At 34.2% G+C, this 144,179-nt stretch overlaps 1 long non-coding RNA gene across 1 annotated transcript; it reads right to left on the bottom strand.

Moving 5' to 3' along the window:
* Window positions 1-131,347: 131,347 nt before the first annotated feature.
* Window positions 131,348-132,809, bottom strand: LOC145052055 (uncharacterized). The gene is made up of 4 exons (XR_013683953.1): window positions 132,590-132,809; window positions 132,314-132,507; window positions 131,717-131,826; window positions 131,348-131,616 (listed from the first exon to the last, which is right to left on the bottom strand). It is a non-coding gene; the product is annotated as an uncharacterized LOC145052055 (long non-coding RNA).
* Between the last annotated feature and the right edge of the window lie 11,370 nt (window positions 132,810-144,179).

Genomic DNA, 144,179 nt, shown 5'->3' with positions numbered 1-144,179 from the left:
TTTTACTACAAATTATAACACGTAATAATTCATGTCGTAATTTATACAGTTTACTAGGAGTGTTTAACAAAAATAGCCTATTTTTACTTTTTTTGTAAAAAATAGCCCATTTTACTTTTGTTGTTAAAAATAGCCCAATTTTACCATAATTGCCAAAAATAGTCCATTTTTACTATTGTTGTAAAAAATAGCCCATTTTTACCATAATTGTCAAAACTAGCCCATTTTTACTATTGTTGTCAAAAATAGCCCATTTTTACCATAATTGTCAAAAATAGCTCATTTTTACTATTGTTGTAAAAAAATAGCCCATTTTTACCATAATTGTCAAAAATAGACCATTTTTACTATTGTAGTCAAAACTAGCCCATTTTTACCATTAAGGTCGAAAATAACCCATTTTGAATGAAATTTCCATATATTTCCATTTTTCAAGTTTTCATGACAAAAATTTCTTGCATGCTTGTTAGCATGATTTCTAGGCGTGGTATTTTTACGTTTTACCATTGTTGCTACATGTGAGGACAATGCTTAATTTTAAGCTTAGGGTGAGGTATTCTTATTCTTTATTTTATGCATTTAGGTTGTATATAGTTACATTTAGAGTAATTCATTTAGGTCTTTCGAAAAATTGCATTAAAATTTCAAAATTTTTGCATATTTTTTTTACTTCTTTTCAAATTTTCATACTTTTTAGTGTCATTCTAGCATAGGACTTCATGCATTTTTGCTCTCTCTTTTCTTCTCATCCTTACAGGTACCATCGTGTTGAGTCATAAGTATTAAATCATAGATTGGTCTCGGATCTAGATATGGAATTCCTTGTGTTTGAAAGATGGGACGTGGTTTGATCCTCACAGACCACTTTGCGACTACTTGTATAGGGTTAGATGCACGGTTCTAACTAGGTGTAGATGCAGATGGAAGTGGTTATTCAGGACGATGTGTGCAAAAAAATATTAACTCGGTAAGGTATTTTGAATATGCGGATGAATCGCATCTCGGTTAGGAGGGGAATACCCCTTTATACTCCCAAGTCTCGCCCGGGCATTGAATAGTTAGATTTTCACCAGCTTTTTGAGATAGGTCATTATTTTCTAGGAGTCTAGAGTAGATAGTGTTCTAATGAGAAAATGTCATAGATCCTTAGGTTGCATGTGCCCATAAATTGTTTGTGTGAAATTTCGATGTGAAAATATGTTTTCTCACTATATTGAGTTTTACATTTTATGTATTATGGTTGATGGATGTGTGCAAAGATGTTGATGTATAATGATTAATAGTTGTATGAATAGAGGCCCAGTTGATGGCTTGAAGCCCAGATACCGATTTACTATGGTTGATAGTTGTGTGAGTAGAGGTCGGGTTGATGGCTTGGAGGCTAGATATCTATTTATTACCAAGGGGAAAGGAGGGACGGGTGGGAGTGTAACGTGGATGGGTGATATTTTGGATAACTCACTATGCTTTGTGCTTACCAGTTGTCAAATGTTTTCAGGCAATTTCGGAGATAAGGAGAAAAGCTTGGCGCGACCAACTGCATCGTTGTTGTTTTTGTTTTGAGATTTCCGCTAATATAATGCTTTGATACGACTCTTATTTGATAGGACGTTTTTTGGTTTAAAACAATGGATGTTTTACTTCTTTTGAAAAAATGGTGTTTTTTTTTTATTTTTGTTTTATCCTGATTTTAAAAATAAAAATTTGGGATGTTACAAACCCCTAAGTCAAAACCTATTTTAATGATTTAAGTCTAAATGAATTTTGAATATCAACTTTATTATTGGATATAGTAATGATATATGAAATTATAAAATAACAAGAGAAGATAAAATCAAATAGCAATTGAAAGTATTAGCATCATCTCCGCGCAAGGATGACACACACAAATCAAAATAGTCCAAAAAAGTTTTGTTCATATAAATACTTGTCGGTTTATAATCGAACCACTCATAGATGATTTTATTCAATATAGTTAAAAAGATCTAGAAGTTCATAACTATTAGTAATTGTTTCTCCAAATCTTACCGAGGAGAGTCATAAACCTTTAAGGTGAAGTACATGTGAAGTAACAAACACAATATCCATGTTTTTCTACATCATTATACAAACACTTTGAAGTTACTTTATGAAATTGTTTATAACATCTTTGATCACAAGAGTCGCAACTTTTTGGATCCATGATGTAATTACGTTCTTCTCCACTGACCATCGGAACTACAACTAAAATAAAATAAAAATTATAAGTTAGTGTTGAAATATAAGATATTACATTAGTGGATTATAAAATTTAAAGTAAAAATTTCTCAAATCATTTTGAAGGAATTGAAGTAACAAACCTGCAACAGCAACAATAAAGAATAATACATAAGAGTATGTAAACATGGCCATCTTTTTTGCACAACCACTTGTTATGTTTTTGATAGGCAAAAGATTTTGATTGATAGATTGATTGTATTCGTGTGTGTGTGTATATATATATATATATATATATATATATATATATTACGTTATATTATGGTATATTACATTATAATTACAAGAGCAATTAATGTTATATATATATATATATATATATATAAGTGTGTTTTCAGCCCAAAAGGACCAAGTTGAGAGGTTATCGGCCCATTGGCCCAATAGGAGTGTCTTGGCCCAAATAGGGGATTGGTGTCACACCCCCAAACCTGAACGACGGAAACGTTCGGGGGCGGATGACTTCATGTGATAACGTAACAAATGAATACATAGTAAAGAAAGCAATACAACCATCATATATATATAATTGAAAGTTTACATTTGTCAAAAGTTACATGTTCAAAACTCAATTACAATATGATGTCAAAAATACGAGATTAAACTGGCGCCGCAGCATCCCTTTATCAAAAGCGTAATGAATACCTGAAATTACTGAATTCCTGGGACATACAAGTAATTTTGAAAGAGTAGATCAGCATTTAAGCTGGTGAATTTCATAAGTATTTAAGTGACAATGTTTGAATGAAATGAAATGTTTTATCTTTGTTTGTTTGTGTTTAGAAAATCCTATATTTTCTACTAGTATAAAAGTAGCCTTCACTCAAGACCAATGTTTGTCTCCAAAATGTATGTAAGTGTAAAATAACCAATGAGTTTGAAAACCTTGTAAATCAATGCATTTTTAATACCCCTTGTGAGTTTTATAACCATACTATTGACTCGGAATGCCTATACACAACGTTCTTCAGGCGTTGGAATGTTATGACGTTTGTCACCCCAAACGGTGGACTACAGCTAACAGTCAGGGCGCGGGTTGTCAAGCCCGTATAGATCTATACACAAACACCATGCTCCCCCTCCAAGGGATTCTGGTATATAATACAGGACTTGAAATGTGTACTCGAACGTACATGAAGTTAGTGTCTCACAAAACCGTGGTATAAAAACAGATCTACTTGTTAAAATGTTACGTTTGTTCTTGTATACGAAAGTAAACTTCTTGAAATTCATGTTTCTAGTACATAGGAGTTAGAAATTTGTTCGTAAAACTATACCTATTATAGTTTTCTAACAGTGTGTCTTGTTTGTTTAGAAATACCTAGAAAAGGAATCCCTTGTTTATGAAAGCATAGATTTTTGGTGTAGAGTCTGAGATAGACAAGAATAATCTAAGAAAAGTTTAGTTTATACATGCATTACAACGAATTTATATTTCAAAAGATAGAATGCTATTTAAACATATATTATGTATATATAAAAGTTCCTTAAAGGTTTATAAATTGCATGTGATTTGGATATATAACAGCATATAAAAGAGTTTCTTTATGTAACACACGATAATACTCGTGTGTTTTACTTGTAATCCCCCCCCCCCTTGAAAGCATATAAAAGCATTTAGAATAATTAAAAGGTTGATTAAGGGGTACGAAACTCACTTGAAAGTTTGAAGATAGCGAGATGGAAAACCGGGCAGAGTTTCGTCTCGGGAAACGGATTATCCTCAGGATTCTCGGGAATCTCGGGGGTAAAATCGACCCTCGGGACTTGAGCCAAAAGACCAGAGCTTCGGGTTTGAACGGACACGGAAAACGAGGCAAGATTGTGAGAGAGAGGAGAGAAATGAGCCCTTTTCTCGGAAGCCCTCGCATCCCATTTATAGTAAGGCTGGACTGCCTCGGTACGCGGGGCGTACGCTCGTACGCAGCGCGTACGCGTACGTCATGCATGACCGAAGCCTCGACTGCCTCGGCTTCGGATGGGACGGGTTGCTGGGTACGCGGGTCGGATGGGACGGGTTGCTGGGGAGGCGGGTCGGACGCGACAGCGGGTCGGACGGGACAGCGGTTCGGACGGGTCCGCGCTTCGGACGGGTCGGACGGGTCGGATTCCTCGGATATGGCGACGTGGACGATCAGAGGCCAAGTCCTTCGAGTACGTTGGGCGTACAAGGGTACGCAGCGCGTACCTGGATGAGGACGCTGACTCCTCTTCGGATAAGGTCCGAATTTTGAATTAAATAAATATATAATTTATTTAATAAACTTCAAAAATTCATATCTTCATCATACGAACTCCGTTTTCGATTATCTTTATATCCACGCGTAGGTGAGACTATGCTCTACAACTTTCGTTTAGACTCCGTCGGCAAATTCCGAAATTATTTTTTTATTATTTGTTATAAACTCATCGTGTTTAAGGAATTTCTTTGAAAATTCATAACTTCTTTATCTGATGTCGGTTTTTGCCAGACTTTTTACCGCTGGAATACCATTGTCGAGACCTTCGATTCTCGTTTAGGTCATTCCGGCCAAAAGTCGCTCGATCTCCGATTCGAGTTTTTAGCTGTCTGTTGCTAAGCCGAACTTGGAAAAATCATAACTTCGCTATATGAAGTCGGATTTGGGCGTTCTTTTTACGTACGATCATGGTTCAAAGACATTTAAACATAGAAGGAAATTAAATAGAACTATTTGTACATTTTATTATGAAAGTAAATTTTATTACTCAAAAGTGGTTACAATACTTGACCCATTTTGGTCATTACAAAGAGTTGAAATATCGGGTTGTCACATCATCCTCCCGTTAGAGAGAATTTCGTCCCGAAATTTAAAGTAGTAAAGATACTAGAGAACATGAAAGAGATGAGGGTACTTTTGTTTCATCTGATCTTCGCGTTCCCATGTGAATTCAGGTCCCCGCTTGGCGTTCCAGCGAACCTTCACGATGGGTATGCGACTTTGTTTTGTTTGTTTGACCTCTCGGTCCATGATTTCTACTGGTTCTTCCACAAAGTTGAGGCTCTCGTTGATCTCGATCTCGTCGAGTGGAATAACAAGAGTCTCGTCGGACAGACACTTTTTCAAGTTTGAGATGTGGAAGGTTGGATGGATGTTACTAAGTTCGCGCGGTAGGTTAAGCTTGTAAGCCACAGGGCCGATTCTGGCAAGAATTTCGAAAGGCCCTATGTATCTTGGATTTAGTTTCCCACGCTTTCCAAATCGTATTAAACCCTTCCATGGTGAGACCTTTAATAAGACGTGGTCTCCTACCTGGAATTCCAAAGGTTTCCTCCTTTGGTCAGCGTAGCTTTTCTGTCGGTCTCTAGAGGCTTTCAATCGCTCACGAATCTGAACGATCTTCTATGTCGTTTCCCGTATGATTTCCGGACCGGTGAGAGTGCTTTCAGGAACTCTTCCTCTAGCTAACTGGGTATCGCCAACTTCAGTCCAACACAGAGGGGATCTGCACTTTCGACCATAGAGGGCTTCAAACGGAGCAGCCTTTATGCTTGTATGATAACTATTGTTGTATGAAAATTTGACAAGGGGTAAATGAATATCCCATGCCTTTCCAAAGTCAATCACGCAGGCTCTCAGCATATCTTCTAAAGTTTGTATTGTTCTCTCACTTTGTCCGTCTGTTTGTGGGTGGTAGGCTGTACTCATGTCTAGCCTAGTTCCCAGGGAACTTTGTAGTGACTGCCAGAATCTTGAAGTGAATCTACTATCTCGATCGGAGATAATGGATATCGGAACACCATGCTGTCGCACTACTTCCCTTAAGTAAGTTCTTGTAAGCTTCTCCATTCTGTCAGTCTCCTTGATGGGTAGGAAATGCGCGGATTTGGTCAATCTGTCGACAATGACCCATATGGTATCGAGTCCACTTGTCGTCTTGGGTAACTTGGTTATGAAGTCCATAGTAATCTGCTCCCATTTCCATTCTGGTATCTCTGGTTGTTGTAGTAATCCTGACGGTTTCTGATACTCGACCTTAACCTTAGCGCAAGTAAGACATTTACTCATGAAGGTAGCAATTTCTGCTTTCATGTTAGGCCACCAGTACAGTTTCTTAAGATCCAGATACATTTTATCTGAACCCGGGTGAACGGAATATCTTGAGTTGTGAGCCTCGGTCATGACTACGTTTCTGAAACCACCATGTTTCGGGGTCCAGATTCGGTCCATGAGATAGTAGGCTCCACCACCCTTGACTTCTAGATTCTTCTCCATTCCTCGCAGGGATTCACCCGCCACATTTTCAGGTTGCAAAGCTTCCATTTGTGCTTCCTTAATTTGTGTGGATAAGTGGGAATGGATAGTCATGGTCAGAGATTTGACCCTCCGACCAGTGTATTCCTTTCGACTGAGGGCGTCGACTACTACGTTGGCCTTGCCAGGATGATAACGAATTTCGCATTCGTAGTCATTCAGTAACTCGACCCATCGTCGTTGTCGCATGTTGAGTTCCTTTTGATCAAAAATGTGTTGAAGGCTCTTGTGATCGGTGAAAATAGTACTCTTTGTTCCGTATAAGTAGTGCCTCCAGATCTTCAGAGCAAATACCACTGCTCCTAACTCAAGATTGTGTGTCGTATAGTTCACTTCGTGTGTCTTAAGCTGTCGGGAGGCATAAGCTATAACCTTCCCTCTCTGCATAAGAACACAACCAAGTCCTTGATTTGAAGCATCGCAATACACTACGAAGTCTTCTATCCCTTCGGGGAGGGATAGTATCGGTGCGGTGCACAAGGCCTACTTTAATGTCTGGAATGCCTTCTCTTGTTTTGCTTCCCAGTCAAAAGCCACACCTTTCTGGGTTAGTGTAGTAAGAGGTTTCGCAATGCTCGAAAAGTTCTTTATGAATCTGCGATAGTAACCAGCTAGACCTAGAAATTGACGAATTTCTGTAGGTGTCTTTGGTGCCGACCAGTTCTCGATGGCCTTAATTTTGGAGGGGTCCACGTGTATACCTTTCTCGCTAACAACGTGACCTAAAAATTCGACTCTTCGAATCCAAAATTCGCATTTAGAGAACTTCGCATAGAGTTTCTCCGTTCGCAGTGTTTCTAGGACTTTTCGTAGGTGCTGACTATGCTCTTCCTCATTTCGAGAGTAGATAAGTATATCATCGATAAAGACGATGACGAACTGATCCAAGTAAGGGCGGCATACCCTATTCATTAGGTCCATAAATACTGCTGGTGCATTGGTTAATCCGAACGGCATCACCACGAATTTGTAGTGTCCATAACGAGTTCGGAAAGCTGTCTTTGGAATGTCCCCCTCTAGAACTCGTAATTGGTGATATCCGGATCGTAGATCTATTTTGGAGAAGTAGTTCGCCCCTTGAAGTTGATCGAAAAGGTCGTCGATACGGGGTAGAGGATAGCGGTTCTTGACAGTAAGTTTGTTCAGTTCTCTGTAGTCGATGCACATACGGAACGATCCGTCTTTCTTCTTTACAAACAAGACCGGTGCTCCCCAAGGTGAGAAACTTGGTCTTATGAATCCTTTGTGAAGGAGTTCATTAAGTTGACTGGAAAGTTCCTGCATCTCTGCTGGTGCGAGACGGTAAGGCGACTTCGCTACTGGGGTAGCTCCTGGAACTAAGTCGATTCTGAACTCGACTTGGCGTTGCGGTGGTAATCCTGGTAGTTCTTCTGGAAAGATATCGGGAAAGTCGCGTACTACCAAGATGCTCTTGATGTCCTTCAGTTCTTGACTTGTATCAACGATGTGCGCTAGGAATGCTCGACAATCCTTCCGCAAGCACTTTCGAGCTTGGATGCACGAAATGATGCGAAGGTTTGTACTAGATTTGTCGCCGTAGATAACTAATGTTTCGTTGTTAGGAAGATTAAGACGGACTGCTTTCTCAAAGCACATGATGTCGGCGCGAAGAAGACTCAACCAATCCATGCCGACTATGACGTCGAAACTTTTAATTTGAACCGGCATGAGAATGATTGGGAAAGAATGGCCGTCTAATGTTAACGTACAGCCCATGTATATGCAATTTGTGTTTTCGGTTTTTCCATTGGCCATCTCTACAGTGAATGATTTTTCTAACTTGCTAGGTTTAGGTTTAAGTAAATGGATAAAGTTTTGACTCACGAAGCTTCTCTCCGCTCCACTATCGAATAATATGCATGCGTATGAATTATCGAGAAGGAACGTACCAGCAACTATAGTTGGGTTGGCTACAGCTTCGTCGTGGCCTATTGCCAAAACTCGTCCCACACCTCCGGTGCCTGCTGCCTTAGGACAGTTCCTCTTGTAGTGGCCCACCTCGCCACAACCGTAGCAAGCCTGCCCTACACCCGCACCGGGAACTTGAGTGATCGGCTTTGCGGGTTCCTTGCAGAAACGGGCTGTGTGACCTTTCCCGTTGCAGTTGGCGCACTGCATTTCTCGGCAAGGTCCATGGTGGTGGTAATTGCATTTGGTGCACTTTGGGAGGTTACCTATATAAGGCTTTGTTGGGTAGGTATTTGTAGGGGCTGTAGCAGGTACAGTGGCAGCATTCACTGAAACCAGTTGTTTTTTTGCGGATTCTTGGGAAGACCCACCCTTCCCTTTAATCCACGCTCTCTTCCTGCCATTGTTGTTGTTGTTGTTGTTGTTGTTGTTGTTGTTGTTGTAGTTGTTGTTGTTGTTGTTTCCTTTCTGTGGTGCTGGTGCAGAAGTGGTTGAGTTCTGATGACCTCCATAGTCGATCAGAGATTGTGCCAGTTCCTTAGCACTTTCAAAGGTGTCAGGTTTAGAAGCTAACACGCTTGACCGCATTTGGGGCGTCAGTCCCTAGATGTACCTTTCTATTTTCTTGCTCTCGGGAGCAATCATATCTGGACAAAGGATTGCCAGTTCACAGAATCTGTTGGTATAAGTAGCGATGTCGGTACCAACCATTCCGAGAGTCCATAGCTTGTGTTCAAGCTTTTGAATCTCTCCCCATGGGAAGTATTCTCTCATCATCATGGCCTTCAAGCTCTCCCAGCTTATGGAATTTGCCACGATTAGGGTAAGTACTTTAACGTGGCCATTCCACCAAGTTAAAGCTTTATCGAGAAAGGTGAAAGTTGCAAATTTGACCTTGCTGTGCTCGGGACAGGAGCAGATTTCAAAGACTGCCTCCGTCCTTTCAATCCACTGCCTCAGGGCCATCACACCACCAGTACCATAAAACATTCGGGGCTTGGCATTAGTGAAGTCCTTATAGGTGCATTCTCGAGGTGGTCCATGACTCTCACCATGGTTGGATAGGTGTGTGCCAGATCCCGAGCCATTAGTACTCGAGTTATTGATCTGTGACATGGCAGCTGCCACCGCTGCGGTGACTGCTGCTTGAAACATAACAGCATCAAATTGAGGTGGTGGAGGTGGTGGTGGTACAGGTGCTTCTTCACCGTTGTTTCGCCTTGGATTCCTACGCGGAGGCATCCTTCAACTATAGTTTGAAAAGACAAGGATAAGAATTTCATAGAATAGAAAATGTATGTGTCTCATGAACTAAATCGCTATAGTTCAACAACAGATGATAGTATGAGTCTTAAAATAGAAGAATGAAAGTTATTTGTAAGACTGAAGGTATGAAACAAGTATTTGGTTTCACAAAGACCATTCAAGGTTTAAACGAAATACTTAACATAGTAGTAATAGTGCCACTTATATTAATATAAAAGTTGTTACAACGATCACGAAAATTTGACCCCTATAAGGGTCTCCGATTACAAAGTTCGAGAAATTTAAAGACTTTTAGCCGAGGTCCTAAGCTATAACAAAATTTGAGTCCTTGCCAAGCACTACTTGCGTCGAAGGTTGCGCTTGGAGCTTGACTCCGCATCTGATTGCTTTGACTCCATTAGACGCCTATCGAAAGCGGCTTGTTGTTCCCTCAGTTCAGCGAGGGCTGCAATCATTTGCGCTTGAAATGCTTCGGTTTGGAATTGAGCGTTGTCTTGCATCTTGTCCAGCCTACGGATGTCAAAAGTGTGAACCTGCACTTCCACATTGATATCCCGGAGTCGGCTAGCTTGAACTCCAGACTGATAGGACTGATTGGCTAACTTTCCCACCATTACCGGGAGTGCTCGATCAGCCGAACCTCTGCCGCGGACATCATAGAAGTCCCGACACATGCCGTAGGGAGGGCGTAGGTTTTGCTGTTGGCTCCAATGGTGGAGGTGACTTCCCCAGACGGGAGTCGGTCCTTGAAAGTTCCTTACGAAGACGGGAGGTTGAATGGGTGGTGGATCGATAACTTCCGGCTCTGAGTCGGTACCGGAGTCATCACCCACTTCTATGGGTTCCTCGTCCTCTTCGGGATCATCTTCGATCCATCCTCCGTTGCCTTGGTTGGGAAAGTAGGGGTCGCCAGGGTGGTGAAATACAGCCATTTGACTGTACGAGAAATAGGGTTATAAGATTTGAATAAAGTCGGAACATGCAAAACATGTAAGTTAAACTAGTTTAGATAGCAAATACTCCTATAGTATTTAAATTCTTGTGTTTGATTCTTGTAATGGTTTGGTAAGTTTTGACTTGTTGCTTACTACGATCATTCCTCGATATACGTTGGTCCAACCTCGGGCAAATATAGTTGATCACGCTATATTTGTCCAAAATCTGATTACATATATCGAGTCTCAATCGTAGTGTCAACTTGTCTAAATACTTGTATAGTTGTATAACATGAAAATAATTTGTGGTATGCATGTAATTGTACTTAAATGAACTATCAATTTAAGTTGAACGCAAAACTGTTTAAGCGTAAAAAGAAAATTTGTTTTGTCAGAGAGTATTAGTCCCTTAAGCATTTATAGTCTGTATATCTTATGTGGTTCGATATACTTAGTTCACTATAAACATTGCTCTGATACCAATCTGTCACACCCCCAAACCTGAACGGCGGAAACGTTCGGGGGCGGATGACTTCATGTGGTAACGTAACAAATGAATACATAGTAAAGAAAGCAATACAACCATCATATATATATATATATATATATATATATATATATATATATATATATAATTGAAAGTTTACATTTGTCAAAAGTTACATGTTCAAAACTCAATTACAATATGATGTCAAAAATACGAGATTAAACTGGCGCCGCAGCATCCCTTCATCAAAAGCGTAATGAATACCTGAAATTACTGAATTCCTGGGACATACAAGTAATTTTGAAAGAGTAGATCAACATTTAAGCTGGTGAATTTCATAAGTATTTAAGTGACAATGTTTGAATGAAATGAAATGTTTTATCTTTGTTTGTTTGTGTTTAGAAAATCCTATATTTTCTACTAGTATAAAAGTAGCCTTCACTCAAGACCAATGTTTGTCTCCAAAATGTATGTAAGTGTAAAATAACCAATGAGTTTGAAAACCTTGTAAATCAATGCATTTTTAATACCCCTTGTGAGTTTTATAACCATACTATTGACTCGGAATGCCTATACACAACGTTCTTCAGGCGTTGGAATGTTATGACGTTTGTCACCCCAAACGGTGGACTGCAGCTAACAGTCAGGGCGCGGGTTGTCAAGCCCGTATAGATCTATACACAAACACCATGCTCCCCCTCCAAGGGATTCTGGTATATAATACAGGACTTGAAATGTGTACTCGAACGTACATGAAGTTAGTGTCTCACAAAACCGTGGTATAAAAACAGATCTACTTGTTAAAATGTTACGTTTGTTCTTGTATACGAAAGTAAACTTCTTGAAATTCATGTTTCTAGTACATAGGAGTTAGAAATTTGTTCGTAAAACTATACCTATTATAGTTTTCTAATAGTGTGTCTTGTTTGTTTAGAAATACCTAGAAAAGGAATCACTTGTTTATGAAAGCATAGATTTTTGGTGTAGAGTCTGAGATAGACAAGAATAATCTAAGAAAAGTTTAGTTTATACATGCATTACAACGAATTTATATTTCAAAAGATAGAATGCTATTTTAACATATATTATGTATATATAAAAGTTCCTTAAAGGTTTATAAATTGCATGTGATTTGGATATATAACAGCATATAAAAGAGTTTCTTTATGTAACACACGATAATACTCGTGTGTTTTACTTGTAATCCCCTCCCCCCCCTTGAAAGCATATAAAAGCATTTAGAATAATTAAAAGGTTGATTAAGGGGTACGAAACTCACTTGAAAGTTTGAAGATAGCGAGATGGAAAACCGGGCAGAGTTTCGTCTCGGGAAACGGATTTTCCTCAGGATTCTCGGGAATCTCGGGAGTAAAATCGACCCTCGGGACTTGAGCCAAAAGACCAGAGCTTCGGGTTTGAACGGACACGGAAAACGAGGCAAGATTGTGAGAGAGAGGAGAGAAATGAGCCCTTTTCTCGGAAGCCCTCGCATCCCATTTATAGTAAGGCTGGACTGCCTCGGTACGCGGGGTGTACGCTCGTACGCAGCGCGTACGCGTACGTCATGCATGACGAAGCCTCGACTGCCTCGGCTTCGGATGGGACGGGTTGCTGGGTACGCGGGTCGGATGGGACGGGTTGCTGGGGAGGCGGGTCGGACGCGACAGCGGGTCGGACGGGTCGGATTCCTCGGATATGGCGACGTGGACGATCAGAGGCCAAGTCCTTCGAGTACGCTGGGCGTACAGGGGTACGCAGCGCGTACCCGGATGAGGACGCTGACTCCTCTTCGGATAAGGTCCGAATTTTGAATTAAATAAATATATAATTTATTTAATAAATTTCAAAAATTCATATCTTCTTCATACGAACTCCGTTTTCGATTATCTTTATATCCACGCGTAGGTGAGACTATGCTCTACAACTTTCGTTTAGACTCCGTCGGCAAATTCCGAAATTATTTTTTTATTATTTATTATAAACTCATCGTGTTTAAGGAATTTCTTTGAAAATTCATAACTTCTTTATCTGATGTCGGTTTTGCCAGACTTTTTACCGCTGGAATACCATTGTCGAGACCTTCGATTCTCGTTTAGGTCATTCTGGCCAAAAGTCGCTCGATCTCCGATTCGAGTTTTTAGCTGTCTGTTGCTAAGCCGAACTTGGAAAAATCATAACTTCGCTATATGAAGTCGGATTTGGGCGTTCTTTTTACGTACGAACATGGTTCAAAGACATTTAAACATAGAAGGAAATTAAATAGAACTATTTGTACATTTTATTATGAAAGTAAATTTTATTACTCAAAAGTGGTTACAATACTTGACCTATTTTGGTCATTACAAAGAGTTGAAATATCATGTTGTCACAATTGGGCCGAAAAAGCTTGGTCTAAGGCCCAAAATGATGAATTTTGGCTTATTGAGTCGAGTTTTGGGTTTACACAAAGCACGAATCCTTTTCCTTTTAGAAGGAACCCAGGACTTCGTCGTATATTTACGCGAATATTGAATTCCATTATTTAACGTTATAAATAATGTTACTAGTGTATATTTTTTTTACTACAAATTATAACACGTAATAATTCATGTCGTAATTTATACAATTTACTAGGAGTGTTTAACAAAAATAGCTTATTTTTACTTTTTTTGTAAAAAATAGCCCATTTTACTTTTGTTGTTAAAAATAGCCCAATTTTACCATAATTGCCAAAAATAGTCCATTTTTACTATTGTTGTAAAAAATAGCCCATTTTTACCATAATTGTCAAAACTAGCCCATTTTTACTATTGTTGTAAAAAATAGTCCATTTTTACCATAATTGTCAAAAATAGCTCATTTTTACTATTGTTGTAAAAAAATAGCCCATTTTTACCATAATTGTCAAAAATAGACCATTTTTACTATTGTAGTCAAAACTAGCCCATTTTTACCATTAAGGTCGAAAATAACCCATTTTGAATGAAATTTCCATATTTTTCCATTTTTCAAGTTTTCATGACAAAAATTTCTTACATGCTTGTTAGCATGATTTCTAGGCGTGGTATTTTTACCTTTTACCATTGTTGCTACATGTGAGGACAATGCTTAATTTTAAGCTTAGGGTGAGGTATTCTTATTCTTTATTTTATGCATTTAGGTTGTATATAGTTACATTTAGAGTAATTCATTTAGGTCTTTCGAAAAATTGCATTAAAATTTCAAAATTTTTGCATATTTTTTTTTACTTCTTTTCAAATTTTCATACTTTTTAGTGTCATTCTAGCTTAGGACTTCATGCATTTTTGCTCTCTCTTCTCTTCTCATCCTTACAGGTACCATCGTGTTGAGTCATAAGTATTAAATCATAGATTGGTCTCGGATCTAGATATGGAATTCCTTGTGTTTGAAAGATGGGACGTGGTTTGATCCTCACAGACCACTTTGCGACTACTTGTATAGGGTTTGATGCAGGGTTCTAACTAGGTGTAGATGCAGATGGAAGTGGTTATTCAGGACGATGTGTGCAAAAAAATATTAACTCGGTAAGGTATTTTGAATATGCGGATGAATCGCATCTCGGTTAGGAGGGGAATACCCCTTTATACTCCCAAGTCTCGTCCGGGCATTGCATAGTTAGATTCTCACCAGCTTTTTGAGATAGGTCATTATTTTCTAGGAGTCTAGAGTAGATAGTGTTCTAATGAGAAAATGTCATAGATCCTTAGGTTGCATGTGCCCATAAATTGTTTGTGTGAAATTTCGATGTGAAAATATGTTTTCTCACTATATTGAGTTTTACATTTTATGTATTATGGTTGATGGATGTGTGCAAAGATGTTGATGTATAATGATTAATAGTTGTATGAATAGAGGCCCAGTTGATGGCTTGAAGCCCAGATACCGATTTACTATGGTTGATAGTTGTGTGAGTAGAGGTCGGGTTGATGGCTTGGAGGCTAGATATCTATTTATTACCAGGGGGAAAGGAGGGACGGGTGGGAGTGTAAAGTGGATGGGTGATATTTTGGATAACTCACTATGCTTTGTGCTTACTAGTTGTCAAATGTTTTCAGGCAATTTCGGAGATAAGGAGAAAAGCTTGGCGCGACCAACTGCATCGTTGTTGTTTTTGTTTTGAGATTTCCGCTAATATAATGCTTTGATACGACTCTTATTTGATAGGACGTTTTTTGGTTTAAAACAATGGATGTTTTACTTCTTTTGAAAAAATGGTGTTTTTTTTTATTTTTGTTTTATCCTGATTTTAAAAATAAAAATTTGGGATGTTACAAACCCCTAAGTAAAAACCTATTTTAATGATTTAAGTCCAAATGAATTTTGAATATCAACTTTATTATTGGATATAGTAATGATATATGAAATTATAAAATAACAAGAGAAGATAAAATCAAATAGCCATTGAAAGTATTAGCATCATCTCCGTGCAAAGATGACACACACAAATCCAAATAGTCCAAAAAAGTTTTGTTCATATAAATACTTGTCGGTTTATAATCGAACCACTCATAGATGATTTTATTCAATATACTTAAAAAGATATAGAAGTTCATAACTATTAGTAATTGTTTCTCCAAATCTTACCGAGGAGAGTCATAAACCTTTAAGGTGAAGTACATGTGAAGTAACAAACACAATATCCATGTTTTTCTACTTCATTATACAAACACTTTGAAGTTACTTTATGAAATTGTTTATAACATCTTTGATCACAAGAGTCGCAACTCTTTGGATCCATGATGTAATTACATTCTTCTCCACTGACCATCGGAACTACAACTAAAATAAAAAAAATTAAATATAAGTTATTGTTGAAATATAAGATATTACATTAGTGGATTATAAAATTTAAAGTAAAAATTTCTCAAATCATTTTGAAGGAATTGAAGTAACAAACCTGCAACAGCAACAATAAAGAATAATACATAAGAGTATGTAAACATGGCCATCTTTTTTGCACAACCACTTGTTATGTTTTTGATAGGCAAAAGATTTTGATTGATAGATTGATTGTATTCGTGTGTGTGTGTGTGTATATATATATATATATATATATATATATATATTACGTTATATTATGGTATATTACATTATAATTACAAGAGCAATTAATGTTATATATATATATATATATAAGTGTGTTTTCAGCCCAAAAGGACCAAGTTGAGAGGTTATCGGCCCATTGGCCCAATAGGAGAGTCTTGGCCCAAATAGGGGATTGGGCCGAAAAAGCTTGGTCTAAGGCCCAAAATGATGAATTTTGGCTTATTGAGTCGAGTTTTGGGTTTACACAAAGCACGAATCCTTTTCCTTTTAGAAGGAACCTAGGACTTCGTCGTATATTTACGCGAATATTGAATTCCATTATTTAACGTTATAAATAATGTTACTAGTGTATATTTTTTTACTACAAATTATAACACGTAATAATTCATGTCGTAATTTATACAGTTTACTAGGAGTGTTTAACAAAAATAGCCTATTTTTACTTTTTTTGTAAAAAATAGCCCATTTTACTTTTGTTGTTAAAAATAGCCCAATTTTACCATAATTGCCAAAAATAGTCCATTTTTACTATTGTTGTAAAAAATAGCCCATTTTTACCATAATTGTCAAAACTAGCCCATTTTTACTATTGTTGTCAAAAATAGCCTATTTTTACCATAATTATCAAAAATAGCTCATTTTTACTACTGTTGTAAAAAAATAGCCCATTTTTACCATAATTGTCAAAAATAGACCATTTTTACTATTGTAGTCAAAACTAGCCCATTTTTACCATTAAGGTCGAAAATAACCCATTTTGAATGAAATTTCCATATTTTTCCATTTTTCAAGTTTTCATGACAAAAATTTCTTACATGCTTGTTAGCATGATTTCTAGGCGTGGTATTTTTACCTTTTACCATTGTTGCTACATGTGAGGACAATGCTTAATTTTAAGCTTAGGGTGAGGTATTCTTATTCTTTATTTTATGCATTTAGGTTGTATATAGTTACATTTAGAGTAATTCATTTAGGTCTTTCGAAAAATTGCATTAAAATTTCAAAATTTTTGCATATTTTTTTTTCTTCTTTTCAAATTTTCATACTTTTTAGTGTCGTTCTAGCTTAGGACTTCATGCATTTTTGCTCTCTCTTTTCTTCTCATCCTTACAGGTACTATCGTGTTGAGTCATAAGTATTAAATCATAGATTGGTCTCGGATCTAGATATGGAATTCCTTGTGTTTGAAAGATGGGACGTGGTTTGATCCTCACAGACCACTTTGCGACTACTTGTATAGGGTTAGATGCAGGGTTCTAACTAGGTGTAGATGCAGATGGAAGTGGTTATTCAGGACGATGTGTGCAAAAAAATATTAACTCGTTAAGGTATTTTGAATATGCGGATGAATCGCATCTCGGTTAGGAGGGGAATACCCCTTTATACTCCCAAGTCTCGCCCGGGCATTGCATAGTTAGATTCTCACCAGCTTTTTGAGATAGGTCATTATTTTCTAGGAGTCTAGAGTAGATAGTGTTCTAATGAGAAAATGTCATAGATCCTTAGGTTGCATGTGCCCATAAATTGTTTGTGTGAAATTTCGATGTGAAAATATGTTTTCTCACTATATTGAGTTTTACATTTTATGTATTATGGTTGATGGATGTGTGCAAAGATGTTGATGTATAATGATTAATAGTTGTATGAATAGAGGCCCAGTTGATGGCTTGAAGCCCAGATACCGATTTACTATGGTTGATAGTTGTGTGAGTAGAGGTCGGGTTGATGGCTTGGAGGCTAGATATCTATTTATTACCAGGGGGAAAGGAGGGACGGGTGGGAATGTAAAGTGGATGGGTGATATTTTATATAACTCACTATGCTTTGTGCTTACTAGTTGTCAAATGTTTTCAGGCAATTTCGGAGATAAGGAGAAAAGCTTGGCGCGACCAACTGCATCGTTGTTGTTTTTGTTTTGAGATTTCCGCTAATATAATGCTTTGATACGACTCTTATTTGATAGGACGTTTTTTGGTTTAAAACAATGGATGTTTTACTTCTTTTGAAAAAATGGTGTTTTTTTTTATTTTTGTTTTATCCTGATTTAAAAAATAAAAATTTGGGATGTTACAAACCCCTAAGTAAAAACCTATTTTAATGATTTAAGTCCAAATGAATTTTGAATATCAACTTTATTATTGGATATAGTAATGATATATGAAATTATAAAATAACAAGAGAAGATAAAATCAAATAGCCATTGAAAGTATTAGCATCATCTCCGTGCAAAGATGACACACACAAATCCAAATAGTCCAAAAAAGTTTTGTTCATATAAATACTTGTCGGTTTATAATCGAACCACTCATAGATGATTTTATTCAATATACTTAAAAAGATATAGAAGTTCATAACTATTAGTAATTGTTTCTCCAAATCTTACCGAGGAGAGTCATAAACCTTTAAGGTGAAGTACATGTGAAGTAACAAACACAATATCCATGTTTTTCTACTTCATTATACAAACACTTTGAAGTTACTTTATGAAATTGTTTATAACATCTTTGATCACAAGAGTCGCAACTCTTTGGATCCATGATGTAATTACATTCTTCTCCACTGACCATCGGAACTACAACTAAAATAAAAAAAAATTAAATATAAGTTATTGTTGAAATATAAGATATTACATTAGTGGATTATAAAATTTAAAGTAAAAATTTCTCAAATCATTTTGAAGGAATTGAAGTAACAAACCTGCAACAGCAACAATAAAGAATAATACATAAGAGTATGTAAACATGGCCATCTTTTTTGCACAACCACTTGTTATGTTTTTGATAGGCAAAAGATTTTGATTGATAGATTGATTGTATTTGTGTGTGTGTGTGTGTGTGTATATATATATATATATATATATATTACGTTATATTATGGTATATTACATTATAATTACAAGAGCAATTAATGTTATATATATATATATATATATATATATATATATATATATATATATATATATAAGTGTGTTTTCAGCCCAAAAGGACCAAGTTGAGAGGTTATCGGCCCATTGGCCCAATAGGAGAGTCTTGGCCCAAATAGGGGATTGGGCCGAAAAAGCTTGGTCTAAGGCCCAAAATGATGAATTTTGGCTTATTGAGTCGAGTTTTGGGTTTACACAAAGCACGAATCCTTTTCCTTTTAGAAGGAACCCAGGACTTCGTCGTATATTTACGCGAATATTGAATTCCATTATTTAACGTTATAAATAATGTTACTAGTGTATATTTTTTTACTACAAATTATAACACGTAATAATTCATGTCGTAATTTATACAGTTTACTAGGAGTGTTTATCAAAAATAGCCTATTTTTACTTTTTTTGTAAAAAATAGCCCATTTTACTTTTGTTGTTAAAAATAGCCCAATTTTACCATAATTGCCAAAAATAGTCCATTTTTACTATTGTTGTAAAAAATAGCCCATTTTTACCATAATTGTCAAAACTAGCCCATTTTTACTATTGTTGTCAAAAATAGCCTATTTTTACCATAATTATCAAAAATAGCTCATTTTTACTACTGTTGTAAAAAAATAGCCCATTTTTACCATAATTGTCAAAAATAGACCATTTTTACTATTGTAGTCAAAACTAGCCCATTTTTACCATTAAGGTCGAAAATAACCCATTTTGAATGAAATTTCCATATTTTTCCATTTTTCAAGTTTTCATGACAAAAATTTCTTAGATGCTTGTTAGCATGATTTCTAGGCGTGGTATTTTTACCTTTTACCATTGTTGCTACATGTGAGGACAATGCTTAATTTTAAGCTTAGGGTGAGGTATTCTTATTCTTTATTTTATGCATTTAGGTTGTATATAGTTACATTTAGAGTAATTCATTTAGGTCTTTCGAAAAATTGCATTAAAATTTCAAAATTTTTGCATATTTTTTTTTCTTCTTTTCTTCTTTTCATACTTTTTAGTGTCGTTCTAGCTTAGGACTTCATGCATTTTTGCTCTCTCTTTTCTTCTCATCCTTACAGGTACCATCGTGTTGAGTCATAAGTATTAAATCATAGATTGGTCTCGGATCTAGATATGGAATTCCTTGTGTTTGAAAGATGGGACGTGGTTTGATCCTCACAGACCACTTTGCGACTACTTGTATATGGTTAGATGCAGGGTTCTAACTAGGTGTAGATGCAGATGGAAGTGGTTATTCAGGACGATGTGTGCAAAAAAATATTAACTCGGTAAGGTATTTTGAATATGCGGATGAATCGCATCTCGGTTAGGAGGGGAATACCCCTTTATACTCCCAAGTCTCGCCCGGGCATTGCATAGTTAGATTCTCACCAGCTTTTTGAGATAGGTCATTATTTTCTAGGAGTCTAGAGTAGATAGTGTTCTAATGAGAAAATGTCATAGATCCTTAGGTTGCATGTGCCCATAAATTGTTTGTGTGAAATTTCGATGTGAAAATATGTTTTCTCACTATATTGAGTTTTACATTTTATGTATTATGGTTGATGGATGTGTGCAAAGATGTTGATGTATAATGATTAATAGTTGTATGAATAGAGGCCCAGTTGATGGCTTGAAGCCCAGATACCGATTTACTATGGTTGATAGTTGTGTGAGTAGAGGTCGGGTTGATGGCTTGGAGGCTAGATATCTATTTATTACCAGGGGGAAAGGAGGGACGGGTGGGAGTGTAAAGTGGATGGGTGATATTTTGGATAACTCACTATGCTTTGTGCTTACTAGTTGTCAAATGTTTTCAGGCAATTTCGGAGATAAGGAGAAAAGCTTGGCGCGACCAACTGCATCGTTGTTGTTTTTGTTTTGAGATTTCCGCTAATATAATGCTTTGATACGATTCTTATTTGATAGGACGTTTTTTGGTTTAAAACAATGGATGTTTTACTTCTTTTGAAAAAATGGTGTTTTTTTTATTTTTGTTTTATCCTGATTTTAAAAATAAAAATTTGGGATGTTACAAACCCCTAAGTCAAAACCTATTTTAATGATTTAAGTCCAAATGAATTTTGAATATCAACTTTATTATTGGATATAGTAATGATATATGAAATTATAAAATAACAAGAGAAGATAAAATCAAATAGCCATTGAAAGTATTAGCATCATCTCCGTGCAAAGATGACACACACAAATCCAAATAGTCCAAAAAAGTTTTGTTCATATAAATACTTGTCGGTTTATAATCGAACCACTCATAGATGATTTTATTCAATATAGTTAAAAAGATCTAGAAGTTCATAACTATTAGTAATTGTTTCTCCAAATCTTACCGAGGAGAGTCATAAACCTTTAAGGTGAAGTACATGTGAAGTAACAAACACAATATCCATGTTTTTCTACATCATTATACAAACACTTTGAAGTTACTTTATGAAATTGTTTATAACATCTTTGATCACAAGAGTCGCAACTTTTTGGATCCATGATGTAATTACATTCTTCTCCACTGACCATCGGAACTACAACTAAAATAAAAAAAATTAAATATAAGTTATTGTTGAAATATAAGATATTACATTAGTGGATTATAAAATTTAAAGTAAAAATTTCTCAAATCATTTTGAAGGAATTGAAGTAACAAACCTGCAACAGCAACAATAAAGAATAATACATAAGAGTATGTAAACATGGCCATCTTTTTTGCACAACCACTTGTTATGTTTTTGATAGGCAAAAGATTTTGATCGATAAATTGATTGTATTCGTGTGTGTGTGTGTGTATATATATATATATATATATATATATTACGTTATATTATGGTATATTACATTATAATTACAAGAGCAATTAATGTTATATATATATATATATATATATATATATATATATATATATATATATATATATATAAGTGTGTTTTCAGCACAAAAGGACCAAGTTGAGAGGTTATCGGCTCATTGGCCCAATAGGAGAGTCTTGGCCCAAATAGGGGATTGGGCCGAAAAAGCTTGGTCTAAGGCCCAAAATGATGAATTTTGGCTTATTGAGTCGAGTTTTGGGTTTACACAAAGCACGAATCCTTTTCCTTTTAGAAGGAACCCAAGACTTCGTCGTATATTTACGCGAATATTGAATTCCATTATTTAACGTTATAAATAATGTTACTAGTGTATATTTTTTTTACTACAAATTATAACACGTAATAATTTATGTCGTAATTTATACACTTTACTAGAAGTGTTTAACAAAAATAGCATAATTTTACTTTTTTTTGTAAAAAATAGCCCATTTTACTTTTGTTGCTAAAAATAGCCCAATTTTACCATAATTGCCAAAAATAGTCCATTTTTACTATTGTTGTAAAAAATAGCCCATTTTTACCATAATTGTCAAAACTAGCCCATTTTTACTATTGTTGTCAAAAATAGCCCATTTTTACCATAATTGTCAAAAATAGCTCATTTTTACTATTGTTGTAAAAAAATAGCCAATTTTTACCATAATTGTCAAAAATAGCTAATTTTTACTATTGTTGTAAAAAAATAGCCCATTTTTACCATAATTGTCAAAAATAGACCATTTTTACTATTGTAGTCAAAACTAGCCCATTTTTACCATTAAGGTCGAAAACAACCCATTTTGAATGAAATTTCCATATTTTTCCATTTTTCAAGTTTTCATGACAAAAATTTCTTGCATGTTTGTTAGCATGATTTCTAGGCGTGGTATTTTTACCTTTTACCATTGTTGCTACATGTGAGGACAATGCTTAATTTTAAGCTTAGGGTGAGGTATTCTTCTTCTTTATTTTATGCATTTAGGTTGTATATAGTTACATTTAGAGTAATTCATTTAGGTCTTTTGAAAAATTGCATTAAAATTTCAAAATTTTTGCATATTTTTTTTTACTTCTTTTCAAATTTTCATACTTTTTAGTGTCATTCTAGCTTAGGACTTCATGCATCTTTGCTCTCTCTTTTCTTCTCATCCTTATAGGTACCATCGTGTTGAGTCATAAGTATTAAATCATAGATTGGTCTCGGATCATGATAAGGAATTCCTTGTGTTTGAAAGATGGGACATGGTTTGATCCTCACAGACCACTTTGGGACTACTTGTATAGGGTTAGATGTCGGGTTCTAACTGGGTGTAGATGCGGATGGAAGTGGTTATTCAGGACGATGTGTGCAAAAAAATATTAACTCGATAAGGAATTTTGAATATGCGGATGAATCGCATCTCGGTTAGGAGGGGAATACCCCTTTATACTCCCACGGTTCGCCCGGGCATTGCATATTTAGATTCTCACCAGCTTTTTGAGATAGGTCATTATTTTCTAAGAGTCTAGAGTAGATAGTGTTCTAATGAGAAAATGTCATAGATCCTTAGGTTGCATGTCCCCATAAATTGTTTGTGTGAAATTTCGATGTGAAAATATGTTTTCTCACTATATTGAGTTTTACATTTTATGTATTATGGTTGATGGATGTGTGCAAAGATGTTGATGTATAGTGATTAATAGTTGTATGAATAGAGGCCCAGTTGATGACTTGAAGCCCAGATACCGATTTACTATGGTTGATAGTTGTGTGAGTAGAGGTCGGGTTGATGGCTTGGAGGCTAGATATCTATTTATTACCAGGGGGAAAGGAGGGACGGGTGGGAGAGTAAAGTGGATGGGTGATATTTTGGATAACTCACTATGCTTTGTGCTTACCAGTTGTCAAATGTTTTCAGGCAATTTCGGAGATAAGGAGAAAAGCTTGGCGCGACCAACTGCATCGTTGTTGTTTTTGTTTTGAGATTTCCGTTAGTATAATGCTTTGATACGACTCTTATTTGATAGGACGTTTTTTGGTTTAAAACAATGGATGTTTTACTTCTTTTGAAAAAATGGTGTTTTTTTTTTATTTTTGTTTTATCCTGATTTTAAAAATAAAAATTTGGGATGTTACAAACCCCTAAGTCAAAACCTATTTTAATGATTTAAGTCCAAATGAATTTTGAATATCAACTTTATTATTGGATATAGTAATGATATATGAAATTATAAAATAACAAGAGAAGATAAAATCAAATAGCCATTGAAAGTATTAGCATCATCTCCGTGCAAAGATGACACACACAAATCCAAATAGTCCAAAAAAGTTTTGTTCATATAAATACTTGTCGGTTTATAATCGAACCACTCATAGATGATTTTATTCAATATAGTTAAAAAGATCTAGAAGTTCATAACTATTAGTAATTGTTTCTCCAAATCTTACCGAGGAGAGTCATAAACCTTTAAGGTGAAGTACATTTGAAGTAACAAACACAATATCCATGTTTTTCTACATCATTATACAAACACTTTGAAGTTACTTTATGAAATTGTTTATAACATCTTTGATCACAAGAGTCGCAACTTTTTGGATCCATGATGTATTTACATTCTTCTCCACTGACCATCGGAACTACAACTAAAATAAAAAAAATTAAATATAAGTTATTGTTGAAATATAAGATATTACATTAGTGGATTATAAAATTTAAAGTAAAAATTTCTCAAATCATTTTGAAGGAATTGAAGTAACAAACCTGCAACAGCAACAATAAAGAATAATACATAAGAGTATGTAAACATGGCCATCTTTTTTGCACAACCACTTGTTATGTTTTTGATAGGCAAAAGATTTTGATCGATAGAATGATTGTATTCGTGTGTGTGTGTGTATATATATATATATATATATATATATATTACGTTATATTATGGTATATTACATTATAATTACAAGAGCAATTAATGTTATATATATATATATATATATATATATATATATATATATATATATAAGTGTGTTTTCAGCCCAAAAGGACCAAGTTGAGAGGTTATCGGCCCATTGGCCCAATAGGAGAGTCTTGGCCCAAATAGGGGATTGGGCCGAAAAAGCTTGGTCTAAGGCCCAAAATGATGAATTTTGGCTTATTGAGTCGAGTTTTGGGTTTACACAAAGCACGAATCCTTTTCCTTTTAGAAGGAACCCAGGACTTCGTCGTATATTTACGCGAATATTGAATTCCATTATTTAACGTTATAAATAATGTTACTAGTGTATATTTTTTTTACTACAAATTATAACACGTAATAATTCATGTCGTAATTTATACAGTTTACTAGGAGTGTTTAACAAAAATAGCCTATTTTTACTTTTTTTGTAAAAAATAGCCCATTTTACTTTTGTTGTTAAAAATAGCCCAATTTTACCATAATTGCCAAAAATAGTCCATTTTTACTATTGTTGTAAAAAATAGCCCATTTTTACCATAATTGTCAAAACTAGCCCATTTTTACTATTGTTGTCAAAAATAGCCCATTTTTACCATAATTGTCAAAAATAGCTCATTTTTACTATTGTTGTAAAAAAATAGCCCATTTTTACCATAATTGTCAAAAATAGACCATTTTTACTATTGTAGTCAAAACTAGCCCATTTTTACCATTAAGGTCGAAAATAACCCATTTTGAATGAAATTTCCATATTTTTCCATTTTTCAAGTTTTCATGACAAAAATTTCTTGCATGCTTGTTAGCATGATTTCTAGGCGTGGTATTTTTACGTTTTACCATTGTTGCTACATGTGAGGACAATGCTTAATTTTAAGCTTAGGGTGAGGTATTCTTATTCTTTATTTTATGCATTTAGGTTGTATATAGTTACATTTAGAGTAATTCATTTAGGTCTTTCGAAAAATTGCATTAAAATTTCAAAATTTTTGCATATTTTTTTTACTTCTTTTCAAATTTTCATACTTTTTAGTGTCATTCTAGCTTAGGACTTCATGCATTTTTGCTCTCTCTTTTCTTCTCATCCTTACAGGTACCATCGTGTTGAGTCATAAGTATTAAATCATAGATTGGTCTCGGATCTAGATATGGAATTCCTTGTGTTTGAAAGATGGGATGTGGTTTGATCCTCACAGACCACTTTGCGACTACTTGTATAGGGTTAGATGCAGGATTCTAACTAGGTGTAGATGCAGATGGAAGTGGTTATTCAGGACGATGTGTGCAAAAAAATATTAACTCGGTAAGGTATTTTGAATATGCGGATGAATCGCATCTCGGTTAGGAGGGGAATACCCCTTTATACTCCCAAGTCTCGCCCGGGCATTGCATAGTTAGATTCTCACCAGCTTTTTGAGATAGGTCATTATTTTCTAGGAGTCTAGAGTAGATAGTGTTCTAATGAGAAAATGTCATAGATCCTTAGGTTGCATGTGCCCATAAATTGTTTGTGTGAAATTTCGATGTGAAAATATGTTTTCTCACTATATTGAGTTTTACATTTTATGTATTATGGTTGATGGATGTGTGCAAAGATGTTGATGTATAATGATTAATAGTTGTATGAATAAAGGCCCAGTTGATGGCTTGAAGCCCAGATACCGATTTACTATGGTTGATAGTTGTGTGAGTAGAGGTCGGGTTGATGGCTTGGAGGCTAGATATCTATTTATTACCAGGGGGAAAGGAGGGACGTGTGTGAGTGTAAAGTGGATGGGTGATATTTTGGATAACTAACTATGCTTTGTGCTTACTAGTTGTCAAATGTTTTCAGGCAATTTCGGAGATAAGGAGAAAAGCTTGGCGCGACCAACTGCATCGTTGTTGTTTTTGTTTTGAGATTTCCGCTAATATAATGCTTTGATACGACTCTTATTTGATAGGACGTTTTTTGGTTTAAAACAATGGATGTTTTACTTCTTTTGAAAAAATGGTGTTTTTTTTATTTTTGTTTTATCCTGATTTTAAAAATAAAAATTTGGGATGTTACAAACCCCTAAGTCAAAACCTATTTTAATGATTTAAGTCCAAATGAATTTTGAATATCAACTTTATTATTGGATATAGTAATGATATATGAAATTATAAATTAACAAGAGAAGATAAAATCAAATAGCCATTGAAAGTATTAGCATCATCTCCGTGCAAAGATGACACACACAAATCAAAATAGTCCAAAAAAGTTTTGTTCATATAAATACTTGTCGGTTTATAATCGAACCACTCATAGATGATTTTATTCAATATAGTTAAAAAGATCTAGAAGTTCATAACTATTAGTAATTGTTTCTCCAAATCTTACCGAGGAGAGTCATAAACCTTTAAGGTGAAGTACATGTGAAGTAACAGACACAATATCCATGTTTTTCTACATCATTATACAAACACTTTGATGTTACTTTATGAAATTGTTTATAACATCTTTGATCACAAGAGTCGCAACTTTTTGGATCCATGATGTAATTACATTCTTCTCCACTGACCATCGGAACTACAACTAAAATAAAAAAAAATTAAATATAAGTTATTGTTGAAATATAAGATATTACATTAGTGGATTATAAAATTTAAAGTAAAAATTTCTCAAATCATTTTCAAGGAATTGAAGTAACAAACCTGCAACAGCAACAATAAAGAATAATACATAAGAGTATGTAAACATGGCCATCTTTTATGCACAACCACTTGTTATGTTTTTGATAGGCAAAAGATTTTGATTGATAGATTGATTGTATTCGTGTGTGTGTGTGTGTGTGTGTGTGTGTATATATATATATATATTACGTTATATTATAGTATATTACATTATAATTACAAGAGCAATTAATGTTATATATATATATATATATATATATATATATATATATATATATAAGTGTGTTTTCAGCCCAAAAGGACCAAGTTGAGAGGTTATCGGCCCATTGGCCCAATAGGAGAGTCTTGGCCCAAATAGGGGATTGGGCCGAAAAAGCTTGGTCTAAGGCCCAAAATGATGAATTTTGGCTTATTGAGTCGAGTTTTGGGTTTACACAAAGCACGAATCCTTTTCCTTTTAAAAGGAACCCAGGACTTCGTCGTATATTTACGCGAATATTGAATTCCATTATTTAACGTTATAAATAATGTTACTAGTGTATATTTTTTTTACTACAAATTATAACACGTAATAATTCATGTCGTAATTTATACAGTTTACTAGGAGTGTTTAACAAAAATAGCCTATTTTTACTTTTTTTCTAAAAAATAGCCCATTTTACTTTTGTTGTTAAAAATAGTTCAATTTTACCATAATTGCCAAAAAGAGTCCATTTATACTATTGTTGTAAAAAATAGCCCATTTTTACCATAATTGTCAAAACTAGCCCATTTTTACTATTGTTGTCAAAAATAGCCCATTTTTACCATAATTGTCAAAAATAGCTCATTTTTACTATTGTTGTAAAAAAATAGCCCATTTTTACCATAATTGTCAAAAATAGACCATTTTTACTATTGTAGTCAAAACTAGCCCATTTTTACCATTAAGGTCGAAAATAACCCATTTTGAATGAAATTTCCATATTTTTCCATTTTTCAAGTTTTCATGACAAAAATTTCTTGCATGCTTGTTAGCATGATTTCTAGGCGTGGTATTTTTACGTTTTACCATTGTTGCTACATGTGAGGACAATGCTTAATTTTAAGCTTAGGGTGAGGTATTCTTATTCTTTATTTTATGCATTTAGGTTGTATATATTTACATTTGGAGTAATTCATTTAGGTCTTTCGAAAAATTGCATTAAAATTTCAAAATTTTTGCATATTTTTTTTACTTCTTTTCAAATTTTCATACTTTTTAGTGTCATTCTAGCTTAGGACTTCATGCATTTTTGCTCTCTCTTTTCTTCTCATCCTTACAGGTATCATCGTGTTGAGTCATAAGTATTAAATCATAGATTGGTCTCGGATCTAGATATGGAATTCCTTGTGTTTGAAAGATGGGATGTGGTTTGATCCTCACAGACCACTTTGCGACTACTTGTATAGGGTTAGATGCAGGATTCTAACTAGGTGTAGATGCAGATGGAAGTGGTTATTCAGGACGATGTGTGCAAAAAAATATTAACTCGGTAAGGTATTTTGAATATGCGGATGAATCGCATCTCGGTTAGGAGGGGAATACCCCTTTATACTCCCAAGTCTCGTCCGGGCATTGCATAGTTAGATTCTCACCAGCTTTTTGAGATAGGTCATTATTTTCTAGGAGTCTAGAGTAGATAGTGTTCTAATGAGAAAATGTCATAGATCCTTAGGTTGCATGTGCCCATAAATTGTTTGTGTGAAATTTCGATGTGAAAATATGTTTTCTCACTATATTGAGTTTTACATTTTATGTATTATGGTTGATGGATGTGTGCAAAGATGTTGATGTATAATGATTAATAGTTGTATGAATAGAGGCCCAGTTGATGGCTTGAAGCCCAGATACCGATTTACTATGGTTGATAGTTGTGTGAGTAGAGGTCGGGTTGATGGCTTGGAGGCTAGATATCTATTTATTACCAGGGGGAAAGGAGGGACGGGTGGGAGTGTAAAGTGGATGGGTGATATTTTGGATAACTCACTATGCTTTGTGCTTACCAGTTGTCAAATGTTTTCAGGCAATTTCGGAGATAAGGAGAAAAGCTTGGCGCGACCAACTGCATCGTTGTTGTTTTTGTTTTGAGATTTCCGCTAATATAATGCTTTGATACGACTCTTATTTGATAGGACGTTTTTTGGTTTAAAACAATGGATGTTTTACTTCTTTTGAAAAAATGGTGTTTTTTTATTTTTGTTTTATCCTGATTTTAAAAATAAAAATTTGGGATGTTACAAACCCCTAAGTCAAAACCTATTTTAATGATTTAAGTCCAAATGAATTTTGAATATCAACTTTATTATTGGATATAGTAATGATATATGAAATTATAAATTAACAAGAGAAGATAAAATCAAATAGCCATTGAAAGTATTAGCATCATCTCCGTGCAAAGATGACACACACAAATCAAAATAGTCCAAATAAGTTTTGTTCATATAAATACTTGTCGGTTTATAATCGAACCACTCATAGATGATTTTATTCAATATAGTTAAAAAGATCTAGAAGTTCATAACTATTAGTAATTGTTTCTCCAAATCTTACCGAGGAGAGTCATAAACCTTTAAGGTGAAGTACATGTGAAGTAACAGACACAATATCCATGTTTTTCTACATGATTATACAAACACTTTGAAGTTACTTTATGAAATTGTTTATAACATCTTTGATCACAAGAGTCGCAACTTTTTGGATCCATGATGTAATTACATTCTTCTCCACTGACCATCGGAACTACAACTAAAATAAAAAAAAAATTAAATATAAGTTATTGTTGAAATATAAGATATTACATTAGTGGATTATAAAATTTAAAGTAAAAATTTCTCAAATCATTTTGAAGGAATTGAAGTAACAAACCTGCAACAGCAACAATAAAGAATAATACATAAGAGTATGTAAACATGGCCATCTTTTTTGCACAACCACTTGTTATGTTTTTGATAGGCAAAAGATTTTGATTGATAGATTGATTGTATTCGTGTGTGTGTGTGTATATATATATATATATGTATATATATTACGTTATATTATGGTATATTACATTATAATTACAAGAGCAATTAATGTTATATATATATATATATATATATATATATATATATATATATATATATATATATAAGTGTGTTTTCAGCCCAAAAGGACCAAGTTGAGAGGTTATCGGCCCATTGGCCCAATAGGAGAGTCTTGGCCCAAATAGGGGATTGTGCCGAAAAAGCTTGGTCTAAGGCCCAAAATGATGAATTTTGGCTTATTGGGTCGAGTTTTGGGTTTACACAAAGCACGAATCCTTTTCCTTTTAGAAGGAACCCAGGACTTCGTCGTATATTTACGCGAATATTGAATTCCATTATTTAACGTTATAAATAATGTTACTAGTGTATATTTTTTTTACTACAAATTATAACACGTAATAATTCATGTCGTAATTTATACAGTTTACTAGGAGTGTTTAACAAAAATAGCCTATTTTTACTTTTTTTGTAAAAAATAGCCCATTTTACTTTTGTTGTTAAAAATAGCCCAATTTTACCATAATTGCCAAAAATAGTCCATTTTTACTATTGTTGTAAAAAATAGCCCATTTTTACCATAATTGTCAAAACTAGCCCATTTTTACTATTGTTGTCAAAAATAGCCCATTTTTACCATAATTGTCAAAAATAGCTCATTTTTACTATTGTTGTAAAAAAATAGCCCATTTTTACCATAATTGTCAAAAATAGACCATTTTTACTATTGTAGTCAAAACTAGCCCATTTTTACCATTAAGGTCGAAAATAACCCATTTTGAATGAAATTTCCATATATTTCCATTTTTCAAGTTTTCATGACAAAAATTTCTTGCATGCTTGTTAGCATGATTTCTAGGCATGGTATTTTTACGTTTTACCATTGTTGCTACATGTGAGGACAATGCTTAATTTTAAGCTTAGGGTGAGGTATTCTTATTCTTTATTTTATGCATTTAGGTTGTATATAGTTACATTTAGAGTAATTCATTTAGGTCTTTCGAAAAATTGCATTAAAATTTCAAAATTTTTGCATATTTTTTTTACTTCTTTTCAAATTTTCATACTTTTTAGTGTCATTCTAGCTTAGGACTTCATGCATTTTTGCTCTCTCTTTTCTTCTCATCCTTACAGGTACCATCGTGTTGAGTCATAAGTATTAAATCATAGATTGGTCTCGGATCTAGATATGGAATTCCTTGTGTTTGAAAGATGGGACGTGGTTTGATCCTCACAGACCACTTTGCGACTACTTGTATAGGGTTAGATGCACGGTTCTAACTAGGTGTAGATGCAGATGGAAGTGGTTATTCAGGACGATGTGTGCAAAAAAATATTAACTCGGTAAGGTATTTTGAATATGCGGATGAATCGCATCTCGGTTAGGAGGGGAATACCCCTTTATACTCCCAAGTCTCGCCCGGGCATTGAATAGTTAGATTTTCACCAGCTTTTTGAGATAGGTCATTATTTTCTAGGAGTCTAGAGTAGATAGTGTTCTAATGAGAAAATGTCATAGATCCTTAGCTTGCATGTGCCCATAAATTGTTTGTGTGAAATTTCGATGTGAAAATATGTTTTCTCACTATATTGAGTTTTACATTTTATGTATTATGGTTGATGGATGTGTGCAAAGATGTTGATGTATAATGATTAATAGTTGTATGAATAGAGGCCCAGTTGATGGCTTGAAGCCCAGATACCGATTTACTATGGTTGATAGTTGTGTGAGTAGAGGTCGGGTTGATGGCTTGGAGGCTAGATATCTATTTATTACCAAGGGGAAAGGAGGGACGGGTGGGAGTGTAAAGTGGATGGGTGATATTTTGGATAACTCACTATGCTTTGTGCTTACCAGTTGTCAAATGTTTTCAGGCAATTTCGGAGATAAGGAGAAAAGCTTGGCGCGACCAACTGCATCGTTGTTGTTTTTGTTTTGAGATTTCCGCTAATATAATGCTTTGATACGACTCTTATTTGATAGGACGTTTTTTGGTTTAAAACAATGGATGTTTTACTTCTTTTGAAAAAATGGTGTTTTTTTTTTTATTTTTGTTTTATCCTGATTTTAAAAATAAAAATTTGGGATGTTACAAACCCCTAAGTCAAAACCTATTTTAATGATTTAAGTCTAAATGAATTTTGAATATCAACTTTATTATTGGATATAGTAATGATATATGAAATTATAAAATAACAAGAGAAGATAAAATCAAATAGCAATTGAAAGTATTAGCATCATCTCCGCGCAAGGATGACACACACAAATCAAAATAGTCCAAAAAATTTTTGTTCATATAAATACTTGTCGGTTTATAATCGAACCACTCATAGATGATTTTATTCAATATAGTTAAAAAGATCTAGAAGTTCATAACTATTAGTAATTGTTTCTCCAAATCTTACCGAGGAGAGTCATAAACCTTTAAGGTGAAGTACATGTGAAGTAACAAACACAATATCCATGTTTTTCTACATCATTATACAAACACTTTGAAGTTACTTTATGAAATTGTTTATAACATCTTTGATCACAAGAGTCGCAACTTTTTGGATCCATGATGTAATTACGTTCTTCTCCACTGACCATCGGAACTACAACTAAAATAAAAAAAAAAAATATAAGTTAGTGTTGAAATATAAGATATTACATTAGTGGATTATAAAATTTAAAGTAAAAATTTCTCAAATCATTTTGAAGGAATTGAAGTAACAAACCTGCAACAGCAACAATAAAGAATAATACATAAGAGTATGTAAACATGGCCATCTTTTTTGCACAACCACTTGTTATGTTTTTGATAGGCAAAAGATTTTGATTGATAGATTGATTGTATTCGTGTGTGTGTGTGTATATATATATATATATATATATATATATATATATATTACGTTATATTATGGTATATTACATTATAATTACAAGAGCAATTAATGTTATATATATATATATATATGTATATATATATATATATATATATATATATATATATATATAAGTGTGTTTTCAGCCCAAAAGGACCAAGTTGAGAGGTTATCGGCCCATTGGCCCAATAGGAGTGTCTTGGCCCAAATAGGGGATTGGTGTCACACCCCCAAACCTGAACGACGGAAACGTTCGGGGGCGGATGACTTCATGTGATAACGTAACAAATGAATACATAGTAAAGAAAGCAATACAACCATCATATATATATAATTGAAAGTTTACATTTGTCAAAAGTTACATGTTCAAAACTCAATTACAATATGATGTCAAAAATACGAGATTAAACTGGCGCCGCAGCATCCCTTCATCAAAAGCGTAATGAATACCTGAAATTACTGAATTCCTGGGACATACAAGTAATTTTGAAAGAGTAGATCAGCATTTAAGCTGGTGAATTTCATAAGTATTTAAGTGACAATGTTTGAATGAAATGAAATGTTTTATCTTTGTTTGTTTGTGTTTAGAAAATCCTATATTTTCTACTAGTATAAAAGTAGCCTTCACTCAAGACCAATGTTTGTCTCCAAAATGTATGTAAGTGTAAAATAACCAATGAGTTTGAAAACCTTGTAAATCAATGCATTTTTAATACCCCTTGTGAGTTTTATAACCATACTATTGACTCGGAATGCCTATACACAACGTTCTTCAGGCGTTGGAATGTTATGACGTTTGTCACCCCAAACGGTGGACTACAGCTAACAGTCAGGGCGCGGGTTGTCAAGCCCGTATAGATCTATACACAAACACCATGCTCCCCCTCCAAGGGATTCTGGTATATAATACAGGACTTGAAATGTGTACTCGAACGTACATGAAGTTAGTGTCTCACAAAACCGTGGTATAAAAACAGATCTACTTGTTAAAATGTTACGTTTGTTCTTGTATACGAAAGTAAACTTCTTGAAATTCATGTTTCTAGTACATAGGAGTTAGAAATTTGTTCGTAAAACTATACCTATTATAGTTTTCTAACAGTGTGTCTTGTTTGTTTAGAAATACCTAGAAAAGGAATCACTTGTTTATGAAAGCATAGATTTTTGGTGTAGAGTCTGAGATAGACAAGAATAATCTAAGAAAAGTTTAGTTTATACATGCATTACAACGAATTTATATTTCAAAAGATAGAATGTTATTTAAACATATATTATGTATATATAAAAGTTCCTTAAAGGTTTATAAATTGCATGTGATTTGGATATATAACAGCATATAAAAGAGTTTCTTTATGTAACACACGATAATACTCGTGTGTTTTACTTGTAATGTGACAACCCTATTTTTCCCAAAAAGCATTGTAAACACTCGAAAGCTAAAAACAACGAAATTAACCTCGAAAATAAAGTGTTCAAGTATCTAAGTTGGGATGCATCGAATATTAGATATCATGCCAAGGTTTCCAAAAACATAAAGAACGCTCAAAACCGGGTTATATTGAAGAAATTATAACCACTTGTATATTTACGACGCGACGTTAAAACAATATCTGACATAAAAAGTAGAATCGCAATAAAATGCATTTTAAGCCTTAAGTATCTAAACAAAAGTCGTAGATCTCGTTAAAAGGTGAACGTACATAAAAAGATCGCCCAAATTGGACCTCGTATGAAGAAGTTACGAATTTTCAAAGTTTCGTAACAGTAGTAGAGGGCTAAAAACTCGGATTGAAGATCGAGTGTTATTTAGCTAACGCAACCTAAACGAAAGTTGAAGATCTCCTCAGTAGTAATAAAACAATAAAAAGACAAACGAAAACCGACGCCGAATAAAGAACCTATGAATTTTTATCGAACTTTAGGAGGCCCGGCCTATTAAAAATATATCATTAAAAATAAAGTCAAAACTAGCCGACGGAGTCTAAATGAAAATTGTAGAGCATAATCTCACCTACGCGTGGATATAAAGAACGCGAAAAACGGGGATCGTACGCGAAAGTTACGGAATTTAGAAGTCGGAAGCAGGGATTACGCCCCGCGTAATCTGGGAGTACGCCCCGCGTACTAGACCCAGAGTCGAGTCTCATCGACCCGCCCAAGCTACGCTCGGCTACACCCAGTAGTCACATCGACCCGCCCAAGCTACGCTAGCTAGACCCGAGTCGTAAGCCATGACGCCAACTTACGCCCCGCGTACTCCGGGAGTACGCGCCGCGTACGGGGTTTTCCAGCACTATAAATAGATGGCATGAGCTTCGAACTTTGGCACACCCTCACAATTCATCAGTCATTCTCCCATACTTCTAAGCCCCAGAGACCACTCCCGACGACCTTCGTTCCGCACTCGAGCCCCGACGGAAGATTTACGCTGCAGAGATCCCCGAAGAGCCCGACGACGCAACCATCCGCGGACGAAGTTCTGCTCAACCCTAGCCTCTCTCTTCGAACCGAGTGAGTTCATACCCCTACTTTTCAATTCTTTTCACGTTTTAGGGGGGGAATACAAGTACATTACAAATCAAAGTATTATTTTTATAATATCATTCTTATAGAGTGTTGATACAAAAATAACTTTATGTTTTAAAGGGATATTATATCACCAAGTTGTTATTACTAAATGGGAACATACTTTTGACAAACTATAATGAGCATAGTATTCAAGTGATTCATACATTTTACATATACATCTCGACAAATGAAATGCTTTCAAAAGAAGTACAGTCATTTATCATCGTAAATCTGTTTATACCTAGTAATGTGAGACAGCTTCACGTACGTTCGAGTATGCATTATTAAGTCCTGTATTATATACCATAATCCCTTGTAGGGGGAGCGTGATACTTGTGTATAGATCTATACGGGATTGACAATCCCACACCTAAGCTGTTAGCTACAGCTAGGCCGGCAGGCCTGGGGTGACAAATGTCATAACAGTTCCAACGCCTGAAGAACGTTGTTACAGGCCAACAATGTCATTAGCATGGTTATAAAACTCACATAAAAGTATAAAAACAAGTTAGATTTACGAGATTCATACATGCATTTCAGTTTTCCATTTCATTGTTAATACAAATGTTATCACTATTATTCAAGCATGGAAAACACTAATGCACTCCAACACGGGAAACTTTTCAAATCATTTATAGAAAATATTGGATTTTCTGAAAACCTCGTTCATCGATTTACTATCAAAAAGGGCATACTTTTCATTGCAAAACACTTATGAACTCACCAACTTAATTGTTGACACTTTTTCGAAACCACTTGTATTTCTCAGGGAATCAGTAATACAGGTAACCACCAGCTTTTGGAGAAGGAAACACTAAAGATGTTTTATTATTGAACATTTATCATCTCATTGTAATATTCTTTTGCTATTATAACGCAACAACATATGTTTTCATTATATATGTGATGGTTATGTTACTTTCTTTACAATATTCAATGGTTGTGATACTACGTGAAGTCATCCACCCTCGAATGTTTCCGCCATTCTGGTTTGGGGGTGTGACAGATTGGTATCAGAGCATTGTTTATAGTGAACTAAGTATATCGAACCACATACGATATACAAACTATAAATGCAAGGGGGACCAAAAACCCTTTGATGAAACATTTTCATGAACAAAATACTTTCTTTTAAAGTTATACATTTTTACAAGCATGCATAAATCTCGTATCATAACAAGTTTTACTAAAAAGTATTACGGCAAGTTACGACACTACGATTGAGCCTCGGGGTATGTAATCATGTCGAGAATAAATATAGCCTGATCAACTATATTTATCCTGGATTTGACCAACGTACGTCGAGGAATGGTCGTAGTGGACGACAAGCCAAGAACTTACCAAATGCAAATTAATTTAGTTTCGCCAAATTGAAATATTATAGGAGTATTATTAAATAGTTGTACAATTTATAGTTAAGAATAATAAGTCGTTAAATAAAATTTTCTTTCTTATAAAGTTCTCATACATCCATCCTAGTACAGACAAATGGCCGGATTCCATTTACCAGGAGATCCCTACTACCCAAACCAAGGCAACGGCGGTTGGATAGAAGAAGACCCGGAGGAAGACCCAGAGGAAGTCGAAGAAGAGGTCGAGGAAGAATTCGAAGTCGGAGAGGAGTTCGAAGTCGACGAAGAGATCGTGGAGATTTCTAGCGGGACAGACTCCGAGCCAGAAGTGTACGACCCTCCCATCCCTCATCCTCCCGTGATCAGACCAGATCAACCGGGACCCATCCCCATCTGGGGAAGCCACCTCTACTACTGGAGCCGCCAACAAGGTGTACGCCCTCCATTCGGCATGTGTCGGGATTTTTACAACGTCAGTGGGGGAGGCTCAGCAGATCGAGCACTTCCTGTCATCGTGAATGCTATAGCTAACCAGAACTACCAGGCGGATCAACAAGCAGCCAGAGTTCGTGAAATCAATGCTGCTACCCAAGGTAACGCCGCTGACATCCGCCGTTTGGAAGGGCTACATGAAAATACCCAAATCTACACGGGAACACTTCAGAACCAAATGATAGTGGCTCTGGCAGAAATAAGAGGAATGAAGGAACAACAAGCAGATCTCGAGAGGCGACTGATGGGAGTCAAACGGTCGGATGCCGAGTCTAGCTCCAAACGCCGCAAGTAGAGATTGTTCGATGCCCAACAATTTTGTTATAGATTAGGATCTCGGATAAAAGTTTTTCCCTTATTTCCCTTTAGTATCTGCAATCGGAGACCTCTAGGAAGGTCAAATTTTTCCCGAACAAGATATGTAATGTAACACACCTCAAGTGTGACCTATATGAATGAATATGAAGTATTTCTTATTATATACCTCTCAAAAATTTCGAGTTCTAAATTTCTATGCCTACCTTGAAACCATAAACTAAAGTCAAAACAAATTACAACTAGCACACGATTGTCAAAACATTAGAAACTTATAGTATTCATTCTTATTTTTCTCTACCAGAACATGCCTCCTCGTAGATCAACACGCAGAAACTCAACTTCAACACCACCTCCACCACCTCCTCCAATTATGGACACCGTTATGTTCCAGACTGCTGTAACCGCTGCTGTAACTGCAGCAATGGCTCAAATGAGCAACAACGGATCGGGGGGAGGAACAAACAGTTTTACAAATGGCCAAGGTCAAAGCCGTTCAGGGGTATGCACTTACAAAGACTTCACCAACGGAAAACCTATTCCCTTTTGCGGGACTGGGGGAGTATTGGCTCTATCTCAATGGATAGAGAAAACAGAAGCTGTATTCGAAATCTGTGCATGTCCTGAAGAAAGCAAAGTAAAGTTCGCCGCTTTTACTTTCTCTGAACGCGCCCTGACATGGTGGAACGGCCACGTCCAGACACTAACCCTGGTGGTGGCAAACTCCATGGGTTGGGAAAACCTGAAAAGAATGCTCCTTCGAGAATACTGCCCAAGAGGCGAGATTCAGAAGCTTGAACAGGAACTGTGGAACCTCTCGATGGTAGGATCGGACATAGCTGGCTACACCAACAGGTTCAGTGACTTAATAACACTTTGCCCAGGAATGTTAACCCTGGAGAGCCAGAAGGTTGAGAGATACATTTGGGGACTATCACCCCAACTTCGAGGAAGTGTGCTAGCTTCCAGACCCTTGACTTTCGCCAGCGCCAAGGAACTAGCGCAATCTCTTGTTGATCATGGTGTCTGTCAAGGAGTCGCGGCGATTATGGCTGAACCAACCAAAGGGAACAGCAACAATGAAATCAATGCCAACAACAACAACAAGAAGAAATTTTGGAACAAAAGGAAGGGGCAAACATCACAAGAACCTTCAAAGAAACAAATGATTGCAGTTCATGCTGCTACTACCCCCACCACAACTCCTGCTACCTCTGCACCAACAAAACCATATGCAGGGATTCTGCCCAAGTGCAGCAAGTGCAACTACCATCACCATGGTATTTGTCGCGAGATGCACTGCAAGAACTGTGACAGGAAAGGGCACACAGCCCGTTTCTGTAAAGCACCGGCACGGCCAATTACTCAGGTTCCTGGAACTGGGGTAAGCCGGGCGTGTTATGGGTGCGGAGAGACTGGACACTTCAGGAGGGATTGTCCCAAGGAAAGGAATATTGGCGGTGTGGGGAGAGTGCTGGCAGTAGGACAAAGAGAAGCAATAGCGGACCCCACGGTGGTTACGGGTACGTTTCTACTCAACAACACTTATGCATGCATACTTTTTGACTGCGGTGCGGAGAGAAGTTTTGTGAGTCATAAATTCAAACACCTACTTAATCAAAAACCCCAACCACTCAGTAAAATATTCACTGTAGAAATGGCAAACGGTAAAACAGAACACGCAAACGATTTATACGTAGGGTGCACACTAAATTTAAACGAGCACTTGTTTCAAGTCGATCTTATGCCCATTTCCATAAGAAGTTTCGATGTCATCATCGGTATGGACTGGTTGAGCCTTCACCATGCCGATATCCTTTGCCACGAAAGGGCTGTTCGCTTAAATCTGCCAAACGGTGAAACTCTTGTCATTTATGGCGACAAACCTAGTTCAAGTTTACAAATCATTTCCTGTATTAAAGCACAAAAGTATCTTCGTAAGGAATATCATGCCTTTCTAGCCCACGTAGTAGACAAGAAACGAGAATCGAAAAACATTAAAGATATTCCGGAAGTCTGCAACTTCCCGGATATTTTCCCAGAAGATCTTCCAGGAATCCCACCTGAACGTCAAGTCGAGTTCAGAATCGACTTAATCCCCGGGGCTACCCCTGTAGCAAAGTCGCCGTACCGTTTAGCCCCAGCCGAGATGCAGGAACTATCCAGTCAATTAAACGAGCTGCTGAGCAAGGGATTCATCAGACCAAGTTTCTCACCATGGGGAGCGCCAGTCCTATTTGTGAAGAAGAAGGACGGATCCTTTCGCATGTGCATCGATTATCGGGAGCTAAACAAACTCACGATCAAGAACCGATATCCCTTACCGCGCATAGACGATCTATTCGACCAACTTCAGGGAGCAAGCTACTTCTCAAAGATCGATCTAAGGTCTGGTTATCACCAACTGCGAGTACTGGAAGGAGACATCCCCAAAACGGCTTTCCGAACACGTTATGGTCACTACGAATTTGTGGTAATGCCCTTCGGATTGACGAATGCTCCAGCAGTGTTCATGGACTTGATGAACCGAGTATGTCGTCCTTTCCTGGACAAGTTCGTGATCGTGTTCATAGATGATATACTCATCTATTCAAGAAGCCAGGAAGAACACAGCAAACACCTCCGCCAAGTACTGGAAACATTAAGAGCAGAGAAACTTTACGCAAAATTTTCCAAATGTGAATTTTGGATTCGGGAAGTGGATTTCCTAGGACATGTTGTAAGCAAAGAAGGAATACACGTGGACCCCTCCAAAATAAAGGCAATAGATAATTGGACTACTCCAAGAACCCCTACAGAAATCCGGCAATTTTTGGGACTCGCCGGGTATTACCGAAGATTCATACCGAACTTTTCAAAGATTGCCAAGCCACTTACCACCCTAACCCAGAAGAATGTGACCTTCGACTGGGGAGAAAAACAAGACAGCGCATTTCAGACACTAAAGCGAGCCTTATGTAGTGCGCCCATCCTAACCTTGCCAGAGGGAACGGAGGACTTCGTGGTCTATTGTGATGCATCAAACCAAGGACTTGGGTGTGTCTTAATGCAAAGAGGGAAGGTCATCGCCTACGCCTCAAGGCAACTAAAGACGCACGAAGTGAACTACACAACGCATGATCTTGAGCTAGGAGCAGTCGTCTTCGCTCTGAAGATATGGAGACACTATCTCTACGGCACAAAATGTACCATCTTCACTGATCATAAAAGCCTCCAACATATCCTCAACCAGAAGGAACTCAACATGAGACAGAGGCGATGGGTAGAACTACTAAGTGATTACGAGTGCGAAATCCGGTATCACCCCGGAAAGGCTAATGTAGTGGCTGATGCACTCAGTCGGAAGGAGTACTCAGGTCGCCGAGTGAAATCCCTAACTATGACAATCCATTCACACCTGTTCACGCAAATCAAGGAAGCCCAAATAGAAGCCTTGAAATCCGAAAATGTGACAGGAGAAGCCCTAAGAGGAATGGATAAGAACCTTGAGACCAAGAACAACGGAATTCGTTATTTCATGGATCGAATTTGGATACCGAAGTTTGGTGGATTCAGAGAAATCGTTATGGACGAAGCCCATAAAACACGATACTCCATACATCCCGGCTCCGATAAGATGTATCTCGATCTCAAGAAATTGTACTGGTGGCAAAACATGAAAGCCGAAATTGCTACCTACGTAAGCAAATGCCTAACATGTGCCAAAGTCAAGGTGGAATATCAGAAGCCCTCGGGTTTATTACAACAACCAGAAATACCCGAATGGAAGTGGGAGCGGATAACCATGGATTTCATAACAAAATTACCCAAGACAACAAGCGGACTCGACACCATTTGGGTAATTGTCGACAGGTTAACTAAGTCAGCACATTTCCTACCGATCAAAGAGACGGATAAATTGGAGAAGTTAACAAGAACATACCTCAGAGAAATTGTACGACTGCATGGTGTGCCCATGTCCATTATCTCGGACCGAGATAGTAGATTCACCTCAAGGTTCTGGCAGTCGCTACAAAAAGCTTTGGGGACAAGACTAGACATGAGTACCGCTTATCACCCACAAACCGACGGCCAGAGTGAGAGAACTATACAAACCCTAGAAGACATGCTGAGAGCTTGCGTAATCGACTTTGGCAAAGCATGGGACACACATCTACCATTGGTCGAGTTCTCGTACAACAATAGCTACCACACCAGCATCAAGGCTGCCCCGTTCGAAGCCCTTTATGGCCGCAAATGCAGGTCACCTTTGTGTTGGGCCGAAGTGGGGGACACGCAACTAGCAAAAGGACAAGCAACTGACAACACGCTCACTGGACCAGAAATCATAAGGGAGACTACGGAGAAAATTGTTCAAATCCGAGAACGTCTAAAAGCATCAAGAGATAGACAAAAGAGTTACGCAGATAAGAGACGCAAACCCTTGGAATTCCAAGTTGGAGACCATGTCCTACTCAAAGTCTCACCTTGGAAAGGTTTAATACGCTTCGGAAAACGTGGGAAACTGAACCCTAGATACATCGGACCATTCGAGATCCTTGCCAGGATCGGTCCAGTGGCTTACAAACTTAGACTACCTCAGGAACTCCACAACGTACACCCTACCTTTCACGTATCAAATCTAAAGAAGTGCTTATCCGACGAGACCCTTGTCGTCCCTCTAGACGAAATTGCAATAAATGAAAACCTTCAATTTGTGGAGGAACCAGTAGAGATCATGGATCGGGAAATCAAAAGGACTAAACAAAGCCGCATACCCATTGTAAAGGTCCGCTGGAACGCCAAGCGAGGACCTGAATACACCTGGGAACGCGAAGATCAGATGAAACAAAAGTACCCGCATCTTTTTCCCTAAAACTGTAAACTCTATCTTAGATTAAATTTCGGGACGAAATTCCCTTAACAGGGGGATGATGTGACAACCCTATTTTTCCCAAAAAGCATTGTAAACACTCGAAAGCTAAAAACAACGAAATTAACCTCGAAAATAAAGTGTTCAAGTATCTAAGTTGGGATGCATCGAATATTAGATATCATGCCAAGGTTTCCAAAAACATAAAGAACGCTCAAAACCGGGTTATATTGAAGAAATTATAACCACTTGTATATTTACGACGCGACGTTAAAACAATATCTGACATAAAAAGTAGAATCGCAATAAAATGCATTTTAAGCCTTAAGTATCTAAACAAAAGTCGTAGATCTCGTTAAAAGGTGAACGTACATAAAAAGATCGCCCAAATTGGACCTCGTATGAAGAAGTTACGAATTTTCAAAGTTTCGTAACAGTAGTAGAGGGCTAAAAACTCGGATTGAAGATCGAGTGTTATTTAGCTAACGCAACCTAAACGAAAGTTGAAGATCTCCTCAGTAGTAATAAAACAATAAAAAGACAAACGAAAACCGACGCCGAATAAAGAACCTATGAATTTTTATCGAACTTTAGGAGGCCCGGCCTATTAAAAATATATCATTAAAAATAAAGTCAAAACTAGCCGACGGAGTCTAAATGAAAATTGTAGAGCATAATCTCACCTACGCGTGGATATAAAGAACGCGAAAAACGGGGATCGTACGCGAAAGTTACGGAATTTAGAAGTCGGAAGCAGGGATTACGCCCCGCGTAATCTGGGAGTACGCCCCGCGTACTAGACCCAGAGTCGAGTCTCATCGACCCGCCCAAGCTACGCTCGGCTACACCCAGTAGTCACATCGACCCGCCCAAGCTACGCTAGCTAGACCCGAGTCGTAAGCCATGACGCCAACTTACGCCCCGCGTACTCCGGGAGTACGCGCCGCGTACGGGGTTTTCCAGCACTATAAATAGATGGCATGAGCTTCGAACTTTGGCACACCCTCACAATTCATCAGTCATTCTCCCATACTTCTAAGCCCCAGAGACCACTCCCGACGACCTTCGTTCCGCACTCGAGCCCCGACGGAAGATTTACGCTGCAGAGATCCCCGAAGAGCCCGACGACGCAACCATCCGCGGACGAAGTTCTGCTCAACCCTAGCCTCTCTCTTCGAACCGAGTGAGTTCATACCCCTACTTTTCAATTCTTTTCACGTTTTAGGGGGGGAATACAAGTACATTACAAATCAAAGTATTATTTTTATAATATCATTCTTATAGAGTGTTGATACAAAAATAACTTTATGTTTTAAAGGGATATTATATCACCAAGTTGTTATTACTAAATGGGAACATACTTTTGACAAACTATAATGAGCATAGTATTCAAGTGATTCATACATTTTACATATACATCTCGACAAATGAAATGCTTTCAAAAGAAGTACAGTCATTTATCATCGTAAATCTGTTTATACCTAGTAATGTGAGACAGCTTCACGTACGTTCGAGTATGCATTATTAAGTCCTGTATTATATACCATAATCCCTTGTAGGGGGAGCGTGATACTTGTGTATAGATCTATACGGGATTGACAATCCCACACCTAAGCTGTTAGCTACAGCTAGGCCGGCAGGCCTGGGGTGACAAATGTCATAACAGTTCCAACGCCTGAAGAACGTTGTTACAGGCCAACAATGTCATTAGCATGGTTATAAAACTCACATAAAAGTATAAAAACAAGTTAGATTTACGAGATTCATACATGCATTTCAGTTTTCCATTTCATTGTTAATACAAATGTTATCACTATTATTCAAGCATGGAAAACACTAATGCACTCCAACACGGGAAACTTTTCAAATCATTTATAGAAAATATTGGATTTTCTGAAAACCTCGTTCATCGATTTACTATCAAAAAGGGCATACTTTTCATTGCAAAACACTTATGAACTCACCAACTTAATTGTTGACACTTTTTCGAAACCACTTGTATTTCTCAGGGAATCAGTAATACAGGTAACCACCAGCTTTTGGAGAAGGAAACACTAAAGATGTTTTATTATTGAACATTTATCATCTCATTGTAATATTCTTTTGCTATTATAACGCAACAACATATGTTTTCATTATATATGTGATGGTTATGTTACTTTCTTTACAATATTCAATGGTTGTGATACTACGTGAAGTCATCCACCCTCGAATGTTTCCGCCATTCTGGTTTGGGGGTGTGACATGTAATCCCCCCCCCCTTGAAAGCATATAAAAGCATTTAGAATAATTAAAAGGTTGATTAAGGGGTACGAAACTCACTTGAAAGTTTGAAGATAGCGAGATGGAAAACCGGGCAGAGTTTCGTCTCGGGAAATGGATTATCCTCAGGATTCTCGGGAATCTCGGGGGTAAAATCGACCCTCGGGACTTGAGCCAAAAGACCAGAGCTTCGGGTTTGAACGGACACGGAAAACGAGGCAAGATTGTGAGAGAGAGGAGAGAAATGAGCCCTTTTCTCGGAAGCCCTCGCATCCCATTTATAGTAAGGCTGGATTGCCTCGGTACGCGGGGCGTACGCTCGTACGCAGCGCGTACGCGTACGTCATGCATGACCGAAGCCTCGACTGCCTCGGCTTCGGATGGGACGGGTTGCTGGGTACGCGGGTCGGATGGGACGGGTTGCTGGGGAGGCGGGTCGGACGCGACAGCGGGTCGGACGGGACAGCGGTTCGGACGGGTCCGCGCTTCGGACGGGTCGGACGGGTCGGATTCCTCGGATATGGCGACGTGGACGATCAGAGGCCAAGTCCTTCGAGTACGTTGGGCGTACAAGGGTACGCAGCGCGTACCTGGATGAGGACGCTGACTCCTCTTCGGATAAGGTCCGAATTTTGAATTAAATAAATATATAATTTATTTAATAAACTTCAAAAATTCATATCTTCTTCATACGAACTCCGTTTTCGATTATCTTTATATCCACGCGTAGGTGAGACTATGCTCTACAACTTTCGTTTAGACTCCGTCGGCAAATTCCGAAATTATTTTTTTATTATTTGTTATAAACTCATCGTGTTTAAGGAATTTCTTTGAAAATTCATAACTTCTTTATCTGATGTCGGTTTTTGCCAGACTTTTTACCGCTGGAATACCATTGTCGAGACCTTCGATTCTCGTTTAGGTCATTCCGGCCAAAAGTCGCTCGATCTCCGATTCGAGTTTTTAGCTGTCTGTTGCTAAGCCGAACTTGGAAAAATCATAACTTCGCTATATGAAGTCGGATTTGGGCGTTCTTTTTACGTACGATCATGGTTCAAAGACATTTAAACATAGAAGGAAATTAAATAGAACTATTTGTACATTTTATTATGAAAGTAAATTTTATTACTCAAAAGTGGTTACAATACTTGACCCATTTTGGTCATTACAAAGAGTTGAAATATCGGGTTGTCACATCATCCTCCCGTTAGAGAGAATTTCGTCCCGAAATTTAAAGTAGTAAAGATACTAGAGAACATGAAAGAGATGAGGGTACTTTTGTTTCATCTGATCTTCGCGTTCCCATGTGAATTCAGGTCCCCGCTTGGCGTTCCAGCGAACCTTCACGATGGGTATGCGACTTTGTTTTGTTTGTTTGACCTCTCGGTCCATGATTTCTACTGGTTCTTCCACAAAGTTGAGGCTCTCGTTGATCTCGATCTCGTCGAGTGGAATAACAAGAGTCTCGTCGGACAGACACTTTTTCAAGTTTGAGATGTGGAAGGTTGGATGGATGTTACTAAGTTCGCGCGGTAGGTTAAGCTTGTAAGCCACAGGGCCGATTCTGGCAAGAATTTCGAAAGGCCCTATGTATCTTGGATTTAGTTTCCCACGCTTTCCAAATCGTATTAAACCCTTCCATGGTGAGACCTTTAATAAGACGTGGTCTCCTACCTGGAATTCCAAAGGTTTCCTCCTTTGGTCAGCGTAGCTTTTCTGTCGGTCTCTAGAGGCTTTCAATCGCTCACGAATCTGAACGATCTTCTATGTCGTTTCCCGTATGATTTCCGGACCGGTGAGAGTGCTTTCAGGAACTCTTCCTCTAGCTAACTGGGTATCGCCAACTTCAGTCCAACACAGAGGGGATCTGCACTTTCGACCATAGAGGGCTTCAAACGGAGCAGCCTTTATGCTTGTATGATAACTATTGTTGTATGAAAATTTGACAAGGGGTAAATGAATATCCCATGCCTTTCCAAAGTCAATCACGCAGGCTCTCAGCATATCTTCTAAAGTTTGTATTGTTCTCTCACTTTGTCCGTCTGTTTGTGGGTGGTAGGCTGTACTCATGTCTAGCCTAGTTCCCAGGGAACTTTGTAGTGACTGCCAGAATCTTGAAGTGAATCTACTATCTCGATCGGAGATAATGGATATCGGAACACCATGCAGTCGCACTACTTCCCTTAAGTAAGTTCTTGTAAGCTTCTCCATTCTGTCAGTCTCCTTGATGGGTAGGAAATGCGCGGATTTGGTCAATCTGTCGACAATGACCCATATGGTATCGAGTCCACTTGTCGTCTTGGGTAACTTGGTTATGAAGTCCATAGTAATCTGCTCCCATTTCCATTCTGGTATCTCTGGTTGTTGTAGTAATCCTGACGGTTTCTGATACTCGACCTTAACCTTAGCGCAAGTAAGACATTTACTCATGAAGGTAGCAATTTCTGCTTTCATGTTAGGCCACCAGTACAGTTTCTTAAGATCCAGATACATTTTATCTGAACCCGGGTGAACGGAATATCTTGAGTTGTGAGCCTCGGTCATGACTACGTTTCTGAAACCACCATGTTTCGGGGTCCAGATTCGGTCCATGAGATAGTAGGCTCCGCCACCCTTGACTTCTAGATTCTTCTCCATTCCTCGCAGGGATTCACCCGCCACATTTTCAGGTTGCAAAGCTTCCATTTGTGCTTCCTTAATTTGTGTGGATAAGTGGGAATGGATAGTCATGGTCAGAGATTTGACCCTCCGACCAGTGTATTCCTTTCGACTGAGGGCGTCGACTACTACGTTGGCCTTGCCAGGATGATAACGAATTTCGCATTCGTAGTCATTCAGTAACTCGACCCATCGTCGTTGTCGCATGTTGAGTTCCTTTTGATCAAAAATGTGTTGAAGGCTCTTGTGATCGGTGAAAATAGTACTCTTTGTTCCGTATAAGTAGTGCCTCCAGATCTTCAGAGCAAATACCACTGCTCCTAACTCAAGATTGTGTGTCGTATAGTTCACTTCGTGTGTCTTAAGCTGTCGGGAGGCATAAGCTATAACCTTCCCTCTCTGCATAAGAACACAACCAAGTCCTTGATTTGAAGCATCGCAATACACTACGAAGTCTTCTATCCCTTCGGGGAGGGATAGTATCGGTGCGGTGCACAAGGCCTACTTTAATGTCTGGAATGCCTTCTCTTGTTTTGCTTCCCAGTCAAAAGCCACACCTTTCTGGGTTAGTGTAGTAAGAGGTTTCGCAATGCTCGAAAAGTTCTTTATGAATCTGCGATAGTAACCAGCTAGACCTAGAAATTGACGAATTTCTGTAGGTGTCTTTGGTGCCGACCAGTTCTCGATGGCCTTAATTTTGGAGGGGTCCACGTGTATACCTTTCTCGCTAACAACGTGACCTAAAAATTCGACTCTTCGAATCCAAAATTCGCATTTAGAGAACTTCGCATAGAGTTTCTCCGTTCGCAGTGTTTCTAGGACTTTTCGTAGGTGCTGACTATGCTCTTCCTCATTTCAAGAGTAGATAAGTATATCATCGATAAAGACGATGACGAACTGATCCAAGTAAGGGCGGCATACCCTATTCATTAGGTCCATAAATACTGCTGGTGCATTGGTTAATCCGAACGGCATCACCACGAATTTGTAGTGTCCATAACGAGTTCGGAAAGCTGTCTTTGGAATGTCCCCCTCTAGAACTCGTAATTGGTGATATCCGGATCGTAGATCTATTTTGGAGAAGTAGTTCGCCCCTTGAAGTTGATCGAAAAGGTCGTCGATACGGGGTAGAGGATAGCGGTTCTTGACAGTAAGTTTGTTCAGTTCTCTGTAGTCGATGCACATACGGAACGATCCGTCTTTCTTCTTTACAAACAAGACCGGTGCTCCCCAAGGTGAGAAACTTGGTCTTATGAATCCTTTGTGAAGGAGTTCATTAAGTTGACTGGAAAGTTCCTGCATCTCTGCTGGTGCGAGACGGTAAGGCGACTTCGCTACTGGGGTAGCTCCTGGAACTAAGTCGATTCTGAACTCGACTTGGCGTTGCGGTGGTAATCCTGGTAGTTCTTCTGGAAAGATATCGGGAAAGTCGCGTACTACCAAGATGCTCTTGATGTCCTTCAGTTCTTGACTTGTATCAACGATGTGCGCTAGGAATGCTCGACAATCCTTCCGCAAGCACTTTCGAGCTTGGATGCACGAAATGATGCGAAGGTTTGTACTAGATTTGTCGCCGTAGATAACTAATGTTTCGTTGTTAGGAAGATTAAGACGGACTGCTTTCTCAAAGCACATGATGTCGGCGCGAAGAAGACTCAACCAATCCATGCCGACTATGACGTCGAAACTTTTAATTTGAACCGGCATGAGAATGATTGGGAAAGAATGGCCGTCTAATGTTAACGTACAGCCCATGTATATGCAATTTGTGTTTTCGGTTTTTCCATTGGCCATCTCTACAGTGAATGATTTTTCTAACTTGCTAGGTTTAGGTTTAAGTAAATGGATAAAGTTTTGACTCACGAAGCTTCTCTCCGCTCCACTATCGAATAATATGCATGCGTATGAATTATCGAGAAGGAACGTACCAGCAACTATAGTTGGGTTGGCTACAGCTTCGTCGTGGCCTATTGCCAAAACTCGTCCCACACCTCCGGTGCCTGCTGCCTTAGGACAGTTCCTCTTGTAGTGGCCCACCTCGCCACAACCGTAGCAAGCCTGCCCTACACCCGCACCGGGAACTTGAGTGATCGGCTTTGCGGGTTCCTTGCAGAAACGGGCTGTGTGACCTTTCCCGTTGCAGTTGGCGCACTGCATTTCTCGGCAAGGTCCATGGTGGTGGTAATTGCATTTGGTGCACTTTGGGAGGTTACCTATATAAGGCTTTGTTGGGTAGGTATTTGTAGGGGCTGTAGCAGGTACAGTGGCAGCATTCACTGAAACCAGTTGTTTTTTTGCGGATTCTTGGGAAGACCCACCCTTCCCTTTAATCCACGCTCTCTTCCTGCCATTGTTGTTGTTGTTGTTGTTGTTGTTGTTGTTGTTGTTGTTGTTGTTGTTGTAGTTGTTGTTGTTGTTGTTTCCTTTCTGTGGTGCTGGTGCAGAAGTGGTTGAGTTCTGATGACCTCCATAGTCGATCAGAGATTGTGCCAGTTCCTTAGCACTTTCAAAGGTGTCAGGTTTAGAAGCTAACACGCTTGACCGCATTTGGGGCGTCAGTCCCTAGATGTACCTTTCTATTTTCTTGCTCTCGGGAGCAATCATATCTGGACAAAGGATTGCCAGTTCACAGAATCTGTTGGTATAAGTAGCGATGTCGGTACCAACCATTCCGAGAGTCCATAGCTTGTGTTCAAGCTTTTGAATCTCTCCCCGTGGGAAGTATTCTCTCATCATCATGGCCTTCAAGCTCTCCCAGCTTATGGAATTTGCCACGATTAGGGTAAGTACTTTAACGTGGCCATTCCACCAAGTTAAAGCTTTATCGAGAAAGGTGAAAGTTGCAAATTTGACCTTGCTGTGCTCGGGACAGGAGCAGATTTCAAAGACTGCCTCCGTCCTTTCAATCCACTGCCTCAGGGCCATCACACCACCAGTACCATAAAACATTCGGGGCTTGGCATTAGTGAAGTCCTTATAGGTGCATTCTCGAGGTGGTCCATGACTCTCACCATGGTTGGATAGGTGTGTGCCAGATCCCGAGCCATTAGTACTCGAGTTATTGATCTGTGACATGGCAGCTGCCACCGCTGCGGTGACTGCTGCTTGAAACATAACAGCATCAAATTGAGGTGGTGGAGGTGGTGGTGGTACAGGTGCTTCTTCACCGTTGTTTCGCCTTGGATTCCTACGCGGAGGCATCCTTCAACTATAGTTTGAAAAGACAAGGATAAGAATTTCATAGAATAGAAAATGTATGTGTCTCATGAACTAAATCGCTATAGTTCAACAACAGATGATAGTATGAGTCTTAAAATAGAAGAATGAAAGTTATTTGTAAGACTGAAGGTATGAAACAAGTATTTGGTTTCACAAAGACCATTCAAGGTTTGAACGAAATACTTAACATAGTAGTAATAGTGCCACTTATATTAATATAAAAGTTGTTACAACGATCACGAAAATTTGACCCCTATAAGGGTCTCCGATTACAAAGTTCGAGAAATTTAAAGACTTTTAGCCGAGGTCCTAAGCTATAACAAAATTTGAGTCCTTGCCAAGCACTACTTGCGTCGAAGGTTGCGCTTGGAGCTTGACTCCGCATCTGATTGCTTTGACTCCATTAGACGCCTATCGAAAGCGGCTTGTTGTTCCCTCAGTTCAGCGAGGGCTGCAATCATTTGCGCTTGAAATGCTTCGGTTTGGAATTGAGCGTTGTCTTGCATCTTGTCCAGCCTACGGATGTCAAAAGTGTGAACCTGCACTTCCACATTGATATCCCGGAGTCGGCTAGCTTGAACTCCAGACTGATAGGACTGATTGGCTAACTTTCCCACCATTACCGGGAGTGCTCGATCAGCCGAACCTCCGCCGCGGACATCATAGAAGTCCCGACACATGCCGTAGGGAGGGCGTAGGTTTTGCTGTTGGCTCCAATGGTGGAGGTGACTTCCCCAGACGGGAGTCGGTCCTTGAAAGTTCCTTACGAAGACGGGAGGTTGAATGGGTGGTGGATCGATAACTTCCGGCTCTGAGTCGGTACCGGAGTCATCACCCACTTCTATGGGTTCCTCGTCCTCTTCGGGATCATCTTCGATCCATCCTCCGTTGCCTTGGTTGGGAAAGTAGGGGTCGCCAGGGTGGTGAAATACAGCCATTTGACTGTACGAGAAATAGGGTTATAAGATTTGAATAAAGTCGGAACATGCAAAACATGTAAGTTAAACTAGTTTAGATAGCAAATACTCCTATAGTATTTAAATTCTTGTGTTTGATTCTTGTAATGGTTTGGTAAGTTTTGACTTGTTGCTTACTACGATCATTCCTCGATATACGTTGGTCCAACCTCGGGCAAATATAGTTGATCACGCTATATTTGTCCAAAATCTGATTACATATATCGAGTCTCAATCGTAGTGTCAACTTGTCTAAATACTTGTATAGTTGTATAACATGAAAATAATTTGTGGTATGCATGTAATTGTACTTAAATGAACTATCAATTTAAGTTGAACGCAAAACTGTTTAAGCGTAAAAAGAAAATTTGTTTTGTCAGAGAGTATTAGTCCCTTAAGCATTTATAGTCTGTATATCTTATGTGGTTCGATATACTTAGTTCACTATAAACATTGCTCTGATACCAATCTGTCACACCCCCAAACCTGAACGGCGGAAACGTTCGGGGGCGGATGACTTCATGTGGTAACGTAACAAATGAATACATAGTAAAGAAAGCAATACAACCATCATATATATATATATATATATATATATATATATATATATATATATAATTGAAAGTTTACATTTGTCAAAAGTTACATGTTCAAAACTCAATTACAATATGATGTCAAAAATACGAGATTAAACTGGCGCCGCAGCATCCCTTCATCAAAAGCGTAATGAATACCTGAAATTACTGAATTCCTGGGACATACAAGTAATTTTGAAAGAGTAGATCAGCATTTAAGCTGGTGAATTTCATAAGTATTTAAGTGACAATGTTTGAATGAAATGAAATGTTTTATCTTTGTTTGTTTGTGTTTAGAAAATCCTATATTTTCTACTAGTATAAAAGTAGCCTTCACTCAAGACCAATGTTTGTCTCCAAAATGTATGTAAGTGTAAAATAACCAATGAGTTTGAAAACCTTGTAAATCAATGCATTTTTAATACCCCTTGTGAGTTTTATAACCATACTATTGACTCGGAATGCCTATACACAACGTTCTTCAGGCGTTGGAATGTTATGACGTTTGTCACCCCAAACGGTGGACTGCAGCTAACAGTCAGGGCGCGGGTTGTCAAGCCCGTATAGATCTATACACAAACACCATGCTCCCCCTCCAAGGGATTCTGGTATATAATACAGGACTTGAAATGTGTACTCGAACGTACATGAAGTTAGTGTCTCACAAAACCGTGGTATAAAAACAGATCTACTTGTTAAAATGTTACGTTTGTTCTTGTATACGAAAGTAAACTTCTTGAAATTCATGTTTCTAGTACATAGGAGTTAGAAATTTGTTCGTAAAACTATACCTATTATAGTTTTCTAATAGTGTGTCTTGTTTGTTTAGAAATACCTAGAAAAGGAATCACTTGTTTATGAAAGCATAGATTTTTGGTGTAGAGTCTGAGATAGACAAGAATAATCTAAGAAAAGTTTAGTTTATACATGCATTACAACGAATTTATATTTCAAAAGATAGAATGCTATTTTAACATATATTATGTATATATAAAAGTTCCTTAAAGGTTTATAAATTGCATGTGATTTGGATATATAACAGCATATAAAAGAGTTTCTTTATGTAACACACGATAATACTCGTGTGTTTTACTTGTAATCCCCTCCCCCCCCTTGAAAGCATATAAAAGCATTTAGAATAATTAAAAGGTTGATTAAGGGGTACGAAACTCACTTGAAAGTTTGAAGATAGCGAGATGGAAAACCGGGCAGAGTTTCGTCTCGGGAAACGGATTTTCCTCAGGATTCTCGGGAATCTCGGGAGTAAAATCGACCCTCGGGACTTGAGCCAAAAGACCAGAGCTTCGGGTTTGAACGGACACGGAAAACGAGGCAAGATTGTGAGAGAGAGGAGAGAAATGAGCCCTTTTCTCGGAAGCCCTCGCATCCCATTTATAGTAAGGCTGGACTGCCTCGGTACGCGGGGTGTACGCTCGTACGCAGCGCGTACGCGTACGTCATGCATGACCGAAGCCTCGACTGCCTCGGCTTCGGATGGGACGGGTTGCTGGGTACGCGGGTCGGATGGGACGGGTTGCTGGGGAGGCGGGTCGGACGCGACAGCGGGTCGGACGGGTCGGATTCCTCGGATATGGCGACGTGGACGATCAGAGGCCAAGTCCTTCGAGTACGCTGGGCGTACAGGGGTACGCAGCGCGTACCCGGATGAGGACGCTGACTCCTCTTCGGATAAGGTCCGAATTTTGAATTAAATAAATATATAATTTATTTAATAAATTTCAAAAATTCATATCTTCTTCATACGAACTCCGTTTTCGATTATCTTTATATCCACGCGTAGGTGAGACTATGCTCTACAACTTTCGTTTAGACTCCGTCGGCAAATTCCGAAATTATTTTTTTATTATTTATTATAAACTCATCGTGTTTAAGGAATTTCTTTGAAAATTCATAACTTCTTTATCTGATGTCGGTTTTGCCAGACTTTTTACCGCTGGAATACCATTGTCGAGACCTTCGATTCTCGTTTAGGTCATTCTGGCCAAAAGTCGCTCGATCTCCGATTCGAGTTTTTAGCTGTCTGTTGCTAAGCCGAACTTGGAAAAATCATAACTTCGCTATATGAAGTCGGATTTGGGCGTTCTTTTTACGTACGATCATGGTTCAAAGACATTTAAACATAGAAGGAAATTAAATAGAACTATTTGTACATTTTATTATGAAAGTAAATTTTATTACTCAAAAGTGGTTACAATACTTGACCTATTTTGGTCATTACAAAGAGTTGAAATATCATGTTGTCACAATTGGGCCGAAAAAGCTTGGTCTAAGGCCCAAAATGATGAATTTTGGCTTATTGAGTCGAGTTTTGGGTTTACACAAAGCACGAATCCTTTTCCTTTTAGAAGGAACCCAGGACTTCGTCGTATATTTACGCGAATATTGAATTCCATTATTTAACGTTATAAATAATGTTACTAGTGTATATTTTTTTTACTACAAATTATAACACGTAATAATTCATGTCGTAATTTATACAATTTACTAGGAGTGTTTAACAAAAATAGCCTATTTTTACTTTTTTTGTAAAAAATAGCCCATTTTACTTTTGTTGTTAAAAATAGCCCAATTTTACCATAATTGCCAAAAATAGTCCATTTTTACTATTGTTGTAAAAAATAGCCCATTTTTACCATAATTGTCAAAACTAGCCCATTTTTACTATTGTTGTAAAAAATAGTCCATTTTTACCATAATTGTCAAAAATAGCTCATTTTTACTATTGTTGTAAAAAAAATAGCCCATTTTTACCATAATTGTCAAAAATAGACCATTTTTACTATTGTAGTCAAAACTAGCCCATTTTTACCATTAAGGTCGAAAATAACCCATTTTGAATGAAATTTCCATATTTTTCCATTTTTCAAGTTTTCATGACAAAAATTTCTTACATGCTTGTTAGCATGATTTCTAGGCGTGGTATTTTTACCTTTTACCATTGTTGCTACATGTGAGGACAATGCTTAATTTTAAGCTTAGGGTGAGGTATTCTTATTCTTTATTTTATGCATTTAGGTTGTATATAGTTACATTTAGAGTAATTCATTTAGGTCTTTCGAAAAATTGCAATAAAATTTCAAAATTTTTGCATATTTTTTTTTACTTCTTTTCAAATTTTCATACTTTTTAGTGTCATTCTAGCTTAGGACTTCATGCATTTTTGCTCTCTCTTCTCTTCTCATCCTTACAGGTACCATCGTGTTGAGTCATAAGTATTAAATCATAGATTGGTCTCGGATCTAGATATGGAATTCCTTGTGTTTGAAAGATGGGACGTGGTTTGATCCTCACAGACCACTTTGCGACTACTTGTATAGGGTTTGATGCAGGGTTCTAACTAGGTGTAGATGCAGATGGAAGTGGTTATTCAGGACGATGTGTGCAAAAAAATATTAACTCGGTAAGGTATTTTGAATATGCGGATGAATCGCATCTCGGTTAGGAGGGCAATACCCCTTTATACTCCCAAGTCTCGCCCGGGCATTGCATAGTTAGATTCTCACCAGATTTTTGAGATAGGTCATTATTTTCTAGGAGTCTAGAGTAGATAGTGTTCTAATGAGAAAATGTCATAGATCCTTAGGTTGCATGTGCCCATAAATTGTTTGTGTGAAATTTCGATGTGAAAATATGTTTTCTCACTATATTGAGTTTTACATTTTATGTATTATGGTTGATGGATGTGTGCAAAGATGTTGATGTATAATGATTAATAGTTGTATGAATAGAGGCCCAGTTGATGGCTTGAAGCCCAGATACCGATTTACTATGGTTGATAGTTGTGTGAGTAGAGGTCGGGTTGATGGCTTGGAGGCTAGATATCTATTTATTACCAGGGGGAAAGGAGGGACGGGTGGGAGTGTAAGGTTGATGGGTGATATTTTGGATAACTCACTGTGCTTTGTGCTTACCAGTTGTCAAATGTTTTCAGGCAATTTCGGAGATAAGAAGAAAAGCTTGGAGCGACCAACTGGATCGTTGTTGTTTTTGTTTTGAGATTTCCGCTAATATAATGTTTTGATACGACTCTTATTTGATAGAACGTTTTTTGGTTTAAAACAATGGATGTTTTACTTCTTTTGAAAAAATGGTGTTTTTTTTTTACTTTTGTTTTATCCTGATTTTAAAATTAAAAATTTGGGATGTTACAAACCCCTAAGTCAAAACCTATTTTAATGATTTAAGTCCAAATGAATTTTGAATATCAACTTTATTATTGGATATAGTAATGATATATGAAATTATAAAATAACAAGAGAAGATAAAATCAAATAGCCATTGAAAGTATTAGCATCATCTTCGTGCAAAGATGACACACACAAATCCAAATAGTCCAAAAAAGTTTTGTTCATATAAATACTTGTCGGTTTATAATCGAACCACTCATAGATGATTTTATTCAATATAGTTAAAAAGATCTAGAAGTTCATAACTATTAGTAATTGTTTCTCCAAATCTTATCGAGGAGAGTCATAAACCTTTAAGGTGAAGTACATGTGAAGTAACAAACCCAATATCCATGTTTTTCTACATCATTATACAAACACTTTGAAGTTACTTTATGAAATTGTTTATAACATCTTTGATCACAAGAGTCGCAACTTTTTGGATCCATGATGTAATTACATTCTTCTCCACTGACCATCGGAACTACAACTAAAATAGAAAAAATTAAATATAAGTTAGTGTTGAAATATAAGATATTACATTAGTGGATTATAAAATTTAAAGTAAAAATTTCTCAAATCATTTTGAAGGAATTGAAGTAACAAACCTGCAACAGCAACAATAAAGAATAATACATAAGAGTATGTAAACATGGCCATCTTTTTTGCACAACCACTTGTTATGTTTTTGATAGGCAAAAGATTTTGATTGATAGATTGATTGTATTCGTGTGTGTGTGTGTATATATATATATATATATATATATATTACGTTATATTATGGTATATTACATTATAATTACAAGAGCAATTAATGTTATATATATATATATATATATATATATATATATATATATAAGTGTGTTTTCAGCCCAAAAGGACCAAGTTGAGAGGTTATCGGCCCATTGGCCCAATAGGAGAGTCTTGGCCCAAATAGGGGATTGGTGTCACACCCCCAAACCTGAACGGCGGAAACGTTCGGGGGTGGATGACTTCATGTGGTAACGTAACAAATGAATACATAGTAAAGAAAGCAATACAACCATCATATATATATATATATATATATATATATATATATATATATATATATATATATATATATATATATATTGAAAGTTTACATTTGTCAAAAGTTACATGTTCAAAACTCAATTACAATATGATGTCAAAAATACGAGATTAAACTGGCGCCGCAGCATCCGTTCATCAAAAGCGTAATGAATACCTGAAATTATTGAATTCCTGGGACATACAAGTAATTTTGAAAGAGTAGATCAGCATTTAAGCTGGTGAATTTCATAAGTATTTAAGTGACAATGTTTGAATGAAATGAAATGTTTTATCTTTGTTTGTTTGTGTTTAGAAAATCCTATATTTTCTACTAGTATAAAAGTAGCCTTCACTCAAGACCAATGTTTGTCTCCAAAATGTATGTAAGTGTAAAATAACCAATGAGTTTGAAAACCTTGTAAATCAATGCATTTTTAATACCCCCTGTGAGTTTTATAACCATACTATTGACTCGGAATGCCTATACACAACGTTCTTCAGGCGTTGGAATGTTATGACGTTTGTCACCCCAAACGGTGGACTGCAGCTAACAGTCAGGGCGCGGGTTGTCAAGCCCGTATAGATCTATACACAAACACCATGCTCCCCCTCCAAGGGATTCTGGTATATAATACAGGACTTGAAATGTGTACTCGAACGTACATGAAGTTAGTGTCTCACAAAACCGTGGTATAAAAACAGATCTACTTGTTAAAATGTTACGTTTGTTCTTGTATACGAAAGTAAACTTCTTGAAATTCATGTTTCTAGTACATAGGAGTTAGAAATTTGTTCGTAAAACTATACCTATTATAGTTTTCTAACAGTGTGTCTTGTTTGTTTAGAAATATCTAGAAAAGGAATCACTTGTTTATGAAAGCATAGATTTTTGGTGTAGAGTCTGAGATAGACAAGAATAATCTAAGAAAAGTTTAGTTTATACATGCATTACAACGAATTTATATTTCAAAAGATAGAATGCTATTTTAACATATATTATGTATATATAAAAGTTCCTTAAAGGTTTATAAAGCGCATGTGATTTGGATATATAACAGCATATAAAAGAGTTTCTTAATGTAACACACGATAATACTCGTGTGTTTTACTTGTAATCCCCCCCCCCCCCTTGAAAGCATATAAAAGCATTTAGAATAATTAAAAGGTTGATTAAGGGGTACGAAACTCACTTGAAAGTTTGAAGATAGCGAGATGGAAAATCGGGCAGAGTTTCGTCTCGGGAAACGGATTTTCCTCAGGATTCTCGGGAATCTCGGGAGTAAAATCGACCCTCGGGACTTGAGCCAAAAGACCAGAGCTTCGGGTTTGAACGGACACGGAAAACGAGGCAAGATTGTGAGAGATAGGAGAGAAATGAGCCCTTTTCTCGGAAGCCCTCGCATCCCATTTATAGTAAGGCTGGACTGCCTCGGTACGCGGGGCGTACGCTCGTACGCAGCGCGTACGCGTACATCATGCATGACCGAAGCCTCGACTGCCTCGGCTTCGGATGGGACGGGTTGCTGGGTACGCGGGTCGGATGGGACGGGTTGCTGGGGAGGCGGGTCGGACGCGACAGCGGGTCGGACGGGACAGCGGTTCGGACGGGTCGGCGCTTCGGACGGGTCGGACGAGTCGGATTCCTCGGATATGGCGACGTGGACGATCAGAGGCCAAGTCCTTCGAGTACGCTGGGCGTACAAGGGTACGCAGCGCGTACCCGGATGAGGACGCTGACTCCTCTTCGGATAAGGTCCGAATTTTGAATTAAATAAATATATAATTTATTTAATAAACTTCAAAAATTCATATCTTCTTCATACGAACTCCGTTTTCGATGGTCTTTATATCCACGCGTAGGTGAGACTACGCTCTACAACTTTCGTTTAGACTCCGTCGGCAAATTCCGAAATTATTTTTTTATTATTTATTATAAACTCATCGTGTTTAAGGAATTTCTTTGAAAATTCATAACTTCTTTATCTGATGTCGGTTTTTGCCAGACTTTTTACCAATGGAATACCATTGTCGAGACCTTCGATTCTCGTTTAGGTCATTCCGGCCAAAAGTTGCTCGATCTCCGATTCGAGTTTTTAGCTGTCTGTTGCTAAGCCGAACTTGGAAAAATCATAACTTCGCTATATGAAGTCGGATTTGGGCGTTCTTTTTACGTACGATCATGGTTCAAAGACATTTAAACATAGAAGGAAATTAAATAGAACTATTTGTACATTTTATTATGAAAGTAAATTTTATTACTCAAAAGTGGTTACAATACTTGACCTATTTTGGTCATTACAAAGAGTTGAAATATCGGGTTGTCACAATTGGGCCGAAAAAGCTTGGTCTAAGGCCCAAAATGATGAATTTTGGCTTATTGAGTCGAGTTTTGGGTTTACACAAAGCACGAATCCTTTTCCTTTTAGAAGGAACCCAGGACTTCGTCGTATATTTACGCGAATATTGAATTTCATTATTTAACATTATAAATAATGTTACTAGTGTATATTTTTTTTACTACAAATTATAACACGTAATAATTCATGTCGTAATTTATACAGTTTACTAGGAGTGTTTAACAAAAATAGCCTATTTTTACTTTTTTTGTAAAAAATAGCCCATTTTACTTTTGTTGTTAAAAATAGCCCAATTTTACCATAATTGCCAAAAATAGTCCATTTTTACTATTGTTGTAAAAAATAGCCCATTTTTACCATAATTGTCAAAACTAGCCCATTTTTACTATTGTTGTCAAAAATAGCCCATTTTTACCATAATTGTCAAAAATAACTCATTTTTACTATTGTTGTAAAAAAATAGCCCATTTTTACCATAATTGTCAAAAATAGACCATTTTTACTATTGTAGTCAAAACTAGCCCATTTTTACCATTAAGGTCGAAAATAACCCATTTTGAATGAAATTTCCATATTTTTCCATTTTTCAAGTTTTCATGACAAAAATTTCTTGCATGCTTGTTAGCATGATTTCTAGGCGTGGTATTTTTACCTTTTACCATTGTTGCTACATGTGAGGACAATGCTTAATTTTAAGCTTAGGGTGAGGTATTCTTATTCTTTATTTTATGCATTTAGGTTGTATATAGTTACATTTAGAGTAATTCATTTAGGTCTTTCGAAAAATTGCATTAAAATTTCAAAATTTTTGCATATTTTTTTTACTTCTTTTCAAATTTTCATACTTTTTAGTGTCATTCTAGCTTAGGACTTCATGCATTTTTGCTCTCTCTTTTCTTCTCATCCTTATAGGTACCATCGTGTTGAGTCATAAGTATTAAATCATAGATTGGTCTCGGATCTAGATATGGAATTCCTTGTGTTTGAAAGATGGGACGTGGTTTGATCCTCACAGACCACTTTGCGACTACTTGTATAGGGTTAGATGCAGGGTTCTAACTAGGTGTAGATGTAGATGGAAGTGGTTATTCAGGACGATGTGTGCAAAAAAATATTAACTCGGTAAGGTATTTTGAATATGCGGATGAATCGCATCTCGGTTAGGAGGGGAATACCCCTTTATACTCCCAAGTCTCGCCCGGGCATTGCATAGTTAGATTCTCACCAGCTTTTTGAGATAGGTCATTATTTTCTAGGAGTCTAGAGTAGATAGTGTTCTAATGAGAAAATGTCATAGATCCTTAGGTTGCATGTGCCCATAAATTGTTTGTGTGAAATTTCGATGTGAAAATATGTTTTCTCACTATATTGAGTTTTACATTTTATGTATTATGGTTGATGGATGTGTGCAAAGATGTTGATGTATAATGATTAATAGTTGAATGAATAGAGGCCCAGTTGATGGCTTGAAGCCCAGATACCGATTTACTATGGTTGATAGTTGTGTGAGTAGAGGTCGGGTTGATGGCTTGGAGGCTAGATATCTATTTATTACCAGGGGGAAAGGAGGGACGGGTGGGAGTGTAAAGTGGATGGGTGATATTTTGGATAACTCACTATGCTTTGTGCTTACCAGTTGTCAAATGTTTTCAGGCAATTTCGGAGATAAGGAGAAAAGCTTGGCGCGACCAACTACATCGTTGTTGTTTTTGTTTTGAGATTTCCGCTAATATAATGCTTTGATACGACTCTTATTTGATAGGACGTTTTTTGGTTTAAAACAATGGATGTTTTACTTCTTTTGAAAAAATGGTGTTTTTTTTTTATTTTTGTTTTATCCTGATTTTAAAAATAAAAATTTGGGATGTTACAAACCCCTAAGTCAAAACCTATTTTAATGATTTAAGTCTAAATGAATTTTGAATATCAACTTTATTATTGGATATAGTAATGATATATGAAATTATAAAATAACAAGAGAAGATAAAATCAAATAGCCATTGAAAGTATTAGCATCATCTCCGTGCAAAGATGACACACACAAATCAAAATAGTCCAAAAAAGTTTTGTTCATATAAATACTTGTCGGTTTATAATCGAACCACTCATAGATGATTTTATTCAATATAGTTAAAAAGATCTAGAAGTTCATAACTATTAGTAATTGTTTCTCCAAATCTTACCGAGGAGAGTCATAAACCTTTAAGGTGAAGTACATGTGAAGTAACAAACACAATATCCATGTTTTTCTACATCATTATACAAACACTTTGAAGTTACTTTATGAAATTGTTTATAACATCTTTGATCACAAGAGTCGCAACTTTTTGGATCCATGATGTAATTACGTTCTTCTCCACTGACCATCGGAACTACAACTAAAATAAAAAAAAAAAATTAAATATAAGTTAGTGTTGAAATATAAGATATTACATTAGTGGATTATAAAATTTAAAGTAAAAATTTCTCAAATCATTTTGAAGGAATTGAAGTAACAAACCTGCAAGAGCAACAATAAAGAATAATACATAAAAGTATGTAAACATGGCCATCTTTTTTGCACAACCACTTGTTATGTTTTTGATAGGCAAAAGATTTTGATTGATAGATTGATTGTATTCGTGTGTGTGTGTATATGTATATATATATATATATATATATATATATATATATATATATATATATATATATATATAAGTGTGTTTTCAGCCCAAAAGGACCAAGTTGAGAGGTTATCGGCCCATTGGCCCAATAGGAGAGTCTTGGCCCAAATAGGGGATTGGGCCGAAAAAGCTTGGTCTAAGGCCCAAAATGATGAATTTTGGCTTATTGAGTCGAGTTTTGGGTTTACACAAAGCACGAATCCTTTTCCTTTTAGAAGGAACCCATGACTTCGTCGTATACTTACGCGAATATTGAATTCCATTATTTAACGTTATAAATAATGTTACTAGTGTATATTTTTTTTACTACAAATTATAACACGTAATAATTCATGTCGTAATTTATACAGTTTACTAGGAGTGTTTAACAAAAATAGCCTATTTTTACTTTTTTTGTAAAAAAATAGCCCATTTTACTTTTGTTGTTAAAAATAGCCCAATTTTACCATAATTGCCAAAAATAGTCCATTTTTACTATTGTTGTAAAAAATAGCCCATTTTTACCATAATTGTCAAAACTAGCCCATTTTTACTATTGTTGTCAAAAATAGCCCATTTTTACCATAATTGTCAAAAATAGCTCATTTTTACTATTGTTGTAAAAAAATAGCCCATTTTTACCATAATTGTCAAAAATAGACCATTTTTACTATTGTAGTCAAAACTAGCCCATTTTTACCATTAAGGTCGAAAATAACCCATTTTGAATGAAATTTCCATATTTTTCCATTTTTCAAGTTTTCATGACAAAAATTTCTTGCATGCTTGTTAGCATGATTTCTAGGCGTGGTATTTTTACGTTTTACCATTGTTGCTACATGTAAGGACAATGCTTAATTTTAAGCTTAGGGTGAGGTATTCTTATTCTTTATTTTATGCATTTAGGTTGTATATAGTTACATTTAGAGTAATTCATTTAGGTCTTTCGAAAAATTGCATTAAAATTTCAAAATTTTTGCATATTTTTTTTACTTCTTTTCAAATTTTCATACTTTTTAGTGTCATTCTAGCTTAGGACTTCATGCATTTTTGCTCTCTCTTTTCTTCTCATCCTTACAGGTACCATCGTCTTGAGTCATAAGTATTAAATCATAGATTGGTCTCGGATCTAGATATGGAATTCCTTGTGTTTGAAAGATGGGACGTGGTTTGATCCTCATAGACCACTTTGCGACTACTTGTATAGGGTTAGATGCAGGGTTCTAACTAGGTGTAGATGCAGATGGATGTGGTTATTCAGGAGGATGTGTGCAAAAAAATATTAACTCGGTAAGGTATTTTGAATATGCGGATGAATCGCATCTCGGTTAGGAGGGGAATACCCCTTTATACTCCCAAGTCTCGCCCGGGCATTGCATAGTTAGATTCTCACCAGCTTTTTGAGATAGGTCATTATTTTCTAGGAGTCTAGAGTAGATAGTGTTCTAATGAGAAAATGTCATAGATCCTTAGGTTGCATGTGCCCATAAATTGTTTGTGTGAAATTTCGATGTGAAAATATGTTTTCTCACTATATTGAGTTTTACATTTTATGTATTATGGTTGATGGATGTGTGCAAAGATGTTGATGTATAATGATTAATAGTTGTATGAATAGAGGCCCAGTTGATGGCTTGAAGCCCAGATACCGATTTACTATGGTTGATAGTTGTGTGAGTAGAGGTCGGGTTGATGGCTTGGAGGCTAGATATCTATTTATTACCAGGGGAAAGGAGGGACGGGTGGGAGTGTAAAGTGGATGGGTGATATTTTGGATAACTCACTATGCTTTGTGCTTACCAGTTGTCAAATGTTTTCAGGCAATTTCGGAGATAAGGAGAAAAGCTTGGCGAGACCAACTGCATCGTTGTTGTTTTTGTTTTGAGATTTCCGCTAATATAATGCTTTGATACGACTGTCATTTGATAGGACGTTTTTTGGTTTAAAACAATGGATGTTTTACTTCTTTTGAAAAAATGGTGTTTTTTTTTTTATTTTTGTTTTATCCTGATTTTAAAAATAAAAATTTGGGATGTTACAAACCCCTAAGTCAAAACCTATTTTAATGATTTAAGTCTAAATGAATTTTGAATATCAACTTTATTATTGGATATAGTAATGATATATGAAATTATAAAATAACAAGAGAAGATAAAATCAAATAGCCATTGAAAGTATTAGCATCATCTCCGTGCAAAGATGACACACACAAATCAAAATAGTCCAAAAAAGTTTTGTTCATATAAATACTTGTCGGTTTATAATCGAACCACTCATAGATGATTTTATTCAATATAGTTAAAAAGATCTAGAAGTTCATAACTATTAGTAATTGTTTCTCCAAATCTTACCGAGGAGAGTCATAAACCTTGAAGGTGAAGTACATGTGAAGTAACAAACACAATATCCATGTTTTTCTACATCATTATACAAACACTTTGAAGTTACTTTATGAAATTGTTTATAACATCTTTGATCACAAGAGTCGCAACTTTTTGGATCCATGATGTAATTACATTCTTCTCCACTGACCATCGGAACTACAACTAAAATAAAAAAAATTAAATATAAGTTATTGTTGAAATATAAGATATTACATTAGTGGATTATAAAATTTAAAGTAAAAATTTCTCAAATCATTTTGAAGGAATTGAAGTAACAAACCTACAACAACAACAATAAAGAATAATACATAAGAGTATGTAAACATGGCCATCTTTTTTGCACAACCACTTGTTATGTTTTTTATAAGCAAAAGATTTTGATTGATAGATTGATCGTATTCGTGTGTGTGTATATGTATATATATATATATATATATATATATATATATATATATATATATATATATATATATAAGTGTGCTTTCAGCCTAAAAGGACCAAGTTGAGAGGTTATCGGCCCATTGGCCCAATAGGAGAGTCTTGGCCCAAATAGGGGATTGGGCCGAAAAAGCTTGGTCTAAGGCCCAAAATGATGAATTTTGGCTTATTGAGTCGAGTTTTGGGTTTACACAAAGCACGAATCCTTTTCCTTTTAGAAGGAACCCATGACTTCGTCGTATACTTACGCGAATATTGAATTCCATTATTTAACGTTATAAATAATGTTACTAGTGTATATTTTTTTTACTACAAATTATAACACGTAATAATTCATGTCGTAATTTATACAGTTTACTAGGAGTGTTTAACAAAAATAGCCTATTTTTACTTTTTTTGTAAAAAAATAGCCCATTTTACTTTTGTTGTTAAAAATAGCCCAATTTTACCATAATTGCCAAAAATAGTCCATTTTTACTATTGTTGTAAAAAATAGCCCATTTTTACCATAATTGTCAAAACTAGCCCATTTTTACTATTGTTGTCAAAAATAGCCCATTTTTACCATAATTGTCAAAAATAGCTCATTTTTACTATTGTTGTAAAAAAATAGCCCATTTTTACCATAATTGTCAAAAATAGACCATTTTTACTATTGTAGTCAAAACTAGCCCATTTTTACCATTAAGGTCGAAAATAACCCATTTTGAATGAAATTTCCATATTTTTCCATTTTTCAAGTTTTCATGACAAAAATTTCTTGCATGCTTGTTAGCATGATTTCTAGGCGTGGTATTTTTACGTTTTACCATTGTTGCTACATGTAAGGACAATGCTTAATTTTAAGCTTAGGGTGAGGTATTCTTATTCTTTATTTTATGCATTTAGGTTGTATATAGTTACATTTAGAGTAATTCATTTAGGTCTTTCGAAAAATTGCATTAAAATTTCAAAATTTTTGCATATTTTTTTTACTTCTTTTCAAATTTTCATACTTTTTAGTGTCATTCTAGCTTAGGACTTCATGCATTTTTGCTCTCTCTTTTCTTCTCATCCTTACAGGTACCATCGTCTTGAGTCATAAGTATTAAATCATAGATTGGTCTCGGATCTAGATATGGAATTCCTTGTGTTTGAAAGATGGGACGTGGTTTGATCCTCATAGACCACTTTGCGACTACTTGTATAGGGTTAGATGCAGGGTTCTAACTAGGTGTAGATGCAGATGGATGTGGTTATTCAGGAGGATGTGTGCAAAAAAATATTAACTCGGTAAGGTATTTTGAATATGCGGATGAATCGCATCTCGGTTAGGAGGGGAATACCCCTTTATACTCCCAAGTCTCGCCCGGGCATTGCATAGTTAGATTCTCACCAGCTTTTTGAGATAGGTCATTATTTTCTAGGAGTCTAGAGTAGATAGTGTTCTAATGAGAAAATGTCATAGATCCTTAGGTTGCATGTGCCCATAAATTGTTTGTGTGAAATTTCGATGTGAAAATATGTTTTCTCACTATATTGAGTTTTACATTTTATGTATTATGGTTGATGGATGTGTGCAAAGATGTTGATGTATAATGATTAATAGTTGTATGAATAGAGGCCCAGTTGATGGCTTGAAGCCCAGATACCGATTTACTATGGTTGATAGTTGTGTGAGTAGAGGTCGGGTTGATGGCTTGGAGGCTAGATATCTATTTATTACCAGGGGAAAGGAGGGACGGGTGGGAGTGTAAAGTGGATGGGTGATATTTTGGATAACTCACTATGCTTTGTGCTTACCAGTTGTCAAATGTTTTCAGGCAATTTCGGAGATAAGGAGAAAAGCTTGGCGAGACCAACTGCATCGTTGTTGTTTTTGTTTTGAGATTTCCGCTAATATAATGCTTTGATACGACTGTCATTTGATAGGACGTTTTTTGGTTTAAAACAATGGATGTTTTACTTCTTTTGAAAAAATGGTGTTTTTTTTTTTATTTTTGTTTTATCCTGATTTTAAAAATAAAAATTTGGGATGTTACAAACCCCTAAGTCAAAACCTATTTTAATGATTTAAGTCTAAATGAATTTTGAATATCAACTTTATTATTGGATATAGTAATGATATATGAAATTATAAAATAACAAGAGAAGATAAAATCAAATAGCCATTGAAAGTATTAGCATCATCTCCGTGCAAAGATGACACACACAAATCAAAATAGTCCAAAAAAGTTTTGTTCATATAAATACTTGTCGGTTTATAATCGAACCACTCATAGATGATTTTATTCAATATAGTTAAAAAGATCTAGAAGTTCATAACTATTAGTAATTGTTTCTCCAAATCTTACCGAGGAGAGTCATAAACCTTGAAGGTGAAGTACATGTGAAGTAACAAACACAATATCCATGTTTTTCTACATCATTATACAAACACTTTGAAGTTACTTTATGAAATTGTTTATAACATCTTTGATCACAAGAGTCGCAACTTTTTGGATCCATGATGTAATTACATTCTTCTCCACTGACCATCGGAACTACAACTAAAATAAAAAAAAATTAAATATAAGTTATTGTTGAAATATAAGATATTACATTAGTGGATTATAAAATTTAAAGTAAAAATTTCTCAAATCATTTTGAAGGAATTGAAGTAACAAACCTACAACAACAACAATAAAGAATAATACATAAGAGTATGTAAACATGGCCATCTTTTTTGCACAACCACTTGTTATGTTTTTTATAAGCAAAAGATTTTGATTGATAGATTGATCGTATTCGTGTGTGTGTATATGTATATATATATATATATATATATATATATATATATATATATATATATATATATAAGTGTGCTTTCAGCCTAAAAGGACCAAGTTGAGAGGTTATCGGCCCATTGGCCCAATAGGAGAGTCTTGGCCCAAATAGGGGATTGGGCCGAAAAAGCTTGGTCTAAGGCCCAAAATGATGAATTTTGGCTTATTGAGTCGAGTTTTGGGTTTACACAAAGCACGAATCCTTTTCCTTTTAGAAGGAACCCATGACTTCGTCGTATACTTACGCGAATATTGAATTCCATTATTTAACGTTATAAATAATGTTACTAGTGTATATTTTTTTTACTACAAATTATAACACGTAATAATTCATGTCGTAATTTATACAGTTTACTAGGAGTGTTTAACAAAAATAGCCTATTTTTACTTTTTTTGTAAAAAAATAGCCCATTTTACTTTTGTTGTTAAAAATAGCCCAATTTTACCATAATTGCCAAAAATAGTCCATTTTTACTATTGTTGTAAAAAATAGCCCATTTTTACCATAATTGTCAAAACTAGCCCATCTTTACTATTGTTGTCAAAAATAGCCCATTTTTTCCATAATTGTCAAAAATAGCTCATTTTTACTATTGTTGTAAAAAAATAGCCCATTTTTACCATAATTGTCAAAAATAGACCATTTTTACTATTGTAGTCAAAACTAGCCCATTTTTACCATTAAGGTCGAAAATAACCCATTTTGAATGAAATTTCCATATTTTTCCATTTTTCAAGTTTTCATGACAAAAATTTCTTGCATGCTTGTTAGCATGATTTCTAGGCGTGGTATTTTTACGTTTTACCATTGTTGCTACATGTAAGGACAATGCTTAATTTTAAGCTTAGGGTGAGGTATTCTTATTCTTTATTTTATGCATTTAGGTTGTATATAGTTACATTTAGAGTAATTCATTTAGGTCTTTCGAAAAATTGCATTAAAATTTCAAAATTTTTGCATATTTTTTTTACTTCTTTTCAAATTTTCATACTTTTTAGTGTCATTCTAGCTTAGGACTTCATGCATTTTTGCTCTCTCTTTTCTTCTCATCCTTACAGGTACCATCGTCTTGAGTCATAAGTATTAAATCATAGATTGGTCTCGGATCTAGATATGGAATTCCTTGTGTTTGAAAGATGGGACGTGGTTTGATCCTCATAGACCACTTTGCGACTACTTGTATAGGGTTAGATGCAGGGTTCTAACTAGGTGTAGATGCAGATGGATGTGGTTATTCAGGAGGATGTGTGCAAAAAAATATTAACTCGGTAAGGTATTTTGAATATGCGGATGAATCGCATCTCGGTTAGGAGGGGAATACCCCTTTATACTCCCAAGTCTCGCCCGGGCATTGCATAGTTAGATTCTCACCAGCTTTTTGAGATAGGTCATTATTTTCTAGGAGTCTAGAGTAGATAGTGTTCTAATGAGAAAATGTCATAGATCCTTAGGTTGCATGTGCCCATAAATTGTTTGTGTGAAATTTCGATGTGAAAATATGTTTTCTCACTATATTGAGTTTTACATTTTATGTATTATGGTTGATGGATGTGTGCAAAGATGTTGATGTATAATGATTAATAGTTGTATGAATAGAGGCCCAGTTGATGGCTTGAAGCCCAGATACCGATTTACTATGGTTGATAGTTGTGTGAGTAGAGGTCGGGTTGATGGCTTGGAGGCTAGATATCTATTTATTACCAGGGGAAAGGAGGGACGGGTGGGAGTGTAAAGTGGATGGGTGATATTTTGGATAACTCACTATGCTTTGTGCTTACCAGTTGTCAAATGTTTTCAGGCAATTTCGGAGATAAGGAGAAAAGCTTGGCGAGACCAACTGCATCGTTGTTGTTTTTGTTTTGAGATTTCCGCTAATATAATGCTTTGATACGACTGTCATTTGATAGGACGTTTTTTGGTTTAAAACAATGGATGTTTTACTTCTTTTGAAAAAATGGTGTTTTTTTTTTATTTTTGTTTTATCCTGATTTTAAAAATAAAAATTTGGGATGTTACAAACCCCTAAGTCAAAACCTATTTTAATGATTTAAGTCTAAATGAATTTTGAATATCAACTTTATTATTGGATATAGTAATGATATATGAAATTATAAAATAACAAGAGAAGATAAAATCAAATAGCCATTGAAAGTATTAGCATCATCTCCGTGCAAAGATGACACACACAAATCAAAATAGTCCAAAAAAGTTTTGTTCATATAAATACTTGTCGGTTTATAATCGAACCACTCATAGATGATTTTATTCAATATAGTTAAAAAGATCTAGAAGTTCATAACTATTAGTAATTGTTTCTCCAAATCTTACCGAGGAGAGTCATAAACCTTGAAGGTGAAGTACATGTGAAGTAACAAACACAATATCCATGTTTTTCTACATCATTATACAAACACTTTGAAGTTACTTTATGAAATTGTTTATAACATCTTTGATCACAAGAGTCGCAACTTTTTGGATCCATGATGTAATTACATTCTTCTCCACTGACCATCGGAACTACAACTAAAATAAAAAAAAAATTAAATATAAGTTATTGTTGAAATATAAGATATTACATTAGTGGATTATAAAATTTAAAGTAAAAATTTCTCAAATCATTTTGAAGGAATTGAAGTAACAAACCTACAACAACAACAATAAAGAATAATACATAAGAGTATGTAAACATGGCCATCTTTTTTGCACAACCACTTGTTATGTTTTTTATAAGCAAAAGATTTTGATTGATAGATTGATCGTATTCGTGTGTGTGTATATGTATATATATATATATATATATATATATATATATATATATATATATATAAGTGTGCTTTCAGCCTAAAAGGACCAAGTTGAGAGGTTATCGGCCCATTGGCCCAATAGGAGAGTCTTGGCCCAAATAGGGGATTGGGCCGAAAAAGCTTGGTCTAAGGCCCAAAATGATGAATTTTGGCTTATTGAGTCGAGTTTTGGGTTTACACAAAGCACGAATCCTTTTCCTTTTAGAAGGAACCCATGACTTCGTCGTATACTTACGCGAATATTGAATTCCATTATTTAACGTTATAAATAATGTTACTAGTGTATATTTTTTTTACTACAAATTATAACACGTAATAATTCATGTCGTAATTTATACAGTTTACTAGGAGTGTTTAACAAAAATAGCCTATTTTTACTTTTTTTGTAAAAAAATAGCCCATTTTACTTTTGTTGTTAAAAATAGCCCAATTTTACCATAATTGCCAAAAATAGTCCATTTTTACTATTGTTGTAAAAAATAGCCCATTTTTACCATAATTGTCAAAACTAGCCCATCTTTACTATTGTTGTCAAAAATAGCCCATTTTTTCCATAATTGTCAAAAATAGCTCATTTTTACTATTGTTGTAAAAAAATAGCCCATTTTTACCATAATTGTCAAAAATAGACCATTTTTACTATTGTAGTCAAAACTAGCCCATTTTTACCATTAAGGTCGAAAATAACCCATTTTGAATGAAATTTCCATATTTTTCCATTTTTCAAGTTTTCATGACAAAAATTTCTTGCATGCTTGTTAGCATGATTTCTAGGCGTGGTATTTTTACGTTTTACCATTGTTGCTACATGTAAGGACAATGCTTAATTTTAAGCTTAGGGTGAGGTATTCTTATTCTTTATTTTATGCATTTAGGTTGTATATAGTTACATTTAGAGTAATTCATTTAGGTCTTTCGAAAAATTGCATTAAAATTTCAAAATTTTTGCATATTTTTTTTACTTCTTTTCAAATTTTCATACTTTTTAGTGTCATTCTAGCTTAGGACTTCATGCATTTTTGCTCTCTCTTTTCTTCTCATCCTTACAGGTACCATCGTCTTGAGTCATAAGTATTAAATCATAGATTGGTCTCGGATCTAGATATGGAATTCCTTGTGTTTGAAAGATGGGACGTGGTTTGATCCTCATAGACCACTTTGCGACTACTTGTATAGGGTTAGATGCAGGGTTCTAACTAGGTGTAGATGCAGATGGATGTGGTTATTCAGGAGGATGTGTGCAAAAAAATATTAACTCGGTAAGGTATTTTGAATATGCGGATGAATCGCATCTCGGTTAGGAGGGGAATACCCCTTTATACTCCCAAGTCTCGCCCGGGCATTGCATAGTTAGATTCTCACCAGCTTTTTGAGATAGGTCATTATTTTCTAGGAGTCTAGAGTAGATAGTGTTCTAATGAGAAAATGTCATAGATCCTTAGGTTGCATGTGCCCATAAATTGTTTGTGTGAAATTTCGATGTGAAAATATGTTTTCTCACTATATTGAGTTTTACATTTTATGTATTATGGTTGATGGATGTGTGCAAAGATGTTGATGTATAATGATTAATAGTTGTATGAATAGAGGCCCAGTTGATGGCTTGAAGCCCAGATACCGATTTACTATGGTTGATAGTTGTGTGAGTAGAGGTCGGGTTGATGGCTTGGAGGCTAGATATCTATTTATTACCAGGGGAAAGGAGGGACGGGTGGGAGTGTAAAGTGGATGGGTGATATTTTGGATAACTCACTATGCTTTGTGCTTACCAGTTGTCAAATGTTTTCAGGCAATTTCGGAGATAAGGAGAAAAGCTTGGCGAGACCAACTGCATCGTTGTTGTTTTTGTTTTGAGATTTCCGCTAATATAATGCTTTGATACGACTGTCATTTGATAGGACGTTTTTTGGTTTAAAACAATGGATGTTTTACTTCTTTTGAAAAAATGGTGTTTTTTTTTTATTTTTGTTTTATCCTGATTTTAAAAATAAAAATTTGGGATGTTACAAACCCCTAAGTCAAAACCTATTTTAATGATTTAAGTCTAAATGAATTTTGAATATCAACTTTATTATTGGATATAGTAATGATATATGAAATTATAAAATAACAAGAGAAGATAAAATCAAATAGCCATTGAAAGTATTAGCATCATCTCCGTGCAAAGATGACACACACAAATCAAAATAGTCCAAAAAAGTTTTGTTCATATAAATACTTGTCGGTTTATAATCGAACCACTCATAGATGATTTTATTCAATATAGTTAAAAAGATCTAGAAGTTCATAACTATTAGTAATTGTTTCTCCAAATCTTACCGAGGAGAGTCATAAACCTTGAAGGTGAAGTACATGTGAAGTAACAAACACAATATCCATGTTTTTCTACATCATTATACAAACACTTTGAAGTTACTTTATGAAATTGTTTATAACATCTTTGATCACAAGAGTCGCAACTTTTTGGATCCATGATGTAATTACATTCTTCTCCACTGACCATCGGAACTACAACTAAAATAAAAAAAAATTAAATATAAGTTATTGTTGAAATATAAGATATTACATTAGTGGATTATAAAATTTAAAGTAAAAATTTCTCAAATCATTTTGAAGGAATTGAAGTAACAAACCTACAACAACAACAATAAAGAATAATACATAAGAGTATGTAAACATGGCCATCTTTTTTGCACAACCACTTGTTATCTTTTTTATAAGCAAAAGATTTTGATTGATAGATTGATCGTATTCGTGTGTGTGTATATGTATATATATATATATATATATATATATATATATATATATATATATATAAGTGTGCTTTCAGCCTAAAAGGACCAAGTTGAGAGGTTATCGGCCCATTGGCCCAATAGGAGAGTCTTGGCCCAAATAGGGGATTGGGCCGAAAAAGCTTGGTCTAAGGCCCAAAATGATGAATTTTGGCTTATTGAGTCGAGTTTTGGGTTTACACAAAGCACGAATCCTTTTCCTTTTAGAAGGAACCCATGACTTCGTCGTATACTTACGCGAATATTGAATTCCATTATTTAACGTTATAAATAATGTTACTAGTGTATATTTTTTTTACTACAAATTATAACACGTAATAATTCATGTCGTAATTTATACAGTTTACTAGGAGTGTTTAACAAAAATAGCCTATTTTTACTTTTTTTGTAAAAAAATAGCCCATTTTACTTTTGTTGTTAAAAATAGCCCAATTTTACCATAATTGCCAAAAATAGTCCATTTTTACTATTGTTGTAAAAAATAGCCCATTTTTACCATAATTGTCAAAACTAGCCCATCTTTACTATTGTTGTCAAAAATAGCCCATTTTTTCCATAATTGTCAAAAATAGCTCATTTTTACTATTGTTGTAAAAAAATAGCCCATTTTTACCATAATTGTCAAAAATAGACCATTTTTACTATTGTAGTCAAAACTAGCCCATTTTTACCATTAAGGTCGAAAATAACCCATTTTGAATGAAATTTCCATATTTTTCCATTTTTCAAGTTTTCATGACAAAAATTTCTTGCATGCTTGTTAGCATGATTTCTAGGCGTGGTATTTTTACGTTTTACCATTGTTGCTACATGTAAGGACAATGCTTAATTTTAAGCTTAGGGTGAGGTATTCTTATTCTTTATTTTATGCATTTAGGTTGTATATAGTTACATTTAGAGTAATTCATTTAGGTCTTTCGAAAAATTGCATTAAAATTTCAAAATTTTTGCATATTTTTTTTACTTCTTTTCAAATTTTCATACTTTTTAGTGTCATTCTAGCTTAGGACTTCATGCATTTTTGCTCTCTCTTTTCTTCTCATCCTTACAGGTACCATCGTCTTGAGTCATAAGTATTAAATCATAGATTGGTCTCGGATCTAGATATGGAATTCCTTGTGTTTGAAAGATGGGACGTGGTTTGATCCTCATAGACCACTTTGCGACTACTTGTATAGGGTTAGATGCAGGGTTCTAACTAGGTGTAGATGCAGATGGATGTGGTTATTCAGGAGGATGTGTGCAAAAAAATATTAACTCGGTAAGGTATTTTGAATATGCGGATGAATCGCATCTCGGTTAGGAGGGGAATACCCCTTTATACTCCCAAGTCTCGCCCGGGCATTGCATAGTTAGATTCTCACCAGCTTTTTGAGATAGGTCATTATTTTCTAGGAGTCTAGAGTAGATAGTGTTCTAATGAGAAAATGTCATAGATCCTTAGGTTGCATGTGCCCATAAATTGTTTGTGTGAAATTTCGATGTGAAAATATGTTTTCTCACTATATTGAGTTTTACATTTTATGTATTATGGTTGATGGATGTGTGCAAAGATGTTGATGTATAATGATTAATAGTTGTATGAATAGAGGCCCAGTTGATGGCTTGAAGCCCAGATACCGATTTACTATGGTTGATAGTTGTGTGAGTAGAGGTCGGGTTGATGGCTTGGAGGCTAGATATCTATTTATTACCAGGGGAAAGGAGGGACGGGTGGGAGTGTAAAGTGGATGGGTGATATTTTGGATAACTCACTATGCTTTGTGCTTACCAGTTGTCAAATGTTTTCAGGCAATTTCGGAGATAAGGAGAAAAGCTTGGCGAGACCAACTGCATCGTTGTTGTTTTTGTTTTGAGATTTCCGCTAATATAATGCTTTGATACGACTGTCATTTGATAGGACGTTTTTTGGTTTAAAACAATGGATGTTTTACTTCTTTTGAAAAAATGGTGTTTTTTTTTTTATTTTTGTTTTATCCTGATTTTAAAAATAAAAATTTGGGATGTTACAAACCCCTAAGTCAAAACCTATTTTAATGATTTAAGTCTAAATGAATTTTGAATATCAACTTTATTATTGGATATAGTAATGATATATGAAATTATAAAATAACAAGAGAAGATAAAATCAAATAGCCATTGAAAGTATTAGCATCATCTCCGTGCAAAGATGACACACACAAATCAAAATAGTCCAAAAAAGTTTTGTTCATATAAATACTTGTCGGTTTATAATCGAACCACTCATAGATGATTTTATTCAATATAGTTAAAAAGATCTAGAAGTTCATAACTATTAGTAATTGTTTCTCCAAATATCTTACCGAGGAGAGTCATAAACCTTGAAGGTGAAGTACATGTGAAGTAACAAACACAATATCCATGTTTTTCTACATCATTATACAAACACTTTGAAGTTACTTTATGAAATTGTTTATAACATCTTTGATCACAAGAGTCGCAACTTTTTGGATCCATGATGTAATTACATTCTTCTCCACTGACCATCGGAACTACAACTAAAATAAAAAAAAATTAAATATAAGTTATTGTTGAAATATAAGATATTACATTAGTGGATTATAAAATTTAAAGTAAAAATTTCTCAAATCATTTTGAAGGAATTGAAGTAACAAACCTACAACAGCAACAATAAAGAATAATACATAAGAGTATGTAAACATGGCCATCTTTTTTGCACAACCACTTGTTATGTTTTTGATAGGCAAAAGATTTTGATTGATAGATTGATTGTATTCGTGTGTGTGTGTATATATATATATATATATATATATATTACGTTATATTATGGTATATTACATTATAATTACAAGAGCAATTAATGTTATATATATATATATATATATATATATATATATATATATATATATATATATATATATATATATATATATATATATATATATATATATATATATATATATATATATATATATATATATATATATATATATCAGTGTGTTTTCAGCCCAAAAGGACCAAGTTGAGAGGTTATCGGCACATTGGCCCAATAGGAGAGTCTTGGCCCAAATAGGGGATTGGGCCGAAAAAGCTTGGTCTAAGGCCCAAAATGATGAATTTTGGCTTATTGAGTCGAGTTTTGGGTTTACACAAAGCACGAATCCTTTTCCTTTTAGAAGGAACCCAGGACTTCGTCGTATATTTACGCGAATATTGAATTCCATTATTTAACGTTATAAATAATGTTACTAGTGTATATTTTTTTTTACTACAAATTATAACACGTAATAATTCATGTCGTAATTTATACAGTTTATTAGGAGTGTTTAACAAAAATAGCCTATTTTTACTTTTTTTGTAAAAAAATAGCCCAATTTTACCATAATTGCCAAAAATAATCCATTTTTACTATTGTTGTAAAAAATAGCCCATTTTTACCATAATTGTCAAAACTAGCCCATTTTTACTATTGTTGTCAAAAATAGCCCATTGTTACCATAATTGTCAAAAATAGCTCATTTTTACTATTGTTGTAAAAAAAATAGCCCATTTTTACCATAATTGTCAAAAATAGACCATTTATACTATTGTAGTCAAAACTAGCCCATTTTTACCATTAAGGTCGAAAATAACCCATTTTGAATGAAATTTCCATATTTTTCCATTTTTCAAGTTTTCATGACAAAATTTCTTGCATGCTTGTTAGCATGATTTCTAGGCGTGGTATTTTTACCTTTTACCATTGTTGCTACATGTGAGGACAATGCTTAATTTTAAGCTTAGGGTGAGGTATTCTTATTCTTTATTTTATGCATTTAGGTTGTATATAGTTACATTTAGAGTAATTCATTTAGGTCTTTCGAAAAATTGCATTAAAATTTCAAAATTTTTGCATATTTTTTTTACTTCTTTTCAAATTTTCATACTTTTTAGTGTCATTCTAGCTGAGGACTTCATGCATTTTTGCTCTCTCTTTTCTTCTCATCCTTACAGGTACCATCGTGTTGAGTCATAAGTATTAAATCATTGATTGGTCTCGGATCTAGATATGGAATTCCTTGTGTTTGAAAGATGGGACGTGGTGTGATCCTCACAGACCACTTTGCGACTACTTGTATAGGGTTAGATGCAGGGTTCTAACTAGGTGTAGATGCAGATGGAAGTGGTTATTCAGGACGATGTGTGCAAAAAAATATTAACTCGGTAAGGTGTTTTGAATATGCGGATGAATCGCATCTCGGTTAGGAGGGGAATACCCCTTTATACTCCCAAGTCTCGCCCGGGCATTGCATAGTTAGATTCTCACCAGCTTTTTGAGATAGGTCATTATTTTCTAGGAGTCTAGAGAAGATAGTGTTCTAATGAGAAAATGTCATAGATCCTTAGGTTGCATGTGCCCATAAATTGTTTGTATGAAATTTCGATGTGAAAATATGTTTTCTCACTATATTGAGTTTTACATTTTATGTATTATGGTTGATGGATGTGTGCAAAGATGTTGATGTATAATGATTAATAGTTGTATGAATAGAGGCCCAGTTGATGGCTTGAAGCCCAAATACCGATTTACTATGGTTGATAGTTGTGTGAGTAGAGGTCGGGTTGATGGCTTGGAGGCTAGATATCTATTTATTACCAGGGGGAAAGGAGGGAGGGGTGGGAGTGTAAAGTGGATGGGTGATATTTTGGATAACTCACTATGCTTTGTGCTTACCAGTTGTCAAATGTGTTCAGGCAATTTCGGAGATAAGGAGAAAAGCTTGGCGCGACCAACTGCATCGTTGTTGTTTTTGTTTTGAGATTTCCGCTAATATAATGCTTTGATACGACTCTTATTTGATAGGACGTTTTACTTATTTTGGAAAAATGGTGTTTTTTTTTTTATTTTTTTTTTATCCTGATTTTAAAAATAAAAATTTGGGATGTTATAAACCCTTAAGTCAAAACCTATTTTAATGATTTAAGTCTAAATGAATTTTGAATATCAACTTTATTATTGGATATAGTAATGATATATGAAATTATAAAATAACAAGAGAAGATAAAATCAAATAGCCATTGAAAGTATTAGCATCATCTCCGTGCAAAGATGACACACACAAATCAAAATAGTCCAAAAAAGTATTGTTCATATAAATACTTGTCGGTTTATAATCGAACCACTCATAGATGATTTTATTCAATATAGTTAAAAAGATCTAGAAGTTCATAACTATTAGTAATTGTTTCTCCAAATCTTACCGAGGAGTCTCATAAACCTTTAAGGTGAAGTACATGTGAAGTAACAAACACAATATCCATGTTTTTCTACATCATTAAACAAACACTTTGAAGTTACTTTATGAAATTGTTTATAACATCTTTGATCACAAGAGTCGCAACTTTTTTGATCCATGATGTAATTACATTCTTCTCCACTGACCATCGGAACTACAACTAAAATAAAAAAAATTAAATATAAGTTATTGTTGAAATATAAGATATTACATTAGTGGATTATAAAATTTAAAGTAAAAATTTCTCAAATCATTATGAAGGAATTGAAGTAACAAACCTACAACAACAACAATAAAGAATAATACATAAGAGTATGTAAACATGGCCATCTTTTTTGCACAACCACTTGTTATGTTTTTGATAGGCAAAAGATTTTGATTGATAGATTGATCGTATTCGTGTGTGTGTGTGTGTGTATATATATATATATATATATTGTTATATTATGGTATATTACATTATAATTACAAGAGCAATTAATGTTATATATATATATATATATATATATATATATATATATATATATATATATATAAGTGTGTTTTCAGCCCAAAAGGACCAAGTTGAGAGGTTATCGGCCCATTGGCCCAATAGGAGAGTCTTGGCCCAAATAGGGGATTGGGCCGAAAAAGCTTGGTCTAAGGCCCAAAATGATGAATTTTGGTTTATTGAGTCGAGTTTTGGGTTTACACAAAGCACGAATCCTTTTCCTTTTAGAAGGAACCCAGGACTTCATCGTATATTTACGTGAATATTGAATTCCATTATTTAACGTTATAAATAATGTTACTAGTGTATATTTTTTTTACTACAAATTATAACACGTAATAATTCATGTCGTAATTTATACAGTTTACTAAGAGTGTTTAACAAAAATAGCCTATTTTTACTTTTTTTGTAAAAAAATAGCCCAATTTTACCATAATTGCCAAAAATAGTCCATTTTTACTATTGTTGTAAAAAATAGCCCATTTTTACCATAATTGTCAAAACTAGCCCATTTTTACTATTGTTGTCAAAAATAGCCCATTGTTACCATAATTGTCAAAAATAGCTCATTTTTACTATTGTTGTAAAAAAATAGCCCATTTTTACCATAATTGTCAAAAATAGACCATTTTTACTATTGTAGTCAAAACTAGCCCATTTTGAATGAAATTTCCATATTTTTCCATTTTTCAAGTTTTCATGACAAAAATTTCTTGCATGCTTGTTAGCATGATTTCTAGGCGTGGTACTTTTACCTTTTACCATTGTTGCTACATGTGAGGACAATGCTTAATTTTAAGCTTAGGGTGAGGTATTCTTATTCTTTATTTTATGCATTTAGGTTGTATATAGTTACATTTAGAGTAATTCATTTAGGTCTTTCGAAAAATTGCATTAAAATTTCAAAATTTTTGCATATTTTTTTTACTTCTTTTCAAATGTTCATACTTTTTAGTGTCATTCTAGCTTAGGACTTCATGCATTTTTGCTCTCTCTTTTCTTCTCATCCTTACAGGTACCATCGTGTTGAGTCATAAGTATTAAATCATTGATTGGTCTCGGATCTAGATATGGAATTCCTTGTGTTTGAAAGATGGGACGTGGTTTGATCCTCACAGACCACTTTGCGACTACTTGTATAGGGTTAGATGCAGGGTTCTAACTAGGTGTAGATGCAGATGGAAGTGGTTATTTAGGACGATGTGTGCAAAAAAATATTAACTCGGTAAGGTGTTTTGAATATGCGGATGAATCGCATCTCGGTTAGGAGGGGAATACCCCTTTATACTCCCAAGTCTCGCCCGGGCATTGCATAGTTAGATTCTCACCAGCTTTTTGAGATAGGTCATTATTTTCTAGGAGTCTAGAGTAGATAGTGTTCTAATGAGAAAATGTCATAGATCCTTAGGTTGCATGTGCCCATAAATTGTTTGTGTGAAATTTCGATGTGAAAATATGTTTTCTCACTATATTGAGTTTTATATTTTATGTATTATGGTTGATGGATGTGTGCAAAGATGTTGATGTATAATGATTAATAGTTGTATGAATAGAGGCCCAGTTGATGGCTTGAAGCCCAGATCCCGATTTACTATGGTTGATAGTTGTGTGAGTAGAGGTCGGGTTGATGGCTTGGAGGCTAGATATCTATTTATTACCAGGGGGAAAGGAGGGAGGGGTGGGAGTGTAAAGTGGATGGGTGATATTTTGGATAACTCACTATGCTTTGTGTTTACCAGTTGTCAAATGTTTTCAGGCAATTTTGGAGATAAGGAGAAAAGCTTGGCGCGACCAACTGCATCGTTGTTGTTTTTGTTTTGAGATTTCCGCTAATATAATGCTTTGATACGACTCTTATTTGATAGGACGTTTTACTTATTTTGAAAAAATGGTGTTTTTTTTTATTTTTGTTTTATCCTGATTTTAAAAATAAAAATTTGGGATGTTATAAACCCCTAAGTCAAAACCTATTTTAATGATTTAAGTATAAATGAATTTTGAATATCAACTTTATTATTGGATATAGTAATGATATATGAAATTATAAAATAACAAGAGAAGATAAAATCAAATAGCCATTGAAAGTATTAGCATCGTCTCCGTGCAAAGATGACACACACAAATCAAAATAGTCCAAAAAAGTTTTGTTCATATAAATACTTGTCGGTTTATAATCGAACCACTCATAGATGATTTTATCAAAATAGTAATTGTTTCTCCAAATCTTACCGAGGAGAGTCATAAACCTTTAAGGTGAAGTACATGTGAAGTAACAAACACAATATCCATGTTTTTCTACATCATTATACAAACACTTTGAAGTTACTTTATGAAATTGTTTATAACATCTTTGATCACAAGAGTCGCAACTTTTTGGATCCATGATGTAATTACATTCTTCTCCACCGACCATCGGAACTACAACTAAAATAAAAATAAAAATTAAATATAAGTTATTGTTGAAATATAAGATATTACATTAGTGGATTATAAAATTTAAAGTAAAAATTTTTCAAATCATTTTGAAGGAATTGAAGTAACAAACCTACAACAGCAACAATAAAGAATAATACATAAGAGTATGTAAACATGGCCATCTTTTTTGCACAACCACTTGTTATGTTTTTGATAGGCAAAAGATTTTGATTGATAGATTGATTGTATTCGTGTGTGTGTGTGTGTGTGTGTATATATATATATATATATATCACGTTATATTATGGTATATTACATTATAATTACAAGAGCAATTAATGTTATATATATATATATATATATATATATATATATATATATATATATATAAGTGTGTTTTCAGCCCAAAAGGACCAAGTTGAGAGGTTATCGGCCCATTGGCACAATAGGAGAGTCTTGGCCCAAATAGGGGATTGGGCCAAAAAAGCTTGGTCTAAGGCCTAAAATGATGAATTTTGGCTTATTGAGTCGAGTTTTGGGTTTACACAAAGCACGAATCCTTTTCCTTTTAGAAGGAACCCAGGACTTCGTCGTATATTTACGCGAATATTGAATTCCGTTATTTAACGTTATAAATAATATTACTAGTGTATATTTTTTTTACTACAAATTATAACACGTAATAATTCATGTCGTAATTTATACAGTTTACTAGGAGTGTTTAACAAAAATAGCCTATTTTTACTTTTTTTGTAAAAAAATAGCCCATTTTACTTTTGTTGTTAAAAATAGCCCAATTTTACCATAATTGCCAAAAATAGTCCATTTTTACTATTGTTGTAAAAAATAGCCCATTTTTACCATAATTGTCAAAACTAGCCCATTTTTACTATTGTTGTCAAAAATAGCCCATTGTTACCATAATTGTCAAAAATAGCTCATTTTTACTATTGTTGTAAAAAAATAGCCCATTTTTACCATAATTGTCAAAAATAGACCATTTTTACTATTGTAGTCAAAACTAGCCCATTTTTACCATTAAGGTCGAAAATAACCCATTTTGAATGAAATTTCCATATTTTTCCATTTTTCAAGTTTTCATGACAAAAATTTCTTGCATGCTTGTTAGCATGATTTCTAGGCGTGGTACTTTTACCTTTTACCATTGTTGCTACATGTGAGGACAATGCTTAATTTTAAGCTTAGGGTGAGGTATTCTTATTCTTTATTTTATGCATTTAGGTTGTATATAGTTACATTTAGAGTAATTCATTTAGGTCTTTCGAAAAATTGCATTAAAATTTCAAAATTTTTGCATATTTTTTTTACTTCTTTTCAAATGTTCATACTTTTTAGTGTCATTCTAGCTTAGGACTTCATGCATTTTTGCTCTCTCTTTTCTTCTCATCCTTACAGGTACCATCGTGTTGAGTCATAAGTATTAAATCATTGATTGGTCTCGGATCTAGATATGGAATTCCTTGTGTTTGAAAGATGGGACGTGGTTTGATCCTCACAGACCACTTTGCGACTACTTGTATAGGGTTAGATGCAGGGTTCTAACTAGGTGTAGATGCAGATGGAAGTGGTTATTCAGGACGATGTGTGCAAAAAAATATTAACTCGGTAAGGTGTTTTGAATATGCGGATGAATCGCATCTCGGTTAGGAGGGGAATACCCCTTTATACTCCCAAGTCTCGCCCGGGCATTGCATAGTTAGATTCTCACCAGCTTTTTGAGATAGGTCATTATTTTCTAGGAGTCTAGAGTAGATAGTGTTCTAATGAGAAAATGTCATAGATCCTTAGGTTGCATGTGCCCATAAATTGTTTGTGTGAAATTTCGATGTGAAAATATGTTTTCTTACTATATTGAGTTTTATATTTTATGTATTATGGTTGATGGATGTGTGCAAAGATGTTGATGTATAATGATTAATAGTTGTATGAATAGAGGCCCAGTTGATGGCTTGAAGCCCAGATACCGATTTACTATGGTTGATAGTTGTGTGAGTAGAGGTCGGGTTGATGGCTTGGAGGCTAGATATCTATTTATTACCAGGGGGAAAGGAGGGAGGGGTGGGAGTGTAAAGTGGATGGGTGATATTTTGGATAACTCACTATGCTTTGTGTTTACCAGTTGTCAAATGTTTTCAGGCAATTTTGGAGATAAGGAGAAAAGCTTGGCGCGACCAACTGCATCGTTGTTGTTTTTGTTTTGAGATTTCCGCTAATATAATGCTTTGATACGACTCTTATTTGATAGGACGTTTTACTTATTTTGAAAAAATGGTGTTTTTTTTTATTTTTGTTTTATCCTGATTTTAAAAATAAAAATTTGGGATGTTATAAACCCCTAAGTCAAAACCTATTTTAATGATTTAAGTATAAATGAATTTTGAATATCAACTTTATTATTGGATATAGTAATGATATATGAAATTATAAAATAACAAGAGAAGATAAAATCAAATAGCCATTGAAAGTATTAGCATCGTCTCCGTGCAAAGATGACACACACAAATCAAAATAGTCCAAAAAAGTTTTGTTCATATAAATACTTGTCGGTTTATAATCGAACCACTCATAGATGATTTTATCAAAATAGTAATTGTTTCTCCAAATCTTACCGAGGAGAGTCATAAACCTTTAAGGTGAAGTACATGTGAAGTAACAAACACAATATCCATGTTTTTCTACATCATTATACAAACACTTTGAAGTTACTTTATGAAATTGTTTATAACATCTTTGATCACAAGAGTCGCAACTTTTTGGATCCATGATGTAATTACATTCTTCTCCACCGACCATCGGAACTACAACTAAAATAAAAAAAATTAAATATAAGTTATTGTTGAAATATAAGATATTACATTAGTGGATTATAAAATTTAAAGTAAAAATTTCTCAAATCATTTTGAAGGAATTGAAGTAACAAACCTACAACAGCAACAATAAAGAATAATACATAAGAGTATGTAAACATGGCCATCTTTTTTGCACAACCACTTGTTATGTTTTTGATAGGCAAAAGATTTTGATTGATAGATTGATTGTATTCGTGTGTGTGTGTGTGTGTATATATATATATATATATATATATATATATTACGTTATATTATGGTATATTACATTATAATTACAAGAGCAATTAATGTTATATATATATATATATATATATATATATATATATATATATATATATATATATAAGTGTGTTTTCAGCCCAAAAGGTCGGCCCATTGGCACAATAGGAGAGTCTTGGCCCAAATAGGGGATTGGGCCGAAAAAGCTTGGTCTAAGGCCCAAAATGATGAATTTTGGCTTATTGAGTCGAGTTTTGGGTTTACACAAAGCTCGAATCCTTTTCCTTTTAGAAGGAACCCAGGACTTCGTCGTATATTTACGCGAATATTGAATTCCGTTATTTAACGTTATAAATAATGTTACTAGTGTATATTTTTTTTACTACAAATTATAACACGTAATAATTCATGTCGTAATTTATACAGTTTACTAGGAGTGTTTAACAAAAATAGCCTATTTTTACTTTTTTTGTAAAAAAATAGCCCATTTTACTTTTGTTGTTAAAAATAGCCCAATTTTACCATAATTGCCAAAAATAGTCCATTTTTACTATTGTTGTAAAAAATAGCCCATTTTTACCATAATTGTCAAAACTAGCCCATTTTTACTATTGTTGTCAAAAATAGCCCATTGTTACCATAATTGTCAAAAATAGCTCATTTTTACTATTGTTGTAAAAAAATAGCCCATTTTTACCATAATTGTCAAAAATAGACCATTTTTACTATTGTAGTCAAAACTAGCCCATTTTTACCATTAAGGTCGAAAATAACCCATTTTGAATGAAATTTCCATATTTTTCCATTTTTCAAGTTTTCATGACAAAAATTTCTTGCATGCTTGTTAGCATGATTTCTAGGCGTGGGATTTTTACCTTTTACCATTGTTGCTACATGTGAGGACAATGCTTAATTTTAAACTTAGGGTGAGGTATTCTTATTCTTTATTTTATGCATTTAGGTTGTATATAGTTACATTTAGAGTAATTCATTTAGGTCTTTCGAAAAATTGCATTAAAATTTCAAAATTTTTGCATATTTTTTTTACTTCTTTTCAAATGTTCATACTTTTAAGTGTCATTCTAGCTTAGGACTTCATGCATTTTTGCTCTCTCTTTTCTTCTCATCCTTACAGGTACCATCATGTTGAGTCATAAGTATCAAATCATTGATTGGTCTCAGATCTAGATATGGAATTCCTTGTGTTTGAAAGATGGGACGTGGTTTGATCCTCACAGACCACTTTGCGACTACATGTATAGGGTTAGATGCAGGGTTCTAACTAGGTGTAGATGCAGATGGAAGTGGTTATTCAGGACGATGTGTGCAAAAAAATATTAACTCCGTAAGGTGTTTTGAATATGCGGATGAATCGCATCTCGGTTAGGAGGGGAATACCCCTTTATACTCCCAAGTCTCGCCCGGGCATTGCATAGTTAGATTCTCACCAGCTTTTTGAGATAGCTCATTATTTTCTAGGAGTCTAGAGAAGATAGTGTTCTAATGAGAAAATGTCATAGATCCTTAGGTTGCATGTGCCCATAAATTGTTTGTGTGAAATTTCGATGTGAAAATATGTTTTCTCACTATATTGAGTTTTACATTTTATGTATTATGGTTGATGGATGTGTGCAAAGATGTTGATGTATAATGATTAATAGTTGTATGAATAGAGGCCCAGTTGATGGCTTGAAGCCCAGATACCGATTTACTATGGTTGATAGTTGTGTGTGTAGAGGTCGGGTTGATGGCTTGGAGGCTAGATATCTATTTATTACCAGGGGAAAGGAGGGAGGGGTGGGAGTGTAAAGTGGATGGGTGATATTTTGGATAACTCACTATGCTTTGTGCTTACCGGTTGTCAAATGTTTTCAGGCAATTTCGGAGATAAGGAGAAAAGCTTGGCACGACCAACTGCATCGTTGTTGTTTTTGTTTTGAGATTTCCGCTAATATAATGCTTTGATACGACTGTCATTTGATAGGACGTTTTTTGGTTTAAAACAATGGATGTTTTACTTCTTTTGAAAAAATGGTGTTTTTTTTTTATTTTTGTTTTATCCTGATTTTAAAAATAAAAATTTGGGATGTTACAAACCCCTAAGTCAAAACCTATTTTAATGATTTAAGTCTAAATGAATTTTGAATATCAACTTTATTATTGGATATAGTAATGATATATGAAATTATAAAATAACAAGAGAAGATAAAATCAAATAGCCATTGAAAGTATTAGCATCATCTCCGTGCAAAGATGACACACACAAATCAAAATAGTCCAAAAAAGTTTTGTTCATATAAATACTTGTCGGTTTATAATCGAACCACTCATAGATGATTTTATCAAAATAGTAATTGTTTCTCCAAATCTTACCGAGGAGAGTCATAAACCTTTAAGGTGAAGTACATGTGAAGTAACAAACACAATATCCATGTTTTTCTACATCATTATACAAACACTTTGAAGTTACTTTATGAAATTGTTTATAACATCTTTGATCACAAGAGTCGCAACTTTTTGGATCCATGATGTAATTACATTCTTCTCCACCGACCATCGGAACTACAACTAAAATAAAAAAAATTAAATATAAGTTATTGTTGAAATATAAGATATTACATTAGTGGATTATAAAATTTAAAGTAAAAATTTCTCAAATCATTTTGAAGGAATTGAAGTAACAAACCTACAACAGCAACAATAAAGAATAATACATAAGAGTATGTAAACATGGCCATCTTTTTTGCACAACCACTTGTTATGTTTTTGATAGGCAAAAGATTTTGATTGATAGATTGATTGTATTCGTGTGTGTGTGTGTGTGTATATATATATATATATATTACATTATATTATGGTATATTACATTATAATTACAAGAGCAATTAATGTTATATATATATATATATATATATATATATATATATATATATATAAGTGTGTTTTCAGCCCAAAAGGTCGGCCCATTGGCACAATAGGAGAGTCTTGGCCCAAATAGGGGATTGGGCCGAAAAAGCTTGGTCTAAGGCCCAAAATGATGAATTTTGGCTTATTGAGTCGAGTTTTGGGTTTACACAAAGCTCGAATCCTTTTCCTTTTAGAAGGAACCCAGGACTTCGTCGTATATTTACGCGAATATTGAATTCCGTTATTTAACGTTATAAATAATGTTACTAGTGTATATTTTTTTTACTACAAATTATAACACGTAATAATTCATGTCGTAATTTATACAGTTTACTAGGAGTGTTTAACAAAAATAGCCTATTTTTACTTTTTTTGTAAAAAAATAGCCCATTTTACTTTTGTTGTTAAAAATAGCCCAATTTTACCATAATTGCCAAAAATAGTCCATTTTTACTATTGTTGTAAAAAATAGCCCATTTTTACCATAATTGTCAAAACTTGCCCATTTTTACTATTGTTGTCAAAAATAGCCCATTGTTACCATAATTGTCAAAAATAGCTCATTTTTACTATTGTTGTAAAAAAATAGCCCATTTTTACCATAATTGTCAAAAATAGACCATTTTTACTATTGTAGTCAAAACTAGCCCATTTTTACCATTAAGGTCGAAAATAACCCATTTTGAATGAAATTTCCATATTTTTCCATTTTTCAAGTTTTCATGACAAAAATTTCTTGCATGCTTGTTAGCATGATTTCTAGGCGTGGGATTTTTACCTTTTACCATTGTTGCTACATGTGAGGACAATGCTTAATTTTAAACTTAGGGTGAGGTATTCTTATTCTTTATTTTATGCATTTAGGTTGTATATAGTTACATTTAGAGTAATTCATTTAGGTCTTTCGAAAAATTGCATTAAAATTTCAAAATTTTTGCATATTTTTTTTACTTCTTTTCAAATGTTCATACTTTTAAGTGTCATTCTAGCTTAGGACTTCATGCATTTTTGCTCTCTCTTTTCTTCTCATCCTTACAGGTACCATCATGTTGAGTCATAAGTATCAAATCATTGATTGGTCTCAGATCTAGATATGGAATTCCTTGTGTTTGAAAGATGGGACGTGGTTTGATCCTCACAGACCACTTTGCGACTACATGTATAGGGTTAGATGCAGGGTTCTAACTAGGTGTAGATGCAGATGGAAGTGGTTATTCAGGACGATGTGTGCAAAAAAATATTAACTCCGTAAGGTGTTTTGAATATGCGGATGAATCGCATCTCGGTTAGGAGGGGAATACCCCTTTATACTCCCAAGTCTCGCCCGGGCATTGCATAGTTAGATTCTCACCAGCTTTTTGAGATAGCTCATTATTTTCTAGGAGTCTAGAGAAGATAGTGTTCTAATGAGAAAATGTCATAGATCCTTAGGTTGCATGTGCCCATAAATTGTTTGTGTGAAATTTCGATGTGAAAATATGTTTTCTCACTATATTGAGTTTTACATTTTTTGTATTATGGTTGATGGATGTGTGCAAAGATGTTGATGTATAATGATTAATAGTTGTATGAATAGAGGCCCAGTTGATGGCTTGAAGCCCAGATACCGATTTACTATGGTTGATAGTTGTGTGTGTAGAGGTCGGGTTGATGGCTTGGAGGCTAGATATCTATTTATTACCAGGGGAAAGGAGGGAGGGGTGGGAGTGTAAAGTGGATGGGTGATATTTTGGATAACTCACTATGCTTTGTGCTTACCGGTTGTCAAATGTTTTCAGGCAATTTCGGAGATAAGGAGAAAAGCTTGGCACGACCAACTGCATCGTTGTTGTTTTTGTTTTGAGATTTCCGCTAATATAATGCTTTGATACGACTCTTATTTGATAGGACGTTTTTTGGTTTAAAACAATGGATGTTTTACTTCTTTTGAAAAAGATGGTCTTTTTTTTTTTGTTTTATCCTGACTTTAAAAATAAAAATTTGGGATGTTACAAACCCCTAAGTCAAAACCTATTTTAATGATTTAAGTCTAAATGAATTTTGAATATCAACTTTATTATTGGATATAGTAATGATATATGAAATTATAAAATAACAAGAGAAGATAAAATCAAATAGCCATTGAAAGTATTAGCATCATCTCCGTGCAAAGATGACACACACAAATCAAAATAGTCCAAAAAAGTTTTGTTCATATAAATACTTGTCGGTTTATAATCGAACCACTCAAAGATGATTTTATTCAATATAGTTAAAAAGATCTAGAAGTTCATAACTATTACTAAATGTTTCTCCAAATCTTACCGAGGAGAGTCATAAACCTTTAAGGTGAAGTACATGTGAAGTAACAAACACAATATCCATGTTTTTCTACATCATTATACAAACACTTTGAAGTTACTTTATGAAATTGTTTATAACATCTTTGATCACAAGAGTCGCAACTTTTTGGATCCATGATGTAATTACATTCTTCTCCACTGACCATCGGAACTACAACTAAAATAAAAAAAAAATTAAATATAAGTTATTGTTGAAATATAAGATATTACATTAGTGGATTATAAAATTTAAAGTAAAAATTTCTCAAATCATTTTGAAGGAATTGAAGTAACAAACCTGCAACAGCAACAATAAAGAATAATACATAAGAGTATGTAAACATGGCCATCTTTTTTGCACAACCACTTGGTATCTTTTTGATAGGCAAAAGATTTTGATTCATATATTGATTGTATTCGTGTGTGTGTGTGTGTATATATATATATATATATATATATATAAATATATATATAAGTGTGTTTTCAGCCCAAAAGGACCAAGTTGAGAGGTTATCGGCCCATTGGCCCAATAGGAGAGTCTTGGCCCAAATAGGGGATTGGGCCAAAAAAGCATGGTCTAAGGCCCAAAATGATGAATTTTGGCTTATTGAGTCGAGTTTTGGGTTTACACAAAGCACGAATCCTTTTCCTTTTAGAAGGAACCCATGACTTCGTCGTATATTTACGCGAATATTGAATTCCATTATTTAACGTTATAAATAATGTTACTAGTGTATATTTTTTTTACTACAAATTATAACACGTAATAATTCATGTCGTAATTTATACAGTTTACTAGGAGTGTTTAACAAAAATAGGCTATTTTTACTTTTTTTGTAAAAAAATAGCCCATTTTACTTTTGTTGTTAAAAATAGCCCAATTTTACCATAATTGCCAAAAATAGTCCATTTTTACTATTGTTGTAAAAAATAGCCCATTTTTACCATAATTGTCAAAACTAGCCCATATTTACTATTGTTATCAAAAATAGCCCATTTTTACCATAATTATCAAAAATAGCTCATTTTTACCATTGTTGTAAAAAAAATAGCCCATTTTTACCATAATTGTCAAAAATAGACCATTTTTACTATTGTAGTCAAAACTAGCCCATTTTTACCATTAAGGTCGAAAATAACCCATTTTGAATGAAATTTCCATATTTTTCCATTTTTCAAGTTTTCATGACAAAAATTTCTTGCATTCTTGTTAGCATGATTTCTAGGCGTGGTACTTTTACCTTTTACCATTGTTGCTACATGTGAGGACAATGCTTAATTTTAAGCTTAGGGTGAGGTATTCTTATTCTTTATTTTATGCATTTAGGTTGTATATAGTTACATTTAGAGTAATTCATTTAGGTCTTTCGAAAAAATGCATTAAAATTTCAAAATTTTTGCATATTTTTTTTACTTCTTTTCAAATGTTCATACTTTTTAGTGTCATTCTAGCTTAGGACTTCATGCATTTTTGCTCTCTCTTTTCTTCTCATCCTTACAGGTACCATCGTGTTGAGTCATAAGTATTAAATCATTGATTGGTCTCGGATCTATATATGGAATTCCTTGTGTTTGAAAGATGGGACGTGGTTTGATCCTCACAGACCACTTTGCGACTACTTGTATAGGGTTAGATGCAGGGTTCTAACTAGGTGTAGATGCAGATGGAAGTGGTTATTCAGGACGATGTGTGCAAAAAAATATTAACTCGGTAAGGTGTTTTGAATATGCGGATGAATCGCATCTCGGTTAGGAGGGGAATACCCCTTTATACTCCCAAGTCTCGCCCGGGCATTGCATAGTTAGATTCTCACCAGCTTTTTGAGATAGGTCATTATTTTCTAGGAGTCTAGAGTAGATAGTGTTCTAATGAGAAAATGTCATAGATCCTTAGGTTGCATGTGCCCATAAATTGTTTGTGTGAAATTTCGATGTGAAAATATGTTTTCTCACTATATTGAGTTTTACATTTTATGTATTATGGTTGATGGATGTGTGCAAAGATGTTGATGTATAATGATTAATAGTTGTATGAATAGAGGCCCAGTTGATGGCTTGAAGCCCAGATACCGATTTACTATGGTTGATAGTTGTGTGAGTAGAGGTCGGGTTGATGCCTTGGAGGCTAGATATCTATTTATTACCAGGGGGAAAGGAGGGAGGGGTGGGAGTGTAAAGTGGATGGGTGATATTTTGGATAACTCACTATGCTTTGTGTTTACTAGTTGTCAAATGTTTTCAGGCAATTTTGGAGATAAGGAGAAAAGCTTGGCGCGACCAACTGCATCGTTGTTGTTTTTGTTTTGAGATTTTCGCTAATATAATGCTTTGATACGACTCTTATTTGATAGGACGTTTTACTTATTTTGAAAAAATGGAGTTTTTTTTATTTTTGTTTTATCCTGATTTTAAAAATAAAAATTTGGGATGTTATAAACCCCTAAGTCAAAACCTATTTTAATGATTTAAGTATAAATGAATTTTGAATATCAACTTTATTATTGGATATAGTAATGATATATGAAATTATAAAATAACAAGAGAAGATAAAATCAAATAGCCATTGAAAGTATTAGCATCATCTCCGTGCAAAGACGACACACACAAATAAAAATAGTCCAAAAAAGTTTTGTTCATATAAATACTTGACGGTTTATAATCGAACCACTCATAGATGATTTTATCAAAATAGTAATTGTTTCTCCAAATCTTACCGAGGAGAGTCATAAACCTTTAAGGTGAAGTACATGTGAAGTAACAAACACAATATCCATGTTTTTCTACATCATTATACAAACACTTTGAAGTTACTTTATGAAATTGTTTATAACATCTTTGATCACAAGAGTCGCAACTTTTTGGATCCATGATGTAATTACATTCTTCTCCACTGACCATCGGAACTACAACTAAAATAAAAAAAAATTAAATATAAGTTATTGTTGAAATATAAGATATTACATTAGTGGATTATAAAATTTAAAGTAAAAATTTCTCAAATCATTTTGAAGGAATTGAAGTAACAAACCTGCAACAGCAACAATAAAGAATAATACATAAGAGTATGTAAACATGGCCATCTTTTTTGCACAACCACTTGTTATCTTTTTGATAGGCAAAAGATTTTGATTCATATATTGATTCTATTCGTGTGTGTGTGTGTGTGTGTATATATATATATATATATATATATATAAGTGTGTTTTCAGCCCAAAAGGACCAAGTTGAGAGGTTATCGGCCCGTTGGCCCAATAGGAGAGTCTTGGCCCAAATAGGGGATTGGGCCGAAAAAGCTTGGTCTAAGGCCCAAAATGATGAATTTTGGCTTATTGAGTCGAGTTTTGGGTTTACACAAAGCACGAATCCTTTTCCTTTTAGAAGGAACCCAGGACTTCGTCGTATATTTACGCGAATATTGAATTCCATTATTTAACGTTATAAATAATGTTACTAGTGTATATTTTTTTTACTACAAATTATAACACGTAATAATTCTTGTCGTAATTTATACAGTTTACTAGGAGTGTTTAACAAAAATAGCCTATTTTTACTTTTTTTGTAAAAAAATAGCCCATTTTACTTTTGTTGTTAAAAATAGCCCAATTTTACCATAATTGCCAAAAATAGTCCATTTTTACTATTGTTGTAAAAAATAGCCCATTTTTACCATAATTGTCAAAACTAGCCCATTTTTACTATTGTTATCAAAAATAGCCCATTTTTACCATAATTGTCAAAAATAGCTCATTTTTACCATTGTTGTAAAAAAATAGCTCATTTTTACCATAATTGTCAAAAATAGACCATTTTTACTATTGTAGTCAAAACTAGCCCATTTTTACCATTAAGGTCGAAAATAACCCATTTTGAATGAAATTTCCATATTTTTCCATTTTTCAAGTTTTCATGACAAAAATTTCTTGCATGCTTGTTAGCATGATTTCTAGGCGTGGTATTTTTACCTTTTACCATTGTTGCTACATGTGAGGACAATGCTTAATTTTAAGCTTAGGGTGAGTTATTCTTATTCTTTATTTTATGCATTTAGGTTGTATATAGTTACATTTAGAGTAATTCATTTAGGTCTTTCGAAAAATTGCATTAAAATTTCAAAATTTTTGCATATTTTTTTTACTTCTTTTCAAATTTTCATACTTTTTAGTGTCATTCTAGCTTAGGACTTCATGCATTTATGCTCTCTCTTTTCTTCTCATCCTTACAGGTACCATCGTGTTGAGTCATAAGTATTAAATCATAGATTGGTCTCGGATCTAGATATGGAATTCCTTGTGTTTGAAAGATGGGACGTGGTTTGATCCTCACAGACCACTTTGCGACTACTTGTATAGGGTTAGATGCAGGGTTCTAACTAGGTGTAGATGTAGATGGAAGTGGTTATTAAGGGCGATGTGTGCAAAAAAATATTAACTAGGTAAGGTATTTTGAATATGCGGATGAATCGCATCTCGGTTAGGAGGGGAATACCCCTTTATACTCCCAAGTCTCGCCCGGGCATTGCATAGTTAGATTCTCACCAGCTTTTTGAGATAGGTCATTATTTTCTAGGAGTCTAGAGTAGATAGTGCTCTAATGAGAAAATGTCATAGATCCTTACGTTGCATGTGCCCATAAATTGTTTGTGTGAAATTTCGATGTGAAAATATGTTTTCTCACTATATTGAGTTTTACATTTTATGTATTATGGTTGATGGATGTGTGCAAAGATGTTGATGTATAATGATTAATAGTTGTATGAATAGAGGCCCAGTTGATGGCTTGAAGCCCAGATACCGATTTACTATGGTTGATAGTTGTGTGAGTAGAGGTCGGGTTGATGGCTTGGAGGCTAGATATCTATTTATTACCAGGGGGAAAGGAGGGAGGGGTGGGAGTGTAAAGTGGATGGATGATATTTTGGATAACTCACTATGCTTTGTGCTTACCAGTTGTCAAATGTTTTCAGGCAATTTCGGAGATAAGGAGAAAAGCTTGGCGCGACCAACTGCATCGTTGTTGTTTTTGTTTTGAGATTTCCGCTAATATAATGCTTTGATACGACTCTTATTTGATAGGACGTTTTTTGGTTTAAAACAATGGATGTTTTACTTCTTTTGAAAAAATGGTGTTTTTTTTATTTTTGTTTTATCCTGATTTTAAAAATAAAAATTTGGGATGTTACAAAGCCCTAAGTCAAAACCTATTTTAATGATTTAAGTCTAAATGAATTTTGAATATCAACTTTATTATTGGATATAGTAATGATATATGAAATTATAAAATAACAAGAGAAGATAAAATCAAATAGCCATTGAAAGTATTAGCATCATCTCCGTGCAAAGACGACACACACAAATAAAAATAGTCCAAAAACGTTTTGTTCATATAAATACTTGACGGTTTATAATCGAACCACTCATAGATGATTTTCTTCAATATAGTTAAAAAGATCTAGAAGTTCATAACTATTAGTAAATGTTTCTCCAAATCTTACCGAGGAGAGTCATAAACCTTTAAGGTGAAGTACATGTGAAGTAACAAACACAATATCCATGTTTTTCTACATCATTATACAAACACTTTGAAGTTACTTTATGAAATTGTTTATAACATCTTTGATCACAAGAGTCGCAACTTTTTGGATCCATGATGTAATTACATTCTTCTCCACTGACCATCGGAACTACAACTAAAATAAAAAAAAAATTAAATATAAGTTATTGTTGAAATATAAGATATTACATTAGTGGATTATAAAATTTAAAGTAAAAATTTCTCAAATCATTTTGAAGGAATTGAAGTAACAAACCTGCAACAGCAACAATAAAGAATAATACATAAGAGTATGTAAACATGGCCATCTTTTTTGCACAACCACTTGTTATGTTTTTGATAGGCAAAAGATTTTGATTGATATATTGATTGTATTCGTGTGTGTGTGTGTGTGTGTATATATATATATATATATATATATATATATATATATATATATAAGTGTGTTTTCAACCCAAAAGGACCAAGTTGAGAGGTTATCGGCCCATTGGCCCAATAGGAGAGTCTTGGCCCAAATAGGGGATTGGGCCGAAAAAGCTTGGTCTAAGGCCCAAAATGATGAATTTTGGCTTATTGAGTCGAGTTTTGGGTTTACACAAAGCACGAATCCTTTTCCTTTTAGAAGGAACCCAGGACTTCGTCGTATATTTACGCGAATATTGAATTCCATTATTTAACGTTATAAATAATGTTACTAGTGTATATTTTTTTTACTACAAATTATAACACGTAATAATTCATGTCGTAATTTATACAGTTTACTAGGAGTGTTTAAAAAAAATAGCCTATTTTTACTTTTTTTGTAAAAAAATAGCCCATTTTACTTTTGTTGTTAAAAATAGCCCAATTTTACCATAATTGCCAAAAATAGTCCATTTTTACTATTGTTGTAAAAAATAGCCCATTTTTACCATAATTGTCAAAACTAGCCCATTTTTACTATTGTTATCAAAAATAGCCCATTTTTACCATAATTGTCAAAAATAGCTCATTTTTACCATTGTTGTAAAAAAATAGCCCATTTTTACCATAATTGTCAAAAATAGACCATTTTTACTATTGTAGTCAAAACTAGCCCATTTTTACCATTAAGGTCGAAAATAACCCATTTTGAATGAAATTTCCATATTTTTCCATTTTTCAAGTTTTCATGACAAAAATTTCTTGCTTGCTTGTTAGCATGATTTCTAGGCGTGGTATTTTTACCTTTTACCATTGTTGCTACATGTGAGGACAATGCTTAATTTTAAGCTTAGGGTGAGGTATTCTTATTCTTTATTTTATGCATTTAGGTTGTATATAGTTACATTTAGAGTAATTCATTTAGGTCTTTCGAAAAATTGCATTAAAATTTCAAAATTTTTGCATATTTTTTTTACTTCTTTTCAAATTTTCATACTTTTTAGTGTCATTCTAGCTTAGGACTTCATGCATTTTTGCTCTCTCTTTTCTTCTCATCCTTACAGGTACCATCGTGTTGAGTCATAAGTATTAAATCATAGATTGATCTCGGATCTAGATATGGAATTCCTTGTGTTTGAAAGATGGGACGTGGTTTGATCCTCACAGACCACTTTGCGACTACTTGTATAGGGTTAGATGCAGGGTTCTAACTAGGTGTAGATGTAGATGGAAGTGGTTATTCAGAACGATGTGTGCAAAAAAATATTAACTCGGTAAGGTATTTTGAATATGCGGATGAATCGCATCTCGGTTAGGAGGGGAATACCCCTTTATACTCCCAAGTCTCGCCCGGGCATTGCATAGTTAGATTCTCACCAGCTTTTTGAGATAGGTCATTATTTTCTAGGAGTCTAGAGTAGATAGTGCTCTAATGAGAAAATGTCATAGATCCTTAGGTTGCATGTGCCCATAAATTGTTTGTGTGAAATTTCGATGTGAAAATATGTTTTCTCACTATATTGAGTTTTACATTTTATGTATTATGGTTGATGGATGTGTGCAAAGATGTTGATGTATAATGATTAATAGTTGTATGAATAGAGGCCCAGTTGATGGCTTGAAGCCCAGATACCTATTTACTATGGTTGATAGTTGTGTGAGTAGAGGTCGGGTTGATGGCTTGGAGGCTAGATATCTATTTATTACCAGGGGTAAAGGAGGGAGGGGTGGGAGTGTAAAGTGGATGGATGATATTTTGGATAACTCACTATGCTTTGTGCTTACCAGTTGTCAAATGTTTTCAGGCAATTTCGGAGATAAGGAGAAAAGCTTGGCGCGACCAACTGCATCGTTGTTGTTTTTGTTTTGAGATTTCCGCTAATATAATGCTTTGATACGACTCTTATTTGATAGGACGTTTTTTGGTTTAAAACAATGGATGTTTTACTTCTTTTGAAAAAATGGTGTTTTTTTTTTATTTTTGTTTTATCCTGATTTTAAAAATAAAAATTTGGGATGTTACAAAGCCCTAAGTCAAAACCTATTTTAATGATTTAAGTCTAAATGAATTTTGAATATCAACTTTATTATTGGATATAGTAATGATATATGAAATTATAAAATAACAAGAGAAGATAAAATCAAATAGCCATTGAAAGTATTAGCATCATCTCTGTGCAAAGACGACACACAGAAATAAAAATAGTCCAAAAAAGTTTTGTTCATATAAATACTTGACGGTTTATAATCGAACCACTCATAGATGATTTTATTCAATATAGTTAAAAAGATCTAGAAGTTCATAACTATTAGTAAATGTTTCTCCAAATCTTACCGAGGAGAGTCATAAACCTTTAAGGTGAAGTACATGTGAAGTAACAAACACAATATCCATGTTTTTCTACATCATTATACAAACACTTTGAAGTTACTTTATGAAATTGTTTATAACATCTTTGATCACAAGAGTCGCAACTTTTTGGATCCATGATGTAATTACATTCTTCTCCACTGACCATCGGAACTACAACTAAAATAAAAAAAAAATTAAATATAAGTTATTGTTGAAATATAAGATATTACATTAGTGGATTATAAAATTTAAAGTAAAAATTTCTCAAATCATTTTGAAGGAATTGAAGTAACAAACCTGCAACAGCAACAATAAAGAATAATACATAAGAGTATGTAAACATGGCCATCTTTTTTGCACAACCACTTGTTATGTTTTTGATAGGCAAAAGATTTTGATTGATATATTGATTGTATTCGTGTGTGTGTGTGTGTGTGTATATATATATATATATATATATATATATATATATATATATAAGTGTGTTTTCAGCCCAAAAGGACCAAGTTGAGAGGTTATCGGCCCATTGGCCCAATAGGAGAGTCTTGGCCCAAATAGGGGATTGGGCCGAAAAAGCTTGGTCTAAGGCCCAAAATGATGAATTTTGGCTTATTGAGTCGAGTTTTGGGTTTACACAAAGCACGAATCCTTTTCCTTTTAGAAGGAACCCAGGACTTCGTCGTATATTTACGCGAATATTGAATTCCATTATTTAACGTTATAAATAATGTTACTAGTGTATATTTTTTTTACTACAAATTATAACACGTAATAATTCATGTCGTAATTTATACAGTTTACTAGGAGTGTTTAAAAAAAATAGCCTATTTTTACTTTTTTTGTAAAAAAATAGCCCATTTTACTTTTGTTGTTAAAAATAGCCCAATTTTACCATAATTGCCAAAAATAGTCCATTTTTACTATTGTTGTAAAAAATAGCCCATTTTTACCATAATTGTCAAAACTAGCCCATTTTTACTATTGTTATCAAAAATAGCCCATTTTTACCATAATTGTCAAAAATAGCTCATTTTTACCATTGTTGTAAAAAAATAGCCCATTTTTACCATAATTGTCAAAAATAGACCATTTTTACTATTGTAGTCAAAACTAGCCCATTTTTACCATTAAGGTCGAAAATAACCCATTTTGAATGAAATTTCCATATTTTTCCATTTTTCAAGTTTTCATGACAAAAATTTCTTGCTTGCTTGTTAGCATGATTTCTAGGCGTGGTATTTTTACCTTTTACCATTGTTGCTACATGTGAGGACAATGCTTAATTTTAAGCTTAGGGTGAGGTATTCTTATTCTTTATTTTATGCATTTAGGTTGTATATAGTTACATTTAGAGTAATTCATTTAGGTCTTTCGAAAAATTGCATTAAAATTTCAAAATTTTTGCATATTTTTTTTACTTCTTTTCAAATTTTCATACTTTTTAGTGTCATTCTAGCTTAGGACTTCATGCATTTTTGCTCTCTCTTTTCTTCTCATCCTTACAGGTACCATCGTGTTGAGTCATAAGTATTAAATCATAGATTGATCTCGGATCTAGATATGGAATTCCTTGTGTTTGAAAGATGGGACGTGGTTTGATCCTCACAGACCACTTTGCGACTACTTGTATAGGGTTAGATGCAGGGTTCTAACTAGGTGTAGATGCAGATGGAAGTGGTTATTCAGGACGATGTGTGCAAAAAAATATTAACTCGGTAAGGTATTTTGAATATGCGGATGAATCGCATCTCGGTTAGGAGGGGAATACCCCTTTATACTCCCAAGTCTCGCCCGGGCATTGCATAGTTAGATTCTCACCAGCTTTTTGAGATAGGTCATTATTTTCTAGGAGTCTAGAGTAGATAGTGCTCTAATGAGAAAATGTCATAGATCCTTAGGTTGCATGTGCCCATAAATTGTTTGTGTGAAATTTCGATGTGAAAATATGTTTTCTCACTATATTGAGTTTTACATTTTATGTATTATGGTTGATGGATGTGTGCAAAGATGTTGATGTATAATGATTAATAGTTGTATGAATAGAGGCCCAGTTGATGGCTTGAAGCCCAGATACCTATTTACTATGGTTGATAGTTGTGTGAGTAGAGGTCGGGTTGATGGCTTGGAGGCTAGATATCTATTTATTACCAGGGGTAAAGGAGGGAGGGGTGGGAGTGTAAAGTGGATGGATGATATTTTGGATAACTCACTATGCTTTGTGCTTACCAGTTGTCAAATGTTTTCAGGCAATTTCGGAGATAAGGAGAAAAGCTTGGCGCGACCAACTGCATCGTTGTTGTTTTTGTTTTGAGATTTCCGCTAATATAATGCTTTGATACGACTCTTATTTGATAGGACGTTTTTTGGTTTAAAACAATGGATGTTTTACTTCTTTTGAAAAAATGGTGTTTTTTTTTTATTTTTGTTTTATCCTGATTTTAAAAATAAAAATTTGGGATGTTACAAAGCCCTAAGTCAAAACCTATTTTAATGATTTAAGTCTAAATGAATTTTGAATATCAACTTTATTATTGGATATAGTAATGATATATGAAATTATAAAATAACAAGAGAAGATAAAATCAAATAGCCATTGAAAGTATTAGCATCATCTCCGTGCAAAGACGACACACACAAATAAAAATAGTCCAAAAAAGTTTTGTTCATATAAATACTTGACGGTTTATAATCGAACCACTCATAGATGATTTTATTCAATATAGTTAAAAAGATTTAGAAGTTCATAACTATTAGTAAATGTTTCTCCAAATCTTACCGAGGAGAGTCATAAACCTTTAAGGTGAAGTACATGTGAAGTAACAAACACAATATCCATGTTTTTCTACATCATTATACAAACACTTTGAAGTTACTTTATGAAATTGTTTATAACATCTTTGATCACAAGAGTCGCAACTTTTTGGATCCATGATGTAATTACATTCTTCTCCACTAACCATCGGAACTACAACTAAAATAAAAAAAAATTAAATATAAGTTATTGTTGAAATATAAGATATTACATTAGTGGATTATAAAATTTAAAGTAAAAATTTCTCAAATCATTTTGAAGGAATTGAAGTAACAAACCTGCAACAGCAACAATAAAGAATAATACATAAGAGTATGTAAACATGGCCATCTTTTTTGCACAACCACTTGTTATGTTTTTGATAGGCAAAAGATTTTGATTGATAGATTGATTGTATTCGTGTGTGTATATATATTACGTTATATTATAGTATATTACATTATTGTTACAAGAGCAATTAATGTTATATATATATATATATATATATATATATATATATATATATATAAGTGTGTTTTCGGCCCAAAAGGACCATTTTGAGAGGTTATCGGCCCATTGGCCCAATAGAAGAGTCTTGGCCCAAATAGGGGATTGGGCCGAAAAAGCTTGGGCTAAGGCCCAAAATGATGAATTTTGGCTTATTGAGTCGAGTTTTGGGTGTACACAAAGCACGAATCCTTTTCCTTTTAGAAGGAACCCAGAACTACGTCGTATATTTACGCGAATATTGAATTCCATTATTTAACGTTATAAATAATGTTACTAGTGTATATTTTTTTTACTACAAATTATAACACATAATAATTCATGTCGTAATTTATACATTTTACTAGGAGTGTTTAACAAAAATAGCCTATTTTTACTTTTTTTGTAAAAAATAGCCCATTTTACTTTTGTTGTTAAAAATAGCCCAATTTTACCATAATTGCCAAAAATAGTCCATTTTTACTATTGTTGTAAAAAATAGCCCATTTTTACCATAATTGTCAAAACTAGCCCATTTTTACTATTGTTGTAAAAAATAGCCCATTTTTACCATAATTGTCAAAAATAGCTCATTTTTACTATTGTTGTAAAAAAATAGCCCATTTTTACCATAATTGTCAAAAATAGCCCATTTTTACTATTGTTGTCAAAACTAGCCCATTTTTACCATTAAGGTCGAAAATAGCCCATTTTGAATGAAATTTCCATATTTTTCCATTTTTCAAGTTTTTATGACAAAAATTTCTTGCATGCTTGTTAGCATGATTTCTAGGCGTGGTATTTTCACCTTTTACCATTGTTGCTACATGTGAGGACAATGCTTAATTTTAAGCTTAGGGTGAGGTATTCTTATTCTTTATTTTATGCATTTAGGTTGTATATAGTTACATTTAGAGTAATTCATTTAGGTCTTTCGAAAAATTGCATTAAAATTTCAAAATTTTTGCATATTTTTATTACTTCTTTTCAAATTTTCATACTTTTTAGTGTCATTCTAGCTTAGGACTTCATGCATTTTTGCTCTCTCTTTTCTTCTCATCCTTACAGGTACCATCGTGTTGAGTCATAAGTATTAAATCATAGATTGATCTCGGATCTAGATATGGAATTCCTTGTGTTTGAAAGATGGGACGTGGTTTGATCCTCACAGACCACTTTGCGACTACTTGTATAGGGTTAGATGCAGGGTTCTAACTAGGTGTAGATGCAGATGGAAGTGGTTATTCAGGACGATGTGTGCAAAAAAATATTAACTCGGTAAGGTATTTTGAATATGCGGATGAATCGCATCTCGGTTAGGAGGGGAATACCCCTTTATACTCCCAAGTCTCGCCCGGGCATTGCATAGTTAGATTCTCACCAGCTTTTTGAGATAGGTCATTATTTTCTAGGAGTCTAGAGTAGATAGTGCTCTAATGAGAAAATGTCATAGATCCTTAGGTTGCATGTGCCCATAAATTGTTTGTGTGAAATTTCGATGTGAAAATATGTTTTCTCACTATATTGAGTTTTACATTTTATGTATTATGGTTGATGGATGTGTGCAAAGATGTTGATGTATAATGATTAATAGTTGTATGAATAGAGGCCCAGTTGATGGCTTGAAGCCCAGATACCTATTTACTATGGTTGATAGTTGTGTGAGTAGAGGTCGGGTTGATGGCTTGGAGGCTAGATATCTATTTATTACCAGGGGTAAAGGAGGGAGGGGTGGGAGTGTAAAGTGGATGGATGATATTTTGGATAACTCACTATGCTTTGTGCTTACCAGTTGTCAAATGTTTTCAGGCAATTTCGGAGATAAGGAGAAAAGCTTGGCGCGACCAACTGCATCGTTGTTGTTTTTGTTTTGAGATTTCCGCTAATATAATGCTTTGATACGACTCTTATTTGATAGGACGTTTTTTGGTTTAAAACAATGGATGTTTTACTTCTTTTGAAAAATGGTGTTTTTTTAGGGATATATACAGTAAAGTCCCAATATTTTCATCGATTTGACAAGAAAGTCCTAAACTTTATTTTTTTTACAGTAAAGTCCAAATTACCGGTAGTTTTTGACACTTTTACCCTTTTTCCCCGGTTAGCCGGTAATTAGGACTTTTTTGTCAACAAAATAAAGTTTAGGAATTTTTTGTCAAATCTTCAATTAGGACTTTACTATCAAAAAAATAAACTTTAGGATTTTTTTGTCAAATCGTTCAAAATACTGGGACTTTAGTGAATATATAATTTTTTTGGTTAGAAATTTATTGGTATGATACTCTTTAAGCATAAGAGTTATTGTAACATTCTATAATCAGCTAGATCCTACTGAAATCCTTTACATTTGCTTCTTGTTAAATCGTTTTTTTAATCTCAACAAATCGACATTGAAAAAAATTAAGATAATCAAGAAAGAAAGAAAGAACCAGGGTTGTGTTGGCTTTTTGCAGTCTCAAAAATGGAGAAATAAGAAACCGAAAAAAATGAAATTGCCCTTCTTTCCCTTCTCCACATTCACACCCTTTTGACTAGGCATGTGTTGTTTGTGTTTGTATAAACCTTTAAGGTGAAGTACATGTGAACTAACAAACACAATATCCATGTTTTTCTACATCATTATACAAACACTTTGAAGTTACTTTATGAAATTGTTTATAACATCGTTGATCACAAGAGTCGCAACTTTTTGGATCCAATATGTAATTACATTCTTCTCCACTGACCCTCGGAACTACAACTAAAATAAAAAAAAATAAATATAAGTTATTGTTGAAATATAAGATATTACATTAGTAGATTATAAAATTTAAAGTAAAAATTTCTCAAATCATTTTCAAGGAATTGAATTAACAAACCTGCAACAGCAACAATAAAGAATAATACATAAGAGTATGTAAACATGGCCATCTTTTTTGCACAACCACTTGTTATGTTTTTGATAGGCAAAAGATTTTGATTGATAGATTGATTGTATTCGTGTGTGTATATATATATATATATATATATATATATATATATATATATATATATATATATATTACGTTATATTATGATATATTACATTATAATTACAAGAGCAATTAATGTTATATATATATATATATATAAGTGTGTTTTCGGCCCAAAATGACCAAGTTGAGAGGTTATCGGCCCATTGGCCCAATAGGAGAGTCTTGGCCCAAATAGGAGATTGGGCCGAAAAAGCATGGGCTAAGGCCCAAAATGATGAATTTTGGCTTATTGAGTCGAGTTTTGGGTGTACACAAAGCACGAATCCTTTTCCTTCTAGAAGGAACCAAGGACTTCGTCGTATATTTATGCGGATATTGAATTCCATTATTTAACGTTATAAATAATCTTACTAGTGTATATTTTTTACTACAAATTATAACACGTAATAATTCATGTCGTAATTTATACAGTTTACTAGGAGTGTTTAACAAAAATAGCCTATTTTTACCTTTTTTTTTTTGTAAAAAATAGCCCATTTTACTTTTGTTGTTAAAAATAGCCCAATTTTACCATAATTGCCAAAAATAGTCCATTTTTACTATTGTTGTAAAAAATAGCCCATTTTTACCATAATTGTCAAAACTAGCCCATTTTTACTATTGTTGTAAAAAATAGCCCATTTTTACCATAATTGTCAAAAATAGCTCATTTTTACTATTGTTGTAAAAAAATAGCCCATTTTTACCATAATTGTCAAAAATAGCCCATTTTTACTATTGTTGTCAAAACTAGCCCATTTTTACCATTAAGGTCGAAAATAGCCCATTTTGAATGAAATTTCCATATTTTTCCATTTTTCAAGTTTTCATGACAAAAATTTCTTGCATGCTTGTTAGCATGATTTCTAGGCGTGGTATTTTCACCTTTTACCATTGTTGCTACATGTGAGGACAATGCTTAATTTTAAGCTTAGGGTGAGGTATTCTTATTCTTTATTTTATGCATTTAGGTTGTATATAGTTACATTTAGAGTAATTCATTTAGGTCTTTCGAAAAATTGCATTAAAATTTCAAAATTTTTGCATATTTTTTTTACTTCTTTTCAAATTTTCATACTTTTTAGTGTCATTCTAGCTTAGGACTTCATGCATTTTTGCTCTCTCTTTTCTTCTCATCCTTACAGGTACCATCGTGTTGAGTCATAAGTATTAAATCATAGATTGATCTCGGATCTAGATATGGAATTCCTTGTGTTTGAAAGATGGGACGTGGTTTGATCCTCACAGACCACTTTGCGACTACTTGTATAGGGTTAGATGCAGGGTTCTAACTAGGTGTAGATGCAGATGGAAGTGGTTATTCAGGACGATGTGTGCAAAAAAATATTAACTCGGTAAGGTATTTTGAATATGCGGATGAATCGCATCTCGGTTAGGAGGGGAATACCCCTTTATACTCCCAAGTCTCGCCCGGGCATTGCATAGTTAGATTCTCACCAGCTTTTTGAGATAGGTCATTATTTTCTAGGAGTCTAGAGTAGATAGTGCTCTAATGAGAAAATGTCATAGATCCTTAGGTTGCATGTGCCCATAAATTGTTTGTGTGAAATTTCGATGTGAAAATATGTTTTCTCACTATATTGAGTTTTACATTTTATGTATTATGGTTGATGGATGTGTGCAAAGATGTTGATGTATAATGATTAATAGTTGTATGAATAGAGGCCCAGTTGATGGCTTGAAGCCCAGATACCTATTTACTATGGTTGATAGTTGTGTGAGTAGAGGTCGGGTTGATGGCTTGGAGGCTAGATATCTATTTATTACCAGGGGTAAAGGAGGGAGGGGTGGGAGTGTAAAGTGGATGGATGATATTTTGGATAACTCACTATGCTTTGTGCTTACCAGTTGTCAAATGTTTTCAGGCAATTTCGGAGATAAGGAGAAAAGCTTGGCGCGACCAACTGCATCGTTGTTGTTTTTGTTTTGAGATTTCCGCTAATATAATGCTTTGATACGACTCTTATTTGATAGGACGTTTTTTGGTTTAAAACAATGGATGTTTTACTTCTTTTGAAAAAATGGTGTTTTTTTTTTATTTTTGTTTTATCCTGATTTTAAAAATAAAAATTTGGGATGTTACAAAGCCCTAAGTCAAAACCTATTTTAATGATTTAAGTCTAAATGAATTTTGAATATCAACTTTATTATTGGATATAGTAATGATATATGAAATTATAAAATAACAAGAGAAGATAAAATCAAATAGCCATTGAAAGTATTAGCATCATCTCCGTGCAAAGACGACACACACAAATAAAAATAGTCCAAAAAAGTTTTGTTCATATAAATACTTGACGGTTTATAATCGAACCACTCATAGATGATTTTATTCAATATAGTTAAAAAGATCTAGAAGTTCATAACTATTAGTAAATGTTTCTCCAAATCTTACCGAGGAGAGTCATAAACCTTTAAGGTGAAGTACATGTGAAGTAACAAACACAATATCCATGTTTTTCTACATCATTATACAAACACTTTGAAGTTACTTTATGAAATTGTTTATAACATCTTTGATCACAAGAGTCGCAACTTTTTGGATCCATGATGTAATTACATTCTTCTCCACTGACCATCGGAACTACAACTAAAATAAAAAAAAAAATTAAATATAAGTTATTGTTGAAATATAAGATATTACATTAGTGGATTATAAAATTTAAAGTAAAAATTTCTCAAATCATTTTGAAGGAATTGAAGTAACAAACCTGCAACAGCAACAATAAAGAATAATACATAAGAGTATGTAAACATGGCCATCTTTTTTGCACAACCACTTGTTATGTTTTTGATAGGCAAAAGATTTTGATTGATAGATTGATTGTATTCGTGTGTGTATATATATTACGTTATATTATAGTATATTACATTATTGTTACAAGAGCAATTAATGTTATATATATATATATATATATATATATATATAAGTGTGTTTTCGGCCCAAAAGGACCATTTTGAGAGGTTATCGGCCCATTGGCCCAATAGAAGAGTCTTGGCCCAAATAGGGGATTGGGCCGAAAAAGCTTGGGCTAAGGCCCAAAATGATGAATTTTGGCTTATTGAGTCGAGTTTTGGGTGTACACAAAGCACGAATCCTTTTCCTTTTAGAAGGAACCCAGAACTACGTCGTATATTTACGCGAATATTGAATTCCATTATTTAACGTTATAAATAATGTTACTAGTGTATATTTTTTTTACTACAAATTATAACACATAATAATTCATGTCGTAATTTATACATTTTACTAGGAGTGTTTAACAAAAATAGCCTATTTTTACTTTTTTTGTAAAAAATAGCCCATTTTACTTTTGTTGTTAAAAATAGCCCAATTTTACCATAATTGCCAAAAATAGTCCATTTTTACTATTGTTGTAAAAAAATAGCCCATTTTTACCATAATTGTCAAAACTAGCCCATTTTTACTATTGTTGTAAAAAATAGCCCATTTTTACCATAATTGTCAAAAATAGCTCATTTTTACTATTATTGTAAAAAAATTGCGGATTTTTACCATAATTGTCAAAAATAGACCATATTTACTATTGTTGTCAAAACTAGCCCATTTTTACCATTAAGGTCGAAAATAACCCATTTTGAATGAAATTTCCATATTTTTCCATTTTTCAAGTTTTCATGACAAAAATTTCTTGCATGCTTGTTAGCATGATTTCTAGGCGTGGTATTTTTACCTTTTACCATTGTTGCTACATGTGAGGACAATGCTTAATTTTAAGCTTAGGGTGAGGTATTCTTATTCTTTATTTTATGCATTTAGGTTGTATATAGTTACGTTTAGAGTAATCCATTTAAGTCTTTCGAAAAATTGCATTTAAATTTCAAAATTTTTGCATATTTTTTTACTTCTTTTCAAATTTTCATACTTTTTAGTGTCATTCTAGCTTAGGACTTCATGCATTTTTGCTCTCTCTTTTCTTCTCATCCTTACAGGTACCATCGTGTTGAGTCATAAGTATTAAATCATAGATTGGTCTCGGATCTTGATATGGAATTCCTTGTGTTTGAAAGATGGGACATGGTTTGATCCTCACAGACCACTTTGAGACTACTTGTATAGGGTTAGATGCAGGGTTCTAACTGGGTGTAGATGCGGATGGAAGTGGTTATTCAGGACGATGTGTGCAAGAAAATATTAACTCGGTAAGGTATTTTGAATATGCGGATGAATCGCATCTCGGTTAGGAGGGGAATAACCCTTTATACTCCCAAGTCTCACCCGGGCATTGCATAGTTAGATTCTCACTAGCTTTTTGAGATAGGTCATTATTTTCTAGGAGTCTAGAGTAGATAGTGTTCTAATGAGAAAATGTCATAGATCCTTAGGTTGCATGTGCCCATAAATTGTTTGTGTGAAATTTTGATGTGAAAATATGTTTTCTCACTATATTGAGTTTTACATTTTATGTATTATGGTTGATGGATGTGTGCAAAGATGTTGATGTATAGTGATTAATAGTTGTATGAATAGAGGCCCAGTTGATGGCTTGAAGCCCAGATACCGATTTACTATGGTTGATAGTTGTGTGAGTAGAGGTCGGGTTGATGGCTTGGAGGCTAGATATCTATTTATTACCAGGGGAAAGGAGGGAGGGGTGGGAGTGTAAAGTGGATGGGTGATATTTTGAATAACTCATTATGCTTTGTGCTTACCAGTAGTCAAATGTTTTCAGGCAATTTCGGAGATAAGGAGAAAAGCTTGGCGTGACCAACTGCATCGTTGTTGTTTTTGTTTTGAGATTTCTGCTAATATAATGCTTTGATACGACTCTTATTTGATAGGACGTTTTTTGGTTTAAAACAATGGATGTTTTACTTCTTTTGAAAAATGGTGTTTTTTTAGGGATATATACAGTAAAGTCCCAATATTTTCATCGATTTGACAAGAAAGTCCTAAACTTTATTTTTTTTACAGTAAAGTCCAAATTACCGGTAGTTTTTGACACTTTTACCCTTTTTCCCCGGTTAGCCGGTAATTAGGACTTTTTTGTCAACAAAATAAAGTTTAGGAATTTTTTGTCAAATCTTCAATTAGGACTTTACTATCAAAAAAATAAACTTTAGGATTTTTTTGTCAAATCGTTCAAAATACTGGGACTTTAGTGAATATATAATTTTTTTGGTTAGAAATTTATTGGTATGATACTCTTTAAGCATAAGAGTTATTGTAACATTCTATAATCAGCTAGATCCTACTGAAATCCTTTACGTTTGCTTCTTGTTAAATCGTTTTTTTAATCTCAACAAATCGACATTGAAAAAAATTAAGATAATCAAGAAAGAAAGAAAGAACCAGGGTTGTGTTGGCTTTTTGCAGTCTCAAAAATGGAGAAATAAGAAACCGAAAAAAATGAAATTGCCCTTCTTTCCCTTCTCCACATTCACACCCTTTTGACTAGGCATGTGTTGTTTGTGTTTGTATAAACCTTTAAGGTGAAGTACATGTGAACTAACAAACACAATATCCATGTTTTTCTACATCATTATACAAACACTTTGAAGTTACTTTATGAAATTGTTTATAACATCGTTGATCACAAGAGTCGCAACTTTTTGGATCCAATATGTAATTACATTCTTCTCCACTGACCCTCGGAACTACAACTAAAATAAAAAAAAATAAATATAAGTTATTGTTGAAATATAAGATATTACATTAGTAGATTATAAAATTTAAAGTAAAAATTTCTCAAATCATTTTCAAGGAATTGAATTAACAAACCTGCAACAGCAACAATAAAGAATAATACATAAGAGTATGTAAACATGGCCATCTTTTTTGCACAACCACTTGTTATGTTTTTGATAGGCAAAAGATTTTGATTGATAGATTGATTGTATTCGTGTGTGTATATATATATATATATATATATATATATATATATATATATATATATTACGTTATATTATGATATATTACATTATAATTACAAGAGCAATTAATGTTATATATATATATATATATATATATATATATATATATATATATATATATATATATATATATATATATATATAAGTGTGTTTTCGGCCCAAAATGACCAAGTTGAGAGGTTATCGGCCCATTGGCCCAATAGGAGAGTCTTGGCCCAAATAGGAGATTGGGCCGAAAAAGCATGGGCTAAGGCCCAAAATGATGAATTTTGGCTTATTGAGTCGAGTTTTGGGTGTACACAAAGCACGAATCCTTTTCCTTCTAGAAGGAACCAAGGACTTCGTCGTATATTTACGCGGATATTGAATTCCATTATTTAACGTTATAAATAATCTTACTAGTGTATATTTTTTACTACAAATTATAACACGTAATAATTCATGTCGTAATTTATACAGTTTACTAGGAGTGTTTAACAAAAATAGCCTATTTTTACTTTTTTTTTTTTGTAAAAAATAGCCCATTTTACTTTTGTTGTTAAAAATAGCCCAATTTTACCATAATTGCCAAAAATAGTCCATTTTTACTATTGTTGTAAAAAATAGCCCATTTTTACCATAATTGTCAAAACTAGCCCATTTTTACTATTGTTGTAAAAAATAGCCCATTTTTACCATAATTGTCAAAAATAGCTCATTTTTACTATTGTTGTAAAAAAATAGCCCATTTTTACCATAATTGTCAAAAATAGCCCATTTTTACTATTGTTGTCAAAACTAGCCCATTTTTACCATTAAGGTCGAAAATAGCCCATTTTGAATGAAATTTCCATATTTTTCCATTTTTCAAGTTTTCATGACAAAAATTTCTTGCATGCTTGTTAGCATGATTTCTAGGCGTGGTATTTTCACCTTTTACCATTGTTGCTACATGTGAGGACAATGCTTAATTTTAAGCTTAGGGTGAGGTATTCTTATTCTTTATTTTATGCATTTAGGTTGTATATAGTTACATTTAGAGTAATTCATTTAGGTCTTTCGAAAAATTGCATTAAAATTTCAAAATTTTTGCATATTTTTATTACTTCTTTTCAAATTTTCATACTTTTTAGTGTCATTCTAGCTTAGGACTTCATGCATTTTTGCTCTCTCTTTTCTTCTCATCCTTACAGGTACCATCGTGTTGAGTCATAAGTGTTAAATCACAGATTGGTCTCGGATCTTGATATGGAATTCCTTGTGTTTGAAAGATGGGACATGGTTTGATCCTCACAGACCACTTTGAGACTACTTGTATAGGGTTAGATGCAGGGTTCTAACTAGGTGTAGATACGGATGGAAGTTGTTATTCAAGACGATGTGTGCAAAAAAATATTAACTCGGTAAGTTATTTTGAATATGCGGATGAATCGCATCTCGGTTAGGAGGGGAATAACCCTTTATACTCCCAAGTCTCACCCGGGCATTGCATAGTTAGATTCTCACTAGCTTTTTGAGATAGGTCATTATTTTCTAGGAGTCTAGAGTAGATAGTGTTCTAATGAGAAAATGTCATAGATCCTTAGGTTGCATGTGCCCATAAATTGTTTGTGTGAAATTTTGATGTGAAAATATGTTTTCTCACTATATTGAGTTTTACATTTTATGTATTATGGTTCATGGATGTGTGCAAAGATGTTGATGTATAGTGATTAATAGTTGTATGAATAGAGGCCAAGTTGATGGCTTGAAGCCCAGATACCGATTTACTATGGTTGATAGTTGTGTGAGTAGAGGTCGGGTTGATGGCTTGGAGGCTAGATATCTATTTATTACCAGGGGGAAAGGAGGGAGGGGTGGGAGTGTAAAGTGGATGGGTGATATTTTGAATAACTCATTATGCTTTGTGCTTACCAGTAGTCAAATGTTTTCAGGCAATTTCGGAGATAAGGAGAAAAGCTTGGCGTGACCAACTGCATCGTTGTTGTTTTTGTTTTGAGATTTCTGCTAATATAATGCTTTGATACGACTCTTATTTGATAGGACGTTTTTTGGTTTAAAACAATGGATGTTTTACTTCTTTTGAAAAATGGTGTTTTTTTAGGGATATATACAGTAAAGTCCCAATATTTTCATCGATTTGACAAGAAAGTCCTAAACTTTATTTTTTTGACAGTAAAGTCCAAATTACCGGTAGTTTTTGACACTTTTACCCTTTTTCCCCGGTTAGCCGGTAATTAGGACTTTTTTGTCAACAAAATAAAGTTTAGGACTTTTTTGTCAAATCTTCAATTAGGACTTTACTATCAAAAAAATAAACTTTAGGATTTTTTTGTCAAATCGTTCAAAATATTGGGACTTTAGTGAATATATAATTTTTTTGGTTAGAAATTTATTGGTATGATACTCTTTAAGCATAAGAGTTATTGTAACATTCTCTAATCAGCTAGATCCTACTGAAATCCTTTACGTTTGCTTCTTGTTAAATCGTTTTTTTAATCTCAACAAATCGACATTGAATAAAATTGAGATAATCAAGAAAGAAAGAAAGAACCAGGGTTGTGTTGGCTTTTTGCAGTCTCAAAAATGGAGAAATAAGAAACCGAAAAAAATGAAATTGCCCTTCTTTCCCTTCTCCACATTCACACCCTTTTGACTAGGCATGTGTTGTTTGTGTTTGTATAAACCTTTAAGGTGAAGTACATGTGAACTAACAAACACAATATCCATGTTTTTCTACATCATTATACAAACACTTTGAAGTTACTTTATGAAATTGTTTATAACATCGTTGATCACAAGAGTCGCAACTTTTTGGATCCAATATGTAATTACATTCTTCTCCACTGACCATCGGAACTACAACTAAAATAAAAAAAAATAAATATAAGTTATTGTTGAAATATAAGATATTACATTAGTAGATTATAAAATTTAAAGTAAAAATTTCTCAAATCATTTTCAAGGAATTGAATTAACAAACCTGCAACAGCAACAATAAAGAATAATACATAAGAGTATGTAAACATGGCCATCTTTTTTGCACAACCACTTGTATTCGTGTGTGTGTATATATATATATATATATATATAACATTAATTGTTCTTGTAATTATAATATATATATATATATATATATATATATATATATATTACGTTATATTATGATATATTACATTATAATTACAAGAGCAATTAATGTTATATATATATATATATATATATATATATATATATATATAAGTGTGTTTTCGGCCCAAAATGACCAAGTTGAGAGGTTATCGGCCCATTGGCCCAATAGGAGAGTCTTGGCCCAAATAGGAGATTGGGCCGAAAAAGCATGGGCTAAGGCCCAAAATGATGAATTTTGGCTTATTGAGTCGAGTTTTGGGTGTACACAAAGCATGAATCCTTTTCCTTCTAGAAGGAACCAAGGACTTCGTCGTATATTTACGCGGATATTGAATTCCATTATTTAACGTTATAAATAATCTTACTAGTGTATATTTTTTACTACAAATTATATCACGTAATAATTCATGTCGTAATTTATACAGTTTACTAGGAGTGTTTAACAAAAATAGCCTATTTTTACTTTTTTTTTTTTGTAAAAAATAGCCCATTTTACTTTTGTTGTTAAAAATAGCCCAATTTTACCATAATTGCCAAAAATAGTCCATTTTTACTATTGTTGTAAAAAATAGCCCATTTTTACCATAATTGTCAAAACTAGCCCATTTTTACTATTGTTGTAAAAAATAGCCCATTTTTACCATAATTGTCAAAAATAGCTCATTTTTACTATTGTTGTAAAAAAATAGCCCATTTTTACCATAATTGTCAAAAATAGCCCATTTTTACTATTGTTGTCAAAACTAGCCCATTTTTACCATTAAGGTCGAAAATAGCCCATTTTGAATGAAATTTCCATATTTTTCCATTTTTCAAGTTTTCATGACAAAAATTTCTTGCATGCTTGTTAGCATGATTTCTAGGCGTGGTATTTTCACCTTTTACCATTGTTGCTACATGTGAGGACAATGCTTAATTTTAAGCTTAGGGTGAGATATTCTTATTCTTTATTTTATGCATTTAGGTTGTATATAGTTACATTTAGAGTAATTCATTTAGGTCTTTCGAAAAATTGCATTAAAATTTCAAAATTTTTGCATATTTTTATTACTTCTTTTCAAATTTTCATACTTTTTAGTGTCATTCTAGCTTAGGACTTCATGCATTTTTGCTCTCTCTTTTCTTCTCATCCTTACAGGTACCATCGTGTTGAGTCATAAGTATTAAATCACAGATTGGTCTCGGATCTTGATATGGAATTCCTTGTGTTTGAAAGATGGGACATGGTTTGATCCTCACAGACCACTTTGAGACTACTTGTATAGGGTTAGATGCAGGGTTCTAACTAGGTGTAGATACGGATGGAAGTTGTTATTCAAGACGATGTGTGCAAAAAAATATTAACTCGGTAAGTTATTTTGAATATGCGGATGAATCGCATCTCGGTTAGGAGGGGAATAACCCTTTATACTCCCAAGTCTCACCCGGGCATTGCATAGTTAGATTCTCACTAGCTTTTTGAGATAGGTCATTATTTTCTAGGAGTCTAGAGTAGATAGTGTTCTAATGAGAAAATGTCATAGATCCTTAGGTTGCATGTGCCCATAAATTGTTTGTGTGAAATTTTGATGTGAAAATATGTTTTCTCACTATATTGAGTTTTACATTTTATGTATTATGGTTGATGGATGTGTGCAAAGATGTTGATGTATAGTGATTAATAGTTGTATGAATAGAGGCCAAGTTGATGGCTTGAAGCCCAGATACCGATTTACTATGGTTGATAGTTGTGTGAGTAGAGGTCGGGTTGATGGCTTGGAGGCTAGATATCTATTTATTACCAGGGGGAAAGGAGGGAGGGGTGGGAGTGTAAAGTGGATGGGTGATATTTTGAATAACTCATTATGCTTTGTGCTTACCAGTAGTCAAATGTTTTCAGGCAATTTCGGAGATAAGGAGAAAAGCTTGGCGTGACCAACTGCATCGTTGTTGTTTTTGTTTTGAGATTTCTGCTAATATAATGCTTTGATACGACTCTTATTTGATAGGACGTTTTTTGGTTTAAAACAATGGATGTTTTACTTCTTTTGAAAAATGGTGTTTTTTTAGGGATATATACAGTAAAGTCCCAATATTTTCATCGATTTGACAAGAAAGTCCTAAACTTTATTTTTTTGACAGTAAAGTCCAAATTACCGGTAGTTTTTGACACTTTTACCCTTTTTCCCCGGTTAGCCGGTAATTAGGACTTTTTTGTCAACAAAATAAAGTTTAGGACTTTTTTGTCAAATCTTCAATTAGGACTTTACTATCAAAAAAATAAACTTTAGGATTTTTTTGTCAAATCGTTCAAAATATTGGGACTTTAGTGAATATATAATTTTTTTGGTTAGAAATTTATTGGTATGATACTCTTTAAGCATAAGAGTTATTGTAACATTCTCTAATCAGCTAGATCCTACTGAAATCCTTTACGTTTGCTTCTTGTTAAATCGTTTTTTTAATCTCAACAAATCGACATTGAAAAAAATTGAGATAATCAAGAAAGAAAGAAAGAACCAGGGTTGTGTTGGCTTTTTGCAGTCTCAAAAATGGAGAAATAAGAAACCGAAAAAAACGAAATTGCCCTTCTTTCCCTTCTCCACATTCACACCCTTTTGACTAGGCATGTGTTGTTTGTGTTTGTATAAACCTTTAAGGTGAAGTACATGTGAAGTAACAAACACAATATCCATGTTTTTCTACATCATTATACAAACACTTTGAAGTTACTTTATGAAATTGTTTATAACATCGTTGATCACAAGAGTCGCAACTTTTTGGATCCAATATGTAATTACATTCTTCTCCACTGACCATCGGAACTACAACTAAAATAAAAAAAAAATAAATATAAGTTATTGTTGAAATATAAGATATTACATTAGTAGATTATAAAATTTAAAGTAAAAATTTCTCAAATCATTTTCAAGGAATTGAATTAACAAACCTGCAACAGCAACAATAAAGAATAATACATAAGAGTATGTAAACATGGCCATCTTTTTTGCACAACCACTTGTATTCGTGTGTGTATATATATATATATATATATATATATATACTACGTTATATTATGATATATTACATTATAATTACAAGAGCAATTAATGTTATATATATATATATATATATATATATATATATATATATATATATATATATAAGTGTGTTTTCGGCCCAAAATGACCAAGTTGAGAGGTTATCGGCCCATTGGCCCAATAGGAGAGTCTTGGCCCAAATAGGATATTGGGCCGAAAAAGCATGGGCTAAGGCCCAAAATGATGAATTTTGGCTTATTGAGTCGAGTTTTGGGTGTACACAAAGCACGAATCCTTTTCCTTCTAGAAGGAACCAAGGACTTCGTCGTATATTTACGCGGATATTGAATTCCATTATTTAACGTTATAAATAATCTTACTAGTGTATATTTTTTACTACAAATTATGACACGTAATAATTCATGTCGTAATTTATACAGTTTACTAGGAGTGTTTAACAAAAATAGCCTATTTTTACTTTTTTTTTTTGTAAAAAATAGCCCATTTTACTTTTGTTGTTAAAAATAGCCCAATTTTACCATAATTGCCAAAAATAGTCCATTTTTACTATTGTTGTAAACAATAGCCCATTTTTACCATAATTGTCAAAACTAGCCCATTTTTACTATTGTTGTAAAAAATAGCCCATTTTTACCATAATTGTCAAAAATAGCTCATTTTTACTATTGTTGTAAAAAAATAGCCCATTTTTACCATAATTGTCAAAAATAGCCCATTTTTACTATTGTTGTCAAAACTAGCCCATTTTTACCATTAAGGTCGAAAATAGCCCATTTTGAATGAAATTTCCATATTTTTCCATTTTTCAAGTTTTCATGACAAAAATTTCTTGCATGCTTGTTAGCATGATTTCTAGGCGTGGTATTTTCACCTTTTACCATTGTTGCTACATGTGAGGACAATGCTTAATTTTAAGCTTAGGGTGAGGTATTCTTATTCTTTATTTTATGCATTTAGGTTGTATATAGTTACATTTAGAGTAATTCATTTAGGTCTTTCGAAAAATTGCATTAAAATTTCAAAATTTTTGCATATTTTTATTACTTCTTTTCAAATTTTCATACTTTTTAGTGTCATTCTAGCTTAGGACTTCATGCATTTTTGCTCTCTCTTTTCTTCTCATCCTTACAGGTACCATCGTGTTGAGTCATAAGTGTTAAATCACAGATTGGTCTCGGATCTTGATATGGAATTCCTTGTGTTTGAAAGATGGGACATGGTTTGATCCTCACAGACCACTTTGAGACTACTTGTATAGGGTTAGATGCAGGGTTCTAACTAGGTGTAGATACGGATGGAAGTTGTTATTCAAGACGATGTGTGCAAAAAAATATTAACTCGGTAAGTTATTTTGAATATGCGGATGAATCGCATCTCGGTTAGGAGGGGAATAACCCTTTATACTCCCAAGTCTCACCCGGGCATTGCATAGTTAGATTCTCACTAGCTTTTTGAGATAGGTCATTATTTTCTAGGAGTCTAGAGTAGATAGTGTTCTAATGAGAAAATGTCATAGATCCTTAGGTTGCATGTGCCCATAAATTGTTTGTGTGAAATTTTGATGTGAAAATATGTTTTCTCACTATATTGAGTTTTACATTTTATGTATTATGGTTGATGGATGTGTGCAAAGATGTTGATGTATAGTGATTAATAGTTGTATGAATAGAGGCCAAGTTGATGGCTTGAAGCCCAGATACCGATTTACTATGGTTGATAGTTGTGTGAGTAGAGGTCGGGTTGATGGCTTGGAGGCTAGATATCTATTTATTACCAGGGGAAAGGAGGGAGGGGTGGGAGTGTAAAGTGGATGGGTGATATTTTGAATAACTCATTATGCTTTGTGCTTACCAGTAGTCAAATGTTTTCAGGCAATTTCGGAGATAAGGAGAAAAGTTTGGCGCGACCAACTGCATCGTTGTTGTTTTTGTTTTGAGATTTCCGCTAATATAATGCTTTGATACGACTCTTATTTGATAGGACGTTTTTTGGTTTAAAACAATGAATGTTTTACTTCTTATGAAAAATGGTGTTTTTTTTTTTCGTTTTATCCTGATTTTAAAAATAAAAATTTGGGATGTTACAAACCCTTATGTCAAAACCTATTTGAATGATTTAAGTCTAAATGAATTTTGAATATCAACTTTATTATTGGATATAGTAATGATATATGAAATTATAAAATAACAAGAGAAGATAAAATCAAATAGCCATTGAAAGTATTAGCATCATCTCCGTGCAAAGATGACACGCACAAATCAAAATAGTCCAAAAAAGTTTTGTTCATTTAAATACTTATCGGTTTATAATCGAACCACTCATAGATGATTTTATTCAATATAGTTAAAAAGATCTAGAAGTTCATAACTATTAGTAATTGTTTCTCCAAATCTTACCGAGGAGAGTCATAAACCTTTAAGGTGAAGTACATGTGAAGTAACAAACACAATATCCATGTTTTTCTACATCATTATACAAACACTTTGAAGTTACTTTATGAAATTATTTATAACATCGTTGATCACAAGAGTCGCAACTTTTTGGATCCATGATGTAATTACATTTTTCTCGACTGACCATCGGAACTACAACTAAAATAAAAATATATATATATAAGTTATTGTTGAAATATAAGATATTACATTAGTGGATTATAAAATTTAAAGTAAAAATTTCTCAAATCATTTTGATGGAATTGAATTAACAAACCTGCAACAGCAACAATAAAGAATAATACATAAGAGTATGTAAACATGACCATCTTTTTTGCACAACCACTTGTTATGTTTTTGATAGGCAAAAGATTTTGATTGATAGATTGATTGTATTCGTGTGTATATATATATATATATATATATATATATATATATATATATTACGTGATATTATAGTATATTACATTATAATTACAAGAAAAATTAATGTTATATATATATATATATAAGTGTGTTTTCGGACCAAAAGGACCAAGTTGAGAGGTTATCGGCCCATTGGCCCAATACGAGAGTCTTGGCCCAAATAGGGGATTGGGCCGAAAAAGCTTGGGCTAAGACCCGAAAATTATGAATTTTGGCTTATTGAGTCGAGTTTTGGGTTTGCACAAACCACGAATCCTTTTCCTTATAGAAGGAACCTAGGACTTCGTCGTATATTTACGCGAATATTGAATTCCATTATTTAACGTTATAAATAATGTTACTAGTGTTTATTTTTTACTACAAATTATAACACGTAATAATTCATGTCGTAATTTATACAGTTTACTAGGAGTGTTTAACAAAAGTAGCCAATTTTTACTTTTTTTGTAAAAAATAGCCCATTTTACTTTTGTTGTTAAAAATAGCCCAATTTTACCATAATTGCCAAAAATAGTCCATTTTTACTATTGTTGTAAAAAATAGCTCATTTTTACCATAATTGTCAAAACTAGCCCATTTTTACTATTGTTGTCAAAAATAGCCCATTTTTACCATAATTGTCAAAAATAGCTCATTTTTACTATTATTGTAAAAAAATTGCGGATTTTTACCATAATTGTCAAAAATAGACCATATTTACTATTGTTGTCAAAACTAGCCCATTTTTACCATTAAGGTCGAAAATAACCCATTTTGAATGAAATTTCCATATTTTTCCATTTTTCAAGTTTTCATGACAAAAATTTCTTGCATGCTTGTTAGCATGATTTCTAGGCATGGTATTTTTACCTTTTACCATTGTTGCTACATGTGAGGACAATGCTTAATTTTAAGCTTAGGGTGAGGTATTCTTATTCTTTATTTTATGCATTTAGGTTGTATATAGTTACGTTTAGAGTAATCCATTTAAGTCTTTCGAAAAATTGCATTTAAATTTCAAAATTTTTGCATATTTTTTTACTTCTTTTCAAATTTTCATACTTTTTAGTGTCATTCTAGCTTAGGACTTCATGCATTTTTGCTCTCTCTTTTCTTCTCATCCTTACAGGTACCATCGTGTTGAGTCATAAGTATTAAATCATAGATTGGTCTCGGATCTTGATATGGAATTCCTTGTGTTTGAAAGATGGGACATGGTTTGATCCTCACAGACCACTTTGAGACTACTTGTATAGGGTTAGATGCAGGGTTCTAACTGGGTGTAGATGCGGATGGAAGTGGTTATTCAGGACGATGTGTGCAAGAAAATATTAACTCGGTAAGGTATTTTGAATATGCGGATGAATCGCATCTCGGTTAGGAGGGGAATACCCCTTTATACTCCCAAGTCTTGCCCGGGCATTGCATAGTTAGATTCTCACCAGCTTTTTGAGATAGGTCATTATTTTCTAGGAGTCTAGAGTAGATAGTGCTCTAATGAGAAAATGTCATAGATCCTTAGGTTGCATGTGCCCATAAATTGTTTGTGTGAAATTTCGATGTGAAAATATGTTTTCTCACTATATTGAGTTTTACATTTTATGTATTATGGTTGATGGATGTGTGCAAAGATGTTAATGTATAGTGATTAATAGTTGTATGAATAGAGGCCCAGTTAATGGCTTGAAGCCCAGATACCGATTTACTATGGTTGATAGTTGTGTGAGTAGAGGTCGGGTTGATGGCTTGGAGGCTAGATATCTATTTATTACCGGGGGGAAAGGAGGGAGGGGTGGGAGTGTAAAGTGGATGGGTGATATTTTGGATAACTCACTATGCTTTGTGCTTACCAGTTGTCAAATGTTTTCAGGCAATTTCGGAGATAAGGAGAAAAGCTTGGTGCGACCAACTGCATCGTTGTTGTTTTTGTTTTGAGATTTCCGCTAATATAATGCTTTGATACGACTCTTATTTGATAGGACGTTTTTTGGTTTAAAACAATGGATGTTTTACTTCTTTTGAAAAATTGTGTTTTTTTTCTTTTTGTTTTATCCTGATTTTAAAAATAAAAATTTGTGATGTTACAAACCCCTATGTCAAAACCTATTTGAATGATTTAAGTCTAAATGAATTTTGAATATCAACTTTATTATTGGATATTGTAATGATATATGAAATTATAAAATAACAAGAGAAGATAAAATCAAATAGCCATTGAAAGTATTAGCATCATCTCCGTGCAAAGATGACACACACAAATCAAAATAGTCCAAAAAAGTTTTGTTCATATAAATACTTGTTGGATTATAATCGAACCACTCATAGATGATTTTATTCAATATAGTTAAAAAGATCTAGAAGTTCATAACTATTAGTAATTGTTTCTCCAAATCTTACCGAGGAGAGTCATAAACCTTTAAGGTGAAGTACATGTGAAGTAACAAACACAATATCCATGTTTTTCTACATCATTATACAAACACTTTGAAGTTACTTTATGAAATTATTTATAACATCGTTGATCACAAGAGTCGCAACTTTTTGGATCCATGATGTAATTACATTCTTCTCCAGTGACCATCGGAACTACAACTAAAATAATAAAAAAATTAAATATAAGTTATTGTTGAAATATAAGATATTACATTAGTGGATTATAAAATTTAAAGTAAAAATTTCTCAAATCATTTTGATGGAATTGAATTAACAAACCTGCAATAGCAACAATAAAGAATAATACATAAGAGTATGTAAACATGACCATCTTTTTTGCACAACCACTTGTTATGTTTTTGATAGGCAAAAGATTTTGATTGATAGATTGATTGTATTCGTATATATATATATATATATATATATATATATATATATATATATATTACGTGATATTATAGTATATTACATTATAATTACAAGAAAAATTAATGTTATATATATATATATATATATATATATATATATATATATATATAAGTGTGTTTTCGGACCAAAAGGACCAAGTTGAGAGGTTATCGGCCCATTGGCCCAATACGAGAGTCTTGGCCCAAATAGGGGATTGGGCCGAAAAAGCTTGGGCTAAGACCCGAAAATTATGAATTTTGGCTTATTGAGTCGAGTTTTGGGTTTACACAAACCACGAATCCTTTTCCTTATAGAAGGAACCTAGGACTTCGTCGTATATTTACACGAATATTGAATTCCATTATTTAACGTTATAAATAATGTTACTAGTGTTTATTTTTTACTACAAATTATAACACGTAATAATTCATGTCGTAATTTATACAGTTTACTAGGAGTGTTTAACAAAAGTAGCCAATTTTTACTTTTTTTGTAAAAAATAGCCCATTTTACTTTTGTTGTTAAAAATAGCCCAATTTTACCATAATTGCCAAAAATAGTCCATTTTTACTATTGTTGTAAAAAATAGCTCATTTTTACCATAATTGTCAAAACTAGCCCATTTTTACTATTGTTGTCAAAAATAGCCCATTTTTACCATAATTGTCAAAAATAGCTCATTTTTACTATTATTGTAAAAAAATTGCGGATTTTTACCATAATTGTCAAAAATAGACCATATTTACTATTGTTGTCAAAACTAGCCCATTTTTACCATTAAGGTCGAAAATAACCCATTTTGAATGAAATTTCCATATTTTTCCATTTTTCAAGTTTTCATGACAAAAATTTCTTGCATGCTTGTTAGCATGATTTCTAGGCGTGGTATTTTTACCTTTTACCATTGTTGCTACATGTGAGGACAATGCTTAATTTTAAGCTTAGGGTGAGGTATTCTTATTCTTTATTTTATGCATTTAGGTTGTATATAGTTACGTTTAGAGTAATCCATTTAAGTCTTTCGAAAAATTGCATTTAAATTTCAAAATTTTTGCATATTTTTTTACTTCTTTTCAAATTTTCATACTTTTTAGTGTCATTCTAGCTTAGGACTTCATGCATTTTTGCTCTCTCTTTTCTTCTCATCCTTACAGGTACCATCGTGTTGAGTCATAAGTATTAAATCATAGATTGGTCTCGGATCTTGATATGGAATTCCTTGTGTTTGAAAGATGGGACATGGTTTGATCCTCACAGACCACTTTGAGACTACTTGTATAGGGTTAGATGCAGGGTTCTAACTGGGTGTAGATGCGGATGGAAGTGGTTATTCAGGACGATGTGTGCAAGAAAATATTAACTCGGTAAGGTATTTTGAATATGCGGATGAATCGCATCTCGGTTAGGAGGGGAATACCCCTTTATACTCCCAAGTCTTGCCCGGGCATTGCATAGTTAGATTCTCACCAGCTTTTTGAGATAGGTCATTATTTTCTAGGAGTCTAGAGTAGATAGTGCTCTAATGAGAAAATGTCATAGATCCTTAGGTTGCATGTGCCCATAAATTGTTTGTGTGAAATTTCGATGTGAAAATATGTTTTCTCACTATATTGAGTTTTACATTTTATGTATTATGGTTGATGGATGTGTGCAAAGATGTTAATGTATAGTGATTAATAGTTGTATGAATAGAGGCCCAGTTAATGGCTTGAAGCCCAGATACCGATTTACTATGGTTGATAGTTGTGTGAGTAGAGGTCGGGTTGATGGCTTGGAGGCTAGATATCTATTTATTACCGGGGGGAAAGGAGGGAGGGGTGGGAGTGTAAAGTGGATGGGTGATATTTTGGATAACTCACTATGCTTTGTGCTTACCAGTTGTCAAATGTTTTCAGGCAATTTCGGAGATAAGGAGAAAAGCTTGGTGCGACCAACTGCATCGTTGTTGTTTTTGTTTTGAGATTTCCGCTAATATAATGCTTTGATACGACTCTTATTTGATAGGACGTTTTTTGGTTTAAAACAATGGATGTTTTACTTCTTTTGAAAAATTGTGTTTTTTTTCTTTTTGTTTTATCCTGATTTTAAAAATAAAAATTTGTGATGTTACAAACCCCTATGTCAAAACCTATTTGAATGATTTAAGTCTAAATGAATTTTGAATATCAACTTTATTATTGGATATTGTAATGATATATGAAATTATAAAATAACAAGAGAAGATAAAATCAAATAGCCATTGAAAGTATTAGCATCATCTCCGTGCAAAGATGACACACACAAATCAAAATAGTCCAAAAAAGTTTTGTTCATATAAATACTTGTTGGATTATAATCGAACCACTCATAGATGATTTTATTCAATATAGTTAAAAAGATCTAGAAGTTCATAACTATTAGTAATTGTTTCTCCAAATCTTACCGAGGAGAGTCATAAACCTTTAAGGTGAAGTACATGTGAAGTAACAAACACAATATCCATGTTTTTCTACATCATTATACAAACACTTTGAAGTTACTTTATGAAATTATTTATAACATCGTTGATCACAAGAGTCGCAACTTTTTGGATCCATGATGTAATTACATTCTTCTCCAGTGACCATCGGAACTACAACTAAAATAATAAAAAAATTAAATATAAGTTATTGTTGAAATATAAGATATTACATTAGTGGATTATAAAATTTAAAGTAAAAATTTCTCAAATCATTTTGATGGAATTGAATTAACAAACCTGCAATAGCAACAATAAAGAATAATACATAAGAGTATGTAAACATGACCATCTTTTTTGCACAACCACTTGTTATGTTTTTGATAGGCAAAAGATTTTGATTGATAGATTGATTGTATTCGTATATATATATATATATATATATATATATATATATATATATATATATATTACGTGATATTATAGTATATTACATTATAATTACAAGAAAAATTAATGTTATATATATATATATATATATATATATATATATATATATATATATAAGTGTGTTTTCGGACCAAAAGGACCAAGTTGAGAGGTTATCGGCCCATTGGCCCAATACGAGAGTCTTGGCCCAAATAGGGGATTGGGCCGAAAAAGCTTGGGCTAAGACCCGAAAATTATGAATTTTGGCTTATTGAGTCGAGTTTTGGGTTTACACAAACCACGAATCCTTTTCCTTATAGAAGGAACCTAGGACTTCGTCGTATATTTACACGAATATTGAATTCCATTATTTAACGTTATAAATAATGTTACTAGTGTTTATTTTTTACTACAAATTATAACACGTAATAATTCATGTCGTAATTTATACAGTTTACTAGGAGTGTTTAACAAAAGTAGCCAATTTTTACTTTTTTTGTAAAAAATAGCCCATTTTACTTTTGTTGTTAAAAATAGCCCAATTTTACCATAATTGCCAAAAATAGTCCATTTTTACTATTGTTGTAAAAAATAGCTCATTTTTACCATAATTGTCAAAACTAGCCCATTTTTACTATTGTTGTCAAAAATAGCCCATTTTTACCATAATTGTCAAAAATAGCTCATTTTTACTATTATTGTAAAAAAATTGCGGATTTTTACCATAATTGTCAAAAATAGACCATATTTACTATTGTTGTCAAAACTAGCCCATTTTTACCATTAAGGTCGAAAATAACCCATTTTGAATGAAATTTCCATATTTTTCCATTTTTCAAGTTTTCATGACAAAAATTTCTTGCATGCTTGTTAGCATGATTTCTAGGCGTGGTATTTTTACCTTTTACCATTGTTGCTACATGTGAGGACAATGCTTAATTTTAAGCTTAGGGTGAGGTATTCTTATTCTTTATTTTATGCATTTAGGTTGTATATAGTTACGTTTAGAGTAATCCATTTAAGTCTTTCGAAAAATTGCATTTAAATTTCAAAATTTTTGCATATTTTTTTACTTCTTTTCAAATTTTCATACTTTTTAGTGTCATTCTAGCTTAGGACTTCATGCATTTTTGCTCTCTCTTTTCTTCTCATCCTTACAGGTACCATCGTGTTGAGTCATAAGTATTAAATCATAGATTGGTCTCGGATCTTGATATGGAATTCCTTGTGTTTGAAAGATGGGACATGGTTTGATCCTCACAGACCACTTTGAGACTACTTGTATAGGGTTAGATGCAGGGTTCTAACTGGGTGTAGATGCGGATGGAAGTGGTTATTCAGGACGATGTGTGCAAGAAAATATTAACTCGGTAAGGTATTTTGAATATGCGGATGAATCGCATCTCGGTTAGGAGGGGAATACCCCTTTATACTCCCAAGTCTTGCCCGGGCATTGCATAGTTAGATTCTCACCAGCTTTTTGAGATAGGTCATTATTTTCTAGGAGTCTAGAGTAGATAGTGCTCTAATGAGAAAATGTCATAGATCCTTAGGTTGCATGTGCCCATAAATTGTTTGTGTGAAATTTCGATGTGAAAATATGTTTTCTCACTATATTGAGTTTTACATTTTATGTATTATGGTTGATGGATGTGTGCAAAGATGTTAATGTATAGTGATTAATAGTTGTATGAATAGAGGCCCAGTTAATGGCTTGAAGCCCAGATACCGATTTACTATGGTTGATAGTTGTGTGAGTAGAGGTCGGGTTGATGGCTTGGAGGCTAGATATCTATTTATTACCGGGGGGGAAAGGAGGGAGGGGTGGGAGTGTAAAGTGGATGGGTGATATTTTGGATAACTCACTATGCTTTGTGCTTACCAGTTGTCAAATGTTTTCAGGCAATTTCGGAGATAAGGAGAAAAGCTTGGTGCGACCAACTGCATCGTTGTTGTTTTTGTTTTGAGATTTCCGCTAATATAATGCTTTGATACGACTCTTATTTGATAGGACGTTTTTTGGTTTAAAACAATGGATGTTTTACTTCTTTTGAAAAATTGTGTTTTTTTTCTTTTTGTTTTATCCTGATTTTAAAAATAAAAATTTGTGATGTTACAAACCCCTATGTCAAAACCTATTTGAATGATTTAAGTCTAAATGAATTTTGAATATCAACTTTATTATTGGATATTGTAATGATATATGAAATTATAAAATAACAAGAGAAGATAAAATCAAATAGCCATTGAAAGTATTAGCATCATCTCCGTGCAAAGATGACACACACAAATCAAAATAGTCCAAAAAAGTTTTGTTCATATAAATACTTATCGGTTTATAATCGAACCACTCATAGATGATTTTATTCAATATAGTTAAAAAGATCTAGAAGTTCATAACTATTAGTAATTGTTTCTCCAAATCTTACCGAGGAGAGTCATAAACCTTTAAGGTGAAGTACATGTGAAGTAACAAACACAATATCCATGTTTTTCTACATCATTATACAAACACTTTGAAGTTACTTTATGAAATTGTTTATAACATCGTTGATCACAAGAGTCGCAACTTTTTGGATCCATGATGTAATTACATTCTTCTCCACTGACCATCGGAACTACAACTAAAATAAAAAAAAATTAAATATAAGTTATTGTTGAAATATAAGATATTACATTAGTGGATTATAAAATTTAAAGTAAAAATTTCTCAAATCATTTTGATGGAATTGAATGAACAAACCTGCCACAGCAACAATAAAGAATAATACATAAGAGTATGTAAACATGGCCATCTTTTTGCACAACCACTTGTTATGTTTTTGATAGGCAAAAGATTTTGATTGATAGATTGATTGTATTCGCGCGCGCGTGTGTGTGTGTGTATATATATATATATATATATATATATATATATATATATATTACGTTATATTATGGTATATTACAATATAATTACAAGAGCAATTAATGTTATATATATATATAAGTGTGTTTTCGGCCCAAAAGGACCAAGTTGAGAGGTTATCGGCCCATTGGCCCAATAGGAGAGTCTTGGCCAAAATAGGGGATTGGGCCGAAAAAGCTTGGGCTAAGGCCCAAAATGATGAATTCTGGCTTATTGAGTCGAGTTTTGGGTTTACACAAAGCACGAATCCTTTTCCTTCTAGAAGGAACCAAGGACTTCGTCGTATATTACGATGCGTCACATCAAGGATTAGGTTGTGTATTATTACAAAGAGAACAAGTTGAGGAGAACAAGTTGAATTTTGGTGGTCTAGTGGATTAAAAATGCGATCGCAAATCTAGAAAAAAACATCGTATATCTGGAAAAAATCTTCAAATTTGCGATCGCATTTTTAATATCTAAGATCACAGATTTTGTTAACTTGTTCCGAAAGGTTCCTGCACTTTGGACGTGCTTTACTTTACCGGAAGATGCATGAGTCGGAACGTAATAGCTAGGCACGTCGTGGGAGGAGAATAAGCAAAATCTGTTGCATAATCCAAGTAAAAGTGAACATCTCGCTAATCAAAATCATCATCACGAGCAGTAGCTGAAACTGCTAGTCGATCTACCGGATCAACTTCTGCCTACCCCGCCCTGTCGAATATCGTCGGGAGTCTTTATTTTCTTTTATTTTTTGAATAGGAAAAATGCTCATCCGACATGGCATGAATCACCGAACCTGCACTCAAGAATAGTAATGCTTTGAAAAAGGCGTGATTCATTAAGTGAAAGACGCTAACCGAATAGTTAGAGATGCCGCAAGCAAAGATCATATAGCCTAACCGACTGCAAGTTGAATAAGCTATGACCCTCTTTAGATCGTTCTGTAATATTCCAGTGGTTGGCAAGGAATGATGTCATAGCTCTTGCAAAATATGACCATCATGATCAAATTCGAAGGAGAGACGGTTCCAGATGATGAAAACCCCTTCTGAAGGCGATTTCTAAAGATTTGAAGGTTGTGAATCATCTCATACACTTATTAGAATATTAATCAGTTCATTTTTCTTTTTATTAGTTTTGATTTGTTTTATCCATGTCTTGCTAAAACCTTAGTTTTCAGTTCCGTAATAGACTACTACTTTTCATGTGATCAGTTATTAGATCTGGTTTTCATTGTGTGCTTCTATCTAGTTGTTTTAGTTTTGAGCTTAATGAATGTTCTCCAACGTCGACCCTCTCCATTCAGGTATTTCACTTGAGATGTTTTATCAGTTCGGTTTTTTTATCCAAAGACATACCGGGAGATTTTGAGGCATGTACCCTACATTGATGTTGAAATGAGTGACTCACTTTTGATTTTATTACAAGGCAATGTCACGATTTTCTCTTAAAATCTTTTATTAGTTCAGTTTTTTTCATGAAATTGTTATTATGACATTTTGGGTATTAAAGAACCGGAAGTAAAGGTAGTTGATTGTACAAATTTTAGGTTCACGATTATTGTTTTTAATTATAGGTCATTTGGTAAGTAACAATTTGACATGCAAATGAACTGTTCGATGAAATGCTTGAACAATATTTCTTTTGGCATGAACTCAGATTTCATTTTTTTTTTTTCAATTTCTATATGTATTGATAATAGGACGATTTTACAAATATACATGCTTATAATTCAGGGGTGGACATTGATCTTGAGCAACAAAAGGTGATAGTGAAGTGTAACGAACAGCCAGATGTAGTTCTGTTCCAAGACAGCGAAGAAAACTGAGTTGTGGCCGGTTGAAACAACATTTGTGTGTTTAATCCGGGACTTGATATTACATTATGTAGATTGTTTTTATGTTTGTTTGTTCTAATGTAAAGCTAAAACTATCATGTCACTCTAACATTTCGTATTTTGAACTTGAGAACAAATGCACAACATAATTCTTGTGTTGCGACATCTTAGATAAGCTTGGTTTCACCTTTAGTCTCTATGTGTTTGAATTTAATTGAATTTTTTATTAATCAACAATGTTGGATGTTAGATTTGGGGACTTCATGTCATATATACCAATTTCGATTTTTAGAGAGCACTAGGGGAAAAGTCATGTGAACCAAAAAGACTTTTAAATGAAATAATGCATAAAACATAACATAAGGGTATAATGGTCATTTTTAGCATTTGACACAGCTAGTCAGATGTGTAATCAAACAAACATAATTTCAGTCAGATCCGATCAGAGCTCAGATCCAGGCCTCTAACTCAGTCAGATCTAACTTAATCAACAACTATCAAACAACCTCTTAGTTCATTTTAACAATGATTTAGTCTTTGTTTCCAACGAATTCATACATTGAAAATACAAAAGTTTAAAGGTAGATTCAAAAGACAGGTACAAAATTTGCTATATTTACTTCTCAACTAGAAAAGTATTCATGCTATGCATGGGTCAGAGAATTGGATTGTTTTGTTTTTTAGATTTGGTTTAGTAGTTTATAAGCTAGTTAATCAACAAACTATTAACAAAAAGTTCAATTTTTTTACTAAAGCCTAATAATGCCTGAAACGAATCTTGATGGGTGTCTTTAACATGTATACACATGGTCTTGCCTACTTTTTTTATACATAGGGCCAAATCCACATTTCCAACGATAGTTTGTAATTTTTTGACAAAAAATACTTTAGTAAAAAAGTATAAAAGTTACCCAATCAACTAAACTATCATCCATAGAAGTTTGAGATGAATGAGCATGCCTCATTTCAGTAATCAATTCCAAAAGCATGACAACAAATGAGAAAACATCATATTTATCTGAAAGTTAGCCTGAGGAGGTGTATGCTTGTGCTTTATACCTATGAACCGCAAAAACATGAGATGACGTCTAAGGGTAAATGCAAAAATAACAGCGTACTTCCATTTATAGTAAGAAAGAAAACAAAAAAAGTATGTTACCATTATTAGGAATTATAGGTAGAATGCCAATTTCAGCATCACAAAAGTCGGACCGGATTACGATTATCGGTTCCAAGCCGGTTCTGATATCATTGAGGAATGGCCTTTTCCTGTAGTTTAAGTTTCATCAGTAATTGCAAGATATAGCAACATGGTTTCGTTAGTTACATATTATAGCATCCTACTTTTGTTTCTTTCTGCTACAACATCATACTTTCAAACGTATTTCTTATTATGATATTATACTTAGGTCGTGTTTGGCAAGCAGTGTTTGAGAGCTTCTGGCTTCTAGCTTTTAAGAAAATGCTAGTAAAAAAGAAAAAGTCTCATTCGGCGACAAGAACGTTTAGCTTTTAACCTAAACAAAACGCTCCAAAATCAAAAGCTACATGGAGTAGCTTTCAACAAAACGCTCCAAAATCAAATGCTACCCGCTACTGGTTAGTTTTGCCGAACACGCCCTGAGGACAATCTACCTAATGATAGCTAAATTTAAGAAGTAGCAACGTACTTGTGGTTTATTTTTTGATGTAAAACAACATTCTGTACAAAATAAAAGCAAAAAAGCTTCAAAAATAAAGTACATCCGTAACTAACCTTATAATAAAGAGCATAAAGAAAGATTTTGTAGTGCTCATACTTTGGTTCTCTATCGGTCATTTCTTCAAACACTTTGTGTGCACTTTCCTAGACCATGTTATTTGCCTCATGTTCAATGTCTTCCTCTGCAAACACATGCTTCCATTCCATTGGCTGAAACAAAAATTCAGATTTTGGATGGTAGTAATTACCTACAAAAAAGAAAACATGGGATCATTTACTTATAACTTTCTAGTGTTTGCAAATAGTTAATTGTGATGAATTGAGGGTTACCTAATAGAAAGTAGTCATTTTATTGAACCAATCAGAATAGGAATGAGGCAAACAGCCATTCAGTTGACGCGATATTCACCAAATTCTTGTCATTCTCTACTTTTATGGACTTTACCCCTATCCAGAATAGGAACATGTATTAAGTAGTTTAACAAAATTGAGCAGTTTTATTATTATTATTATTATCAAATTAAAATAATAACTATATTTCAAGACTACTACCTAATGAACATTGAAAAAAACTTTTATTAATTTGCAACTAATAAGACCCGTTATATTATTAAAAAATAATAATAATAATAATAATAATAATAATAAATAAATAAATAAATAAATAAATAAAACTATTAAGAGAAAGGCATTTTAAAGCCTACAAACCCAACACAATATCTAATATTTTAGATGCATATATAAGCAACATATTCAACTTTATCTTTAAAAACACAATTAACTCTAGTATTCAAATTAACTCAAATCCTTACAAACATTAAATAGTGATAACAATAATCTAATGAGAATTTTTGGTACTAAGTACTAAACATCAATCTTTGAGATGATTCGTTTAATTTTGTGTATGCAACCATCGCAGTGTAGTGGAATCTTCTACACCGCAGTAGTTGATTGAGCCTGGATAACCACCATAAAAATATAAATCAATCATGCATATATACCATTCAATAAAGGATAAAAGTATGTAAACAAATCACTGAATTAATTAGTTGAATTGTACCTCTCTGGGTTTTTGGTGGATGGATGCTTGCTTATTTATCATCCTCTTCTTTTTTTCTTTTTTTTTTTTTTTTTTTTTTTTTGGGGGGGGGGGGGGGGGGGGGGGGGGGGGGGGTTGGAAGAATTTATTTCCACCTTGTTTCCTCTGCAAAAAAAAAAAAAAAAAAAAAAAAAAAAGTAGTTATCATTATTGAACTAATGTTTGGCAATAATATCAACACAAATTGAAGTAAAAAAAAAAACGTTGATATTGACCTTGAGAGGCTGCCAAGAACTAAAAAAGAACACCAACAACTGAAATTGCAACATTAGTAATGTGATCGAACACTGATAAAATGTGAATTCATCAAAGATTGAAATTCAGATGTACACCACAACACAAAAAATAAGAATAAAATAAAAATTGAAGGCTTACCATTTTTAGATATTAGGCCTTAAATGGATTATTAGCTCCTGAACGTAAGATTAGTGTAAGAAGCGGTTTAGGTATACTGAATAACAAAATCAGAATAGATATAAGGAAGATAGAAGCTCATTTCTTTTGATTTTTTTTTCAAACAAACAAAATCAAAATCAAATAATGGAATGGAGAATAAAAAGAAATAGAAGAAAAGCCAAAAGAAGAAATAGATGGTACATGTAGAGTTTTAAGAAGTGAAACCAACCCATGGTGCATTAACAATTGAGGATGCTTTGATGAAAAATCAGAATGGAAGAAAAACTGATCAAGAAATTACATAAAATTAATCGATAAAATCCTAATTAATGATTAGTTTTGATCATTTACGTGAGGTTAAGTGAATAAATTTTGACAATAGATACTTAGCATTGCCCAAATTTGATTAGAAAGTTCAACATAGAACATCGTTTCCTCAAACCCCCACCAAAAATGACTATAAATGGCTACACAAATGAAAATTGAGCACGTAGAAGATAGAATCCATTACTAAACCATAATAAACCTTTCAGGCATGAAACAATTGTACCTACAGCAGACAAAAAATATCACGATTCCACGTCCATCACACTTTTCTCAAAAAATTCTATCAATTTCCCCTGTTGTCAACCGTTTCAATGTATGCAGTTTCTGCTATTCCTCTTGGACTAACTAAAAATAAGAAACAAAATCGAAATCGATAAAAAAAACATAACAAATAGCAAACTGAAATTAAGAGATGAAAAGGGATTACAATGATATATTTGTCTCTCGGTCCTTATCATATCTTTCGTTTTTGAGCGAATATGGCTTCGAGGCAATTGTCCTGGGTGGTCATGGTGGCTGAGGCTAGGGGTGTCAATTTATGACACGACACGACAAAAATACACGAAAGGAAACGAAATCGGGACGAAATCAAAATTCGAATTCGTGTTCGTGTCAAGATTAAAAAACACGACCTCGTGTCGTGTCGTGTTCGTGTTCATAAATCAACACGAAATTGACACGATTAAGCATGTGGTTGTCGGGTTTTCGTGTTTGTCGTTTTTATCGTGTTATATATATATCTTTAAGTATGAATGAAATACACTAATAGTTATGTAATATTATCTTTGTCGTGTCGTGTCGTGTTGTCGTGTTTTGATTGGTTCGTTTTCGTGTTAATGAAAAAAACACGACATCGTCTCGTGTTCGTGTTATACAAAACATTGTCGTGTCGTGTCGTATCAGACAAAAACACGACACGACTGTCCGATTTGACAGCCCTAGCTGAGGCGGTGGTGGAGCAACGACATGAAATCCTTCTTGATTTTCTATCAGAATCTGTTAGGGTTGTTCTAAGCATGCTTATACCATAACAAATCCCCAATTCCTGTAAAAATTAGAAAATCATAACAAATCCCCAATTCACCAAAAATATTACACCTTGATCAGAGAAACAACATCAAAACAACGTAAATTGGACAAACTGAACATACCGAAGCAAATTTCGTTGGCCGATTTAAGATATCAAAGTATCAAACACTGAAAAATTCCGCAATTGAAACAAAAAAATGTGAGAACTGGATCCTTCATGACGATGATCATTCAAATGAGTCAAAATCAACCGCCATATAGAGAGGGAACCCTAAACCGACAGTAAGATGGGAAGAACAATGAGGAGAAGAGATAAAAATGAACAAGAGATAGAGACACGTTTCACACTTCTAAAATACAAGCTATAATATACTTCAAATCCGAAATCAAAGTCTAGATGTTAGGTCGTTGTCACACCAACTAATTGCACCAAGTGTAGCATACCTCAAAGCCGAAATCAAAGGTCGGATCTTCGTTCGCAAAAAGGGAGGAGACCGTCAGTGCAGATCGAGGGTGAAGAAGAAATGGGGTTGCTTATTTGAGACGGTGAGTTAAAGTGGCGGAGGATCAAGATGTAGTCGGTAGGAGATATCTGGAAGTGTTCTATTGGACGAAAGAAAGGTAGAATCATATAGAGAAACACGTAGAATGAGAAGAACAGATTAAAGTTGACGGAAACGACATGTATCGCCGATGAATAGTAACGCCACCGACCACGATCATAGGAAAGATAGGAAAAAAAATATAAATAAAAAACCCACCAATCAGAACATAGAACTGTTCATAATATATATATATATATATATATATATATATATATATATATATAGGCTTAGGTTATCTTGTTTTTGTTGGATTAGTGTCTAAGGCTGTAACTATATTTGGTAAGTACTTGACCCGGTTGTGCATGGTCCTTTTGGGTTGCCTTCACCATAGCAACTTGATAGGGTGATTTATAGAGAGAAGAGATATTATTATTAATAATATGTTAAAAGAATAATAATATTATTTGATTAATATAAGTCATAAATTAATTAGGAATTAATTTGGTGACTTTAAGTGTGACAACCCGAAATTTATTCCGTCATTTTAACCCATTTTTCCGTTAATAAGCCTCGTTTTATTTAACTGTCCGTTAACTTTTGGACTGGCTAATTAATTTGGGACTTTTATAAATGACTTAGTAAGGGTTGAAACAAATTAGAAACACCCTCATTAATCCCTTGGAAAATTTTAGTTTCAACCAAGTCAAAATACGACCACTAAATCGGGTGCGACCAAAAGCCCCGTTTAACGGCAGTATCGGGTAGATTTCCACTGAGCCCAAAACTCAAACCCTATATAAGGGTGAGTGGACTCCATTTGGAGCTTTTCCACCCTCTCTCTACACTCTCTCTCTCTACAACGTATTTTCGCGCCAAAAACGCCCGTTTCAAGCCCCAAACGAGTAAGCCATCTACCCTAACTTGTTGTATAACGTAGTTAGCATGCAAATTCGTGTTTAAAACATCAAATAGGATTAAATTCATTTGTTTACGGCCCAAGAACACTCTTGGACCGTGAATACCATTAAATGGGGTTTTTAAGCCCCAAAACCCCTCTAAATTACCCTAAGGCTTAGATATGGCTAAATGACTTATGGAAACGGACTTAGAACACCTTGAACTACAATTTTAGGGAGTAAACTTGAGTTTACTGCCCAAGAACATGCTTGGGCCGTAAACTCCTCTTCATGGGGAGTAAACTCGAGTTCAAGTGTTAGAAATGCCCCAAACACCTCCTATGGCCTTGGAAAAATGTCTAGAAGCAATCCCATTGTTGTAAATGCTTTAAACATTAAAAAAACCCAAGGAAAAAGGAGTTTACGACCGTAAACTCCCCTAGGAAAGGTCCATGGGCCGTAAACTCCTAAAAGGTGCCCAAATGATGCCCTAAACTCCCCATTTGACTTGGAAAAATGCTTAGGATTTTATTCTCTATCATTTAAGCCCTTAAAACACCAAAAGAATATGTACATAGGAGCTTACGGTCGTAAACTCCTTGTTTAGGGCCATAAACTCCTATTTGGTCCATTTAGATGCCTTAAATCCACTCATGTGCATTATATTTGGACTTAGCATAAATCTACAAGTGATATGAGACCTTTTTAGCATCCTAGAACACCCTCACCATGAGTTTACGGCCGTAAACTCATGGGGAGTTAGTCCCAGGGACGTGAACTCTATAGAGAGTTTACTCTTGAAGAGTAAACTCCCTATCTAAGCCATACACACCCTTAAATGTTACCCAGGACACTCCAAGCACTTAACCAAAGTGTTTTCCGCACTTTACGATGCGTATACTTGTTTAATTAGTATTAGATGTACTAATTGTATGTAAACATATGTTATCGTATGTTAATAGGTCACTAAGTGTGTTCAAGTCTTTACTTGACACCGAGCACCCAACCGGCACCTTCGTCGGATCCACTTACATCAGGTGAGTTCATACCCCTGAATGAACCTTTTAAATGTTTTTACATGTTTTAATGGGGGGAATACAAGTTAAACATGTCAGTTATCATATCAATCACATGTGATTGATAACCCGCATGCACAAGGATTTCTTACACTGTCAACTGTTTTACCAAATTTGATACTGTAAATGGTTTTCTAAAATTTATTTACTTGTTCAAATCTTTACTTATATTGTTTATCAAAGCTATAACCAAATGTGTTTATGAAAGGTTTTCTAAGGATTTCTAAAGGCTTTCAAACTTATTTTACAAAAGAATACCAAGTCGTGATTTTCTTAAGTATAAAGGTTTTTCCTAAAGTTGTTCATCAAAGTTTCTTCCATGTTTTCATACTCTTACTTGGTTAAGATACTACTGCTTCACTTCTACTTAGTTAATGCTCTTACTTGATAACGATTTTACTTCGTGATACGCTTATACTTGTTAACGCTTCTACTTCACGATACGCTTCTACTTCACTTATACTTAATAACGCTTCTACTTCACGATACGCTTCTACTTCACGATACGCTTCTACTTCACTTATACTTAATAACGCTTCTACTTCACGATACGCTTCTACTTCACTTATACTTAATAATGCTTCTACTTCACGATACGCTTCTACTTCACTTATACTTATTAACGCTTCTACTTCACGATACACTTCTACTTCACAATATGCTTCCACTTAGTTAAATGTATGCCTGTACATGTATAGTTATATAAATAATGATTAAAGGACTTAGGAAGGCTAGTTCGCCCTATTTTCTTTTGCTTCGTTGAGATGTGGTCTGGTGGGATCGGATATCCATCCGAAGGTCGTTTGATCATTAATTATATACCATGTATACATGTATAGACATATGGATTTACATAGATCGGTTCAGTTATGAGTCTCTACTGCTAGTCCAACACTTACATCAGAATCCATTATTCGGGATACATCTTCAGTACACGACCTTCTCCGTTGTCTAGTTGGTAACCAGAGTCTCTTGTAGGGAGAGCGGACATTGTGTGTATAGATCTATACGGGATTGACACCCCCGCACCCTGACTGCTAGCTACAGTCCACGGCCTACTAAGCCAAGGGGTGACAAATGTCACATCTTTATTTTGATGTTTGCAGGGCGTCGAGTTCTCTAGTGTCTATCAGTATGGTTACGAGTATCTCGGGGTTACCTTATAATTCATGGCCTGAAGGTAACGACGCTTAACACTGTATGCTGGAAATACACACCTAGAAATACATACCTCGATTATACACAACTAGAATTACACTGTTTTAGACCTTACTAGACGTATCATTCATTTGATCCTGTCTGGGGTCTGTATCCACTATTTTAGACCTTACTAGACGTATCATTCATTTGATCCTGTCTGGGGTCTGTATCCACTGTTTTAGACCTTGCTAGACGTATCATTCAATTGATACTGTCTGGGGTTTGTATCCACTGTTTTAGACCTTACTAGACATGTCATTCATTTGATCCTGTCTGGGGTCTGTGTCTCTTTGTTTTTAGACCTGGCTAGACGTATCATTCATTTGATCATTTCTGGGGTCTGTGTCTCTTTGTTTTAGACCTTGCTAGACGTATCATTCATTTGATCCTGTCTGGGGTCTGTGTCTCTCTGTTTTTAGACCTTACTAGACGTGTCATTCATTTGACACCGTTTGGGGTTTGTATCTCCTCTTGTTAGACTGAGCAAGGCGTGTCGTTCGTTCGATACTCTCCTGGAGTCTATGATCTCTTTCGCCTTAGTCAGCAGTCCTCACTGCTGAGGCAGATGTTATTTTCCCTGATATTCTCCTACTTTCTTTAAAATCAAACACCATATTTTGATAATGATAGTGCTTAAGGGAAAATCACTTTTACAAACATAACTCTGTCAAGTCTTGGTAGAAGACTAGTTTTAATTAAGAAAATATAGGATTTTCTGAAAAGGACTCTAATACACTATAGACTCTAAAACTACTACTTTTATAAAGTTATTTTGAACTTACACAAATGACACTAAATACTTATGAACTCACCAGCATTTGTAAAAAATGCTGATACTCGCTTTTCAAATAACTTGTATTCTCAGGTCAGCAATAGACAGGTACATTCCAGGCGCTTTTGGTGAAGACCGTTTAGTACCAAGCTGCACCTTTATTATTACTTGTATTACTTTGATGTTCTATGTAATGTAAACCATGTAAAACTATTACTATTAATGCAATGGTTGTTGTACTTTGATTACTATACTGCATATGTTGTGATACTTGACATGACGTCATCCACCCCAGAACGTTTCCGTCGTTCCGGTTTTGGGGGTGTGACATAAAGAGATTAATTGAATAAAGGGGCATAAACTGTCAAATGTGTGAAAATTGTATTTTGAGCTAATAACCCTTATGGATATGGGTTGGACGATTTTAGGGATGTGGATCACCTAGAAATCGTCCAAGGCCTTATCAAGAGGGGATTTGGATTGCTTTGAGGCTAAGTTATCCAATTAGGGTTTTAAGGTGAAACCCTAGGAGCTCACAGTATAAATAGGCCCTTAGGGTTCAAGAAATCGGCCACTCCATGTTTGAGGAAACCCTAGAGCCGATTTCTCACCTCTCTCCTTCTCTCAAATCATCTTCTTGCTAGTTGGTGTTTGTAAGCCATTAGAGGAGTGACATTTGTGACTCTAAGCTCCAAGAAGAAGAAGGTTTTCAAGCAAGTAATTCAAGGTATTATTCTAGATCTGTTTTCATATGTTTTGATCATCAGTTTACATTAGATCTAGCCATGAAAGTCTTGGATATATTGCATGTTCAATTAGAGAAACCTAGATCCAAGCTATAGGGTTGTATGTGCACATAGGAAAGCTCTTATGTCCAAAAACCCATCAGTGGTATCAGAGCCATGATTGGTTTCAATTGAATGTGATGCTTAACTGTTTTGCTTGCTTAAAATCGTTTTTCTTGCCCTCTGTCCGACTCAACTCGGCGAGTCAGTGTTTGGACTCGGCGAGTTGGCCCTACTCGGCGAGTCCGAGTGTCAGATAGAGGATAATTCGGGATTTTATTGTTGTTTTGTCTTGGATTGATACCTAAATCGTTTTATTATGTAAAAATCTGAATTTTAACTTAATTTAATGATTATCCTTGACATAAATATAGATAATTTCAAATCTTTTAAATATTGTTTATTTATGTGATAAATATGGACTATTTAAGATTATTTGGTAATTATCTAATGACTAAAATTGGATTAGGTCAAATATAGATAGTTATGAAATTAATTGTTTAATTTGAATTATTTGTTATTTGATCCCTATTGTTTTGAAAAGTTAAATTTCTATCCCGAAGTTTTGAAATTTGAATTTTGTGATTAATAGTTTAATTTAGAAGAATTTAAATTTCAACCCCTAGAGTTTTACAAGTTTAAAATTCAACCCTATACTATTGTATTATCAAAGGTTTAATATATATATATATATATATATATATATATATATATATATATATTAGTAAAAAATGCTAGTCTTACCGTTAGTAGGCCTCATTCACGAAGTCGGTCTATAAGGTAGGTATAAGGTTGATGCCTATAAAATGGCGCTTAATGGGTGTACACTCACACCCACCGCTTGCTTGACCGGTGGAGGGTCGTTAGCCGAACGGGTAGGATAGGGCAACTCTCTCTCCTCATTAATAAGTATAATGAACCTATAAAGTAACTAAACCATTTTATAAAATTCTCAATCTTAGTTACTTTAGGGAAAGTGAATTGATGCAATTCCATGAAATTGCACTTTGCACCCTTGCTAAGAAGTTAGTGGAGCGTGTGTGGTTTACCGGCACACTAATTGGTTCTAAGAAAAGGTGGCAAAGGGTGATTCATTGTTTATCATAGTTCGATGGAGCGTGTGTGGTTTACCGGCACATCGAATAAATGATTGTAACAATGAAGGCACGATGTAGATTTGCATGGTAATTCACACCCGCTTTGTGATCCTCGGTATCCCAGTCACAAACTAGAGGGGCATATCGAGATTTAAACATGCCATTGAAGAGTTCAATGAATCTCTAAAATCTAGGAATTCTCAATAAAACTTAAGGTTATGTTTTCGTGGTGAACAATTAGTGAATCGTCATTCACTTACCTCCAAATTATTTGCATGATTGGATTACGGCATCCCTTTTCTAATATGTAAATAATGTTGTTGGGTCCTAGCCCTAATTTTTCATTTTGGGTGTTTAATTAGGGATCCAATTCTAATCAAACTTTGTCCTTTCAATTTGTAGATGTCGAACGCAAACAACACTGCTGCTAACTCATTCACGTTAATGAGTCTTTGCCAAAAGGTGACCTTCGATGGTACGAACTTTAGTGAATGGATAAGATACATTCGCACCATTGCATGCTACGAGGACAAAGAGTATGTCCTCGACGAAAATCTCGAGAAGGTCAACCCGGAAATCGCTACTCCCGAAGAGATGGCTGTCTTTGAGACACACGAACGTGATGCAACGAAAGTCCATTGCATCATGATATCCACTATGAACCAAGAATTCCAAAAGTCCTATGAGGACATGTATCCGTATGAAATGCATCAAGACTTGATGGAGAGATACCACCAAAGCGCGAGACAAGAGCGCTACGAGATCATCACCAACATGATCACCGCTAAGATGGGAAATGGAGAATCGTTGACTGTGCACTTGCAAAAGATGCAACGATATGTTGATCGTCTTCGCAAGTTAAATGTTAACTTTGGGGAGGATTTGGCCATCGACATTGTTCTTCATTCCTTGCCCTCATGCTACAATCAATTTAGGATGACCTACCACATGAACAAGGAAGAGGTCACCCTAAGCAAACTCCAAGGACTCCTGAGGACTACTGAGAGCAACCTAAAGGAAAAGTCTGTTGCACCAACTCCCGTACTAACCGCTGCTCCTGTTTTGGCTATAGGGCAGGGAAGGGGCAAGAAGAGGAAGGCTCCGTCAAAGAGCCACCGCAAGGGAAAGTCCCAAGATGGTTCCTCTTCTAGTGGGACCAAGGTTGATCCTGCTAAGCCTAACCCTAACCCGAAGGAGGCAGAGTGCCATCATTGCCACAAAATAGGGCATTGGAAGAGAAGTTGCCCGGAATATCTACAAGCCATCAAGGATGGAAAGATAAAGCCATCTTTTGCAGGTATATACACAATTAAATCTAGTAATTCATCTCATACTATTTCTTGGGTTCTTGATACAGGATGTGGTTACCACATTTGTTCTGATTTGCAGGGACTAAGAAGAGATAGAGATGTGGAGCAAGGAAGAATAAATCTAATCATGGGAAACAGAAGATCGTCGCCTGTCACCAAGATTGGAGTGTATTCTTTAGTGCTTAGTAATGGATTAGGTCTAGATTTAAATAATTGTTGCTACTCGCCAGATATGGCAAGAAACATCATTTCATTTCATGGTTTGTTTAGACAAGGATTTAGATATTCGTTTAATAATATGAATGGTTCTATTTATGCTTATCTAAATGGTGTTTATACTTTAAAGCAATCCTTGTAATGGAATTTATGAAACTGTTATGGTTGTAGATAACCTAGGAAATGATGTGTTGTGTATGGATTCTTCCAATAGTATGGATAAAACATCTTTGTGGCATTGTCGTCTTGGACATGTCAACAAGAAATGCATAGCCTAACTCCAAAAGGATGGAGTGTTGGAGTCATTCGACCTTAGGGAAGATGACACATGTGAGTCTTGTTTACTTGGAAAGATGACCAAGTCACCCTTCACTGGCACTTGTGAGGGGTGAGGGTTTATTGGATCTCATACATACCGATGTATGTGGGCCCTTTAGATCCACCACAAAGGATGGAAATTGCTTCTACGTGACTTTCATCGATGATTATAGTAGATATGGGTATATTTACTTAATCAAGCACAAGTCTGAAACGTTTGAAAAGTTCAAAGAGTTCAAGAATGAAGTGGAGAATCAATTGGGCAGGAAAATCAAGATGCTTCGATCCGATCGAGGAGGAGAGTACCTAAGTCTTGAATTCCACAACTATCTCAAGGAATGCAGAATAGTTTCGCAATTGACGCCACCTAGGACACAGCAGTTAAATGGTGTGGCAGAAAGGTGCAATCGAACCTTGTTAGACATGGTTCGTTCTATGATGAGTCGTGCTTCACTACCTATATCATTTTGGGGGTATGCCTTAGAGACTGCCGCCCATATCCTTAACCGAGTCCCTACAAAGAAGGTTGCCAAAACACCTCATGAGATGTGGACAGGGAAAGCTCCCTCGTTAGCACATATCAAGGTTTGGGGTTGTGAAGTTTTCGTAAGACGAGAAACTCATGACAAGCTTGAACCTCGTAGTGAGCGATGTATTTTCATCGGCTACCCGCAGAAATCCTTTGGATATCTCTTCTACAGACCGAGTGACAATGTTGTCTTCGTTGCGAGGAGAGGGGTTTTCCGAGAGAGAGAACTCATAAGCCAAGGAGACAGTGGGAGGCAGATCGATCTTGAAGAGATTCAAGAATCGAGTGATGAAAGAACCTCTACCGTTGGCGCTCAACCCGAGGA

Source organism: Lactuca serriola, chromosome 5 (genome assembly GCF_051521515.1).
Source record: "Lactuca serriola cultivar US96UC23 chromosome 5, Lser_US96UC23_V15, whole genome shotgun sequence".
In the NCBI taxonomy this organism is placed as follows: domain Eukaryota; kingdom Viridiplantae; phylum Streptophyta; class Magnoliopsida; order Asterales; family Asteraceae; genus Lactuca; species Lactuca serriola.
Note: the sequence above shows the minus strand (reverse complement) of the source record. Positions and strands in the feature narration are given on the sequence as shown.